Source organism: Protopterus annectens, chromosome 2.part1 (genome assembly GCF_019279795.1).
Source record: "Protopterus annectens isolate FY-2018-M chromosome 2.part1, PAN1.0, whole genome shotgun sequence".
NCBI classification, from domain to species: Eukaryota; Metazoa; Chordata; order Ceratodontiformes; family Protopteridae; genus Protopterus; species Protopterus annectens.
Window position 1 is genome coordinate 1,321,107,929 of NC_056729.1, and position 144,179 is coordinate 1,321,252,107.

Genomic DNA, 144,179 nt, shown 5'->3' on the forward strand with positions numbered 1-144,179 from the left:
CTAACATAATAACTTACTTAATCTGAGTGATGTTTGCGTGTTAAAATGTGTTTTAATTAAGAATCATTTCACTGTGATTCATTTCTGAAGATGCATGTGTAGAAAGAAAGTACTAAATTGGCTGTTATTTTTGGATATTAAATGAGTTGGATGTATCTTTCTGACATTTTTATTTACTTTTTTGTTTGCTTCATACAGCCATGCATTGGCTTGAAGTCATGGATCATGTCACCTATAATCAATAATCAATGATGATGACACATCAAACTTCTCAACTGTCCCTCACTTCAAGGAAAAGCTTGCTGTGACTGCTGTGTATCTGTACATCATCTCCTTGCCCCACAGCCACTGATAACCCATATTTTACTTGTATGGTACACAGTAGTGAATTATCCATGCCTGCCCCCCCCCCCAAAAAAAAAAAAATCAATAATTATGTACGGACTCATCTTATTTAAAGTTTCAACACTATACACTTCAAAAACAGAGTACCCCACAGCCCAGAGAAATGTGTGTCAATATGCAGAGGGCGCACAGAAAAAAAGGCAAGACAAATCTTATTTTGTTTTCTTATTATGAAACTTTTGAGATTGAAGGCCCTTCTGTTTAAAATCGCAAGAGAGCTTCACTAGTCTTTTAAGTACTTTTGTGGTTATTCTGTTGACAGCCCTTCCCCCTCTGCCACATCTGCCAAAGGTAAATAAGAAGGGGCAAATGTGCAGGACAGACCAACTTGTGATATCAAGGGAAACTTCCACAGCAGATGTTAAAGACATTTGAGACACCATTCACTGCTGGGATTAAAGAAGTTGGTGAACTGAGAACTGTAGGTATCATAAGAGACTATAGCCCCAACATCAAAACTCAGGGAAAGTAGTGGCCAAATACATCCACTGAAGCTGGTCTGTTGTCACAGGATAGGGCTTTCACCTATATCCCTGGCAATCTGGTGTCAATTAGTGACCTAGAAATCTAGATGGTCAGCTGAGGGGTATGATTGACCAGCTAAACACCAGCTTGCTTACCCTAGGGGGAGAAAGTGTGGGCTTTCCTTACACTATACTGCTCTCTAGTTAATGTGAGAAGGCAGCACATATATGTATTAGAGGGCCAAGCATGCATCAACACATCATGAACATGAGCATGTATGTGCATGTGATTCTAAAATTTACATTAATTGTCCTGGGGAATATAGGTAAAACATAAAATCTTCATTGATAAGACTGGATGATGATATACTGGTGCACCTTAATGCCTACTTCTTTTCCAAAAGATGGCTATTATATTCCACCATCTGTTGACCCAGGTTGGCAGCCATTATTTAGAAGGTTAAACTTGTCTAAAGGGGGATGGTTAAAGAGATAGAATAAGAGGCCCTGGCAGCATCTGATGGTCTTCCTGTCTGAAGAAGTTGGGTTATTAAACTTAATGAAAGTGTTAACTTACACAGTGATTATTTCCCAGTTATTTTGCCTCTGTTGTCAGTTTTGAAAGTAGTTGTTTTTTTTGTTTTTTTTTTCTAGTTTGGTACCTAACAATAGGACACAGATAATATACAAGTTAAATAATTAACAAATAAATAAATTAATTAAAAAGAACTATTGGTGGGTCTGCTTTATGTGATTGAAGCTGACTTTACTGAATCTCATCATATCAACCTCACTTTCCATCATTGTGAGCAGCATTAGATCTACATGAAAAAATACTATCACAAAGCAACAGATACTTATTTTATTTCGTAAAATTTAAAGCAGTTTAATGTACTATGGTCAATCGGGCAATGATAAGAGCAACTGCAGTAAACTAAGGCAGTATGTTAAACATCAGTCACTCAAAGTAGATCCAAAGGGACTAGCAATGTCCAGTCTTTGAGTGATGCTATATCTAATCTGAATGCATGGCTTCTTTGGGACACCCAAGTCACCAGGAATCCCCTACAGACAATATTTCATAACCTGAGTGAACTTTGCAATGTAGTCTGATTTGTCTGCTTCACTGCTAATTAAGAGATCTCCTGCATGTTGTCAATCTAGGGATAGAGTTTTCAGACCTTCCCCTGTGATGACCTGCAACATTCTGGACTACCATCTTTACTGTGCAACACCTGGTGGCATCATTCTTCCTGAAAAAGCAAAAGCGTGGCTCAGGGAACAGCATGTATTTATGCAGATAGTGAACCGCAATGCTTGGAATCTTCACACTACACGCAAATACATTTGTGTACACACACACACACACACACACACACACACACACACACACACACACACACACACACACACATGGATATATATATATATATATATATACACATACAGAAATACACATACATACACACACACACTCACACACACACACACACACACACACACACACACACACACACACACACACACACACACACACACACACACAGTACTAGCTGTAACTGTGTGCACTTCCATCTATAAACCACGTGCCAATATGGGATGTGTGCGTGTGGTAAAGGTAAAGTTGTGAAGTCATAACTTTTTTGACATAACATAGGTGTAACATTTATAGTGTTAACACTAAATATAGAATCATGACATGGTTGGCCTCAAACACAACATAAGTCTACACTTGTTTGCTATCCAGCAGCAAATAGATTATCATATATAGCAGGAAATGTGTTTGATATATGCATAAACCTCAACTATGAAGGCAATCGTAAACTCTCAATCTCTCTATCACTTGAACATGGACACCAGTTGCCATAATGGTTAGTCTTCTCCTCCCATGCGCAAGGTACAAAGTTCAATTCTGACCTCCAGTCAATCCCCATTTGGAGTTTAATTGTTCTCCCTGTGTTCCTGGGGGTTCCTCCCACCTCCAAAATACCTGCTGAGTTGTTTCTACTCAAACCCATCAATGAATGGAGTTGTAGGCAACAGCACAGACTCTATATGGTGCCCTATATGGAGAAGAGTTGTATATATGAACTGGTTTGGGTAATATGTTCAATAGAGAAGAAAGATCACAAACTGTGTGCTGTGGCAGGGCTATCCATTTGATTGTATAAAATATGGTTTCATTTGATTCAGTCATGTTGAACTAATGGGCCAAAATGGGCATGACAGGTGATAGTCTACTCCGACCTATACTGACGGTAGGAGGGATGTATGTGCATTTAAGGACAAGCTAGAAATAGTGGATGTCATCAGAATTAGTGACAGGCTCAATCTCAGCCTATAAACTATAAGACGGCATTCATACATCAGCTGCAGGGCTGCAGGACCTACTAGCAGGACAGCATGAGTTGGTGTTGAAAATGGATGACTTGAATACAGACAGAGCAGGATAGCCTGCCTGAATCAACAGTAGTGAAGAAGGAAAGGAATGAGGCCATTCTAGACTATAGTAACTAGCATATGGCTCAGAAAAGAGAAACAGTCACAAGATCACATACAAGATGCAACTCAGGTAGTCATCCTCCTAGTAAGGAAAAGCTAAAGTTATTTCCAATCAAACAGTTGGCCCATAACATAAATCAATGAAATTCAGTAACATTATCTTACAATATTTGAAAGTAGACCCAGCCCACATATGTAAATTCATTATCCTCATCACCACTAAAGAACATCACTGCACTGTTTCAATCAAAACAATAGGTTGCTAATTAAACAAATATGCATGGTTTGCCTGGCCTCATTAACACATAAACTACTAAACAATGAAGCATTCATTCTTTTGCAAGTAAACTGCCAAAAGATCCATAACGTGTACTCTAAGGTCACAATCTTCAATCAGTTTCACCATTCCATAAACAAACCCCATTTCTTTGAACACAGATTTCAAGTAATGGCTCCTCAGATTTGTCTATCATAGGTTCATAGGTTCATAGGTTGGTACTAGGCTATCATCCCTATGGCCTATACAAGCCTAACCATAACAATTCCCTGGCTATTTCTTCCCACACTATTTACTTCCCTGGACCCCTGTCTAGTAGGGTGACTGACAGGATCCCCAGGGTGAATTTCCTTTCTCCCATCCAATCATCAAGGTTCCTTTTGAAGAGGGCCAAAGAGGAACTCTGCTTGACATGTATGGGCAATCTATTCCAGAGTCTGGGGAGTCTTTGGATCAGGACCCTATCCCTCCAGCATGTGTTGTTTATTGTGATGACAAGGCTTAGATCCCTGGAGCATGTGGCTCTGAGAGATTGGGATTTCTTTAAGTGTAGCATGCCCAACAGCTCTGGGTTTGACATGGCCTTGAATGTTAAGCAGAGATCACCTTTGAGTAGACGATATGCGACAGAGTATAGCTGGAGTTTTTTAAGGTGGTCAGCATAGGGCATCTGCTTTAGGCCTATGATTCCTTTAGTGAGGTATTTTTGCTGTCTTTCCAGTTGTTGCAGATGTCTTGAGAGGTACATACCAAAGGGGGGTTGTATTCTATAATGGGTCTAATGAGGGATGAGTACAGTGGGACAATGACCTCCTTTTTTCTGGATGAAAAGCCCATAGTGATGAGGTGTGCCAAATAGAGGGATTTCCTGACTGTTGTGGCAATGTGGTTATCGAAGGTGAGACCACTGTCCACCTGTGTCCCTAAGACTCTTATCACACTTTCGGTGTTTAGTGTACTGCCACCTATATGGTAATTCATGGATACATGTTTTTTTCCTAAAGGGGATAACTATACATTTCTTGGCATTGAGCTTGAGCCCATGGCTCTGGCACCAAGCATCTGTTTCTGTAAGGCCCTTTTGTAGAGTATCCACATCATTTGGGTATTCAATAATGGCTCCCAGTTTGCAGTCATCTGTGAATGTTGTTAGCCAGAGTCCCTTAGTGTTGGCCTGTACTTCAGAGAAGTAGATGCCAAACAAGAGCAGTCCCAGGACTGAACCCTGAGGTACTCCACTTGTCACTTGTCTGGAGCTGGATTTGGAGTCAGCTATTTTTACAGTGTGGGTTCTATCAGTAAGCCAGTTAGCAACCCATTGGGTGACATAGGGATTAATGCCCAGCTTAGTAAGTTCACCTATGATTCCAGAGTGGGGGATGGTGTCAAAGGCCTTGGCAAGGTCTAAATAGGCTGTGTGGACCAGCTTACCCTTGTCTATGGCTCTGGAGACTGATTCAAAGAAGTTAATCAGGTTCAGGAGACAAGGTCGGCCCTTCACGAACCCAAACTGGGTGGGGTCCAGTGTTTGAAGGTTGCCAATGTCTGTCTTTATAAGTTCCATGATAATACGTTCCATGGCCTTGCAGATAACACTCATCAGACTGATGGGATGGTAGTCTCCGGGATACAAGGTGGATTCCCCCTTGTGGAGTAGGATAACTGTAGGTCTGCGCCACTCAGTGGGCATGAAACCTGAGGTGAGGCTATGATTAAACATGATACTTAGGTGAGGTGTCAGTTCATATTGTAGTTCATGTAGTACACAGCCCGGGATGTCATCTGGTCCCATGGATGCTGTATTCCTAGCTTTGGAGAGTGCATTTTTTACCTGTGTGGCCATTATTACTGGAATTTGGCAATCTTCCAGTGTTGAGATGGGCCATTTAGGGGGTGAGAGGAGGGTGAAATTGGCACTGAATCGATCTGCCAAGATACTGGCAATATCCTTGCGATCAGTATATTTAATGCCATTCTGTTTTAGCTCACAGCAGATCTGAGCATTGCCATTTAGATTCTTGACATAGTTATAGAATGCCTTGTGGTTGTCTTTGGAATCTTTGGCAATTTTATTTTTGTAAGTAGCTTTGGAGGATTTTGTGATGGATTTCAGTTTCTTACTAAGGCTGGTAAAGGAGTTTTTTGCATCCTGGGATTTTCCTTTTTTCTGCGACAGTTTCTTCCTTTTGTTGTAAAGTTTGTTTATGGCGGGGGACCACCATATTGGCTTCCTTTTTTTTGGATGAGAGCATCTTGGTTCTATTTGGGATGGCACGATTCATGCATGAGTGGATGTGCTTGTACAGTGCCTTAGTGTAGGATTCAGCAGTTGAACTTTCAGATCTCATCTCCCGGTGTCATGAAGTTTGTCACTTCTGACTTGAGTAGCTTGAAGTTGGCTTTAGAGAAGTTTTTTATTGAGGTTTCCTTACTGGGGGGTGGGGTTGGGATGTGGATGTTAAGGGTGATTAGCTTATGGTCAGACCTGACTAACGAGGAGGTGACCATAGGTGTGGAGCATCGATTTCCCATGTTGGCAATGACCAGGTCTAGGATATTGGAGCCCCTGGTGGGACTATGGATTAGTTGATCCAGGGCATTGGAATTTATGAATTCCAAGAACCATTGGGCAAAGGTGTTGGTACATGAGTAGTTTTCCCATTTAATGGCAGGGTAGTTAAAATCACCCAGTATTGGGGAGTTTGGTTCTATCTTAATATTTTCCAGTAGTTTAGAAAGGTGTAGTGAGAATCTTGGGGTATGGTGGGGGATCTGTAGCAAGCTACAATTTGGATTGCAGTCTTACCTAGTGTTAGTTGCACCTGGAGAATTTCAGATGCATTGTGTTGGGCAACTAGCCTGGTGGTGTGAATATCCTTGGTGAATACTGACACTCCTCCACCTTTAGTGTTTCGGTCCTGGTTTGGTGGCCGAAAAGTGTGGTAAGAGTTGTAGCCTGGTATTGCAGGGGTGCTCTCTGGAGCCTTGAAGCAGGTCTCAATTACTGCACAGATATTATGTTCTCCATTTTTAGGAGTGCCTCGAGAGAGTGCATTTTGAGGTTTAGACTTCTAGCGTCGAATAGCATTACCTTCCGATTTTGCATGCTTGCACCTGTTACAGTGGTGGTTTTGTCTTTTGAACTTTGCCTAAAAAAGGCACTATAGGGGTGCAACAGCCTTAGCCAGTAACCTGAATCCCAGGGTCGACAGGTGCAGACCATCTCTGGCAAAGCATCGTGGTCTGTCGATCATGTTGTCCCAGGCAGACAGATACTGGATCCCCTTTGAATAACACCAGAAGCTTAGCCAATTGTTGAAGTCAATCATTTTGTCCTTATATTGTGGTATCATTCTGGGTGAAGGCAGGATGCTACTCAGGGCTAGGGTCATTCCTACCTGGGCCACATCATCCGAGAGCTCTTCCATGCCTCTTTTCATGTAGTCCATGGAGGTACGTATGTACAGGACAGGAGCTGTTTTCCCTTACCTTAGCAAGGTACTTTGCAATTATAGGTTGTGTAGTGCCTATTATTAATTTCTTCTTATTAACAAGGAGAGTTGAGTGCTTGTATCAGTTTAAGGATTCCTAGTGCTTTCCAGCAGGTATTAGAGCAAGTGCTAGTCACAGGGATACTTAAAGGTAAGATGAAAAAAAAATGCACACTGCAGTGTGCACTAGAGAAGTTAGATGTGAAAGTAGGTAACTTAAGTTTTACCTGTTTAAAAAGTTAAGGTTTAGTGGAGAGTTACTATTTTTAAAACAGCAAGATGGATTGAAAGGGGTGGTCACCTTTGTATTCTGGTGCTATGGAATACAGTAGGATGGCCAATAAATTTAAATAGTTGAAGGGGAGGGATTTAAAAAAATGATGATTTTGTGATTACTCACACAAGCCAGTGAAAGTAGAGAGGAAATGAGATATATGGTCAGATTAACATACGAGGCAGGCAACTAGAAAGACAGTGGTATTTAACAAGACAACTTTAACTGGGTGGGAGGGCAGGAAAAAAATTCTGCCTGACTCAGAAGAGACAGAGCTGTGGTCTCTTTTGAAGTTTTAATATGCTGTTAAAGCAGAATGCAAGTAAAACACAAGGTAAAGAAAACAAACCACAGTTTTCAAAATATAGAAAGGCAATAAAGTAATACAAAAAATAAAAGCAAACTAACCTTTCCTTCACAGCAGAGTGTAGCAGAGTCTGGATGAGCCTTTCTGCCAACTATACTCCAGTTCTCTTCTCCATTCAATAAATTCCAATAAGATCTCTTTTTTCAAAGAAACTCCAAGACTACATCCACTCCCCTCTCTTCTGATAATATTCTAACATCCCACATCTTATATAAAACTACTCTTAAACAATCTCAAGCCATGCACTACTTCAGCCGATGACCTTAAAAGTGAGTAGCTTAAAATAGCAGCCAATAGCATTGCCTATACTGTCTCAATCCTTATAAATGGGCCATGCCAGGAATCCCATGTTCCCTCTCTCTCTGTAAAAAAATATCACATTATCCCTCTACACAAAGAAGAAATTCAACAGACATTACTAACTATAGACCTATAACAATCTTATCCCCCCTCCAAAATGTTTGAAAAAATGTATTCTCCTGCATTAAGAGCTCCTCTCCTCCACATAACATGGTTTCCATCCCTCCCACAGTACTAACACTGCACTTCTAACCTTTATATATACTGTCAGTAAAGCTAGAGGTAAAAACACACTAGTTTCCTCCTTATTTCTAGTTTTATTTAAAGCCTACAACATAGTTTGTCACAGCAAACATCCACTTCAAATATCCTGACTAGTTCTAACTCAACTCACCCTTCTATGGTCCAAAAGCTGCCTGTCCAATAGGTATCAGCCAGTAAAATGGCACTCCACACTATCTCCTTATCTCCCAGTCACCACTGGTGAATCACAAAGCTCTACTATTGGTTCCCTACTTCTTTAATCTTCTCAGTAACAACCTCCACACATAAATACAATAGACCTCCCTAAAACAATATGTAGATGGCGTCACTCTCATATGCACATCTGACACCTTGGCACTCCTTTAAAAAATTACACAGGAAGCTTTAACACCCACAGAAACATGACTTTGTAACTCATAACACATGCTTACCCCTCCCCCCAAAACAAACTTCTACTTTCACCCAAAATCCTTTTCTCATGAAATAAAATTTAAAATCCTCTCTATTAATAAAGCAAACACTGAAGTCACTTTTCATAGCAAATTATTAGAAATGATGGTGGATGATAATCTTAAATTTGAAATGCATATATAAAATTGCATAAAAAGACAACACAATGAGGTATGCTTTATAAAGCCAAAAACACTCTCATCAACACAACTAAATCTACACTTGATATTACTTAACTCTTCCTCTGACTACTTTATGGTACTCCCATCCTTACTAACCTCATGGCATCACAAAAACCAAAACTTAAAGAATGCTATAATAAGGTGGCTAAATTTGCAAGAAATATCCCTTTTAGAAACCACTACTAAGTAGCACTAAAAAGCCTAAATTGGTTAGAACTAGCCATTGACTTAAGATATGCATAGCTTCTTACTACCTATAAATTTACCCAACATCCATCTGCTTGTCCAGTACTAAATATCATTCTATACAACTATGTTCCCACTTGGTCATTATGATCCAGTGACCAAAAACTCATCTCTGTCCACAAACCCATCAAATCTGCTCAGCATGGCCTGTACTCTACCTGATTGCTAAACCCTGGAAGTCATTACCTATTTCATCAGGTCACTACTCTCTCCAGTCCTTTAAAACCATTCTGAAAGACTTCCTAGCCAAAATCTTCTTGCTCAAACCCAATGTAAACTATATCCCTAAATATGAACAAGTATCTATTCATGCCTTACACCATCTTACTTCAATTAGGTTCTCTCCCCTGAATTTATTTCTAAATATGCCAAAACCCTATTTTTTCTTTAACTCTATATTGCAATTCCTTTTTATATTATATTAATTTCCCTTTAATTTCTCTATAAATTAGCTAAAATTTCTCTAAATATTGAATCATTGTCATATAAGTTGTACCTGTTCTTTTAACCAATGTTTGCACATTATGTCTAATTTAGTACAATAATTTAAACTGTAGATGTTTTTCTATTATGTTTAAAGATCGCAAAATTATTAATTTTTTTTTAATGTTTTTATAATACCTTGGAGCTGTTCTCCTGAAACCTCCACTGAAAATGGACACCTACACAGTCAAACTTTCCTGGTAATTAAATGTCAATAAGTAAATAAATAAGTAAATGAATAAATAAAGTAATAAATATATAAATACCTCTTTTTTCTTCAAAAGGATTTGTATTTTTCTTTTTAACAAGGTAATGATTAATACATTATAATAATATAGTGAATAATATAAATAAAAATATTAACCAAAAAGTAAACTATATACAATATGTACAAAGGCCTAAAATAGAGTTAAATATCACATTCCTAGATTAACAAATAAAGGAAAAATATATGAAAAACTTTTTTCTCATTAGAGGGTCAGAATCTAGCTAGAAAATGTCAATCAGAGAAATCACTTTCTTCCAGGGGCTGTTGATGAATAGTTTTGGATGGATCTTTAACTCTGGTTTTCTTATGAGCTGTTTGTTTTAGAAGCGATAAGTCTTCAAAAAGCAGCATATCAGTGGATTTCTGTTTTCTAGTAATACTTTTCCTTGCAACCACAAGAATAGTCCAATGCAAAGAAAATTGACCTTATTCAAGGGAGAACCTTCATTAATATTAAATAAAATTAAAGATATTGATAATGAAAAGGAGTTAAAAAACAAAGCGTTTAAAAAGTCATCTAGGTCACATCAAAATTGTTTTAATAGAGTACAGGTATAAAACATATGAAGCCAATCAGCTTTACATTATTGCATGCATCTCCAAGAGATAGTCTTGTTTTTACTAAATTTAACTAACTTATTTGAGGTTAAGAATGTTCTATGCAAAAATTTCCAGGTAAATATACACCAATATATCCAACGACAAAGCCAGTAGATTTTTCCTTTTATTAAAACACACCAAAACCTCTCTAGTGGCTCAGCTTAACAGCCTTCCAGGAGATAATACAAACAGAAAAAAACATCTCCTATAAAGATACATCAATTACATTGAAATTCATCAATAAAACAATTAACCAATTTATAATAAACACTTCCAATTACATTCCTGATTTAATCCACCAGGAGTTAAGGTGTTATATTTCAAAATAAAAACTGCTTCATTAGACAGTAATCTATTTTTTAAACACATAGTGTTTATAGCTGAAACTTGTTCCAGAATACTGCATTTTAAACCTTCACATGACCCTCCATGTATTTCATTAAAATGAGTGGCTACAGGGCTTTTTAATTTTTTCTTCTTAATATCACGAATATGCTCCTGTAGCCTCACCTTGAAAGACCTTTTACTTTCACCAATTTAAAATAAATTACATGGGCATTTGAGGGCATAAATAATACCCACTGCATTACAAGTATACACTGTTATTGATCTATACTTTATACCATTCGTTTTATCAAAATACTTCACTATAAATGGACAAAAAGAACAATTTCCACATGCCCAAGTACCAACTCTACTAATTTCATGACTTATATTCATACTTGGCAAAGAGAAACTAGCATGAACTAACATATCTTTTAGATTACGACCTCTTTTAAAAGAAATCAAAGGTGAATGCCATACATTGTTCAATTTATATCTTCCTTCTCTCAAAAATGACCAATCATATTTTATAACTGCTATAATGTAAAATATGATCACAATTTTGGGAATATTGTGACTAAGATGCAAATTTGATAGATGATAAAATCTGAGATTTGTTCTCATGAGACAGACAAGAAATATGATCCATAGTGACATGATTCTAATATTTATCTTGTGGCTTTATCTTGTAATTTATTAGGATTTTATATAATTTTTGAAGTTAGATTTTCAATTTTGATTTATTGTAGATAATTTCATATAAATAACATTAATTTAAGGGTTCTTTAAAAATGAGTTAGTTATTTTACAATGGTCATGTGAATAAGCTATTACACTTTGTGACAATAACCACTCATGAGAATCTAAATCAAAATATTTTTGTAAATTGAAGAATTTCTCTAACTATGAGTTCTTTAAGGCAGTGATACCAGCAAATTAGTTTTTTGTTTCCCAAGAAATAAATGTGTTATTATGAATTTTATAAAAAATTGTGATATTAATGGGGAACAAACTTTCATACCAAATTTTAGTCTCTTCTTTAGCAAGAATAAAGTTTTTGAAACTGTGAAGTATAGAGTTTATGAAATTAAATGCTGTAAGTATTGAAATATAATATTGTGTAAAATAAATAAATGCAAGCATTTATTAGTTTGATTTTTAAGGAAATGATAGCTGAAGATTAATAACATTTTGTAAAATTATTAAATGTAAAGATTTCCAGTTAGAAATATAATTTGGATCTACTCAGTTTAAGATAATTTTGACTATTGATGTAGGTTTAAATATCTAAGAAATTAATGCATCCCTGATCCCATGGTCTGATGTGATGAAGATAAGTTATTCTATTTCTATTAGGGAACCATAGGAATTTTAGTAAGAGCTTATCTATGTCATTAATAAGATGTTTTTCATGGACAAATAGAAAGGGCTTGAGCTATACATAATATTTTGGATAGAAGAATTTTTTTTATTAACTGAAGACTATCTTCAAAACAAATGAAAAGATAATCAAAGAAATTTGTTAGTTTCCATATAATGTGTTTTTTGCAAATTTATACTTTCTCTCTTTGATACCATGTATTTAGATTTTTATTGATTAAACTGAAGACCAGTGATACATTGAAATAAATTTATTGAAGATTCCAATTTTCAGAGAGTTACTCTTGAATTAGGTAATATTACTAGAACATCATCTACAAATAGCATAATTTTAGAAGAATGTTGATTATATACATCAAGACCATTAATCTTTGCATTATTTTGAATTAGAATAGCAAATATTTCAATTGCAAGACTGAATAAGATTGGAGATAAGAGGCAACCTTGTTTAGCACCTTTGGTTAGAGGAATGGATTCCAAAGTAAAAGTACCTAGTTTAACATAAGCTAAGGTGTTATTATAGCTAGTTTTAAAGAAAAACAAATGAAGAGGAAAATCAAATAAATTTAGAACTTTTAAAAAATAATCCCAGTTTAAGGAGTCAAATGCCTTCTCAATATCTAAACTAAATATTGAGGCTTCTTTTTTTCCTTGTATAAGAAATCAGTAAGAGTTAATATTCTTCTAATATTATCATGAATATGTCTATTACTTATAAAACATGTTTCATTATGATTGATTATATACATGAAGGGTTCTCTATTTTATCAGTAATAATAGACATGGAAATCTTATAATCATTATGTAGAGGAGATATGGGTCTGTAAGTGCTGAAAGATGAGGGTTTTATTGTCTTTTAGGATAGGGTTGACTAACTAATATCTCCAAGAAGGAGGAATCTTTCCACGATATGGAATTTTAATCAAAGTTTTATGAAAGAATGATGTGATAGAAGGAGGACATTTTTATAAATTTCTATTATTATACCATTCATTCCTGGAGCCTTAGTGATTTTTAATTCTTTTACATTTTATTTATAATTTCTTTATATGAGATTTGTGCTTGAAGATTATTTTTTTTATTCTGCTTTTTTAATTTTGAAGAGTTAACATCTGGGTTGTTAAATTTATTATGGATAGTATAATAGTAAGAATAGTATAATAGTAGCTGCCATTTAGGACACATCATTGCATCAACCTTAACCAGCTTGGGTGGCTTGAACTACCCGGTCTAATTCAGTATAACCAATTGATCATGGCTTATAAAATCCTTCATAAGCCAGATAATACTCCTGCACTTAAAAATCTTGTCACCCCTATCACAATCCATGACTGTTTAGATCCTCTAACAGACTACTAATTCAGACAAGCAAAATTTACAATGCAGCTGGTGACTCTCTCTTTGTAAACTATGTAGGCAGATCCTGGAACTCACTCCCAGCTGACATTACGTTACTCTCCTCCCTAGGTCAGTTTAAAACTAGACTCAAACAACATCTGGCACTAAACTGGCTATGTCATTGTATCAAGCCTGGCTAACTCTCTTCTAGATTGTGCAAAATCTATTAATCAGCTACTGTTTAATCTCTCCCTCGCTTTCACCAGGGTTTAACTCTAACCTGTGGAACATGTTTATTATTGTTTGCTTATGTACTCTTTATCAAAATTATAATTGTAACATGTTTTTAATGTTTCTGTTTACCTTGGAGCTTTTCTCCCTGTGCCTTTGCTGAAAATGGACATGCATCCAGTCGGACTATCCTGGTCAACCAATGTAAAATAAAAAAATAAATAATGATATTTAAAGGCATCACGTATGTCTGCAATGTCAATTAGGTTTTCTTTAGTACATTCATGTCTTATTTTACTATATTGCTAGTTTTTGAATGTTTTTAACTCTCATTAATAAATTCTACATATGTTTAGGTGACAAAGAATAAGAGTTCATTTTAATCTTTCCATTACCAAGCTTGATTTATGAGATAAAATATCATATACTGCTTGTTTAGTTCTTCTGTTTTTTTATATTAGAATTATTAATTTTGGGAAAAATTGGACTTGGCTGTTAGATGTTGAGAATAGATATTTTGTAGTTCTGAGTCCCACTCTTTAATTTTATTCTTATACCAAGTAAGAATTCTACCATAAATGTAAGCATTTAAAGAGTCACAAATTGTAAATATATTGACATCTGATGTTGCATTTGTTTCAAGAAAGAAATTTAATTCCAAGATTAACCATGGTTTTAAATCTTTGATTTTAGTTATGTAAACTGGGATTCTAGTTGAAAAAGATAATATTTTAAAACCAGTTTGAAACTTAAAGATATGTACATAATGATCAGATATAGGATGTGGAGTGAAAATAAAATGTGAAATTTTAGAATTCAAATCCTGAGAAACCAAAACTCTGTCTATTCTAGTTTGACTGTGATATTTATAATCCTGATGAGAAAAGAGTAAGGATTTATTGTCTGTCATATTAAATGTATCAATTAAATTAAGAGAATCAATCCATTTTTTATAAATTTTTGCAGTAGGAGAAAATCTTATTATTCTTTTATTAATAGTGTCAGAGTTCTCCAGAATGCAATTTAAATCTCCTCTAGTATTAAATTACCTTTGTAAGTATTAATAATTAGGTTTAGATATTTTCCCCTTCCAGAAGACTAAAACATGTTAACCAAGATCCGTATTCTCTTATTAAATTTTAAAATAACTAGGGCAAAGAGACCATCTTAATCATCATATTTATAGAGGTTGTGAGGAATAACAGTGTTTATCTTCCAAAATATCATAACTCCTCTTTCCTTTGACTTGTAAAGACACTGAGGGATAGTTATAAAGTTGCCAGGATTCCAAATGTCATTGTTGCTTGTTTTAAAGTTAGTTTCTTGAAGGAAGACCACTTGTCTTTATTGTTATTTACATATCTTAACATGTTTGATCATTTTCATGGATTATTTAAACCATTAATGTTTAAGGATAATAAAGTTAAATCAATAAATATATAGGTGATATTTATTAGTATTAATAAATATTATTAACTCTCAATAACTCTCCCTACCATCAAATTTGGTGATAAAGCATAAATAATAAATTATAAACAATGTGAAACTATTAATAACTAGGAAACTAAGAAATAATAATAAAGGCATAATAAGAAAAAAATGATAGAAATAAGAAATGTGACATTATTACAATATAAAATATAAAAGTTTAACATCAAACATGGAATTATCAAAATTCCTACTCCAACAGATAAAACAAGGATCTATTAGACTAACCAACATTACTAACACATTAAGTTAGATTGAGCTCTACAGATTAAGAAATAACTATTGAAGACTGCTTTAAATAGTTCAGGTAATTACAGGATGATGATGCTTAATCAAAACAGTGAAAAAATTGACAATGACATATAAATATAACTATGACATGATTAGTGTGGGAAACTTAAATAAATACTATATTCCTAAAAATCTCTTAAATCCATACTTCAAGAGCAATTATCTGATAATATTACTTAACTAAAACTTAATTACTTACTTATAATTAAGAATGAACTCATTAGAAAGAATTGTGTTACTATTAAAGTTTGGGTCTATATTATATGTTCGAAGTTTCAAAACCTCAAACTTCATATAATCAAACTTATATGAGCAAAGTTTTAAAACGTCAAACATATAATAATAAAAAAAGGAAAATAAATTTACCTGAAAGCTGTGAGCAGTGGGGCAAGCACCCCTGCACCCCCCAACTCCGAGATCGCACTTCAGTGAAGTGAGATCATCATAGGGAATATTTCCCTTTACTTCACTGTAGTGCAATCTCAGAGTTGGTATATATATGTATATATAAGTAGTGAGGGGGCACAGCCACCCATGTGGTGGGTGCAGGAGGGCTTGCTCCCCTGCTCACAGCATTCAGATAAGTTTTTTTTATTACATGTTCAAAGTTTTAAAACTTTGCTCATATAAGTCTGATTATATGAGATTCAAAGTTTTGAAATTTTGAACATATAATAAAGACGCTAAAGTTTAACGTCTGAAATGAAACATATTCTTGTATTAATTTTATAACACTTCTCCTTTTCTTTCAATATGATAACTTGTGAAATAACTATATTTATAAAAATTCATAAGTGAGTGGATTTTTTCATATGATTACTTTAAATTCAAGAAAGTCTAAATAAATACTTTGCACACAAAATGCAGTATTTCCCCCTTTTCTCCTTCTTGTCCTCTCCATATTGTTAATATACAGTATTGTTAAATGTTAAATAATATTTACAGTACATTATGATGCTGTTTGTGTGTGTATGATGTTATTAAAATAATTATGTTGCACTTGCTTCTTTTTACTGCAAATCCATATTGTTAAATACAGTATTGTTAAATGTTCAATATTTACAGTACATTATGATGCTGTTTGTGTGTGTGTACGATTGTATTAATATAAATATTTTGCACTTCCATCTTATTACTGCAAATATTTTGTAATACTTGATTATTATTAATATTATGAAGTATATTACTACTGTTAGAAATATAAACTCAGTACTTCACAAATGAATTAATCAGAGTATAGTTCTAATGGTGTAATCTGAAATTCATAACACATTGAACAATCCTTTTTTTGTATTAGTCAGGGACTTATGAAGATATTTCTCTGAAGTACTAATGATTCTGAAGGAATTGACAAATAGAGATGCAGTGGCCTTGCAGAATGTTGTAGTATGCAAAAATAGCAGAACAGAAATGTGGCTAAGTATGTTAGCCATTTGCATTACCCCAGGCTTGTACAATGTGATTGAAATAGTATAATACAATAGTTCAAGGACCATATGTGCAATGCTATTTACTATAAAAAGTTGTGAATATATAACATATTTTACAAAATTCTCCCATTACTGTCTATGGCATTAGTGGGTTGCTAGCACTTGAAACACATAAATACTGGGAAGCTTTCTGTATGTATGTTTGTGTGTGTAAGAGAGGGTGTCTTAGTCAGCGTGTGAATGTATGTGTGTGTGTGTGTGTGTGTGTGTGTGTGTGTGTGTGTGTGTGTGTGTGTGTGTGTGAGAGAGAGTGTGTATGTGTGTGTGTGTGTGTGTGTGTGTGTGTGTGTGTGTGTGTGTGTGTGTGTGTGTGTGTGTGTGTGTGTGTGTGTGTGTGTGTGTGTGTGTGTGTGCATGCGCGTGCCTTATCTCAGTGTTTCAAATTTCATATTTTGTACATAATTCAGGGACAAATAAATCTGTCTAAAGAGCTCTTGCTCAATATTATTCTGATGTCTATTAGTCACTCACTATTAGACACAATCCAAATGACAAGAGACATCAATCATGAGTTGTGCGTCTAGCATTAATGACTAGAATTTGAGCCTTTTTTAGGCAAGGCTCAAATTCTAAACCTACCACCCTAGAAAACAAAAATGGGAAGAAACTGAGGGTAATGCTGCTCAATGCCAGAAGTCTAAATCTCAAAATGCACGCACTCGAGGCCCTTCTCAGAATGGAGAACATCGATGTCTGTGCTGTAACTGAAACCTGGTTCAAGGCTCCTGAGAGCACCCCGGCACTATTAGGTTTTACCTCACATCATGCGTTCCGGCCCCAAAACCCGGACCACACCACAAAAGGAGGGGGTGTATCCATATTCATAAAGGATACCCACACCTCCAGGTTGGTGGCAACGCACGAAGCCTCGGAAACCATCCAGGTGCAACTAACCATAGGCAAAACTGCTCTACAAATTGTAGCATGCTACAGGCCACCCTCTCAAACTCAGGAACCCCACACAGCCTTCCTGAAGACACTGGAGGGTATAAATGTATCTCCAAACACCATCATATTGGGTGACTTCAACTACCCGAATATAGACTGGGAACATTACTCAAGCCCTAACTTTCTAGACCAACAGTTCCTGGAGTTCATAAATTCAAATGCCATGGAACAGCTAGTCACTGTTCCCACGAGAGGAGAAAATATACTAGATCTCATTGTCACAAACATGGGGACAAAATGCTCCACACCGAAGTATATCCCTCATTGGTGAGATCTGATCATAAACTAATCTCACTGGAAATCCACATCCCGCCCCACCCCAAACAAAAAGACCATAGTAAAGAACTTCTAAAGCAAACTTCACACTACTCAAGACTGGTGTGGTATCCTTCAAGGCCCCTGAGCCAGTGGAAACCACAACCCAAGCTGTGGAAGCCCTTACAAATGCCTTCTATGAACACCTCCAGGACTGCATGGATCAGGCAATCCCAAATAAAACCAAGACTCTTTCCACAAAGGGCAAACGTCCAGTCTGGTGGACCCCAGCCATTAACAAACTTTACAATAAGAGGAGAAAGCTATTACATGATAGAACAAAATCCATAAAAGGAAGTCACCCCTGATCATTATTAGTAAAAAATATGAGCACTCATAAAATCAACTAAGGCCAATTTTGAGAGAAAAATTGCCATGGATTCAAAGGACAATCATAAGGCCTTTTTCAGCTATGTTAGGAACCTGGGTGGAAACTCCCAGATATGCTCAGAATTAGTCCAAAATGATACAAAAATCACTGAACCCACAGACATTGCCAACATACTGGCAGACAGGTTCAGTGCAAACTTCACCCCTCTCCCCTAAAGGAGAGATAACTATCCCAGCCAGTGTAGCCTCCCGGACATCTCAAATGCGCAGGTGAAAGCTGCACTCTCTAAAGCTAAAAACACAGCATCAATGGGACGGATGGTGTCCCCGGCGCTGTGTGCTACGAGCTAAATGAGGAATTAAACCCACACATAAGGCAGCTGTTTAATCTCAGCCTTACCACAGGATACGTGCCCAAGGAGTGGCGTACAGCAACTGTAGTCCCACTCCACAAAGGCGGCGCCTCTACGGACCCTGGTAATTACCGCCCCATAAGCTTAACAAGTCTAGTCTGCAAAGCTATGGAGAGGATCATAATGGAGCTCATAAACAAAGATATAGGGGACTTGCAGACATTGGACCCGACCCAGTTTGGCTTTGTCAAGGGAAGATCATGCCTTTTGAACTTGGACGACTTCTTCGAAACAGTCACCAAGGCCATTGATGAGGGAAAGGCAGTCCATACAGCCTACCTTGACCTTGCAAAGGCTTACGACACAATACCCCACTCGGTATTGTAGAAAAACTTACCAGCTTAAATGTAAACCCATATGTCACAAGATGGGTTGCAAACTGGCTTAAGGACAGAACCCACAGGGTTAGAGTTGCTGGCGCTGTGTCAGACTCCAAGCCGGTCACAAATGGTGTCCCACAGGGCTCGGTCCTTGTCCCTATTGTTTGGCATCTACTTCTCAGAAGTACAGGCCAACATAGGAGGACTTTGCTGACAAAGTTTGCAGACAACTGCAAACTGGGCGCCATAGTGGAAAGTGCATCAGACACGGATATCCTTCAGAAGGGACTCACGAAACAGATAGCTGGTGCCAGAGCCATGGCCTGAAGTTAAACGCCAAAAATGTATAGTCATACCTTCGGGAAAAACAAGGTAACCCCAAGCTACCATATAGGTGGCAATCCACTAAGCACAGAAGAGGTTATCAGGGACCTGGGGACCCAGGTTGACAGTGGCCTTTCTTTTGCCACTCTCATTGCTAATGTCGTTAGTAAGACCTTCTACATTGCCCACCTGATCATGAAGGGATTCACATCCAGATCTAGTGAGGTTATTGTTCCCTGTACTCTTCACTTATCAGACCAATGATCGAGTACAATGCCCCATTCGGGATGTATCTCACCCGACATCTGCAGCAATTGAGAGACCCCAAAAGTTCCTCACCAAAAGGATAAAAGGGACTCCAAAAACTGTCACATGGTGCCAGATAGAAGATAGTCCAGCTCAATTCAGTCGCATACCCTCTGCTCAGAGGTGACATGTGCCTGACATACAAGGCCATGTCCAACTCGAATTAATGGACATGCTCCACCTCAAAAATCCAAATCCACCAAAACCACTAGAGCAAGCGACTTAAACCTTAGCATGGATATAAATAGGATGTGCTGGAGGGATAGATTTATCACTCAGAGACTCCCTATGCTGTGGAATAAAATCCTGGTCCATGTGAGGCAGAGCACCTCGCTGACTCTGTTCAAGAGAAATCTAGACCTGTGGATGGGAGATCGTAGGTTTACCCCGGGAATCATCTCTGTGTCACTGCTGGACAGAGGCACAACAAACTAATGGGCACAGTATTTTTTCATATAAGGGGTGGCGTAAGCCACAAAAATTTGGGCTAGGCTTATAAATGCCTTAGGGCAGATAGCCTAGTATAAACCTATGAACCTATGAACCTATACCAACATGGCAGCCATTCACAAGACAGGCCGGCTCCCTATTATGCTGTCACAGATGTAGGTTGTCGAATGCATCTTTGTTGAACTTAAAAGTGTGAAAAGGCAAAATAGCAATATATATATATATATATATATATATATATATATATATATATATATATATATATTACTATTACCTCAACCAAAGGAAATAAATCAATTAAACACAACAAGCCCAAACCTCTGCTTAACAAACTGATTATTTAGTAATCATTCTTTAAAAACAAAATTGTAAATAATTATTTAAGTTATAAATTGAAAAATAATTTACCCGTGGGAATTAATAAAGTCCAGACTATTATTAATAAGTTGTGATGACTGTTTTTAAAAAAAATGTTTTCCTGTATTTGAGTATAGATCAGGAGAGCTCTAAAATGTTGCTGTCTTCACTTGGCCATCTTGACCCCCTGATTCTGTTATGGTTAAGGTACAGTTGTGGCTGTTGTTTGTAAAGTAAATACTCTAATAAAACATTTCCTGAAGTCAGTAAACTGAAGAAAGCATCTGTTTGTTTAGTTCTTACCATGTTACTAGGTTTTAGTGATTGATATTGTTAGCACTTATTAATGCTATAAAGAAAATAAGAAAATGTGTTTGTGTAAAAGTCATTTAGAGCAGACATGTCCAACCCATGGCCCGCAGGCCACATGCGTCCCTCAGAGCTCTTCCATGCAGCCCACGAGTTAAGTGCAACTTCAGTGTGCACATGCACCAAAACACTTTTTTCATTTGTTTTTTGCACCTGTGACCTGTAACCGCAAAGTTGGTGTGTGCATGCGCCAAATCACCCTTCCCATTTCTTTTTTTGCACCAAAGTAGGATCTGTGTGTTTGCAGTGAAGAATGTGTGTGTGTATGTGTTCACATTGAAGAGGATATGGATTTGCCATCATTGTCTTTGAAAGGGACAGCACCTAACTGCATTAATAGGTAAGAACCAAATAACATCCTACTGTTGTTGCTGTGATTTTTTTTATACAGTATTTACTTTCAGACAGATAATCTTCATCTCATAGTATGTGCTTTCAAAACAGATGTCTGTCATGTTATGGGGGCCTACTATTTTAGTTTACCAATATCCACTATAAAATAGTATTTTTTTCTGGCTCTTGTGTATGTAAACTTATTTTCATGTTCTCATTCATTTCAGAGCACACAGACTTATTCAGTTACAAGAATTGCATTGCTCTCTACATACAGGCACTTTTAAGTGCATTTGTTAAATAAATAAATGTATTTCAACAGTTGCAAACAGCATTGTGTATGGCTGTGTGCCATTTCCAAACTTCTGTAATGATTTACCATTGGCTTTCTACTCTTCTATTTAGCAAAAATTATTAAATTTCAGAAAATGGACAATAACATGTCAAATGGCGGTAAACGGTGCTATCACTGTATGCTTCTCGGTCATTTATCTTGCTAGGGTAGCTTCTATGCAGAATTTATTACTTCCTTTCCAGTCAATGCAGGTTTTCAGTGGTTGCTGTGGATTTATTCCCACATTACTAGGTGAATTGGAAACCCTTCAAGTTAATAATTGGGGTATGTGGTTCTTTATTTTGGATGGTAGCCATTTCATCCAGGAAAGTTTCTGTCTTACACCCATTAAGTGCTTGAGATAGACTTCGGTTCCTGTGACCCTGAATTGCATTGTGGGTTTCTGGAGTGTAAATGAATGCAGAAAAATGAAAAGTTTGGAAGATGTATGAAGTCTGCATGAGTGGACGAAAGTACTTGTCATTATTCTGAATCATTTCAGTAGAAACAGCAGCCAGACTGGTTTTTTTTTTTTTTTTTTTTTTTACACAAACAAATCTGTACAAAAGCTTCTATTACAGTCTAAAAATCATCAGTCATGTACATGAAGGATCTGTTTTCACTGCTCATTTTAATCTACTTAACTCCATGGCCACACAACAGCAACCCTGGTGAAATATATGTGTGTATGAGAGAGAGAGAGAGAGAGAGACAGAGTGCTGTACTGAATTAATATACTTGTCAACTGTACAAATTTTCTAAGAGTGTCTCGATTTCTGTCTCATATCGTTTGCGAGTTCTAACATTCAAGCTGAATATATCCATAGCCTTTACAAGTCCTTTTCCTACTGGGCTGATATTATTTAAAGATGTACCAATCAACAGACATGGCTAATCAGTATGGTTTTGTATGGGCACCTACTATTAATGGGGAAAGAGGTGACCAAACAGAGATCACAAACCTCTCAACTGTATAGATTTTTGCAGAATGTCCAGAATTTTGGTCATATTTTTGGCTTGTTTTTCTTAAAATCATGGTTTTCTGGCATAGTAGTGGCAAATTATTAAAGACTGAAGTTAGAAAATAATGACAGTCATTTGAGTCTCAGTATTCATACCCTTCAGAAAATTGATGCTAATGGAAAACCTGCTATTCTATCAACTTTCTATGTCTGTAATAGCAATATTTAAAAACTGTCCCTATTTTTGGGCCTTTGTCCCACTTTTATTTATTATGCCTTTGTCCAGATTTTGTGCTCTAAGAGGTTGAGAGGTATTAGTGTACCCAGTGCAACAGTGTAAAATAAGTGGGTAAATTGTATCAGTGGTCAGACTGACACAAATGTCCTATTTGTATTGAGTATAAACCTGTAGTCATGAACTGCAAATGATGAAGATGTTTATAAGCTTTATGGACATTGTTTACATAATGTGTGGTGATGTGAGATTTTTTAGCCATTTTCTTGCAGACAGACTTCACAGAATTACTAAAATTGTTAGAAAATTCAATACGTTAATTCTGATAAAGTGAAGCTTCAAATGTCTGGTAGGCCTTTATACTATTATACCCCACATAAGCAATTTTGAAATAACTGGTGTAACTGAATTCCGAATTCTAATTAGGACAGTGAAATTTTATGTAATTAGTATATTGTTAAATACAATGCCCTATTTAAATTAATTTGATAAATTATTTAAAGGTAATATAGTGCTTTTTAATAAGTCTCTTGTGGTTGCAGCTTGGGGTGGAGAAGTAGTAAAGAACTGGTTTATAGGATTATATTGAGGTTTTGTGTGATGGAATATGTCAGCATGTCATGCTGAATTGTGTGTTGGTTGTTAGTCGCAACACATTTTTCTGTCTAATATTAGTTACTATGGAACCTTGGCTACTGGAAGTGTGTGTGTGGGGGGGTTCTCCAGGTGCCTTTTGCAGGGAAATGCAAGGATGAGTTTGAACTGCCAGAAGTATATAGTTTTTTTCCTATTTTAATCCATCGCTTTTGCTCATAAATAAGCCAGGGTACCTTTTTGGCTGGGCTTATATGAGCCCTAGGGCCAATAGCCTAGTACCTACCTATGAACCTATGACTTGACAAATATCACAACTGTCAAGTTTATCAACTTAAAATGTTATTCTGGGTATATAAAATTGTGGGGAGATACACAGGTGAGATGGATTCCATAGTCAAGCATGCTACAAGAGTTTATAGATATTGATTACTAATATGTACAGATGTATCCTCAACCAATTGGGAACAAATTTCAACAGAATCACGGACAAGTCAAGAAAACACAAGGACAATCAGGGACACATTTAAAATATTAGAGCTATTAACTGGAAACATTGACAGAATCAGAGCATATGAATTGATACACATTTTCTGAAGAATAAGAAGTTTGTAACTCTTAATTATTGTCATTATTCATGAAGTGTAATTCACCACCTGTCCTCCAGATGTCACTAGTTTTAGGAGGGATTAAGAGGGATAGAGTTAAAATTTGAGTCAAAATCAGGGACAGTTGAGAGGTATGCTGTGGGTATGTGTTGCCTCGACATATGTGATAGCTCTACATAGAGGGTCTATAGGGCTGCCACCAGTCTGAACAGCCAAAGAGGAACCTGCTCTGTAGAACTGTCAGATGTACCAGGGCAGAACATACTTACAGCCATCCATAGTACAGAAATATACATATTGGAGCAAATCAAAGCGTAGTCTAGCAGCAGTATAGTTGCTTATGCTACTACATATGACATATCGATGTGTCAGGTATACAAGACCTGTAACAAGCAACAAGTACAGACACCTACAACATGAGAAGGTCCCCTAATAAGGACAGTTGCAATAGCTAGAGTATTGTCCATACCACTCAACTGTCCCTGAATATCAGGTACATCCCTGAGTTTGACTGAAAGTCTAACTGTGTCCTTCTTAATCCCTCCCAAATGTAGTGGCTGTTGAAGGAAAGGTGGTGAGTTACACTTACTGACTAATGACAATAAGTAAAAGTTATAAACAACTGTTACTTCAGAATAAGTGTATTATGTCACATGCTCTGATTCTGTCAATGTGTCAAGTTAATAGCACTACTTTTGTAAAAGTGTCCCTGTTTTTCATGACCTGTCCCTGAGTCTGCAGAAATGTGACCCCAATTGGTGGAGTGTTCTGGTATTGTCACATGTGATGTGTGATGAGGGACTGTCCCATTCAAAGTGGGAAAGGTGTCACTCCTACAGTCTCCCGTCGTGCAATCTGAAAGGTGGTCAACGTGCAGTTGGCATGCAGTAGCATGACTCAGCAGACAGCTGCATTAACAAACTCAAGTCACATGTCAGCACTGCAGAGTATCGGTTCTCATGTATCAGGCAGATGGGAGCAGATTGTATGGGGAACACGCATATAATATTAGTATGTCACTGGACAGGCTGCCGGGTCCGTACAGTTGAACGGGTGCTGTCGCAAAATGGTTACACATACCCAATACTGTAGTCATGTAGCCCAATGTAATACGCATCACAAGGGATCACACACACCCAGCGTGAGTTACAAATGTAAGAGGAAATGTTGGAGAGCGAGCGGCTGTAAGCGTGTTTGTCTACCAGTATGCCAGTAGTGCCCTGTCAAAGAAATGTGGAGTGTAAACGTGTATAAGGTGCTGTGACCAGAGGTCAGTTGTGCTTAACACTGTGCAAACCCACACACAACAGCTCCCACCTGCTGGACTGTGCCTTACCCGGTTTGTTTCCAAATGTGTCGGCCTGTCCGCAAACAAAGAACTGCCCTATACACGTGATGGTAGAAGTACCCTGCGCACATAGCTCATGTGAATTAACAATAGAATATGGCATATGTACAGAAAATAGACTGCAAACACGATACAGCACAGACATCCAACAGTATAGCAATGTACTGGCAGATATGTCCAGACCACTGGTGTGTGCATGCCTGGCCATCCTGTGGTTCAGTGTCTGAGCATGCCCAGTATGACTGTTACGTCAATACCGTCATTTGTATGAGCATGCAAAGTATGGTCAACTGTATTGCATGTGTCACATGTCTAGTTAGTACTGTGTTGCTGACCCCTCCGTTCTACACAGACAGGTGACATGCTGTGTCTGCAGGGTAGCTAATGGTCATATGGCATTGACAGTTTGCTACATGTCTGTATAGCGTGGGGGGACATGCAACCACAACCACAGTCCTACACAGCACCGTGGGTGGTGCACATGACTCTCACATGTGTAGGTGTGACGGGGGGCACAGCCAACAGTTGTACACATCTGCCGCTACTGTACTGGTCTGCCGGGTACTCCATGTCAGTGTGTGGACCTACCTAAATTGCTGGTTGGAGGGATACCAGAGTATGTCAGTTCCCAGCATTAATTACCAGCACAGTGGTGTTGGACGTCCTATTACACATCCTACATCAAACAGCCTGGCTTGCTGTCATCTGTGTGTGTCATAAGGGGTTGGGGTCAGTCATTGGGCATATCCATAGGCCATAATATATCATTTGTCTGTATTGGTCCACATCTGTCCAGCTGCATGGAACGTGTGTGGGCTGTACGGGCACACATGATGGTCAGCCCATAATGTGCAGTGGGTGAGGACACCCTGTGTACTACAGCCTACCATTGTGACCCCCATATGTGCTACAGAGGTCATGGTGCCACTATGGATGTGTACTGTCTGCTGCCCTAACATATGGCCACCACAGTCACTTGTATGCTCACATACATACCAGATCAATGGGTAAGTACACTTTCTAATATAACTGCCACTTGTTAGGTCAATAGACATACCCTGATTGTGTTACGGACTGGAGGATGGTGCTGGAGTGCTGCCTATGTCAGATGCACACAGTGCACCTCCCATACATGACCGAGCACAGGTACTGTCATGTTTGGCATCCATTGTACTATGTGCTGGTCAGAGAGGGGAAATCCGTGGGTACCTACTGCGTCAGTGCATATGCCTTGTGTTGCCTCTTTGCCAGGGGCAGGTCATACTGTGCACGGGCTGTTGCCGACTTTGCCCTACTCAGGTAGTTCCTTCACCAAGTCACACTGTGCCTGTATAGGCCTTGGCAGTGGTGTTGGGCTGTGTGGCCCTGCCCCATGCTGTTCCTGCTGCAACTGTTACTGCAGGATAACATTGTGTAGCATAGCAAATGACATAACAACATGGATGCATGCAGCTTTTGAATACTGCAGAGCCACAATAGATGTGTCCAGATACCAGAACTGTGAACCGAGCATCCCAAACACATGCACATGTATATGTCTTGCCTGTGCATCCGCCCCAGTATAGTGTGACTGTTCAGGTGTGTGTGCATTGCTGATGGGTGTTATAAGCCACTACACCAGTGTTTACCTAGCATCCCCCACTAGAAGACTGTAGGGGTTGTCCACATAGGCATTGATGTGCTACAGCTGTGTCAGACACCATATATCGGACACATCACAGCTTCCGGGGCAGACAGCACACACATTCAATCTCATGCCGTGGCCATCGCATAGGGCCTAGCTGTTGGAGGGTATGCCCCTGCACTGACTGTAGGCCCTACCCTGCTCCCCGAGTGGTGCTACATGTGCAGGCTATAGCACCCAGTACCCCAGGGTACTCATCCATGTGGTTGAACAGATTCATATTGCTGGTCCACTAATCACGTGTGTGGAGGACCTGTACGTGCTCACTAGCATGTGTTGACATGGCATCTGTGAACTGGTGTAATACTCTGGATGCAGATGCCTGTGAGATACCCATGATATCCCCAGTTCTGCTGTGTAAGGTACCTGGGGCTAGTACACCTAGGCCAACACATCCCATGGTATCAACTAAACAAACTGGACATATCCTGCAGCTAGCCACCCACAAATACCAACACATACGCTATAACTGCCAAACACACACCTGCCATGCCCTGGAATCGAGCATCTACCTGTCTAGTCTACTACACTACACCATTATGCAGTAACAGAACATGCTACCGAGTTCCAGCATCACTGCACTCCCACAGGCATACTTCTAGGCGGATGACACCATCTGCAAAGGCAAAGACGCCGATAGGGAATGTATGTGGTGTGAGCCATCTAAAAGCATTACTCTGTCCCCAGGCAGCTGGAAACACACACACACACACACACACACACACACACACACTCACAGAGGCAGACACGTGGCAGGGCTGGGAGTCAAACATACACCTAACTACCTTATCGTACTACAGCATTATGCAGTTACAGAACGCGCTACCAAGATTACTGAACACATCACTCCCAGAGGCATACTTCTAGGTGGATGACCTCATCTGAAAAGGCAAAGACACTGATAGGGAATGTATGTGGTGTGAGGCATCTAAAAGCATTACTGTGTCCCCAGGCAGCTGGAAACACACAGAGGCACACACTTGGCAGAGCTGGGAGTCAAACTTACACCTACCTACCTTATCACACTACAGCATTACACAGTTACAGAACACTCTACCGAGATTACTGAACACAGCACTCCCAGAGGCATACCTCTAGGTGGATGACATCATCCGCAAAGGCAAAGACACCGATAGGGAATGTATGTGGTATGAGGCATCTAAAAGCATTACTGTGTCCCCAGGCAGCTGGAAACACACACACACAAAACACACACACACACACACACACACACACACACACACACACACACACACACACTTGGCAGGGCTGGGAGTCAAACATACACTAAACTACCTTATCACACTACAGCATTACGCAGTTACAGAATGCGCTATCGGGATTACTGATCACAGTACTCCCAGAGGCATACTTCTAGGTGGATGACATCATCCGCAAAGGCAACGATGCTGATAGGGAATATATGTGGTGTGAGGCATCTAAAAGCATTACTGTGTCCCCAGGCAGCTGGAAACACACACACACACACACACACACACACACACACACACACACACACACACACACACACACACACACACACACACACATACACACACACAGAGGCACACACTTGGCAGTGCTGGGAGTTGAACATACACCTAATTACCTTATCACACTACAGTATTATGCAGTTACAGAACGCGCTACCGAGAGTACTGAACACAGCATTCCCAGAGGCATACTTCTAGGTGGATGACATCATCTGCAAAGACAAGGACGCCGATAGGGACTGTATAGAGAGTGAGCAGTCTGAAAGCATATTACTGTCCCAAGGCAGACGTAGACAAACACATGGCAGTGGTGTGATCGGGGAAACTAAATATCTATGGAGCACTACAACAACACTACAAAGATATGGGATGTGCCACAGATAGTACTCCCTTCAAGACAGTCAACCAGTGTGTTCAATGTAGGCATCTATCGTGACGTTGAAAAGGGACATCTGTTGCCTGGATGACCACCATCGCTATACAGGATGTCAATGGCCATGCCCATGCACAGAGGACATCACCAACACAAGGTGTCACTGGGCATGCCCACATGCTTAGTATCACACGTCCATTTGGAATGTACTGTGTGTCCATCTACACAATGGCGTACTGCGCATGCTCACACACTTAGCAGTTGCAAAGGGCCTTCTTGCATGCACACGGATTCTAAACATGGAAGGGAGCAGTTTGGACTGTACTGTGTGTCCATCTACACAACGGCGTACTGGGCATGCTCACACACTTAGCAGTTGCAAAGGGCTGTCCTGCATGCACACGGATTCTAAACATGGAAGGGCGCAGTTTGGAATATACTGTGTGTCCATCTACACAACAGCGTACTGGGCATGCTCACACACTTAGCAGTTGCAAAGGGCCATCTTGCATGCTCACAGATTCTAAACACAGAAGGGCACAGTATGGTGTTACTGTCCCCGCGTACATGAAGGCCACTCACATGTACTGACCAGAACACACTCAGGAGCCATCACAGATGTCTCAGGTGCAGATCACAGAGGTACACACCACAGTCTACAATGTAGCCCTCAGACATCACCATGTCATTGGACCAGCAATACACAGCCATACATTACCACAACACCATGTGACTCATAACCAGTGGACTGTACATAGGTCTACAGCAACTGTGCAGACTACACATGTACCAACAGGGTTCCATCATGTGTTATGCATTGCAATGATACCACTGCACATAACCAGTTTGGCTCTACACATATCAGGGGCCCTGGGTCTTACACAGCTGTGACAAATGACTGTCGCTATACACCAAAGAACACACATGTTTAGGTATGACATACATGTAATCGCAGTGGATATGTGCATGGACCACACACACAATACATATGTACATAGCTTAGCTTTTGCTGTCCTCCATGCAGACAAGTGGCTACAGCAATCATACACACGCAAATTGAAGGTGAGTCCATGGCTGTTGAATGCTAACAGTACATGAGGTAGGAATGTTGACTGAGGACACATTCCCACTGTACTAGTTACCCATGACACCCATCATATCATACAACAGTCCATGTGTTATGTTTGTCATCACACATGTCCACCAATTGCAATGCATACAAACATGGCTACATAACAGGCATGTAGGACTAACACATATGTACAATTTGTAGTGTGCATGCACCTGCCATGTATGTGCAGTAGCTGATGTATGTAACTCATCTGTGCCCAACTACAACATGCAGTTTCAATGCAGCCCCATCATTGACACCTGTATATGGTGACATACTGACAGTACGGTAGGATGTATATCAGGTATGGATTGATGTGTGTACATAAAGTGGTGATCCACCTGTGCAGATGGATGTTTGCTGAGGATGGTTCACAGGTGTGTCACACGCCATCCTACCACTAGATGTGCAAACAGTATGCTATGTTACTGTTACTTGACGGTGAAGACATAAAACCTACACAGTGGTCAGGTGTTACTGACTGTAAGTCACTTGACACCTGTAACACTTACATCCTCCCATGTGAATATAGCAGCACAATTGCTGGGCGTAGCATTGGTACACATAATGTGGCCAATACTGCTGCATGTCTGTCAGACGTATCATCATTTAACAGGTGTATCATTCACAGTACTGCCATGGGTGTTTGCTTGTGTGACCATATATGCCACGTATGGTGGGGAATACATCCCAATTTTTACACACCCCTGTACACTGTTGTAGATATCTGTACATACTGCAGAGTGGAAAGCATGACGTAGGCAGGGATGGTGTGTGTATCACACACATATCAGCTATCCACATGTGAATGACATTTGTGGTCTCCACAGTGTGTGTGTGTGTGTGTGTGTGTGTGTGTGTGTGTGTGTGTGTGTATGCATGTATGGCTGTCTGGTGCATGGAGTGGGGGTGTATGCTACCATACAGAACACACAGGATCCCTAACCTCTCATGGTGAAGCAGTCTACTACCCTGTTGATGCCATTAGTCTCAGCCGTACCGGCTACCTATACATGTTCTTTCTCTGTGTCACATTGTGTGGGTGCACAGTACTGTGAGGGTGATGACCACATAGGCAGGCGTCCTCACCTCAACACTATGGAGTGTGCATTATAGTGTTGTTAACCCCATGAGTGTGGGCATGTTCCTGTAATCTGACAGGGTATTACTGCTACACAGTGAGGCCTCATGCTATCAAGTGGCCTCTAACGTTATCATCGGCCGGACCGCTGTGTACATTCCCTGCACCATGTCAACATACCTGTGATGTGACCTGGTATGGATGTCATGTCTATAGCCACTGTAGTCCATTAAACTGCCCACATGCTTCTGGATCAGTATATGTGTGGACATCTGTGGTATGTTAGCCTTTCCAACAGTCAGGTTGAGGCATTGTACAGCATGCTGATATTGCCATACATGCCTGTGAGTACTCCATAGTTACACATGGGAGACTGCAAACACTGCTACCTGTAGGCATATGCAAGTAGGCCATAAGGAGGGAACCAGGGCATCATTACCTACATGCTGTTACTGTTGTTACCGAGACACATACTGTGAACATATAACAATGCATGCTAAACTTGTACACCATGGTATGTTTGGTGCATGTCAACAGTACACAACTAATGTAATATACACTTCTCTCACTATTCTTACACAAGTAATGTAATATACACTTCTCTCACTATTCTTACACAACTAATGCAATATACACTTCTCTCACTATTCTGTTCACCCTGTGCATCAGACCATTTGAGCATGTCCCTGCACCGATGGTGTGGATGACAGGGATGTGGCACAGGCTTCATCATATGCACAGGGTGATAATGTTTGCCAGGGGCATAGGCTGAACCAATGGATGACATCATGTGCATGGGTAAGGGCCGGTGATATGATTGGACATGTCTGTTCAGTATGCATGTGGGTGTTGTGGTGCCGTACAGATGTGTTTGCTGTGGGCATGTATGTGTGCACACAGTTCTGCCTTTTGTGAAGTCTACACAGGGTTAGTATTGACAGCTCCAGATTGTACAGACTAGGTTGTACAGCTCACTGTTTCCGGCCATGGCCACGTGACCTGTGCCTGCCAGGGGTTGCACGGGCACTACCAGGCAGAGGTACAGATTGGCTACTGTCCGATGACACATGTCCACTTTAACCATGTCCCTGCTGGGAATGTCCAGGGCCACGCATATGAGGCCTGCTGTGTCCTGGTGTGGACAGCACAGCACCAGCTGCACTACTACTGCTACTGGCACTATGGGAGTGGGCATGTGAGGTGGCACGCTCACATTGACCTGCACTAGGTGGTGTAGCTGGCCTACGTCTATGTGGCCTATGCCTCACTCCTACCAGTTGTTCCAGCACATACAGCTCACAGATTGCAGATTGCCATGCCACAGTCAAGGATTCTGACCATGTCACCCAATCGCCTGTCCAGAACATCAGCAATCTGCTGTTGAGCATTTGCCAGTGCCAGGATGTTGTCATTTAGGTTACGGATAGCAGCCCTCTGCAGCCTCTGCCCTTCTCTGTTCTGCCATTCAGCATGTGCCTGTGCCACCATTACAGTCTGGAACATGTGTTTTGTGATAACAGCTGCTGTGCTCTGTCCTGCAGGTGCATGTCTGCCAGAGGTCTTCCTACGAGCAGCACCGGCCACATGCCTGTGTGGCACATCTGCAGTCATTACACTGACACCATGGTGTGGCGACACATCTTCTGTAGCCACCACACTTTCCTGTTCCACGCTGACAGATGCTGACTGTCCTTCCTCTATGGCCACTGGTGATGCGGTATGTGTTGGCAGCAGAACTGTGTGCAGAGAAGAGGGGGACATAGCTGGGATGGCAACCATTGTCAAAGATTCAGCCCCTGACAACCCTGCCTGTACCTCATGCATATGTTCATCACTGCTAGTATCTGTGGGGACACTAACATCAGATGGACCTCAGGAGGGTAATGCACCTACATCACCTGTGAATGCAAAGAAAGACTCTAAATTACAATAGACACACACACATACACACAGACACACACACAGAGACACACACCCACAGAGACACACACACAGTGACAGACAGACACACACAGTGACAGATACACACAGTGACAGACACACACAGTGACACACACATACAGTGACACACACACACAGTGACAGACAGACACACAGTCACAGACACACACAGTGACACACACACACAGTGACACACACACAGTGACACACACACAGACACACACAGACACACAGACACACACAGACACACACAGACACACAGACACACACAGACACACCATGCATGTGATTTGACAGATGGCATGCAGCGTGCATGTGATACAGCAGATGGCATGCAGCTCAGACATTAATAGTGTTAGTTAGCATACACACAGACACACACACAGACACACACAGACACACCATGCATGTGATTTGACAGACGGCATGCAGCATGCATGTGATACAGCAGACGGCATGCAGCTCAGACATTAATAGTGTTAGTTAGCATACCTCCCTGGGGTGCACACTACAGCAAGCAAGTGTCATATCAGTAGCCATGCAGTTCACACAATCATGGTAGTATGCATGCATCCCCATGAAACACCATGTGGACCAGAACAGGGTAACAGTACACATGGCTGATGTGACCTTGATATGTAATCTGCTGACGTGTGCATTAACATGCATACATGTCTGACACAATGGTGTCCTGACACATGTACAGCGTCGTAATGGGCATCACATTGCGATGTTGTCTGTATGCCCTACAGATAGAATGCATGTTTAGCAAATGTGCATGAGCATGGAAGGGTAGTGCGAGCCATCTACATTGCTATACAGTGTGAAGTACAGACACTGTGCCATTGCATGGCATCATGAGGTGTCTATATTGCTATACAGTGCATAATATGTACACATTACATAGCCATAACTGCATGCATACCCATGACATAACTGTGGATTGTGACCCACGATGCTGAGGTGTATACACACCAAACCATGTCATGTGACAGGTCACTGGAGGACCTACAGATGACACCCCTGCACAAGGCCTACAGAGTCTTGGCTGCCTGGCAACCATGTCCACACATAGCAGACTTGTCAATTCACCATGTCCCACATGACATTGATGTACCACACACACATGAGGTGCACAGCTAATGGTGATGTCCTACAGCAGCAAGGGAAATGTACAGTATCTGTGGCCTGATGTGTTGTGTCAATGTCTGTGGAAGCTGTACAGGTACAGTCGTGATGTGCAACACATCTTATATGGTAGACTTCAGTGACACCTCCACTAGCTGTGCACAGGCTTTTAGGATGTCCAGTGTACCACATCAACTGTATTATCAGTCAACTAAGGCTATAATTGGACCATGTGTGGACAATGTGCAACAGGATGTATACACATCACCTCTACGGTGTGGCTACATGTCTCTGGCCATTCCCCCATGGCCATGTGTGCACATGTGTTGGCCAAATGTGTGTGATGGCCATCTATCTCACATGTCTGTGTTGTCACATATGACATACACCCATAGATGTCAGATATGTCACCATCCACAGGGCTATGCAGACAACGGGTTGTAAGTTTGGTATGTGGGGTATGGGTTATGGGATAGTGTGACAATATTGCAGCCAGAAAACTATGTGTCTGGGACATGTCAGATGGCACATCACAATGTGTGCACCATTGCAGGGGCATATAACACAATGGTGACTCCTGTGGGCTGCCAATATCACAGCTCACTGTGTGGTACTGTTTGCGTACCACACGTGTTGTTCCAATGTACAGTACATATGTCCACACATGTAGCAAGGACAAATACTGTGGTTTCATGTCGGTGTATCATTTTGTTTGGATATATTGCACATGGGTAGCTAGTGTGAATGATGGGTGATGCGACCTGTATATCGTGACTGGACCGAACATCAAGTGTACAAGTGTTAACTGGCCACATGGCGAATAGATCTATGCTTTAACATGCCTGATACTGATGACAGTCTCACCTGCAATGGACTGATGTCTGTGCGGCATGCCAGAGGTAACTGTACAGGGTGACACAGCAGTTTGAACATTATCCATGACTGTATGACAGCCACAGGGTGCACTGTGCATGTTAACACATTCACCTGCACAATAGCAAATAGTATGCACATGTAGCATGTGTGCATACACAGGGTAGCATACTGTAGTATGCAGCATGTGTGTCAACATACCTTGCATATGATGTTACATTACATAATGTACAGTGACACATGCAACTAAATGGGATATAATAGTCATATGTGCAGTCCTGACTTACCAGGCAACTCCAGGCTCATTGGTTGGGAGACACCCACCTCCATGATGGCAGCTAGTGTTTGTGGATGCTGTTCTGAGGGTGTCCCCAGACTGGCCAGTTGCTCCTCAGTGTGTGTGAGTGGGGGCTGGGTTGGTGGCCCACCACCTGTTCCACCTTGTTCCCTGGCAATTGCAGTGGCATGCTGTTTTGCATGTCATATCAAGTCCATGTAGTGTCTGTGCACCTGCTGGTAGGTGCTGTTATGGCCACCCACATCATTCACCCTCCTGCAAAGATCCTGCCACAGGTTGTCATGCTGCTGGGCATGCTGTGGCACATGGCGGAACAACACCCCGTAATTCCCATGGAGGTACAGGATGAGGACATCATCCTCCTGGCGGCTGTATGCTGGCCAGCATGTATGAGGCATTATCTGTAAGACATAATGATGGTGACAGGTCATAGTATCAGAGATGTACAGAGATACTGCTGCACATACATTTCTAGTAAATCTAGTACATCTGCACAGTTATCTTCGCAGATCATCATGACACTGACATGACTGACATGTTTGTGTCACACACATATAACACCCGTTATGCATTGGAAATCATCACCATTTATGTGTGTTCCCTCATTGCATTGTTCATACTCCATGAAAATGCTGTCTTGATGTGGGCATGTCTGTTTACCTGCACTAGTGTTCTTACCTATCAGCACATGCCTGGATGTGTCAACCGTAATGCTGTTGACCTTGATGCCGTGTATATGTCACATATCAACACATACACTGCCTTAATGGACTTGAGCAGTGACAATGCACACATACGCATGGAAACCTTTACATGCATGTGTTTTGCCATATACATCTACACGGCACTGTACAGCTGTTCAACATCCTGCCACTGATCGCTTGTGTTGCACATGTGATAGACATGGGACAATGCCTAGTTGGACGTCATTCGCAGTGATAGTTATCAACTATAGCATGTACGGGCAAGGTTTCCTATCTGTATCCAACAGCCATTTTGCCACCGCGAGGTGCAACAGTGCCACATAACTGATCCAGACAGTTATACTACATCTACCATGTGGTCATCACACCATGTATGACAGAGATGACATGTGCAGCTTTGATGGACAGGGTTGCATGGTATGGCGGGAGTATGTCATATGTATGGCACACTGATCTGTCCAGCATGTGGCGATCCTAGTAGCAGGACAGTGGCTGTCCATGACGTATGTCTTTCAGATCAGGATATGGACAAGTAGCATGTCCAACATCATAGTGTAGCACATGTCTTTATGGAAGGTAGACAGCATGCTGCATAGTGGAGGTGAGGATTGTGAAGGCTGGTATCGCCCATCCACGCATGGCCAATACCCCTTAAAGGTGATATGTGATCCAATATTGGTCACCCAAGTGCTGTGTATGCCTGTCCAATGATCTCCATGCTCATGGATGGCACCTTGTCATGACATGGGTACCTCATATGACTACCTAAGGGGCCTGGAGACGTCACCAACTCAGGAAGGTGTACTGAAGAGCACTATCCCTTACACAGTGTCCATAATGTTGACTGCAGCCTAGGTGGTAGTTGATGGGTACAGGGATATTCACCTAGCGGTGACAATGCTGATATCATCTGTCAGAATGTGCACATATGTCACACACCTCACCCACAAAGCCCATTCTGTATGTTGTTCACAACACTGAGACAGCTATTGCTCATAGGTCATGGCCAGTCACATCCTTACATCCACAGATGCCTCACATTTGTCTGTGTGGTATGGGCTACAATGATGGTGGAGTACAACACATTAACCCTGCTTTATTGTTGCTGGCACTGGTGTGATATGCACATGTCACTCTGGCTCCTTTTGCAGTGTTGATTCTGTCAAAAGGCCACTGGTAGAACACTCCTGTGACATATGAAGGTATATGTAGTCAAACATCCGTACTGTCATGTACATCTGTACTGCTAACATCTACATTGATAATGGTTCATGGACTTGCATACCATACTCAGCAGGGTAATAGTGCGGTGCCACCAATTATGACTGTCGTCACCACTTGTGGGTTGATATTATCCAACGCCCTATCTGTATTGTGTTTTCATTCTCAGAACTTGTTCAGAACTTGTGAGCACTTCATGAGCTACCGTTTAATAAAACACCCATTCCACACCATTTTTCACAAGTACACTGTCTGCCCTTACATTTCCAGCTTGCTTACAGTACAACAGCTGTTGTACACACATAACTCACATATCTTGTGAGACATGGTTGTATATACAGGCATGTCCAGCTGTCACGTACCAGTGCTATTGCCTGTCTATATGATGAATATGTGGTACATGTGGCAATAAAGCAATTGTCTCACATACACAGTCAATGCTCACCTCCCAACCTACGACACTACAGCCTGTGGGAGGTGCACATATGCAGCCATGCTGGGGGTAATGCTGTCACCAACCCTGACTGAACCTGACAATCTTGTGGGGATGTGTAACATTCGCAACACACCCCACTCACATAGTCTCACAAGATCTCCACCACCACAGGCCACACATATGAGTATAACTTGTGCAGTACCTCTTCACACTCTGTGTAGGCACCAAAGGCAGCCCCCATCACCAAACACAAAAACAATAACTTATAGCCCACAGACTCATGTGCGCCCATCACATACAGCCAATAGGGTGTTATAACATACACAACGCACCTGTCATAGGTGACTCTGTAGGCGGTCACACTGATGTTCCACTCAGCAGGCTACACAAGGCGATAGTCATTTACATCTTGCTGTCGGGTAACTGGTTCTGCAACATAACCTATGCACCCATGCCACACCTCACCAGGTACAATTTGACTGTCATTCTCCATGTTAGTGTGACTGTCCTGAGATGAAACTTCACAGACTACATGTGCAGGGACATGCAATAGCTCACAGGTCTTGTAGCCCTGAAGGTATGGGCCAAGCCCCAGGGCACATTATGCATTCATCTGGACCTGTTGCCACTGTACAATGACTGACAGTGTCACTTCAACAGTTGCCTATGCATCTGCTGTCATTCCACAGGCATCTGGTATCTGTCTGCTTTGACTGACATGCTCAACAAAACACGATGCTTTGGCACAGATGACCTGCACCTGTCAGCCCTGGGAGTACAGATAACATGTAAGGCTCTTGCTGCTCCTATACTGCATGTCTTGTACAGTTTCCCATAACATTCACCACCAGAACGGGAACAGGCAAGCAAAACATGGGGTCATGTGACGCAAAGCTTGACATCTTCACCTCTGACACATGCAGGCAAGGCACTCCTTATAATGGACCACTTCAATATCTATGCAGTGACTGGGACCTGCCTCTAGGCTCTGCAGAGCACACCTGCAATGACAGGTTATACGCAGACCATACTTTCAGTCATGTAACCTGGACCGGCACACCCACGGCTGAGGTGTTCCCATATTCCACTATGTTGTACACACATCCTGGCTAGTTACTTAGCATAATGTATCAGAGGTGCTCCAAGTGCAATTAACTATGGACAGAATTGCTATACACATTGTAACAAGCTATGGATTCAACAACATACCCCACGGTTACCAGACCTCATTAATTTTATTTAACATTTTTCTTGACCGGGAAAGTCTGACTAGGTTCCACAAATCCTGTTTTCAGTGGAGGACCGGGGAGAAATGCTCCAGAATCACCATGCTCATTTCTTGGTGTACTGGACAATAGGGCTCAGACAGATACTACTGATGTGAGACTGACACTACCCCACATTTAACTGGGATAGCCACTCATGTACTGACACATTAGGCCAACGCTGTCCGTGATTCATAACCTCCACACGGCTGGATCAACCCATACACACCATTTCCAAGACCAACAATATCCTTGACATGGACATTACCAACATGTGACTGGTGTTCCACACCTGGGGTTATCCCCTCATTGCTGGATTCCAAACATATGCTAATCACCTTTGTTATCCACATCCCGGCACCACACCCTTCACGGCATACACAGTACAAGAGTACTACAACACCTACTACAAACATCTTATGACAGCAATAGTTAACATCATGACACCTGTGCAGATGGACAATGCACATACAAACGCTGAAACATATCCCAGTGCACTTCATTAGCACTTACACGACTGCATGGATCATGCTATTCCACACAGAGCCATGATGGTACCCACGAGATAACGGACGCCACTCTGGGGGTCCAGTTCCATGGACATAATTTACAACAACAGGTGGAGGCTGTTGCAAAGTGGAGTACAATCCCATGGGTGGGGTAGCTCACTGGTCAGCGTCAGTAGGGCTACAGGATCCCTCATCACATACTCCGAAACTAGCTACATAAACTTTACTGTGACACATTCCAGGGTGTACCACAAGGCATTATGGAGGTATGTCAGTAGGCACTGGCAATACCCACAGCTGCTCTGACATACAACAGTTACTCAGGAACATTACAGAACCAGGTGATGTTGGCAACATGCTGGTGGATGGGTTCAATGCTAACATTACAACCTCTCACTCGCTACAGGGCCACAATCCATGTAGGAACATTGCGCGGTCCCTGTGGTCACACCTACACAGTACTAACCTGCACTCTATATGGCCTGGAACACTGGCCCCATGTGACCGTCCAACATCCCAGGCTGTGATTTACACAAACCTCTGAACGACATGTCTCCCCACTTGGTCACCATATTCAGTAATAGAATCCAAAAAAAAATGCTCACGTGTTATTCCACTTCCCACAAAACGTACTGTTGCTAAGAAGAAAAAAGAAAATGTGTGGGAAGCAATGTGCAGAGTAGGTTTTAAATCCCAAGTAGTTCACTATAAAGTTCCAAATACAATACGAATCAGGTTCAGATGTCTCCTCAATGTAAAGAGCCTATGCAGGCAATTGCTGACACCCAAAACCAGCGGGTGTGTTCCTCTTCCTAGTAGTTCAGCCACAAACTCTTGTTAGTGCAACTCCACAAAACTATAGCTTGTCATGCACAATCAAGTAAGTACAAGCGTTAAGTGGAGGTTATAAATTTATTATTAAATTTGTTCTCAAATAGAGAGTTAAACTCCATGCATGGCATGCTGGGAGTTTAACTCTCTATTTGAGAACACTGCATATCAGAATTATCTGTCATTTTACACCCGTTTCGTTGATGACCTTTTTATTATTTGGAAAGGAGACGAACAACAACTCTTAGAATTCCATAGAGATATAAACACCCACACGGACTATCTCAAGTTTACAATGGATAACTCAATGCAGTTGATATCATTCCTGGATGTTTATATTCAGAGATTGCCGAGTGGCCTCTTGAACACAGGTGTGCACAGGAAAAGCTGCTATCGTAATCATCTATTACATCGTAGTAGCATGCATCCAGCACATGTTTTTAACAACATTGTCAGAGGACAAGCTATGAGGATATCTAGATTACACTCTGATAATGTAAGCTTTGATAATAGAATGTCTGAATTGAGGAATATGTTTTTGGATAGAAGCTACTCACCTGATGAAATAGATGCCAACATGAAAGATATAAATGAGCTGAGGAAAGGTAGAGCGTTTCCATACTTTGCTAATAGAAATGATGGATGCAAAGAATTGGACGCAATACATGATAGTAATGATAGACTTAGGATACCAATATTTTACACACAGGATGTTAGATATGTGAAGGACATTTATAAGAAGCACTGGGACATTCTTCTCACTGATTTAGATATATCAGGAGTGATTGATCACTCTCCTAGGTTCACATATAAGAACAAACATAACCTATATAGGATGTTATGTGGACCGAACAGAATATGTAAAACTGTGAGCTGTGTGAAAAGCAGCATGATCAGGAAATGTAGTAGATGCAATTATTGTAATTTCATCAAAGAAACAGATAGCTTTATACATCCGAACACAGGACAGGAATTTGTTTTTACAGCTGCGGCCTCCTGTGATACTACACATGTAGTCTATTTAGCGACCTGCACACAGTGCTGTGCGTTTTATATAGGTAAAACTGACCGCAAATTGAAAGAGAGAATCAGAGAACACATATACAAGATCAGAGTGGCCTCATCATGCAGTGCATTGTCAAAACATGTGATTAATACCTCTAAACAACACACATTTAAGTTTCAAGTGATACAGGTGAATGAACCCACATTGAGGAGAGGTGACATCCAGAATTTAACTGAAGCAAAAGAGACCAAATGGATTATCAGACTTAGAGCTGATTGTCACCCTGGCCTCAATGACAGGGTATCCATCAAACCCATGCTGAAATCTAGGGCACTACGACATTGAGCACCATATATCTCATACTTATCTACTTACACCTTGCCATTTCTATTTGTTTCATTCACTTTTTTTCTTAACTTCTCCCCCCCCATCCCTCACATTCATTCCCCTTCCACACTTCCTTCAATCTTGTCACTTCCCCACCCCTCCCACATACACACACACAACCCCCCCCCCTCCTTTCCCCTTTTGCATAGTATTCATTTAGGGCATTGATATAACATCACATAGTCTTATTGTCAACTGTCTTTATATATGTGTACAATTTACATATATAGACATACACATATATACTTTATGCGTTATCCGCTTATACATATTTTTTACAAATGCACACATGCAACATCCCAGTTCCATCTCTCTGTTCCACTTCTATTAGTACATGACATGGATATTTGGATGCATGCATTCCACACATGACATGTGTGGATGCACATTTTTTAGCTCTGTTAAAAGAATAGAAATATCATGTTTTTATGTATAAAGCATGTTTATAAGACTGATTGTTTAGCAATACAGTATGGCTGACTATATATATACATGCCATATATTTTTATGCTCTATATATATTTTTATATTTTTATGTTTTATTCATGATTTTAGAAGTTGCTTACAACAAGCTATGCTTGAAATTAGGGCAGCACTTCCTGTCCCTTTAATTTTTAAATAATGCATGCACTTCAACTAATTGAGGATGTGACATCATTGCATTTTTAATGTTTGTATATTTAAATGTTTGCACCAAGCACTTTAGTTGTTATTGGCCTGAAGAAGACCATAAGTTGAAAGCGCTTGCCGTTTTTATTTAATAAATATTTATAACCTCCGCTTAACGCTTGTACTTACTTTATTGTGCATGACAAGCTATAGTTTTGTGGAGTTGCACTAACAAGAGTTTGTGGCTGAACTACTAGGAAGAGGCACACACCTGCTGGTTTTGGGTGTCAGCAATTGCCTGCATAGGCTCTTTACATTGAGGAGACATCTGAACCTGATTCGTATTGTATTTGGAACTTTATAGTGAACTACTTGGGATTTAAAACCTACTCTGCACATTGCTTCCCACACATTTTCTTTTTTCTCTTTATATTCAGTAATAGCCTTGTATCAGACATTGTGGCCCCTGAATGGCACACAGCAACAGTTACCACACTCCACACAGGTGGCACCACAATGCACGAGGGGGACTATTGGCCTATACACCTGACTGGACTGTTCTGCAAGGCTATGGGGCACATCATCATGGAAGTCATTCACAGAGACTTTAGTGGGCTCCGGTCCTTTGATGGCACACAGGTTTGACTTATTAGGGCCAGAGCATGGCTCCTACACCTGGTGGACTCCTTTGATACAGTTACCAGGGTAGTTGATGATGGTAAGGGGGTCCACACAGCCTACATTGTCCTCTCATTGCCTTTCAGCACCGTTCTCCATTCTGGTATTGACAACATACACATACACCTGCACGTCAACCCCTATGTCTCAGGATGTTATGCAAAGTGTCTCATGGACAGGACACACACAATGTGGATAGCACACCATAGTACCTACTGTATTTCAGTTACACTTGGCGTACCACAGTCCTCAGTCATAGGGCCCCTCATGTTTGGTATATGCTTCCCTGAGGTACAGGCTAGCATAGAGGGACTTTCTCTGCCTAGCTTTACAGACAACTGCATACAAAGCTCCATGATTGATCCACCAGCTGATACTGACTCCCTCCATAAGGGTGTCACTGTGACGGATACCTGATATAAATATCATGGCCTCAAGCTGCCTGACACAAGGTGCATGAACATCCCCTTTGCATTACACCATTCACCCACTGACTATCACATAAGTGGTAGTCACCTACATACATGTCACATTGTACGTGATCATAGTACACACGTATGTCGCACCCACTCTTTTGATAACCATATTACCACTGTGGTGTGGATATCCTTCTACGTGGCCACACTTATCTGTACTGGGTTTGTAACTGGAACATAGGCACACATTGTACCTCTGAACTCTAGACGTATACACACATTTAAGGGTACAACACCCCATTTAGGGTGTACCTTACACAACAGCTACGGCTTTACATACCACAACATTAACACACCATGACGTTTATTGAGCTCCGACTGTTGACGTATGTGGCAGAATGACGGACCCCACGTCTGTACACATTTGCATACTACATAATCAGGGGTGACCTCATCTGTACAGACAGGGCCCATGTCCACAACAATATTCATGGATATACTCCACATAAGCGACATTAGCAAAAGCCACTGTCAACAACATGCTCATGGATATGTGCACACACACAACGATGAGTGGGATGTGCTTGAGGGTTACATACCCAAACCAGAAACTCACCATGCTTTGGAACATGATTCCTATGTACATCACGCAGGGACACTCAGTAGCACTGTTCATGTGATACCTCACTTGGTGGATGGGAGACACATGTATGCCAGGGATCACTGCAGTGGCTGTCCTGTGCAGAGGTGTAGGTAACACATGGCTCTGCTGTTCACAAACAGGACACTACCCTAGAGAGGTGCCGCTGGTGTGAACACTGTAGTTGAGCTTACACAAAGACTTGCCAGACTGCATAGTACCCCACTATGAACCTGTGAAGCTATTACATGTGCTTTGTGCATGGTTAATTGAGTAGCTCTTCCATTTAGATTAGCTATCATGCTATTACAGTGTCCCGTGAATACAAGCCATATGTATCCTGTTATTGTATATTGTACATGCCAATAGACGATACCTTTGGTATGCATGATATGCCTGTTATGCTGTGTAAAATATCTGACATATCTACCTACAATACTGTACATTACACATATTTTACATAATATCCCATAATGCAAAGCATACTTGCACAGCGGTGCCATCTTAGACATGTCATTGTCGTTATATGCCCATACACATGCCTACTGTGACAGTATATCGACATATACTATCCCCTGCTATGGCACGTACTTGTTGGACATACCCTACCACTGACGGCGGGTGGTATGGAATTGTTCTGTTTATATCCCTCATGTAGCATCCCTTGTGGTGTCTGTGATGTTTACCTTGTGGCCCACTGCAGGACACACAATTTCTACAAGCGTTACTATGCTCAGCAAAACATCAGTACATAATACCTTTTCCCACTTTATGCATTGCGGACACTTTTAATTAATACAACACAGGCTATACATGCACTAACATAATTAATACAAAACAGGCTTTACATACACTTACATACCGAGTGTGCTACATACCTTGTTATCATTCCCGACTTTCGTGACTATCTCTCTTACACTGTTTAAACAGTTCTATGGTATGAGCATATGGTTTGAATGTCTGGCAAGTCATCCTTATATATGTCGATACCTGTAACATGTGGTTTCCTGCTGCCAGTTGGTGTTCCTGAGTGACTTATTACTTGCACATCAGCTGTGCAGCTACTCCATTCGCCAATTATGTGGCAACAGTGGGGTATAATTGAATTCCCCACTTTGGCGTTGCCCATTTGTCCTACCTTCGGGGAGACGGCCTGTATTGTTGTGAGTAATTGCAACTGCTATGTGTAGAGACACGGATAGTTTGGATTCATTTCCCCGTGGATTGTGTGTGACGGCTAGAGTATGTGGTTCTACATGTGAGTGTACCTGTCATCTCAACCATCTGATAAGGGACTATTGCAAACAAAACCTGTAATATCGCCGTTTCTTCCATTATACAATGGCTACGATTTCACATGGCACCTTTAAATGTGTCTCTCACAAGGTATGTTAACGCTTCTGCAGATGTAATTGACTGACTGGATGTTTGTGCTGTAATTACAGTCTGTATTGCTATAGTTTCATGTGTGGGAGATGTAGGTGGGTGTACGTAGCATATACAGGTTTGTGGGGCTTGCATTTCTACATATTCCATATATGTGTGTGGGCTCCTTCCCTAATTAAAGAGCTATCAGTTAGGAGACTTTCGTTACGGGCATATACATTGGGCCGTTGTTAATTGGTTTCTATATAGTATGCATGTGAGGTTGATACTTCCATACCTCCGGAATTACAGCGATATGTAAAGGAATGTTACTAAATGACAGCTGTCCCGTGTATTTCTGTCCCAGATATTTGCAGACATTGCAGTTGTGTTGGTAACTGAACCTCTTTGGCACGGGTTGCCACCTTTTCAAATGGCCATTGTGGGACACTTGTGGGACACACATCGGTGTTTACAGGCCAACACATACCCATGGTCAGTACACAGGATAGCACATACTTTTATCCTCAATACATACTTATTGTTGTAGGACTTTGGCTACTTATCATATTGCATGTAACATTTACGTTTCTTACATACAGGCATAACTATTTAATGCAACTATTACATAATATATGGGACATAATAATGTCCTACAATCTCAGACAGTTGCCCTTTGTAATGTTTTATGTCAGGACACAACTGCCCAGGGAGGGGCTGTCCCTCCTAATTTGGGACAGGTGGTAACCGTATGCCTACGGCTAGCTATAACCACACCTACCGTAATGATCTACCTCCAAGTTGGCACTGCCAGACACACGATGCACACACACACACACACACACACACACACACACACACACACACACACACACACACACACACACACACACACACACATTACAGTCACACAGAAATGCACACGGCACCCTGAACACACACATACACAGACTACGGCAATCACAAACACAGTTGAACACAGTACCTACGTGGACCGCAACACCGGCAGTGGTAACTAAATGTCCCTTCATATTGTGATAATATTACTCGCGGTTCTAGTGTTCCGGTACTGTGTTCTTTTAGTCTTTCAGCCTCATGGTTATGCGGGTTGGTATGTGACACATTCCATAGTAGGCGGTATCCTATTTATTTGTACCTCCAAGGTTTTATGAATGTCGTTGACCTATCTATATGTTTGCAGATATCGGTGAATCCGTATATATCAACATATATCTCTCTATCACCCTTTCTATCTGTATTATATATGTATGTATATATATATATATATATATATATATATATATATATATATATATATATATATATATATATATATATATCTGACAGAGAAAGTGACAGGCAAAATACACCTTTCGTTGTGTACTTGTCGGTGTATACTGTTTCCTGGACTATGCACGTTTGTGTCTGAACCTGTCACATTACACACCTGCCGTAGGTACATCTTGGCTACCATAGTGTTAGGTGATTGTATACATGATTGCATGTTCTACTCCTGGCAGTGGTCGTTTTACTCTTCAGAGCAGGTGCTATTAGTACAGGGGTGAATAACACTGGTTTCACCTGTTCTGCACATCATTGACTGTGATCTGCACGATATTCAGAGAAGCTTAGCCCTGTTTCACGCATATCCGTATAGTCATATTTAAACAACACTTATCAGCACTGGGCAATGCATATTCCCACTAACTTGTGCTAAACATGATCTGATGACCTGCATCTGACATGCATTATTCATGCCTTCGGGATTACGTTACATCTCTTGCAGGACATGGGACTGGGAACATGCACGACGGTCACTGTATTTACTACTTGGCCATCTGGGATTAGTACACGTTATGGCGTTTTGTATGTGGAGTATACTATGGCTGTTACTCCATACTGCACTCACATGGGTAACTCATTTAGTTTACATATGGATGAGTCCAGTTAATGGTATGTCCATGTGATGTTTACTGGATGTGTTCCAGCATTGCATATGTATATCGCAGTGAGCCACACACAATAATGTGCTACACCTTCAAACGACCATTGGTGGAGCATGCTGGGGTGACGAATACCCATCATGGGTACACCTCATGCCTTGACACAACTTCCATGATTACATTATGTGGAGCTCCTCATTAACACAGCAGGGAATCCATGCAGAGTGTGTAGAGAACAGTGCTTACACACATGTGATCCCGTGATTGCCTCTGCTCCACTGAGCAACAGTTGGTTACTTGATGTTGTGGCAACAGCAGACACTGTTTGCCTTGTTTGGTGTATGGCCTCTGACAATCTGGCGTGTACCTACCGATGTACCTAGGAACCTATACACACAGCACCAGCATATGCTGATAGGCGCATGTACTGTTCAGGTGTTGACATTCCTTGTTCCAATAGCTGTTGTGTGTACAATGTTTGAGGGCTGCCTATGTAGGATTCACACAGTAGGCCACCTATACATTACAATTTATAGGTGGTCGTGTGTGTGTGCCATCCATTTTGCTGTGTGTGCAGGTGGAGAGGTGTGTCAGTCCGTAGGGGCCTACACTGTCAGAGTATGTGCTATATGTTCCCTCTTTGCCAAGGTGTAGGCATATTGGGCATGCTTCTGTCTGCCTACTGGGGCTGGCACAGGGTGTTCATGGTCTGAATCCCTGTGTGCCTATGATGGCCTTGGCAAATGCAGTGGGCTATGAGGGCCTTCACCATTTTGTCCCTGCTGTAGCTGTTTCCGCAGGATTCTATTATGTAGCATGGCACATACTATGAAGATGTGGGCACACGTGCCTGGAGAGTACTGCAAGGCTCCACCAGATGTGTCCAAGCAATGGAACTGTGATTTCAGCATCCCAAACACATGCTCTATGATGATTCTGGTTTGTGCATGTGCCTCATTATGGAGTTCTTGCATGGGTGTGTGTGCATTTCTGATGGGAGTTATCATCCACGGCTCCAGTGCATAGCCAGCATCCCCCACAAGGTGGCCATGTGGGATGTCCCTCCTGACAAATACCTGATACAGCTGTGAGGCATGTCAGATATGGGATTCATGGTAGCTTCCAGGGCTGCCAGCACACACATCCATGATAATGCCCTGGGCATTGCACATGACCTGGCAGTTGATGGAGTGGAATCCCTTGCGGTTTATGTAGCACCTACCATGCTCCCTGGGTGGTGACTTGATATGTATGTGCGTGCAGTCACACCCAGTACCTCTGGGTAGTGTGCCACATGGTGGAAGTGATGCATATTGCTGGCCAACTCCTCCTGAGTTTGGGGAAGTAAATATGCTCATTGGCATGTGGTAACATGGCATCCAGGAAATGGTGTAGTACCCTGGATGCTGATGCCTGTGATATCCCCATTATATCTCCAGTTGGCCTTTGAAAGGTACCTGTGGCTAGTATTCGCAAGCTTACACATACCTTCGTGTCCACTGGGATGGGTTCCCCTCTGTTGTTTCTGGTTCTCAGGCGTGGCCGGCACAGCTCAACTATTTGCTGTAAGATGTCCCTGTCCACCCTGTAACGCTCTACTATCTCCAGATCATGTAGCCCCTGGTAGGTTACTCTTGGTCTGAACACTCTTCTCCTCCTCCGGGGCCTGCGGTGGTTGTCAGCATTATCCTCCACAACACCGTCAGTCTCTAACACATGGTGATGAATCACAGCTATGGCAGCTCCCAACATGTACATTCTAAAAGTTCCCCATGTGTTTACACCTATAGTGCAGTGTTTGGGAATACACAGGTGTGTGTAGGGTGCTTTCACACTTTATACTATTGTGCTGTGAACACCGATTATGTCATAGGGTGTGTATGTACGATCGTAGCTACAGGGTATCTTATGTGTTTTTCTACTTGAACTACTATTGTGGTGCCTTTGGTGTTGAATTACATTTGGCTGCCGTGGATTACCTCTTGCCCTTCCCTTTACATTTCTTCACATTTCACCTACCATTTTCTGGCATGCATCCAGCAGCCTGCTTTCATTTGTACTTTCCTAGACCTGGCTTACCTTGCGTAACGTGTTTTATTGCCGGTCTACTGTAGGTTTGCTTTGCTTTGCTATGAAAGTTCTCCTTTCTTTGCAATCTGACGCCTCCCCTATCCTGTTTTGCAGGTTTCTGCAAGCAGACTTGTCAGCTGCTGTCGATTGCCTGCTGTGAGTTAATAGGTGTTAATTGCTCAGTTGTACTCCAATTACCCTACTGCGGCATTTCCTTCTTTTCTTCCCCTGACCTTCCTGTTTGTGCTATGGTTCATGGCGCATGCATCTGCTTACCGGGTTTCGGGCACGTTTTCATCCCCATACACATGCGCTTTCGGGCACCATATGTGCTCTCAGCTAAACGATTCTATACCTACCTCCCCACCCCTGTCCTGCAGCTTTGCTTAGCAATGGCCAGGCCAGATTTGCATTGCTCCAATGTGCTTACAGCTACTGTGGCACACCCCACTGCTGATGTCATGTATACCTCTGAGCCACTTCTTGGTGTTATAGTGCTGCTCCATATGGTACATCTTTAATCCGGCGGGACGTTTGCGATTCAGTATTACCTGCCTCATTTGCATGGCATTGACTACTAATTCATAGTTACCGTGCCGAGCACTGTCACAGACCCTTAGCAACCCTTGCAGCTTGGTTGTGGTGTACCATGTATACCATTGCGTATTATGGTGAAATCCTGATTTGTATTACATTGCGATTTTATGACATTTGTATATATTTTTTTGGTGTTCCAGTTTGCGCATACATGCCCTGCGGTTGTACTTTGCGTTACTGTGGACATGACATTAAATGTTGTTTTTTAGGGGTTGTGCATCTTTTCTTATGCCATTGGCTGTGCATTTAGTCATTGGCATATGTTAACTTTGTAATACATGAGTCTGGTCCACTTCCATAGCTCCGATGTTCTGTTTGGGAAAATGTAAACTGTGTTTTTTGGTTTACATTTCTGTGGGCTTACACTACGCCTGCACCACTTCATGAATCGCTATGTACCTTCATTTGCATGGTGCAGCACTGCGCATGGGGTGATTAGCATACCTAAGCCAAGGGCTGCGCAGTTCTGGCTTACGCTGGTAGTACACATGGAATTGGATCGTACCTGAATCGCTCGACAGCCATATTTGGCATTATACCACCTATGCTACGCTTGCACCTGGCGCAAGCTTCATGAATCCCGGGGTATGTCTTTTACATTTTTTTTTTAAATCAGTCCAGGAGGGTTTTTTTTTTTCTTGAGGAAGTAGATGACTAGTCCATATCTTCCAGAATAGGAATAATGTTGTTGTTTTTGATGAATGAAGAAGCTTCCTTTGGGTTACTGAACATTATTGGATTTTAATTTTAGCTAGGTAGGTTATTTGAGCTTTAATATTATTTTGTTTGAGAGACTTAACAAGAGGCCAGCCTCTTTTTTTCATGTCCATCACCCTAATTGAGTAATCATTTTCTAATCTGATTAAGTGCTGTTTATACTTCAAATGGGGCTTTTGTCCAAGCAGTTTTAAGTACTAGTTCTTTGTCAATATATGATAAGAATTTTATTACAATGGATCTTGGTGGAGAAGAAGATGGTGATATAGGTTTGCCTATAGCTCTGTGTGGTCTTTCGATACCATAAGAAATCCCCTCCTGTAGATTTAAAATTTCAGGAATCCACTTGCTTGGAAAATAAATTATATCATCGCCTTCAGTTTTTTTTTTTCTGGAAGACCAGAAATTGTGATGTTACATTTTCTTTCTCTCTTTACCAAATCATCAGTTGTATTATTCTGCCATGCATTTTGTTTAAGAAGGAAATCAGTTTGGGATTTTTCTTCTTTTAGTCTTCCATCCATGCCATTCAAGGCAGTTTCCATATCAGGGATTTTAATTTGTTGTTGCTGAAGCAATTCTTTGAAGACATCTGTTCATTTAAGACATTCTCTTGGAAACTGTCCATTTTCAGAGATAATTCCTGAACAGTCGATGTCACTAGTTGTAAATCTTTTCTCAAGGATGTGTCAGTGTGTAAATGTTTAGAGCTGTTCATCTTCATTTGATGAAATAGTCCCCACATAAAAATGACAGGAAAAGTTTTGCATATTTCCACCAAAACTGGAAGTAATAAAGTCTAGACTATTATTAATAAGTTATGATGATATTTTTAAAAAATATATTTCCTCTATTTGAGTATAGTTCTGCAGAGCTCTAAAATGTTGCTGTCTTCACTTGGCCATCTTCACCCCCCCCCCATTCTGTTATTATTTTTGATTACTGCTTTGTTGAGCTTCTCCTTTTCTATTATTTTTGTGTACTCTCCAGGCTGAGATTTGAACAGTACTCTGTCTAGTTTACAAATAATAACTAACTAAATGAATACATAAATGAATGCTGTTCAATGACCAAAACTCCTCAACTGCATAAAGTACTAGACATATTCAGAAAAACAATGAGATGTACATATGTAAAGCCTTCTGTGTAACCTATTAGCAAACAAATACTATGACAAATATGTATAACATTGCAGTTTTCCTTGAATGTTGTTTATGTAGTGGAGCAAGCTCCTCTGTGCCCCCTAATATTGCATGTAAGTCACCCACACCTCACAAACTTGTGTATGCTTACTCTGAGATTGCTGTACCTCAGAGAAAAGGAAATATTCTAAAAAATGTCAGTTTCAGGCTTATTATATGTAAGTTCCAGGAATCCCATAAAGGAGTCTCAGAATATTAAATTCCTACCTTACTGTACATTACTGATATTCATTAGTAGCATTGGATCAATGGTATATGCAGATGATACGTGTATGTGTACATATTTACCACTGCTATATATGTAGGTGCTTATTCTGAATGCCTGGTTGCACATGTCCGGTACTTCTGTATTTATTGACTTCATTTTTCACTGCCCTAGAAAGCCATGCAATAAACATAAAGCACAAAAGCAAAATAATACTCCTACATGAAAAATGCATTTGAATATACAACCCTTAGCTAGAAAGCAGATCTTCAGAAGCATCATCATTATTCAACATGAAAGATGCCAGGAATGTTTTGCATGCTGATACATGATGCATAACTCATGAAGGATTAAATGACAAATACTAACGATGCACATAACATTGAGCTCTTCAGTATGTTCTGCAGGGTTTTTCACATATTGCCATTGGGAATACAGTAATGTTCAATGTATAAGCAAAATGATCCACAGTGAGGGTGATGTGATGTAGCTACAAAAATAGCTCTCATTCATTCCAACTGTGATCATAGTTTGTGAAACTCGCATTGCAGCAACAAGCACCATGCAGCAACAGCGCTTAATGTGATCTAGCCCAGTGCAGCTCTGTTTTACTGACTGCATGGCAATGGTGTGACTGAGACGCACACAATATTGTTTTGTGTCACACCACATTCGTACTTGATTTACAGGTGTGTACATTCTTTGATATTTGTTCACCCTATCCATTCATTCCTCATGCTGGTGTTTCTTCTTTTGTCTGATTTTCACTTATTTTATAAAGTTACAAAATATAATGTAAATCTTTTAACAAGTCAGTAGAACAGCATTGTGCAAACAATATAAAAACTGTGATTAAAGAGTTATATATACTCAAGGACTGCTTGGTAACATTAGTATCTTATTTGTGGAATCGAAAGTCACTTTACTTCTTCCAGCATTGCTGTAGAAGAGGCGGTGCCAGTATCCACAATAAAGACACGTGCTATGGATGGCCTGCCTGTACACTTATAGATTTTAAGTTATAGGTCAAAAAGCATGTCCCACAAGGACCCTAATGTAAAAAACAAATCACTCTGGTGAAATCCAAAATTAAACAGGTTATACAACAAAAGAAAAATCAAAGCTAAAATTAGGAAGCATAACAACATAAATGATAAAAACTCCCGCATCAAACTGAATAGAAAATTAAGAGGACTTATTACACTCAACAATGCAAATTTGGTGGTAGAAATAGCATCCCAAGCCAAGGACAACCATAAGACCTCCTTCAGCTATGTCCAAAACTTCAAGGGTAAACTACTGGTTAATGGAGCCACAATCAAGGAACTGGGAGATATAGCAAATCTTCTGGCTGCCAAATTCAGCTCTAGCTTTACCCCTCTCTCAGCACCAGATGCACCCTAGGAAATACCATATAACATAACCTCTCTAGCTGTCGGTATGAAGTAGGTCTTAAAGGTACTCTCTAAGGCTAAAAATGCTGTTTTGATGGGCCCTGGTAATATCCCAGGATGCCTCCTAAATAGCTTGAAATATGACCTATTAGGGCCGATGGAGTCACTATTCAGCCATAGCCACTGAACAGGCTTTATACCATGCAAATGGAGGACTGCAATGGTCATCCCTCTGCACGAGGGCAGGCCATCGATGGATTCCATGCATTACAGACCCATTAATCTCATATGCAAAGCCATGTTTATTTTATTTATTTTTTTTTATTTATTTTACATTTGTTGACAGGGCTAGTCTAGCTGGAGATATTTCCATTTTCAGTAGAGGCCCGGGGAGAAAAGCTCCACATACTTAATAATAATATAGAAAAAAAACAAAGCAATAAGAGTCAATGCCACATACATTAGGAAGGAATTAACGTAACATTGTACAGTAAACCATCGGGATAAAAATGTGGAAGATAACATTTACATAACATTTGTTGGCAGAGTAGTAATGTAAAGGAAGAGAGAGAAGTTAGGTTACAGGCTAATAGTAGAATATTAGTCAGGGTTACAGCAAGGGCATAACCATTGAAGTTTTAGGTGATTTTTAAGATTAAGTTTGAAGAGGGGAAAAGAGGAAATAGAGGTTAGGTTGGGTGGCAGCATGTTCCATTTCTTACCTGTGGTGGTGGAGAACAAGGAGTCGCCAGCTAAGTTGTTAGATTTGGGTATATAAGCATGTAAAGAATTATCATGGAAAGGATTAACAATGACATAGGATACCTTCAAATACTAGACCAAATTCAGTTTGGTTTCATCAAATACAGGTCATGCCTACTGAACCATGTGCACTTCCTTGAGAAGGTCAACAAGGCAATGGATAAGAGCAAAATGGTGTATACTGCTTACCTTGGCCTAGCTAAGCCTTTTCATACAATATCCAACTCAGGGATTGTAAACAGACTTAGGAAATTAGACATAAATTCCTATATATGCCTATTATAGGCTCAATTCAGACCTGCTGAATCTAGACTGTTTGGTATTACTGTGCTCTTAAACCTGCCATCTTACATTAAGAGGGCCTCCCTGCACCCTTGTGGCACTATTGTGTAGCTGAAGACCCGTCTGAGTCGGGGACTCTTGTAGAAAGGCTCGGTTTGGGGCTTTCCCATTGGTGGTTGTGTTAAAACTTTTTAAATTTGCCTGTATATAAGTCTCTCATTTGTGCGGGTTTGCTCAAAGTTTACAGGAACTGCTCAATGTTTGTGAACTTTAGCCACAGGTCTGGAGTACATCTGCACTGAAATCCAAGGCATCCACTGAAAAAAAAAACTGAAAAATAAGTATATTTTAAGCCAGCACTCTACTTTGTGCACTGCATTTAATTGAATTACTGCTTCATTTTTGTTGTGTGTGACTGCTTTTTACTCTGCACTTTGAAATTGTGTTTCATTGCCTTATACAGCATAGGCTAGATTCAGACCTACTGAACCTAGACTGTTTGGTTAAACCAACCATATAACATTAAGCAGGCCTCCCTGAACCATTGTGGCAGAAGTGTGCAACTCAGGACCCATCAGAGTTGGGGACTGCTGGAGAGAGGCTCGGTTTGGGGCTTTCCCATTGGTAGTTGTGTTAAAAACTGTTTAAATTAGCCTGTATATAAGCCTTGCATTAGCCCGTTGCTGTGCACTGCACAATGGGGTTTAGCAGTGTCCTCTGAAGATACAAACACCTGGGAACATTATTTTTCCCCAGAGACCTTCCAGTAGAACCCCCCCCCCAAGATTCAATGCTGAGCAAAGGGCAACTCAGTTGCTCTCTAAACAGCCTTTTCTCACTTATCATACATAACCTACTATACACCCACAGCTTTTGCAACTCCACGTCAAACTAGCCCACTAGTTAAGCCAAAGTCCTAATTCCAGGTAGCCCACTTCATTCCCAAATACCACATTCAGAAAAATCCTGAAGAAATGGATGGGTAGTTTTCCATCATTTCTCCTGCCAGCTTGATTGATACTGGCATCTTGAGGCAATGTAGCAATTGCTTCATGTATACTGACAACTATTTACTCCTAAAGCAAACTGACACCCTATATGAGAGATGCAAATACACTGTGGAATTTGAGTCAAATTTCTCATGTAAAAACAAATTAGGCATCAGACAGGTTGTCAGCACACACCCTTCACCTTTCAAGCAAACCTTACCTCACACACAAAATAAGGTCAGGACACATAAACCCCCATATACGGAGGTACTTACTAAAAGTCTACCAAAAGAACATAGACCTCCCAAACACACACCACCCACATTCACCACTAAGAAAAAAAGAAACCACTGCACATATCAACACACACACCTGTGTTTCAACAAATAAGCCCCTAAGGCAAAACACATGAAATGTCTTTGTCACAGGTGACTCCATAGTGAGACACAGATGTCTCCCTCACTAGACTGGACAAGGAGAAGGTCACAGACAGCTGCCTATCAGGTGCCGTGAAATGACAAATCACACATGCACTCAAGTCACTCAACAAGTACCGTTATGACTCTGTCATAGTCTAAGCTGGAGTCAATGACTTGAGATGGGGGGGGGGGCGGGATCACTGCACTTCTCCATGCATGATGCCATCCCTGGTTAGGTCAGACTACAAATCAGTCTCATTTGAAGTAACTGCTGGAACATACACCCTCGCGGGAACAAAAATTATAGAAAACTTCACCAAACCTAACTACAGCCTATTTAAGCGATGGTATAAAAATCTTCATACCACCCACAATTGCAGACATCAAAGATCACTATGCAGAAGTGTACACAAATGCTCTGTACAAACATTTAAGCAACTAAATAAACTCTGCTGTACCTGACCAAATCAAAACCAGGTCTTCCTGTTAAAACAAGTCAAGTGGTGTACTTCCAGTATAAACAGATTATATAACAAGAGGAAGAAACAGCTGTCCAAAACCTAAAGGGATATCACTCTGCAGAGGAAGTGTTCCCTCCTAAGCCTAAATAAGAAAATAAGAATTCTTGTAAAGTCTTCTGAAGCAAATTATGAAAGTAAAATCACATCCTTAAGGCAAAGATAATCACAAGCATTCCTTAACTACATCCAAAGTCTAAAAGGAAATGCCCAGCTATGTGCCAAACTGGTTGTAAAGGAGATCATTCATACTACACCAGAAGATATTGCTAACCTGTTAACTGATGAATTCAGTGTAAACTTGACCCCCATCATAGCATATCCAAAAGCATACCTGACAACAGCCCTCTGCCTATTATCTGTAGAAAACAGTTAATTTCTGTGCTCACCAAGACCAAAAACACAGCCTCAATTGGACCAGATAATATCCCAGGTTGTTCACTAAACAATTTAAAACAAGACGTAGAGAACCAACTCAGCATTCTCTTTAATCATATCTTCAGAACTGGCAATACTTCTCCAGAATGGAGAACAGCAACAGTAATCCCCCTGCACAAAGGGGAGCCATCAACTGACCCTGGGAACTACAGACCCATAAGTTGTACCAGTTTCATCTGCAAGGCTATGGAAAGAATTATCATGGACCTTATTAATAAGGTCATAGGTGACCTCTAAATGCTGGACCCCACCTAGTTTGGCTTTCTTAAGGGTAGATCATGCTTATTAAAACTGGTAGACTTCATTGAGAATATCACCAAAGCCATGGAAGAAGGTAAGACAGTGCACACAGCCTATTTCAACTTTGCCAAGGCTTTCAATACAATTTCTCACTCTGACATTATTGGGAAACTCTCCCACCTAGATATTAACCCCAGATAGGTAGCCAATTGGCTCACTGACAGAACACACTGACAAAATTGGTGACTCCACCTCCACCAGTAGACTTGTCATGAGTGGAGTACCATAGGGGGTCTGTGCTGGGCCCCTTATTGTTTGGCATCAATTTCTCAGAAGTCCAGGACAAAATGGATGGCCTTTAGCTCACCAAGTTTACTGATGATTGCAAACTGGGAGCAATCACTGAGTCCACCAGTGATGTCAACATTTACAAAAAGGGCTAACACAAACAAATGATTGGTGCCAAAGCCATTCTAAAACTAAATGCAAAAAGATGGATTACTATTCCTTTTGGCAAAATGGAATAACATACAAATTACAATATTGACAGCACTCCACCGAGTTCCAACACACTGGTGTGAGACTTGGGAACACAGGTTGACAGCAATCTGAACTTTGACCACCAAGTTTCCACAGTGGCAAGGAAAGCCTTCTACATAGCGCACTTCATAAGCAAGGTCATAGCATTCAGGTCAAGGGATGCTATGACTCCACTGTAATAAACCCTCATCAGATCACTGATAGAGTATAATGCACCCTTTTGCATGTACCTCACTAGACACCTGCTGCAGCTGGAGAGACCTCAGAGGTTTCTCACTAAGAAAATACAGAGACTCCAAGTCAAGATCTATGTGGACAGGCTGAAAGTCCTGTCACTTTACTCTGCATTTATAGGCTGCTGAGAGTTGACTTGTGCCTGACCTATAGGGCAATCGCCAACCCTGCCCTAATGGAAATGCTTCACATCCACAAATCAAATGGTACAAGAGTCATTTACTCTAAAGGTCTCAACTTAGCCTGTGACATTAACAGAACATGCTGGAGAGACAGATATGTCTCCCAGAGACTGCCACTTCTATGGAATAGACTTTCTATTTACGTAAAACAGCACTCCTCAGTGACCCTATTCAAATTGCAACCTAGATAATTGGATGGGATTCTGCAAATTCACACCTCATGGACAAGGGCAGCTGGTGTTGATTACAAACCCACTCTGTTCATAAATTCATTCTGCGAACTACCCAAAAAGAACAAATGGGTATACTTGGAATTAACATGCCTAGGCTTGTAATGGCTCTAGGGACACTAGTCTAGTAGCTTCCTATGAACCTATGCACCTATAACCTGCTGGATAGCCAGCTGGCTCACAGATAGGACCCAGGATGTTAGGACTCGGTAGACCACCTCCGAAAAGAGAATGGTCAACAGTGGAGTCCCCTGACCTGTGTAATGAGTCCGCTTCTGTTTGACATCTATTTCTATGAAGTCAAGGCCAATTTCCAGGGCCTCTGGCTTACTAAGCCTGTAGATGATTGCAAGCTGGGAGCAATCATAGAACCCCTCCCCCCCAAGATACTAACATTTTACATGAAGGTCTAACATAGAAAAATGACTGGTGCCAAAGCCACTGCTTATAACTCAATGCAAAGAAATGCATAATGGTATCTTTTGGGAAGCTGACCCCTCTAGGGAACTATCTCATCCATAAAACACCCCTAAAAGTAGACACATTACTCTGAGATTTAGGAACTAATATAGATAGTAAGCTGGCTTTCAACCAACATGTGTCTAAGGTAAAAAGAAAATCAATCTATGTCACTTATCCTATAAGAATGGGCATGGCATCTAGGTACAGAAAAGTCATTGTGCTACTCTACATAGCCTTCATCAGACCCATCGTTGAGTATAATGCTCTTTGATGTTCACCTAACACAGCATATGCAACTATTGGAATGTCCACTGAGGTTCCTCACAAAAAGAATGCATGGCATAAACACAGTGCTCTATGCTGATCACCTCAACCCCCTATCCCTATGCTCTGTTTTCTATTGACTGCTGAGAAGGGTTTTGTACTTGGCTTACAAAGCATCCTTGAATCCTGCTCTGATGGATCTTTTGCATATTAGCAAGCTGAACAGTATTACAATTACTTGACCCAAGGATTTAAACTTTGCCGGTGATGTTAAATAGGATATGTTGGAAAGACAGGTATGTATCTCAGTGAGTTCCCATTCTCTAGTATAGGCTTTCCATTCATGTAAAGCAGAGCCCTTCCCTAACCCTATTCACGCATAACCTGGACCAGTGGATGGGAAATTAGAGATTTACCTCTAGTCTGATACCTATGGACAGCTATTAAAATATGCCTTAAACTAACATAATGCCTTTTAAAGACCCTTAAAAGCAAAACAGCCTGTTGGACACATTCGTTTTGCATGGCTAAGCTTATAAAGGCCTCAGTAGTTGGTAAACTAGTATATACCTATGAAGTGATGAACCTTTTATTTGTAGTACCACCTGCAGTGCTGTGTGAGTTCCGGTTTGGTTTAGCCATGTTGATAACGTTTGTACCTTCCAAAGAACTAGCTTGCAAGAATAATATATGTTCACAAACATGAACATTTGGAAAATATTTCCACTGTGTAGCAATCGATGCATACTAATGGAAGTTATGCACAAAATAATTGCCAAGCAAATATAAGCATGTGTGAGATGCTGTAAACTGTTCTTAAAGACAGTCTTTGTTTGTAGGTATGACTTCATAGGATATATATTCAGACACATCTGACAGAACTATATTACTTGAAATTTGCTTGTGATATAATGTATGCTAGAAAATCAACATATGGGTAGTACAGCAGTGAATGACAAAACATTTGCATACACGAGAAAGATACTGCTGTATGTTCTAAGGATTGCTAACATGGCATGTGAATGGACTGTAATCTGTTTAATGCATAATAGGGATAACTTGTACAGCGTGGATTATACTAAATCATGTACACAACTGGGCCAAGTAGCTTTATCTTTTCATTACATACTAGGGTTTCCCTGTGCATTGTGGATTACCAAGGTATAGCTTACACTGTTGACGTATTGTGTTAAGACGTCATATACATACTAAGACCTTACTTGAGTTAACTTAAATGTTAATGTGTTATATAACATAGGCTATGCAGCAAGTGAGTTGCCTTCCGTTGGTCAAGTAGCATGAAAGTTAACATCCTGAAGGTAAATCCTTCTACACTGACAACAGAAATGTTGACTTCCCAGTACGCACGTGCTGAGGTTGTTTCTCTGTGCATGCAAATGTTGCTTCAAAAAAAAAAAAAAAAAAACACCCCCTATGAGGGGGTGCTGTGCCTCCAACAACCCCTGATAATTATATATACTAACTCTGACATTGCACAATCTCCAGGAAAAGGGAATATTGCCCTATGCAGGGACCGTCAATCTTGCACACCTGTTTACTATTTTTATAGCTGCAAAAAAAGTCCCCTGCACGGAAGTAATTGCACAGCTCAATCCAACATAGTAAAACCAAAAACAAGAGCCAGCAACTGTGAGCTGTGTGAATAGTTTAATGGAAGACAAGAAAATAACAGACCGGTTTCAGCTATGGAATTAACCTAGCCTTCATCAGTGTTAATATGCCAAACATCTTGTAGTCCTTATATACAATTACAAATAATTAATCAAACATTTCATTGGTGAGCTCATAAATATTCATTTAGACCAGGCTGGAACTGTCCACCTAACTTTGCAATCCATTTTTTCTATTTAACATTTAATTTACTGTGCCATCCAGATTTATTACTTCTATCACCTACTATTTTGTCAATGATGGTGAAATGAAATGTTGCTGTGTAATGTTTTAAAGTGTGTTTGTAAAGGGCATTGCTCAACCTTTTACATTTGACATCACTAAGATGTTCAGAGAAATGTGTAGTCTAATGGGGCTGGATGTCTGTCCTATATAAAATGCATGGCAGTTACAAGCAGCCAAATATATGATCCAATCTGTACTGCAGTTTGCAAAAAAAACTTTATATCAAATATAGTCCCACAATTACTGCTGGAGAATTGTTTGGTCTTCAACACATGTTTACAAGGGCTGCAGTGGCCACATGGCATACAGCCAACTAGCTTATCTCCAGAAATAGAAGTTTGAATCATGTTCTGGTGTGATGTTTCATGATGATGCTTGTAATGATTAAAATAAGATCCAAGATTCTTCCATTTCCTAAACAAAAACTTGCAAGTATCAGATAAATGTTCTGACAAAAAATTATCTGCTAGAAGAATGTTCCAATGTCATCTGATGGCATCAATGACTCTGTTGGTGTTCCTACCATATGTGGTAATAAACCGTAAGGTATTGTTTCTATGTTGCAATTTCTGTTTGTATTTAAGAAGGTCCTCTCTATCCAAACAGGCAGCATGATTGCTTGCCGTGTGTACATAGCCCATGCTGTAACCTCTTTCCTGAAACCTATGAGCCAAATCTTTGCGAAAAAATTCAAACGTGTTTTCGTCTGAGCAGATACGTCTCATCCTGGTAAATTGAGACTTGGGAATATGTTTTTGTGATATGGGCCAGATGAAAGCTGGATGTGTGGAGTAAGGTGTTATATTCTGGGTATTTACAAAATACTTCAGTATGAATGGTGTTATCATTGTACCTACAAATCAGCACATCCAAATATGTAATTTTACATGAATGGTAATTGATGGTGAATTGTAACCCCACTTATTATCATTGAGATACCCCACAAATCCCATGAGGTATTCAACATCAGACCTCCACACCATCCAGCAATCATCCAGGTACCTAAGCCATATGTCAATTTCCCCCAAGTAAATATTATGTGTAACATCATAGATAATTTGTTTTTCTATGTAAGCCATGTACAGATCTGCATATATGGGTGCAAAGGATGCCCCCATTGCAGTACCCTATACTTGAAGATAACATTGTTGACCATAGAAGAAAACATTCTTGGTGAGAATGTGTTCCATCAGACAAATGAGGAAAGTGTTAAAGCCGGGTATGTATAAATCAGACTTTTGTAACCAGTATTTAATGGCATCAAGCCCTGCGCAGTGTGGTATATTTGTATATAATGCACAGACATATTGTGTACATAGCAACCAGTGATCCTCAATTTGCATTTCATTTATAATCCCTAGGAATTCTGTAGTGTCCTGAATTCTAGATCTTAACCATCTCAATAATGGTTTTAGATGTTGGGTTAAAAATTCTGACAATGGTTCAGTCAAGGAACCATTGCCTGCCACAGTTGGTTGACCAGGGGGATTCTGAGGTTCTTTATGAATCTTTGGTAAGAAATAAATATTTTGACTGTTCAGATCTGACAATGTCAGATGATATTTGGTGTTTTGTGTAATGATGCCATTATTTACAGCTGATTCCAAAATTTTTTCAATTTGATATTTAAACATAGGTGATGGATCAAGAGGCATTTTGGTATAATATCTAGCATCATCTAATTGTCTCTGAGCCTCAGCATCATATTGTGCCCAGTTAATGAGTACCACAGCACCATCTTTGTCCGCAGAAATGATTACCAAGTTCTTGTTGTTGGAAAGTTCCTGTAAAGTTAACATATCAGACTTTGAGAGATTATTAGGCCTGTCATACTGGAAATAAATTGTAAAATGTAAATCCTTAAGTACACTGTTTTGAAAAAGACTCACACAAGGATGCATTAGTGGGACAAAGGTGGATTTGTGGTATTTAATTGTATCCACAGTTGAACAATCAGAGGTATTATCACGGAAATACAGTTTAAGATTGAGCAATCTACAAAATACTATCACATCCTGTGCAAATGTGTCTTCTGGAACAAAAAAACCCGGTATAAAAGAAAGACCTTTATTTAGCAGAGTTATTTGTGAGTCAGATAATGTTACATCAGAACTGTTTAATACATTTGTACTAGAAACAATGTTTATTTGTTCATCAAAATTTCCATCAAACCCTCCAAACTTTTTATTTTAGCCAATGTTTTCTGCCTCCCCTCTTGTAAGGCCTAAAGGGACCGTACTGTTGTTACGTTTGGGAGTAGGAGAGTCTCGGGTCTGCTGTGTGTCCAAATCTGTACCAGAAGAGGAATCTGCCCCAGATGAATCCATATATGTACTACGTTTTCTATGAATGGACTTGGGACGTTTCTGTTTCGTGGTGGTGTTAGTTTTATTATACCCTCCTTCAAATCTAACATGTCTAGTATGTTGAAAAGGATGACCTTTGTCATAATCAGTTTGGCCTCTTTGAATTTTTTTGAGTTTCCTGTATTTAAGCTGTTGCTCAAAAGCTAATAAATCCGAATTAAGTTTGGTCAGTTGGGTAGAATAAAAAGGTTGATCCATATACTGATTACTTTCCTCAAACCACAGGGAAAATTGAGTGCTGTAAGAAAAACACATGCTGCTTTAAAAGATATTAATGTCATACTTAGAGGAATTTTATTTTATATAATGTACTTATCGACATGCAGGGTAACATCGATGTTATAATTTTATTTCCAGCAAATACGGGCATATCTATAAGCAGAACTGGTAAAGTCAAATTTCTGGAAGAAAACAACACTTTTCTTGATGTCTTTATACACTAAAATCCCTTTAATTATGACTTACAGAAGCCATGGATGAGTCAGACAGAATTCAGACCTGTGGCTGAAATCAGAACACCCAGTGCAGAGAAGAGATGACAAATAAACACTAGGAAAGTCAGAACTAAGAAGGCCTAGGAGAAGCAGATGTATTACATCTCTGTCCATGATAGCAGTTGTACCTCACTGATGCTTACAAAGGATGTGTAGATGCTTTAAAGACTTGCCTCTGAGGCCTCTCTCATCAGTATGCAGCATGGTAGAGTTCATGTATTACCACGCTCATGCAGACCATAGTATAAATATAGAGGTATATCATAATATTCCATTAAATCCATATTTTAGTGACTCTGCAAACTGAAATCCACATTCTGTCCAGCCATTCTTGTAGTCTCCAAGCCCTCCATAGGCACTGGTATCTCTGGATATAGTCACAAGGTCATATGGCATTGTATGGTATCATGTTAGGTATGCCAGCATACACTCTGATATTACTGCACAATACTTACTCATCTCCTATACATTAACTGTAGTTAGATAATATGTTTCCTGGGTACACCAGCAACAGTAGCAGGTCTCCCATCTCAGTGATGAGATGGCCTGGAAGAGTCTACAGTATGATGGTATGAATATGGATTAGATATGCATATTAATTATGACACAGTGACTGAGGTCAAGGAGGGATCAGCTCCATCTGCAAAATGCACTTTACATAATTTTACCATGATTTTGGAGGATGGCATTAATAATAGTCACTAGCTGATGATGAATGGCATGAAAATGTTGATGTGGAAATGAATTCAAAGGCCATATCTGTACCATACTGTTTTCTGCACTGGTATTGTATTGTCTTCAATGCATATATCGGTAAATATGCATGGACAAAGGAAAACAACAGTAGAACATATAAAATACAGAGCTAATGAAGAATCAGATGTAAGCATGAGCAAACTCTGTTTACATTGTGTGTATGGTAGATGGTTTGCCAAGGAAACATTATATTGCCTTGTTGCCTGTTGTTATAATGTAGTTGAGGCGATCACTGAACAGCAATAATGATCATGGGCTACTACATTACAAGCATTGAATGATGATTTGGTGAGTAGCACTGTTTGATCACAGAGTTGTGCTGCACACATTAATCTATATCAAGTTGTGTGTGTATATATATATATATATATATATATATATATATATGTATATATATATATATATATATATATATATATATATATATATGTGTGTGTGTGTGTATATATATATATATATATATATATATATATATATATATATGTGTGTGTGTGTATATATATATATATATATATATATATATATATATATATATATATATATATATATATATATGTATATCTCATGGCATAGAATGCTTGAGTTGCACATGCTGAGCATTTGAGCAATGTGGAAAATTATGAAAGCTGCATACATGGTTTGGCTGCAACAGCTTATGTCTACACAACTGTACATGATATATACTATCACTATATGACTATCACTATCACAACACTAATGCACAATATTGGCACAATGGTTCATTCCAATGTTAGTGAGATAACACCTGTATTGCATATTTATTTAACAGCACAATTTAGGTTCATAGGTGCTTACTAGACTAATAACCACAAGGGCCTTTTAAGCCTAGCCATATATCCCAAATCTCTGACAAGTTCTGTTAACTTGATAGGTGTAAGAAGGGGCTTGGGAGATGAAACATTTACAGGTAGGGGCCTGGGAGATGAAACATTTACAGGTTGCCTGTGTCCATTAGAGACATAACTGCCACAGGGATGAATTTCCTGTTCCCCATCCAATTGTCCAAGTTATACATGAATTGGTTTAGGGAGGAACTCTGTTTCATATGGATGGGTAACCTGTTCCAGAGAAGGAGTAGTCTTTGGGATATATACCTGTCTCTCCAGCAGATTCTATTTATATCACAGGCAATGTTTAAGTCTTTAGAATGAGTAATTCTGGTGGTGTTTGTTTTGTGGATATGCAGGAGATCCATCAGAGTGGGGTCTGACAATGCCCTGTATGTCAGGCATAGATCCCCTCTCAACAGCCTGTAGGAGACAAAATACAGGGATAGGGGCTTCAGACTGTCTGAATAGGATAAATAGTTACTGGGGGTGGATGCCTTCCTGAAGGATATTATGCATTTATCAGCATTTAGTTTTAGTCCATGGCTCTGACACTAGTTGTACAGTTTAGTATTAGAACACCAGTGTCACGGATAGTAAATGCATGGATCCTATCACCATGCCTTTGTCTCCATGTTTGGTTGTTCATGCTGCAATTTCGTGTTGCCACAATTAGTTTATTTATGTATTATTTATTTACTGACATTTGCTTACCAGGAAGGTATGACTGGGTAGAAGCCCATTTTCAGCAGATGTCCAGGCAGAAAAGCTCCAAAGTGTTACAAAACATTTTAAGAACAACAATTTTACAGTCTTTAAAATTAATACAAAAAACAAATGCATTTTAAATAATTATACCAAATTAGACATAATACGAAAACATTGGTTAAGAATAGATGCATGTTATTTTAATTATATGCAAGTTATATATGACAATAATTTAATAGTTAGAGAAATTTTAGCTAGTTTGTAGAGAAATTAAAGATAAGTTTGTATAATACAATGTGGAATTGCATTATAAAGTGAGAGAAATTCAATATTATGGCATATTTAGAGAGAAAACCAGGGGAGAAATTGATAGAAGTAATTAAGTGAGTGCAAAATATGTTATTCTATCAACTTTCTAAGTTTGTAAGAGCAATATTTAGAAAGTGTGTCTATTTTGTGGCCTTTGTTCCCCCGTTATTGATGGCTTTGTCCAGATGTCTTGCTTAAAGAGGTTGAGAGGTGTGGTTAATAGCCACATTTGCATGGCCTTTGCTGCATAAGTATTGTTACACTACCAATAGTGTATTTCTGGAAAGCCCATTGCAATGCACAGCCATGCCACATCCAAACACTGTGTGTGTGCTTCATGGGTGTTTGACATACACTACTTACATGCCTCTTACTTGCTACCACATGCCATCAGTTTATTCTTGGAATGGTAATGACTAGACTTAACATACAGTATATCATTACACCCTCTGTGGAGAGATCATAGACCAGTATGTGGCATAGTCTATTGCACCAATGGCATCTGGTATATTGTATTGGTTTCACTTCATAATCTCGAAATGCTGAAATCTCGAATTTTAGCATTTCGAAACTATGAAGCCGAACCATTCACAATCCCGAAACCCACAATCACGAATCAAACAATCACGAACATACATACACCATACACCACATAACACACACACACAATTCTGTCCACAGCACACAAACCACACAAGCCTACACTACATGTAAGCAGGAGTCAAGCCCCCCAGCACCCCCATCTGGGGGGCTGTGCTCCCTACACCCCCCTACTTATATATACCAACTCCAAGATCGCACATAATGAAAAAAAAAAATCACACCACAGGCATTCTACACTCGCTTGCACACAAATACATGACACATATAGAAACAACAACAAATCCAACACTCACACTCATACTTACACCTCCCTATCCTTACCCACACATACAAAGTACAAAAACACACACATACACTCACTCTCCTTCAATTCCAGACACCATACCAGACAAACACTACACGTAACATACCAGAAATGCATAAGCGCGGATTTGAGAAATTCAAATTCTCTCTTATGCATTTTTGGCATTCTGCATTTTCAGCTTCATGGTCTCAAAATGCTGACATTTTTGATTTCAGGATTTCGAGATTATGAAGTGAAACTATTGTATTACATAGAAAGCTTATACCCCAGGTGTATGCTAGCCTTGTTTGCAGTATGAATATGTAACCTTGTTCATCTGATGTCACATACAGGAATCACAGTAAATTTCTAAATGCTTATTTTGAAAAGTCAAATGGTATCATCTTTTAGCTTCTGAAATGGAACTTTTTCAGATCACAAGGATATTGGCTGACATCACCCTCTTGAGTATTTATGGTGTATTTACAGATGTCACACTGTATATGTATAGTAGCTGTATTAAGATGTTCTCTGCCTGCTTTATTTTTGGTGGGGGGGGGGTGGTTGGGGAATGGCATAATGGCCAAGGTGTCTACCTCATAAACACAAAGTAAAAGGTTTGGTTTTCACACTTGAAGGAAATTGGCTGGGCTTGAAATAACCCACAAGAGCAACTTGCCTGGTACTTACCTCTAAGTCAATATTTGTAAAAAAGGGCATGCTGACATGTCTGTCTTTTTCTGTCTGTATACCTGGTTGCATGATTACTGTAAGCACATCAATGAGAATAATTACTTGTCCATTGCAATTTAAATGTATTACAGTAAAGTGAAGTACCTCCTACTTACAGTATTTCTATTTTTGTACATCATTGTCATTTTGTGCAAATTGCAGTTGTGCTTTTATGCTAGCATCACCTGGCATACCTGCTCATTTAGACACTTGACTTTAACACAGATTGCATATGGTTGCACAAATAGATATTCCTTGCAGTCATGTACGCAAAACTCTTTTGTAAATGACTCATACCATGTTTTCCTGTATTTTACTTAATACACACAACTCAGAGTCATTGTCTGGATGTAGATCAGTGCTTGTCAGGATATGGTTCTTTTGGGAAACATCTACTATGAACACTTGAATTCCAGAAATAATAAGAGTATTTTTTCCAGCCAGTTTTACCAACTATGAAAGACAAAATGAACAGCACTAGAAACAGCAGATCCAAGGATTTAAACATTGCCTTCAACATAAATAGAACATGCTGCCAAGACTGATATGTGTCTCAAAGGATACCCGTGCTATGGAATAGGCTGTCCATCCATGTGAGGAAAAGTTCATCCTTGACTCTGTTCAAAAGTAACCTTGACTATTGGATGGGAAATCATAAATTCACCCTCAGTCTGGACCCCTTGCCTCTAATGGACAGAGATAAACATTAGTAACATATTTCCTAACTAACATACCACCACCCACAAAGCCCTTATTCACCTTTAAACTAACACACATCTCAAAATAGACACCCAAGGTAATGGGGAAATAACTGTGCTGGGTAGCATGGCTAGGCGTATAAAGGCCCTGGAGGTCCTTAGCCTAGTATATACCTATGAGCCTATGAACTAGTGGTGACTCCAGGGTTCAGTCCTTGGGCCACACCTCTTTGGCATTTACTTCTGAGAGACAAAAGCTAAGTTTAAGGGTTTATGGCTGACAATGTTTGCAGATGACTGTAAACTTGATACCACCATAAACTCTCCAGAGGACACCAGAGAACACCAAGATCCTCCAAAACAACCTTTTCCAAACAAATAATGTGTCAAAATCAAGAAAAAAACAAAATACCAAGAAATGTATTTTAGTATCATTCAGCAAGCATGAAGTCCCTTGTAACTATTACATTGACAACACACCCCTAAAAATTGACCGAGTAGTTACAAATCTGAGAACCTATATCAACAATGAACTGCCTTTCGATTGCCAATTATCCACTATTTTATGAATGTCTTTTTTTCATTGACAAGTCTTACTAATAAAGATATGGTGTCCAGGTACAGAGATGTAATCATTCCAATGTTTTCTGCACTTGTAAGGCTGATCATTGAGTATAAGGCCCCTTTTGGTGTGTACCTATCCAAATATTTAAGACAACATGAATGCTCACAATGCTTTCTCATCCAGGGCCTAGATCAAAAAATCTATGCAGCTGTCTCAAAGCCTAAGCCTTGTCCCTCTACTTGGTATCATACAGGTTACTGAGGAGTAATGTCTCTCTTTCAGACACAGAATCTACTGACTATTCCATCAGACCTACTGCACATTCACAAAACCAATGGTAACATAAGCACCCACTCAAGAGATTAGAGTCCCTTTTGCAATATAAACAGAAAATGTTAGAGGAATAGATATGTATCAAAGAGAATACTATTTCTTAGGAATCATCTACCTCAACACATAAAGCAAAGTGCATCTCTTATTCTAGTCAAACATAATCTGGATGAATGGATGTGTAACCGCAGATTCTCTTCTGGTATAACACCCTTGACCTTCATGGAAGGGGAAACGTGTAAATGCTCAGCACATCTTTAGTTTGTTAGCACTTAAAATATATGGACTAAAAATATATTGGGAATGTATGGGCTTCTAAAGATTCTCACAGACCCATAGCCTAGTAGATGCCTATGAACCTATGAGATAGCCTAAGTTCTTATTTACCACCATGCTTATTTACTTTTGTTAGCATTCACAGTCAGACCTGTCTGCCATAAGGATTATAACATGGCCTGCACTTTTGATAAGTGGGAGTCCTTGTAGCATACTAGGAGTGGGGTTTTAATATGTTATCCATCAGCCTTTGAAAAGTGTATGAGGCCATATGATAACACCACATACCGAAAAAACCAACAGGCATTACAGATGCCATCACAGATAATATTTTGTTTCTCCAGGAGATGGAGTAATGGTATATGCTGATATCCTTTTCTCAAGTCTAGTGTTGTCAAGTATCTAGCTTTTCCTAGGTTGTATGCCAACTCATCTAGGCTTAGGAGAACTTTCATACTTTGAAATTCCATTTAGCTTTCTAAAGTCATTACAGCATTTAATACTTCCAGCAGGTTTAGGGACTAGCATTTTTCTACTGTTGCAGCCATTCCTGTAACTATTCTATAATGTTTAGCTTGAACATTTTGAACTACTCTTACTATTGTTTGACTCTGCTTTGTATAATACCTTAGTCTAACTTTTTAGCAGGGTATTTTCTCTATATTACATTCTATAATTCTATTACGTACTTCAGCTTGCTGGTTTATTGCAGAATTCTCAACTTGTTTCCATGGCTTCCTTACATTAATGTGGTAAATTTGGTCTCGCATTCTTTTCCTGTCTGTCAAATTGTATAACCTTTATTTATTTCATTTATTTATTCTATCACCTTAAATGCCCCTTGCCATTTGGCCAGAAAAAGGTTTTCTGTAGGGTACACTAAAGCTATTACCTAATCTCCTGGGTTAAATTCTCAACATCAGGCATTGTTATTATAAACTTGTTGTTGCATTTTCTGGGATTTCAGCATGTGTTCCCTTACTATGGGTATTACCAACTTTATTGCATTTTGCAAAGTAATGTATTGCACAAAGGTGGGCCAACTACAGACCCGTAAGTCTTGCTAGTCTTATATGTAAAGCCATGGAAATAATTATCATGGAAATGATCAATAGTGATATAGTAAACATCCAGACACTGGTCCCAACCCACTTTGGTTTCGTCAAGGGCAGATCATGCCAATTCATCCTGGTGGACTTCTTTGAGAAGGCCACCAAAGCAGTGGATGAGGGCAAAATGGTTCATACTGCCTACCTTGACCTGGCCAAGGCATTTGACACAATACCCGACTCAGGCATCATTAACAAACTCAAAAGATTAGGTACAAACTCATATGTCACCCAGTGGTTAGCCAAATGGCTCACAGACAGGCTCCAGGAAGTTGAAACTGGGGAGTCCACCACTGCAAAGAGGCCAGTAAGAAGTGGAGTCCCTCTGGGATCAATCCTTGGACTGCTCCTTTTTGGCATTTACTTCTCTGAAGTCAAGGCCAATGGCAGTGGTCTCTTGGTGACTAAATTTGCAGATGATTGAAAATTATGAGCTGTCATTGAATTCCACACTGACACAAATGTTCTCCAGGAGGGGCTGACACAGACAAACAACTGATGTTGGAGCCATGCACTAAAACTAAGTGGCAAGAAATGCATAATAGTATCTTTCAGGAAGTCATCCATCCCTGGTAACTATCATATTGACAACACACCACTTAGAGTTGACCCAGTAGTCAGGGACTTAGGGATACACATAGATAGTAATCTAGCCTTTTACCATCACATGTCTACAGTAGTGAGGAAATCCTTCTATGTTGTACAACTTATAAACAACTATATGGCATCTAAGTCCAAGGAAGCCATTGTTCCACTGTATTCAGCATTCATCAGACCTATCATTGAGTGCAGTTCCCCCTTTGGTATGTACATAACCAGGCATATCCAACAACTGGAACACCCACATAGGTTCCTCACTAAAAGAATACAGGGCTTAAGTAAAATATCCTATGCAGACCCCCTCAAGGCTCTATCCCTGTATTCTGTCTCCTACAGGCTATCGAGAGGACATCTATGCCTAACATACAGTGCATTGTCAGACTCCAGTCTAATGGACCTCTTGCATATCTGCAAAACATTCAGCAACAGAATTACCCGTTCTAAAGACTTAAACATTGACTGTGATATAAATAGGACCTGCTGGAGAGACAGGTATGTATCCCAGAGATTACCTTGTCTCTGGAACAGGCTCCCCATCCATGTGAAGCAGAATTCCACCAAAAGCCAATTCAAGTGTAACCTGGACAATTGGATGGGGAACAGGAAATTCATCCCTGGTTTGGCACCTATGTTTCTAATGGACACAGGCAACCTGTAATTGGCTCATTTCCCAGGTCCTAGTTTGTAAATTGTTCATCTCCCAAGCCCTGCTTACTCTTATCAAGGGTATCAAAACTTGTCAGAGAATTGGGATGTATGGCTAGGCTTAAACAGGCACTTGTGGTCATTAGCCTAGTAAACACCTATAATCCTATAAACCTATATCACACATATTTAAAGGGGATTTTTTTTTCTTCCCAAGTTTCTGTAGAAATATCAAGCAACCCCTCCCAGATCATGTCATTCACCAGTTCCAAAGGGGTATGATTGCAGACAGTAAATAGAGTAACACAACTGGTCTCAGTTATTGCCACCTGCATTCACAACCTTCCTCTTTATGGATTTCAGTGTTATATTAAATCTTTCTACTAATCTAATCCATGAGTTTGTAGATAGTATCCAGATGTTTTCAACTGTTTGATATTAAAATGCTGAAATAACTGGTACAGTACCCTCAACCTAAAGAATGACCCCTTGTCAATAACTACTTCCTGTAGGATATCCACTCTTCAAATAACAGTAGCACTTCCCTGGCAATATCCTTAATTTTAGCTGTGAACAATGCCATTGGTTCTGGAACTTTGGTAGCACAGTCAGTTATGACTAATATGTAATGATACCCATTTCTGAATTTTACTACTGGCCTCATCATATCTGCAGCAATAGGTTCAAATGGTACTTCTGTGATAGACATTTAGATCAAGGGGTTTTATATCCAGGATAGGTTGCAGTTTCCTGATACTCTGGACAAGAAGTACCAAATGTCGTTATCTTCTTTCTTCATTGTCCTGGCCACTAAAATCTAGATAATAGCTTTACTTTAGTTTTGCCCTTCCCTAGGTGACCTCCTAATCTGTGACTCTAAGATAGCTTCATTATTACTGTCCTGTAAGGCTTTGGTACTAGTAACTGATGCAGAATTTCTTCCCATTCTTTATTCGCTCTAAGAGAGGAGTTGCAAAGGACAAGGCATCAGAGACACTTTACCATCTTTTGGAAAATGACCCCGTAGATGACTCTAAGAAACTATATCAGGTTACAAGACAATGACAGAAAAATAAAGAAGTTAGTCAGACACCCTTCATAAGGGATGCCAGCAGCAACCTGCTCACCAGTCCATAGGATGTCAAAGGCCGATGGAAGGAGTTAAGCAGCTTCTGAATGAAAACTTCAAACAAAATGGTGTGAATGAAGAAAACTCCACAGTAGCTGTACTGCCCAAGATACAGCCTACAATGAAAGAATCCCACCTTTGACTATCATGTGTCTACATTAGTGAGGAAATCATTCTACATTGTGCAACTTATAAGTAATGGTATGGCATTTAGGTCAAATAAAGTCATTGTTCTACTGCATTCAGCATTCATCAGACCTATTGTTGAGTACACTGCCCCCTTGGTATGTACCTAACTAGGCATGTCCAAACAATTGGAATGTCCACAGAGGTTCCTCACTAGAAGAATACAGGACATAGGTAATATGTCCTATGCAGCCTGCCTCAAGGCCCTGTCCTTGTATTCTGTCTCCTACAGGCTGTTGAGGTGAGATCTATGCCTGGCATAAAAGGCATTGTCAGACCCCATTCTGATGGACCTCCTGCATTTTTGCAAATCAAACAGCACCAGAACTACCCATTGTAAAGACTGTGGTATAAATAGCACCTGATGGAAAGACAAGTATGTATCTCAGAAACTACCCCTTTTCTGGAACAGGCTCCCCATCCATGTGAAGCAGAGTTTTTTCTAATTCAATTCACGTGTTGCTTGGGCAATTGGATATGAACAGGAAAATCAACCTCAGTTTTTCAACTATGTTTCTAATGGACACAGGCAGCCTGTAAATGGTTCATCTCCTGCTCGTAAATGGTTCATCTACCAAACTCCTGTTTAGACTGATCAAGTGTACCAGAACTTGTCTGAGATTTGGGATGCATGGCTAGGCTTAAAAAGCCCCTTATCATCATTAGCCTAGAATGCACCTATAAACCCAAGTTGCTTTATGCTGATGATGTGGCATTACAGGCAGACCCAGAGAAAGAACTTCATCAATGGATAGGTGAATTGAATGCAAAACTCAAGGCACATGGGATGAATCTTAGTACAGATAAGACAGTTTCCATGGCAGCAAATGGAAAAAATCAGAAGAAGCTGAGAATTGAGATAGAAGGGAAAATAGTGGAACAGGTTAATAGCTTCAAATATCTGGGAGGGGTGGTTGAGGAGAGAGGCAGTCTGAATGAGGATGTCAATGCTAGAATCAAAGGGGCTGCAGCCAACTGGCACAGAGTGTCAGGTGTAGTATATGACAGAAGAATGCCAAAAAAGTTAAAAAGTAAAGTATACAAAACAGTGGTGTGACCAGTACTACTGTATGGTACAGAAACTTGAGTAGTCAAGGCAGAGCAGTTGAAGAAGCTAGAGGTGATGGAGATGAAGTGCCTGAGATGGGTGGTAGGATGTACACTATGGGACAGATATAGAAATGAGGACATAAGTGCAGACGCCAAAGTGGCTCCAATTGCAGAAAATGTCAAAGAGAACAGATTATGGTAGTTTGGGCATGTGCAGAAACACCGAAGACAATTTTGGAACAGATAGGGAGGAGGCAAAAGTGAAATAGGGCATCCAGCAAAAGAGGTGCATGGATTGTGTGAGAGTAGACCTGCAACAGTCAGGAATAAGTGTCAAGGAAGGTAGAAGACTGCCACTGAATAGAGAGAGATGCCAACAGTTGATATGACACCCTAACCCATTGCAGATAATGGGAAAAAGGGGGTTGTTGATGATGATTCACTTTATTTAACAGGTGAGTAATGACAGTGCCCCTTCATTAGCTTCCCCTAAAACTTAGTTATGTTTTTCTCTCTTGCTCTACTTGATGCTTTATGCTTTTAAATGAATTCAAGTTTCCTTTCCCCAGTAGTCTAGCCCAGATGTAGCTTCTTCCACTAAAAATGCTGATTTTGCAACTTATTCTATGTCTTCCCCCATTACATACAAAAATCATCTTCTGCTTTACTTTATTGGCTATGTGCACAGGCTTCTTGAGTGCACTCATTTGTTTTAGGATATCCCGCCCTATTTTGGTTGAAGTGGGTACCACCTTCTAGCTTTCTTTTCCTTCCTTGTTTTGCCTTTTCACTTCAAGTGGTGTCACAATATAAAATGTATCATCAATTTTATTTCCATCTTGTCTTGAAGGTATCTGTTGCAGAGTTTCCCTCTTTCTTCAGTATCTACTTTACATTGGCATAAATAGGCTCATAATGCTGCATTCTCTTGGTTACTTCACTTTCTCAATGCACTCTGTTCTAAAGATCTGGTGCCTTTCTTTTCCTATTTTTATCTTCTCTGTTTCTGTGTTAGTCCAGTTTCCAACCAGCTCACCTTCAGTTCCTATACTGGCATCTCTTATCTGTTGCTCTGCCACTGGGACATGCTTCTGATAAAAAGCAGGACCCTTTTTGCTCTCTAAGTATTACAATATTATGGCTCTTTTTGTACTTTCCATGCCATGTCCATTCTCCTGATTTCCATTCTATATCTCAGTATGAGTATAGTGGCCTTGCCCCCCCCCCCTCCATTCATATTCTGAATGGCATATATCAGCATGCAACACTTTATTCATAGAATTTCACTAGAGTTTTAAAATAGATAAAGTATTTTTATTGCATTATATTATTGGTTAAATCATGGCTTACAGCCACAGGATACAACAGTTTTCCCAAAAGTGTCTGAATTTCTACATGAGTAAGGGAACATTCTTTCTGTCACTGTGAATGTGTATTACCTCTACTTTCTGATTTTATTTAGCTTTATGCTTACACTCTAATAAAAACTTACAAGGGAAATCATGCTTTCAGAATCAAGCAGAGCTTGTAACTCCCTTCTTTTAAAACATAGGAGTACATTTCACTAGCTTGGTTGTAATACAATGTCACAGAGCTTACTGAATTATTTGAACTGTAGTCCTATCGTAATCTGTTTGTAAAATTTCCTCTAAAATATACGTTTCAGTCTCCACATTTCTTCTGAATTTATTTGCTTCAATATTAGCAGCATAGAACTTAGTAATGTGACCTTTCACCTTAAAGTAAAAGCAAACTGGCTTATTTTTGCTGTCCTTTATTTCACAGAAGAAGGTGCATTATGTGATGCACCTTCACAGAAGAAGACAGTAGCATAGCTAGGGTGGATTGAGAGTGGCAACAGCTGCCAGTGCAAAATGTTGGGGGAAAAAATCAGCCAATCCCAATTGCTCTTTATGTAATAACTGCTTTTAAAAGGCAATATTGCATTTGTGGTCAAACCTGAGAGCTGTAGCTCTCCATGTGTTGTCTAAAGTGTAACAACTGCTTGCAACATTGTAGCAAACAGTTTTCTCTAGTTTAAAAGTAAAATAAAAATCTTTTTTTTTAACTAAAACCTGAGCTATATAATGCTCTGTGCAAAATGTAGCAAGCAATTTGCTACCGTTTAAAAATAAATCATTTTTTTTTTAACTAAAACATGAGCGCTGTAGTGCTCCATGAAGGCAGGATACAAACTGTGACAACTGTTTGCTACATTTGCAAAAGTTTAAAAATATATTTTTAAACTAAAATAGTTTAAAAGAACAAATGCTTTTTTAAATAAAATGTGATTTTATTTAAAAAGTATATATTTTATTTTAAAAAATTATGTTAAAGGAGGGTTAGGGGCAGGGCACAGAAACAGGACATGAATGCATCTGGATTCCTGGTTGGTGTGTCACTAGAAGGAACTTCCCTGTTTTTTTTTTTCCCTAGGAGGTGCGTAGCTGTAACTGTAATAAGCCTTCAAGAGTTGAGGGGGTGGGACACTGGTTCTTAGCAATTTCACAGGACACTAACTAAATTAACTGCACTACTGGAAGAACGTACACTGCATAATGCAGTTTATAGGTAACAATTAGGTTTGCAGTTCAGGGGAAAATTAAGAATTCTGGCCCAAGTTCTTAGTTGCCCTTAGTAACTGTTTGGTTACGTTTCTTGCTCAAGATCACATAGTAAGCAAATGTTGTCTGAGGCAATCAAACCATGGTAGCTCATATCCTTAACTATCTGCACCAACTGCCAAAGTAGCAATCAACTCCTTTTTAAACATTGTACCATGAACTAATAAGCTTTGTACAAAAGTTGCTAGCCTATCAGATTTCTTGGGCCCACTTTACAGTCACATTTTCTTATATTTTTAGATAAACTTGTCTCAGTCATCTGTACTGCTGAAATGTCTTGCATCTGTGCTTTAATGTTGCTATCAGGTTCAAGCCAGACTTTTAATATATGCTGTAAACCATACATGTGTGCACATATCCTGTATTAACAGTCCAGTTATAAAATGTTATTGCTGCTACCTCAGGGCTTATACAAACTGATTATTTTTTTTGCCAGACAGTTCATTTAACAGTTTGTCAATTACTTAACTAATACACAATTACTTACCTATGCTAATCCAGCATATTTCCAGCTGAAAGCCTGAGAGAAGTCAACACCTCCCACCTGGTCATTAATATTAATACTGTAAACATAGCTCCATCTTTTCTGTCTTCCATGATTGGAAGATATCTTTAAAATGTTGTGATTTTTTTAAAGGTTGCAAAATGAACTTTTGCTTTTACAGATAAAAGTGTTTGCATGCATAAAGATGTATGTGAACACTTTTTTGTGTGAAAAGAAATTTTCATTTTATGTCTTTAGATGTGATCTTTAACTTGGTAATTAATATAATACTGGGCTACATATGCATGTTTGAATAGCTGCAGATAATAGGTTCATAGGTTCATAGGAATTTACTAGGCTAATGCAAGGTGACCAACCTTCCCGTTTTTTCTGGGACAGTCTAAGTTTGGAAGTCTGCGTCCCAAAATCCCAAACATTATGTCCAGTTTAGTCTGAAATGGTCCTGAGTGACTCAGGTCACAGCTAGCAGATAAAAGGCAGTCAGGTTATTTTGTTATTATGAATGTTAAAATGCATAACAAACTAGAATGATTGAATGTGCAACAGGTTAAGTGCAGGAAACATCTCAGGCTGAGTCAGTACCATAAAAAAAAAAATGTTTTTGTTGTTACGCGATCTTCTTTAAGAACAGTTGCACACACACACACACACACACACACACACACACACACACATACACACACACACACACACACACACACACACACACACACACACACACACACACACACACACACACACACAGACACCTGACTGTAAATTGTTCTTCCTTCCTGCCTGGCTGCCTGCGATTTTAAGAAACAAATTAGCAGCTAATCTAAGCAGCTGAGATAAGTGGATGTGAAGAAAGAAAGAAAATGAAACCCCTGGATTTATGAAGCCCTTTATTGCGTGCAGGATTAGTCTAAGAGCTATTTTTGGCAATATGGCCGACGTGCGATCCAGGCACGAGCTCCCGGGATGTGCGTGTGAGCTCTTAGGCTAATCCTGCATGCAAGCTCCTGTATGCAAATTACCCTCATTTGCAGGTGAAAACCATGCAAATGAGGGTAATTTGCAATCCAGGAAGCTGTCAGCTGTCAGTGCAGGACAAGTACAGTCTGCAGAAATGTACTCGGTTACTAACCGAGTACAGTTCTGCAAACTACAAAACGAAGCTATGACAGTTCCAAATAAAGGCTGCATATCATTGAGGAAGCATGCCAATGGCCAAGAAGAAGGCCATTGGCATTGCAAACTGTTTAAAAAAAAAAAAAAAAAAACTTTTATTTATTTTTTTCACCTATCTTGGCTGTTTAAGCATAGGGCAGTGGCGTGCAAACAGGATCAGGGGAAAATAATAAAATAAACCTAAAATAAGCATTCAAACTAAAAGCAGTATTCTGCCATGCAAGTCAATGGCAGGCAAAAGACAACCTGGCCAGTGAGTAATGGTTGCTAAGGGGGGAGGCTCAGTGTGGGACATGTAACTATGCATTAGCAGGCAATCCTATGCAAATGAGGGGAAGGATAGTGAATCCCAGTTTTCCCCAGGGTGTGAGGCAAGACCCAAGAGTGTAACACTATAAATAGCTGACTGCAAGACTAGGATATAGGTGACATCATGGGGGGGTGTCAGGCATACTGTAAGTGGATTGGAACCCTGTGGCTCGGGATTGCTCCTAGCTTAGAACAGCTAAGCTAGGGGTGTGTCTAAACCTGCCTAGCACTCTTTACAAAGTGTAAGTGGGTGTCCACACCACACACCGGGTTTTACAGGAAGAATAAAGAAGTTAAACCAGGAAATAGCAGCTCTGTGCACATTTGAGCACTCCATTTGTGCAGCACGCACACGGGCTTAAACAGGGATGCAAAGGGAAGGGAAAACAGCAGTAGGAAGGTAATCAAGGAGAACTAGCTTAGGTGACAAGTGAAATGTATCAGAATTAGCCAGTTACTCAGGCAGCAGACCAGCCAAGCCCAGCACACCACTATAAAATATACAAACACTTTTCCCACTTGTTTTTCCCAAAAGCTCTGCACCACCGGTTTATGCGAACGAGGAAATTTTACAAAATGAAAGCAAGAGAAAAAATGTTAGGGGCTGCTTTTGCTATCATAAACCTGCATGTGCAAGAAGCTGAGTGTGGTGAGGATGTGAATGCTGCTGAGCAACCCACAGTGAGGAGATGAAGAAGAGTGTACAGACCCTGGGTAACTTACCAAGGGCTACATGAGCTGGAGATTGTGGAGCGCTATAGGGTGGACAGGGACCTCCTACAGCAAATTGTTGAGCTGTGCTGGCCAAGCCTTACACACAGAACTAACAGAGGGGGAGCCCATCCCAGTGGATACCAAGGTATGTGTAGGCCTAAGAATACTAGCTACAGGTACCTTCCAAAGGCCAACTGGGGATATGATGGGGATATCACAGGCATCAGCATCCAGGGTACTCCACCAGTTCCTGGATGCCATGTCAGCACATGTCGGTGAGCACGTATATTTCCCCATCACACATGAGGGGTTGGCCAGCAATATGCATCTCTTCCACCAAATAGCAGAATACCCTGAAGTAGTGGGTGCAATAGACTGCACGCACATATGCATCAAAGCATCACCTGGTGAGGGGGGTAGGGTCTACATCAACCACAAGGGCTTCCCCTTCATCAACTGCCAGGTCGTGTGCAATGCTCTGGGCATAATAATGAATGTATGTGCTGGCTGCCCTGGAAGCTACCACAATTCCCACATCTAGCGTCTGTACCACACATTTGCCAATGGGGACATCCCACATGGTCACATAGAGGGGGATGCTGGATATGCACTGGAGCCATGGCTGATGACACCCATCAGAAATGCAGAAGCACCCAAACAAGAACTCCATAATGAGGCACACGCACAAACACGAATCATAATAGAGCATGTGTTTGGGATGCTCAAGTCACGGATCTGGTGCCTGGACACATCTGGTGGAGCCTTGCAGTACTCACCAACTACATGTATCCAAATTGTCCTTGTATGTGCCATGCTACACAATATGATCCTGTGGAAACAGCTGCAGCAGGAGCAGCATGGGGCAGGTCCACACAGCCCCCCACCATTGCCAAGGCCTGCACATCACAGAGTTACTCGGAGGAGGAACAACCTGAGCCTGCCCCAGTAGGTAGAAGGAGGCACGCCCAGTATGCCCTGGCCTTGACAAAGAGGCAACTCATAGCACATGCACTGACACAGTAGGGACCCAGGGAATGACACCTCTCTCTGACTTGCACTTACAGTAAAAGGGATGCTAAACATGACACTACCTGTGCTCAACCATGTATAGGGAGTGTACTATGTGCATCCGACATAGGCAGCCCTGCAGCACCACCCTCAATACTGGCACACCCACAAGGTAAGTGACTCACACATGCCAGTTGGGGGGGTCACATACCCAACAACACTTACAGCCAGCAGAATAGGTGTAGACAAACACAACCAAATGCTGTACTATGGCCTCTGAATGAGCCCTGTTAGTAACCCCACCCCCAGGCCTACACAGACAGACTACAGCAGGCCCGGCAGTTGAATGTAAGTTGTGAAGGCTAAGAAGTCAGAAACTAATATGTAATTAATTAAAGCTAAGATCTGTAGTACATTGGTATGCCTCTAGCCAGCATGATAGGTAAGACTACATACTGAAATGGAGTACCCGACATACCAGTATAGTCCTAGCAAATGTGTACAAGTGTCAGGTGTGCTCCCCCCATCCTACGTACATTTATAGTAACAGTCAGGTGTGCCCCCCACTCCTATGTAGAAATGTAGAAACAGTCAGGTTTCCCCTGCCCCACTATGCAGAAATGTAGCAACAGTCAATGTCAAATGACCAGTGGATACCCTGCAGACACAGGATGCTACCTGTCAGTGTACAACACAAAGGTCAGCACCGCAGTACAAACTACCTGAACTTGATCCACACACATGCAATACAGATGGCCATACTGGGCATGCTCACACACACAGAGGAATAAAGGCAATGTCAGTCAACATACTGAAAGGTCATACTGGGCATGCTCACTCACTTAAACACATGAAGGCCATGTCTGCAAACATCAGTGGACCAGACATATCTGGCAGTCGCAGTTCTTAGTGCAAACACATGTCAGTATGCACCACTCCTGCCTTGCACACAAAGTGGATAGGAATACAGACATATATGTAAGGACAACACACTATAATAAGCCAAAGGTAGATGGACATAGATGTGTGGAAGAGGGTGAACATGACAAGGAGCCATCCGGGCCTGTCCCACCCAGTACACAGCCAAAGGGTCTCAAACACATGAGGTGCAGATGTCAGTCACTGCAGATACTAGCCACCAGTATTTGTCAGCATGACAAACTATGTGGTGCACGTGCCAGCTGTGCAACATGACTGTACAAGGAAGTAGTCATCTAGTAGCTGTATACACGTACTTGTGACATATGACCCTATGTGTGCCCACATGTGGCATGTCAACCCCTACAAGAATGGGTTATGGCCATGCACACACCACCCTTCCCATAGCAGTATTATGACAAGCCTGCTGAGGTCATCCAATGTGAAATACACCTTTGGGAGAGTTGTAGCTCAGTAATCTCCATGGCGTGTCCCATAACTGTGTACTGCTGTAGCGATAAACTAGTTAGGTAGTAGTTCTAACCCCAAACTTGGCAACTGTGTGAGTTTTTGTGCATGTCTGACTGTGTAGAGCGGAATGCTTTTTAGGCTACTCGCACTCCATACAATTCATATACAGAATTTTGGCAAAGCTGCTGATGTCACTCACCTAGAAATGCACCTCTGGGAAAATCATAGCTGAGTAATCTCTGTAGTGTGTCCTGTAACTGCCTACTGCTGTAGTGTGCTAAATTAGTTAGGGTGGTGTTCTAACCCCAGACTTGGCAACAGTGTGTGTGTGTCTGACTGTGTAGAGAGGAATGCTTTTTAGGCTACTCACACTCCATACAATTCATATACTCAACTTTGGCAAGGCTGCTGATGTCACTCACCTAGAAATACACCTCTGGGAAAAGTATAGCCCAGTAATCTCCGTAGCACATCCTGTAACTGCATACTGCTGTAGTGTGATAAAGTAGTTAGGTAGGTGTTTTAACCCCAAACTGGGCAACTGTGGGTGTGTCTGACTGAATAGAAAGATATGCTTTTTAGGCTACTCGCACTCCGTACAAATCCTAAACTCAACTTTGGCAAGGTTGCTGATGTCACTCACCTAGAAATAAACCTCTGGGAAAGTTATAACCCAGTAATTTCTGTAGCATGTCCTGTAATTACATACTGCTGTAGTGTGCAAAAGTAGTTAAGTAGGTGTTCTAGCCCCAGATGTGGAACCTGTGTGTGTGTGTCTGATTAAGTGGAGAACAATGCTTTTTAGGCTACTCACAATCCGTACAATTCATATACTCAACTTTGGCAAGGCTGCTGATGTCACTCACCTAGACATACACCTCTGGGAAGGGTGTAGCCCATTAATCTCACTAGCACATTCTGTAACTGTGCACTGCTGTAGTGTGATAATGTAGTTTGGTAGATGTTCCAACCCCTGACTTGGCAGTTGTGTGTGTATATGTCTCTGACTGAGTAGAGAATCATGCTTTTTGGGTACTCACACTCCTTAGAATTCATATACTCAGCTTTGGCAAGGCTGCTGATGTCACCCACCTAGAAATACATCTCTGGGAAGGCTGTATCTTAGTAATATCTGTAGCGCATCCTGTAACTGTGTAGTGTGATTTATAACTGTGGTAGGGTTCCATCACCACCCATGGCAGTTCTGGATGTTTTGTGTGTGTTTCAATGTTTGTGTATGGAGCAATGCATTATAGGCTACTCACTCACAGTGCATTTCAAATGCTGTACTTTGGCAATCCTGCTGATGTTATTCATTGTGAAATACAACTTTGGGGAAAAAGCTCTTTAGTAATTCCTGTGGTGTGGCCTACAACTGCTCTATGCTGAAGTGTCATATAGACCTTGGCCAGGGGTTATATACCCACACATGGCAGGTGTGGATATTTTGTGTGTGTCTCACTGTCTGTGTAGGGAGCAATGCATTTTAGGCTAGTCACTCACAGTACAGTTGAAATGCCAGTTCCTGCCACAAGTGGGCAAGACTGGCACATCTGATGATAATCTGTGTTCACAACATGGGCCAGGTTAGGTAATCCTGCTGATGTCATTCATTGTGAAATACACCTTTGGGGAAGGTTTTCTCTAGCAATCCTTGTGGTTTTTCCTATCACAGCTCTATGCTATAGTGTGATATAGACCTTACTTAGGGGTTCTATACACACACATGTCAGTTGTGAATGTTTTGTGTGTGTCTTACTGTCTGTGTAGGGAGCAATACATTTTAGGCTAGTCACTTGCAGTGCAGTTGAAGTGCCCTAGTTTGGTAATCCTGCTGATGTCATTCATTATGAAATACATATTTGGGGAGTAAGTGCTCCAGTAATGTTTGTGTCATGTACTATAACTGCATAGTGCTATAATGTAATAAATTAATTAGGTAGGGGTTCTACTTTCAGACATGACAGGTGTGTGTTCTTGTAGCTCATATCCTGTGTGGAGGGGATTTTGCTTATTTCTTTTATGGTGGCCCTACTATATAAAACAGTGTCAACCATACAGGGATAACATATGCAAATTAGCTGAGAGTCTGAGGTGCAAAGTCATACCCACACATGTGACATCAAGGCCAGCCAATCAAAGTTAGCAACCCCACTACTACCCAGAGCACACACTCAACCCATATGTCATATGCACACACATGCCTAGCCAACAGCCAATATGTGGGTAGTACACTGCATATTGGCCACTGATAGTAACTATGCAGTGATAGCAGTGGGCTTCAGGGGGCATATCACCCTGCCCATCTGTCCAATATTCAAGTACATGCAGACAGTGCACCTCCACCATGTTCCCCAATGAACACCTGCACCACCTGTGGTGCCTTCACATGTGACTCACAACGGACATATCATGCCTGACAACATGCCCTGTATGGATAGATGACACTGACATCAGGGAATGCTGTTAGCATGCTATCAATGTAGGTGCAGGGTAAACCTGCTGCCCATTATCAGTTCCTGCCACAAGTGGGCAAGACTGGCACATCTGATGATAATCTGTGTTCACAACATGGGCCAGACACCCCAGGTACAGTTCCACATATCACTGTACATGCATGTGGGAAGTGTGCACATCCCAAACACCATCCATGTCATGGACTAAGGAACACATACATGGCAAGTGATGCACAGCATTGGCCACACACAATAGTCACTCAGGTGACTGAATGGAGATGCAATACCCACCTGTGTGGGAAAATGCAGAAACTACAGGTCTGAGCCACAATGCAGACCATTGTCATGTGGCCTGATGCCAAGGTATACCCATCACCTACCCCTGAACAGCCTGCTGGCACAGTTGACCACCACACACCCGTGCAGACATGCACACATGGATGTCAGAAGTGGCACCCTCTGTGTTCGTTTGTATTGTATGGTGCATATGTCCACATCCACACTCACTACAACCCCCCAGGGCATAGTGAAGCATGCTGTCTGATGTCTGACACCCCTCATACTCTGTGCTCATACGACCTCCGTATGACCTGTGTGGTGCATCTGATACCTGCACATTGATGTGTTGTGGCAATCCCACTAGAGATGAGTTGCACTCCTGGCCCTGCCAAGTGTGTCAGTGTGTGTGCGTCCCTATGTGAGTGTGCCTGTGTTGACGCTGGCACCTGTTCATGCAGACAGGCATGTGTACGTCACCAACCGTATATCTACAGTATCCCTATTGCAGATGTCACTCACCATCACATATATGTTCTGAGTGCTCCACAGCAGGTAACCCATGTGGTGCATCCAATAACTCCATTCAACTGTGATAGCACTACATAGTCGTCAGGGGTTTGATACCCTCTGCTGGTATGTGTGTGACACAAACATGCTTCAGTTTTACTCTCCCACCCCTCCCTGACATGTATTTGCCTCTGTTTGCCTCCCCCACTCCCTCTCTGGTGGAGTGGAGACCCACACCTGCTTAGGTCACAGCATGTGTATTTTAAGTGATGCTCATGATCAGCCAATGGCCTCTGCATGAATTGCAGCCCTCTTCTAGCTGATTGCATAAGGAACAGCTGTGGTAACATTCCCATAGCCAGTTGCATGGAAACACACTCCAATACCTAGGAACATCATGGTGTTGTTGGCCCTTTTCAGTCACTGTGAGCAGGAACTAGATCTGCTGTTTGGCAAACAGCCTCTCAGATGGATTGGGGATTTACCTCTAACAACATACACTGTGGAAAGAGGCCAACAAACAGGAGGGGGATGTGCCTGACCTGACTACAGACTGTAAGTGCTGCTATACTGCATTTGGAGTAATGTGGATTTAGCAGTGTTTGCCTGGATATGCCTGTCATACATGTTGCAATACCTGCCATGTCAGTTCCATGTTTATGAGGAATCCCCATCTGCAGAGTCATCTGCAGACTGGGCAGTGTTGTGCCTTTGGTTTCATGTGTTAGCCATGGTGCAGTGGAATGCAGAAGGTAGTGTGAGGACTGCAGTCTGTAGATGGTGAAGGCTGTAACAGTTACTGACTTCATATCCCTCATAGGACATATGTTGCAACAAACCCCATTACAATGGTAAATTTATGAGGTTATCACAGCAATATGTCTATACTGGCCCTGTGTATGTGCTGTCAGCCACACCTCTGTCAACTTTTGCACATATGTCGTGCATGAAGTGGTGCATATGTGCTGTACACCATGAATAGTATCATCATATCTGATAACAAGCCAGTGATATATCAGATTGCTACACATGTCATGTACAGTAGGGGTTATATTTCATGACATAACCTGGACATTCTGTGGATGTTTGTATAGTACTGAGGTCTGTGTAGTGATGGTGAATGTCAGCAGTGTGTGTATTGTTAATATGTACTTTACCCTGTGTACAGACTATGGTAGATGCCATTGTTCTAGCTACCTTCTATCTGATATTACATGCTGCCACACTGTATGATACCATTTTGCCGTACATGTTTGTAGGGCCATACATACACACACATGCCCCATACCACAGACAGCCATCAGACCAAACTGTGTAGCAGCCCAGTATATGTAGGGTCATTATGTGAGTTGCACATATGAGGATGGTGTAGAATAGATAGTCCATATACTGTAATATTATGGTAGCTTACCATATGTGGCTGTGGCTGTGTTCACATTGTTTGTGGTTATGCACTTTCACACAGGTGTATCCTACCCTGTGCTGTGACATGGCTGTTGAGCCTGCTATATGTACAGGTACATGTGCATTCCCCTATAGGAGATGTAGGCCAGTGTTGAGTCAGTCTGCCTGTAGCCTGCACAGTGCATTGTTACATGCCTAACAGCTTAGTGTACTTACACAGTAAGATGTCATGTGCAGATACTTTCCAGATGTACTGCTGCCGGGCCACCCTTAAATGTCATGTATGTCAGACAGAGCAGTGGGATGCTATATAGATGTATGCCAATATCTAGTGGGTAGTATGTGTCCATGGCACCCCTGTACCAGCAGTCATTATGTGTCAGGCCAGACAGGAGTGTGTGAATCCAAAACCTATGGTGGCAAATGTATACCAGTCATTATGTGTTATACCCATCTACATGGCTGTCTACATCCATATTGTCAGTACTGGTACACATGATGCGCACTAAGGGATTATGTGTACACCTCTGGACTTTAGATGGTATGTTCAAAGTTCAACATATATGGGTCAATATCTCTGCTGCACTCCACAGGGGGCATTACATGCTAGTGGCAGTATTTTACAATGATTTCCTTAGGATGTCTGTCAGTAGCCAATGGCACACATGTTATAAGCAGATGTCACCTTCCACACACACCATGTCTGTGAAGACAATCCCAATGACAGTAGCAATAGTCTAGTAATATACCTGCTATACATACCTGACATCCCCTTGCACTATGACTTTGGGACTATAGGGGCTGGGGTAGGGCTACACTCCATGTCCAGGACATATGGTGGAAATATATGTACATATACTTATCCAGATAGCCATATATATATATATATATATATATATATATATATATATATATATATATATAATTACACATGTGTACTACTTCCAATTACCACTGTCATGGCAACCACTGACTATAAATCCCTACAGCATGTGGGCGTGGTCCCTTTACATTTCTTGTGTGATGGACATCCTTCCTGTGTGTGGGCATCAGTGTTACAGACAACAGGTAGCAATACCTCTTACAGGAGAAGCTGCACACTCTGAGTGGCCACATATTTGTAGGGGGATCAGGAGCCACAGACAGACTGCGAGTAGAGTTGTGTTATGCTTTGTATAGTACTGGTATTACAGGGTGTGTGCGTGTGTGTGTGTGTGTGTGTGTGTGTGTGTGTGTGTGTGTGTGTGTGTGTGTGTGTGTGTGTGTGTGTGTGTGTGTGTGTGTGTGTGTGTGTGTGTGTGTGTGTATACATACTAGTCTACCTTGGAATGCAGTCTGTCTGCATAACCTACTACTGTGGGCCTATCCTCTTGCTGGACAGAGGTATGCCTATCATGTGTTATCCGTCCACCACACAGGTCCTGTGTCAGATATTACACTGGCAGTGTGTGTGTTGCATGCCATCAGTACATGGCTACATCAATTTCTGTTTCTAACCTCAATTCCCTGACTAAGGGTATGTTGCAGACTATCCTGTAACACCAGTGTATGGCAACAGTGTTCCATATATGTGCCTGTGTTCCAGCCTCTGTCCTCCATCTACATACCAAGCTTTGCACATGTCATGCTGTTGGGGTTTGTTCTGTAGTGGGCTGTGAGTATATCACACTGCCATTGCTGCCATTAGTCCACTGCTGTTGTATCCCCCACACATACAGTGGGGCTGGGGCCATATATGTGTGGGCGCCACCTACACAATACATGTGTGTCCTTATGCACTCCAGAGGCCAGTATATGTAACAGTGGTATATGGGTCTGTATTATTGAGTCTAGGTGGGGAGCACCCTAAATGACCTAGGCTATTACAAAATGTGGGGGTATCAGGGGTGAGCTGCCACATGGTATCATGATGTACAGTACCGTATACTTCACCTATATTGGCATTACTTACATGAATTGGGGTACTACAAGCCTACTGCCTCCTGCCATACAGTCTGTTCTGTTTGTCAGTGTGCTCGTGATGGTGTCAGTTATGCCTTGTAATGTACCAGTTACAACCCATTTTATCACAAAACATCTTTACCTCCTACTAAGTTTGTACAGAGTGTAACTAGAGGCTGTTGAACTACACACCTGCAGTACATAGTATTGATTCTTTGGTATCCTGTGGCCCAGTCTGTCTTCACTATTGTACAATTTGAAGGGCTTGGCCTGGACAGCAACAGTTGTAAACTTTTCCAGACTACTGTGTTGGTGTAACTGTTTCACAGTTGCAGTGCTCTGTTTATATGGTTGTCAGTATCTGAACAGCTATATGACATGGCATACAGAACTGTTATAGTACACAATTAAAGGATTCCCATTTCTGCAAACCTGTGTGTGGTGTCTTTCCTATGACCTTTCCATGGGTATATGTTGTAGGCAACAATTGATATTAGTATGGGTGGCCCATACAGTGCCCGATTGTTCAGGTGTTAACTGTAGGCATAGTGGCTGTTCCATATTGTGTGCACCTTCTACATATGTATGTTACTGTACATATATCTGCATGTGTATGTGTAGTCACTGACCTCTTGGCACTTCCAACATTATTATGCAGGACTTCATACACATTTTTTTCTGCATACAACAGTGTGGGTGACACTGCTTAAAATACAACAGTACTATTTATAGTATGCAATAGTTCGCCAGCATATGAAAGATGAGTAAATAGAAGCACTCTAGGGTTTATACCTTTATTCACAGACTATTACACATTTATTTCTACTAGTACAATACTTTCTAAGGCTCTTATATTTATTTGTTATGACAGTACATGCAGACAAATTACTAACCTGCCTCGCGACGTAGCCTTTGCAACCTAGCATCATGGGCTTGCTGGTTCGCAGCTCCCTCATCTGCAACTGTCAGAGGAATACAGTGATATTTAATCATACCTATCCATAGTATACACAAGCTAGGCAATTATTTACTACTTAGGAGAATGAGTACTTACTCAGTACTGGGGCATTGGGCATCTGCAAAGACTCCTTGATCCACTGTTCCATTACATCTACCTTCCACTGCATCAGGTCAGCATAGTGGTGCCTGATCTGCTTACCAGTCCGAGGGATACCTGTGGTACTGGTGAGGTCAGGGGCAAGACTGTCCCAGGCCTCCATTTTATACTGTGAGCCCTGCAGTAGTCTCTGCTCATGGTTCTTTTACCAGGAGCCATACCATAAATTTTGACTCCTGGATGCCCCAGCGCTGCGCTCTAAATCGAGTGCCTTCACCCACACCAGCCATTCTGCCTGCAGTAGGAAGCTACAACCAGTTATGAGAAGTATTTCCACCTGTAGGGTTTAAATACGTCCAATTTCCCACACTTTCCTGTGACTGGCCAGTTTTGAATAGGCTAAGCTATGGGCACACCTGCTTACATAAGGTTGGCACTGCTTAAAGAGGTATACCACTAGACGGATTGAATTGGCTCCCCTACACATTACTTACACTTACTAACTTGAGCTGTGCTGTGGTTAGCATTGCTTAATAGTTAAATAGCACTATATTTGCCATTTGGCAGTGATTTATTCTTCATTATAGGTTATATATGTGTCTGCTATCCGTGATTTATGTGTACATACACTGTATGGGGACCTGGGGACTTCTACTCTTTATTACAATAACACCTCGAATATATGCTTACTGCAGTACTCCAGATCACATATTTATATTATGTAGCAGGTTATATCACTTCACACTGTACATAGATTCAGTTCACATGTTTGGTTTGATTTTCCTGTGGTGAGAATTAGTTTGCTAATACCCCATTCATGTGCATGCTATGATGGCTTAGTGGTTAACTGCTGTGAATATAGTGTATAGAATCCTCAGTTTGAGCCTTGCAGAGGCAGTTTATTTTGTTGCTGGGCAGAACATGGGCGTTGGGTACAGAGTTATTAAGGCACTTTAAAGCAGTTGTATGCGGGTTTGCGCGATGGTAAGCACTGCTAACCTCCGGTTACAGTTTCTAACACTCAGTTAGCTTCTACTTTGCTTAATCTGTGTAGGCAATGCTTACCCCCATGCAAACGCACTTAAACATGCTTACTAGTGCTTATATATGCTTACTACAGCTTACTTGTGCTTAAACCTGCTTACTAGTGCCTTATTCATTAAGACACTGACACTTCACATGTGCATTTAATTCAGGACTCCAGTTCACATTTATATGTTATTTAGTAGGTTATACAGCAAAAAGAGCCTGTTCATTAGTCAGATACTCTAACCACTATACTATTGCTGTGTTGCTCCATTTGCCTATATATTCCTTGTTATCCTCTTCAGCCTTTTCAGCTGCTTTAACCATAGCTAAGTGATGGGCACACCCATGCACATACGGTTAGCTGTACTCGGGGTTTTAAAAAAAAATAAAGGGGTTTCCTCTTTTTATTTTTATGTCCTTTTGCTGTTGTAGACATGGGGGACTGTTGGTGGGGATATGTGGACACCTATGAGCAGTCTCGCTCATTTACTTACAGTTGCTGCCATTCTACTTTGTAAGGGCATGTTCATTCTGAGAGCTCTGCTCTCAGACACACCCCCTGCACTCGTCCATGCTCTGTGTAGGATTAGGAGGTCAGGCTGCGCGCCTTTATTACTATGCATGGCACACTGCCATCCTCTTCCTAAGCTGCTGCTTCCATGCAGGACTACATTAGTCCTGCAGGGAAGATTAGTAAATCCGAGGGAAAGTCTTCTTGGAGTTCAGGTATGTGTGTGTGTGTGTGTGTGTGTGTGTGTGTGTGTGTGTGTGTGTGTGTGTGTGTGTGTGTGTGTGTGTGTGTGTGTGTGTGTGTGTGTGTGTGTGTGTGTGTGTGTGAGAGAGAGAGAAGGAGATCAGGAGAGAAAGAGAGAGTGATGTGTGAGTGAATGCAGGTATGAATGAGGAAGTGACTGTGTGTATGAGATATCGGGAGAGTAACAGCAATGTGTAAGTGAATACAGGCACGGATGAAGAAGTGACTGTGTATGAGAGATTGGAAGTGTGAGAGCGATGAGTGAGTGAATGCAGGTAAGAATGAGGAAGTGACTGTGTGTATGAGAGATCAGGAGAGTGAGAGAGATGTGTGAGTGAATGCAGGTATCAATGAAGAATTGACTGTGTGTATGAGAGATTGGGAGAGTGACAGTGATGTGTGAGTGAATGCAGGTATGAATGAGGAAGTGACTGTGTGCATGAGAGAGAGAGTGAAGACTGACAGCGAGGGAGCGATCCCCTGGCAGCAGTTAAGAGGTGGGTGATTGCATAAGGGGAGGGGGTTAGTTATGGAATAGGTAAAGTAGGGTTAAGAGAGAGAGTGTGTGTGTGTGTGTGTGTGTGTGTGTGTGTGTGTGTGTGTGTGTGTGTGTAATACCTCTAAAGCTCTTAGAGAAAGAAATCTGGACAAAGACTGACAAAATGGGAGGACAAATGCCCAGAAATAGGGACAATTTTAATAAATATCACTCTTACAAACTTATAAAGTTGATAGAACAACAGGTTTTGCATTAGCATGAATTTTCTGAAGGGTATGAATTCTGAAACTCAAATTTCTGTCAATATTTTATAACTTTAGTCTTTGTACATACCTTTTAACCTCTCAGTGCAAGAAATCTGGACAAACACTAACAATATGGGGGGACAAATGCCCAAAACTAGGGACATATTTTAAATATTACTCTTATAAGCTTAGAAAGTTGCAACAGGGTTTAACATACATTTTATGAAGGATTTGAAGTTTGAAACTCAAATGCATGTCATTATTTAGTGACTTCAATCCTCAGTTCATCCCAGTAATTTGTTAGAAAAACATAGATTTTATAAGGAACAGACTAAAATATGAGCCAAAAATCTGGACATTCTACAAAAATCTGTATAGTTGATTTTATGAAAAATGGACCAAAAATATGAGACAAAAATCTGGACATTCTGGGAAAATCTGTAGAGTTTAGAGGTATGGTTTGTTTGTGTGTGAAAAAGTCCTCAAACAATGTATTTAATAACAACAAGTCTTAAACCAGCTTTGTTGGTAGGAAGTAGGGAAGCAAAGCTACAGTATGCATTATTATATTTAACATTTTTTGTTTGGAAATGTTTCTAATTTACATTTAGTACAATCTAAAGTATTTTATATGCAAAGAAAAGTAAAATAAATACTAGACTCAGGCAAACATATGACTAAGTGACATTTAATAAGAAGGGCCAATCTTGTCTCCTGAACCTGATTGACTTCTTTGAATCAGTCTCCAGAGCTGTGGACAAGGGTAAGGTGGTCCACACAGCCTATCTGTACCTCGCCAAGGCCTTCGACGCCATCCCCCACTCTGGAATCATAGATAAACTTACTAAGCTGGGCATTAATCCATAAGTCACTGGATGAGTTGCCAATTGGCTTACTGACAGAACCCATACTGTAAAAGTAGCAGACTCCAAATCCAGCTCGAGACAAGTCACAAGTGGAGTACCTCAGGGTTCAGTCCTGGGACCGCTCTTCTTTGGCATCTACTTCTCTGAAGTACAGGCCAACACTAAGGGACTCTGGCTAACAAAGTTCGCAGATGACTGCAAACTGGGAACCATTATTGAATACCCAAATGATGTGCATATTCTACAAAAGGGCCTTACAGAAACAGATGCTTGGTGCCAGAGCCATGGGCTCAAGCTCAGTGCCAAGAAATGTATAGTTATCCCCTTTGGGAAAAAACATGTACCTGTGAATTACCACATAGGTGACAGTACACTAAACACCAAAAGTGTGATAAGAGACTTAGGGACATGGGTGGACAGTGGTCTCATCGTCGATAACCACATCGCCACAACAGTCAAGAAATCCTTCTATGTAGCACACCTCATCACTAAGGGCTTTTCATCCAGAAAAAAGGAGGTCATTGTCCCACTGTACTCATCCCTCATTAGACCCCTTATAGAATACAATGCCCCATTTGGTATGTACCTCTCAAGACATCTGCAACAACTGGAAAGGTCACCGAAATACCTCACTAAAACAATCACAGGCCTAAAGCAGATACCCTGTGCTGAGCATCTATAAAAACTTCACCTATACTCTGTTGCATATCGTCTACTCAGAGGCGATCTCTGCTTAACGTACAAGGCCATGTCAAGCCCAGAGCTGTTGGACATGTTACACTTAAAGAAATCCCAATCCCTCAGAGCCACATGCTCCAGGGATCTAAACATTGTCATCACAACGAACAAAACATGCTGGAGGGATAGTTTCCTGACCAGAGACTCCCCAGACTGGAATAGATTGCCCATATATGTGAAGCAGAGCGCCTCTTTGGCCCTCTTCAAAAGGAACCTTGACACGATTGGATGGGAGAAAGGAAATTCAGCCCATGGATCACGTCAGTCACCCTGCTAGACAGGGGTCCAGGGAAGTAAATAATGTGGGAAGAAATGGCCAGGGAATAGTTATGGCTAGGCTTGTATAGGCCCTAGAGCCGATAGCCTAGTATCAACCTATGAACCATATGTACATGTTTCGACTTTCATACAAATTTGACTTAAGCCCAGACTAAAAAACGGATCTCATCCTTAACCTGAGGACTGCCTGTATCTAAATCTAAAAAGAAGTAAGAAAGTTTTACTTTAATTCAGTTGATGAAAGGGACTTTTATGAGCAACTTGCAGACCACTAATAAACCACTGCAACCTGACTCTGCATGATTCTACTACTCTACCCCTTTAGATCATGTCAAAGCATTCACAGTTACTGTGCAGTTTTTCACCGCCAGCAACTTAACTGCCTTTCAGCCTTGGTAGCATTATAAATGGGATACTCCATACTCTATATGTTGAGCTAGGAACAGTAATTTCAACATCCTTTGCATTCCTCTGAGCAGAGGCATTTATCAATGAGCTTTCAGTATGTCTTTCCTCGAGAAATAAATCTTGTTTTCATAATGATCATACCTCATTCGAAACAGGATCATGTCAGAAACTGTGGTACAATTTATGGCTTGTTATATCCAATGAAGAACAGTTTTAAAATAAGTCAGACTACACTGGCTGCAACTTTGTTCTTGCATTTGTTTATTCTGTTAACCAAGTAGTTTCCCTGAATGATGAAAGTGTCTGTTTTCAGTACTGAGACCTGGTAAGTGAACACCCGTCAGCCAGTTGTACATTTTATTAATGAACTATTCATCACACACAGGCATCAACACATACAAAGGACGCATTACTGGGGAAAAGGCATACCACTGCATTTGTTAAGACACAAAGAAATCAGTATTTTCCCTCTATTAACACAGATCATCTTAAACTGTAAAACTCTAACTCATTTTCATAGCTAGAAGTATGAAGGAAAACTACATCACAGTGACAGACAGGCAATGTGTGTGGTGAACCGCATATGCTGGCAGGACTAATGGAACCAAATAGAAAAAATAATAACAACCACAGCTAAATTCAGCAAGTCGGCAGAGATGTAGCCAAAGAAATAACACCAAACCACTTACACCTGTGAAAAAGATTTAGTAAGCAAATAAAAATAATTAATATAAACTACTTCTAAAACATAACGACTGAAGATATGTTTCACACAACTAAATACTTTTGTTGTACAGTTAATATTTTGTACTTTAATACATTTTCTTCAGAGTTTTAAGTGGCTCAGTATTATTTCTTTTCCAAAGAATAATGGAACCCTACATGTGAAAACTGACTGAAATTCACAGTATGAGTATATGATAACGAATGTAGCCACTGTACATCCATTTGGCATTCCTCTTCTTCTCCTCACTGACATACCCTGTTTCTTTCCCAAAAGGAATACAGAAGGGCTCTACAATCACTGTAACTGTAGTTCTTTTCCTCTCTTAGCATCACTTATGCCTGGTTTTACTTTTTTGTTTATATTGCTACTGACTTCTGACTCAAGTTACTTTCCTCCAGGAAGGTTACAAGGATCTGTATATGCCCCATATTTGTAAGTGATAATACATTCAACTTTTGGGTAAAAAAGCAGTAAACACGGTTGCCTTAAACTGGTTGGTATACTAGTTTTTTCTTTCAAAGTCAGGTTTTTGACAAATGCTCTGATTTTCTTTGACATTCCAAAAACATGCTATAGGTGGCATTCCTCTGAAGGTCTTGTAGGCATGGCCTGTTGGTATGTGCTTGAGTATGCACAAGCATCCTGAGAAAGCTGGACATACCATCAAGGATTATTTTCACTGCCCTATACCCTGTGCCCTGGTTCCACATGTATCCTTGAACTGATTAACTAAGTAACCAAAGAAAGAAAGAATGAATATTCATGGTTTGTAGTACATAGCTCATCAAGTAGGTGAATGACTGAAAACTATTCTATTAGGCTCCATTCAGCATTAATGTCAATACGAGCCTTCAGACTAGTTTGTAATAGGGACAAGTCTCAATAGAATCAGGGATAAATCCAGAAATAATCATGGACAATCAGGGATACTGTTTAAAATATCAGTGCTGTTAACTTGAGATGTTAACAGAATAAGAAAATGCAAATTCAAATACATTTTCAAAAGTAAAAGAAGTCTGTAACTCTAATTATTGTCATTATTTATTAAGTGTAACTCAGCACCATGTCTCCAAAAGTTACCAGTTTTTGGAGGGATTAAGAGGGACACAGCTAAACTTTGTGTCAAAATCAGTGACAGTTGAGAGTTAATGCACTGAAGTGTTATTATTTTTTGAGTAGTACTGGATAATTATTATGGATGCCTCTGGCTTTGAGCTTGATGCTTTACCTTTCAGCTCTGTTGCAGCAATGCTGAAATAAAAGTGTGTATTTAATTATCAGCTGCAGAAGGAGTTTAAATATATTAAGAAAGGAAGAACCAAACATGATGTAACATGCACACAATGCGGCAGTCATTTCTCAGTAGGTCACTGATATTAATGATCATTTTCAGTCTGAAAAAGCATAAGAATGCTATTACAGGCAAGGTGTCCAAAGGAAACCTGTTCAACTTTTTCCAGCTTAGGTCGGCAACTTCCCAGGATCTCCAGCAAGCAGAAGCTGAAAGTCTCTTTGCACTAAAATCGGGTCACAGTTTCAGGTCAATGGATTGCACTAGCAAACTCATAAAACATCTTTATGACAAGACTTTCAGTTCAGCATGGACAAAACCTGAAGCAATTCCAACTGATTGCATTGCTCTTTTTGCTCTGGAAGAGATTGGAAAAGATTTGTATTCCACACCATACATTTCAGTTTCTGCAGACACATTGAACAACCAGGTAACAAAAATCCTCCCTATCCTCCACCCTATCATAGACTAGATCCAAGCCTGCTGAATCTAGCTTTGTTTGTATGCTTGTTGTTTGTTTGCTTGTTATTTCCCTGAAATGCTAATTCCACCTAAAACGTGGCTTTTCAGCGCTTCTGTGGATCCCTAGTGATATCTGCATTGCTTACTGTACTTATTTCCTTGTTTCAATTTGAATGAAAGTTACTGTTTGTCGTTTTTGCATTCAAGTTACCTGTAGCACATTGCATTTAAGTTACCTGGCACTTGCTCACTAAAGCAATTATATAGGTCAGCGCTAAAAAATTAAAAGCACTACACCCTCACAAACTCCCCTTGAGTACCTTGTTCCCCATTGACCCTTTTTTTCAATTATAAAGGAATTCCCAATACTATTCTAGCATGTCCAGAGGTCAGTTGTCAATCTCCTCTCCAGTCCAGCTGGTGAATCTGGGAATCTTGAGGCAATGTTACAACTGCCTCATGTACACAGACAACCCTCTCCTCCTCCCAAAAAATTCCAACACATGTGAGAGATGCAACCATATAGCCAAACTGGAGGCTAAGCTCTCTCAACTCAGTACTGGCGTAACCAGTCAGGAGGAAAAGGAAACCACACTCACTACAATTCCAGTCTCACATAGACCTACCACGACAGCAAACCAAACAAATAAACACACAAAAACATACTCGGAGGCTCTAAATAAAAATCTGCCTAAGCAGCAGAGACCTCCAAAGCAGACACCCAAGCAACCACTACTCCAAAACAAAACACGTGCAACACATAGCTCACAAAGCCAGTGTGCTGAACAGTCACAGCCCTTAAGGCTAAACAACACACCTGATACACTTGTAATAGGTGACTCTATCGTCAGGCACACTGACGTCCTGCTCAACAGGCTGAACAAGGAGAAGGTCACGGTGAGCTGCCTGTCGGGCGCTAAGATCCGACACATAACACAAGCACTCGGGTTACTCCAAGGCAAGTACAAATATGACTCAGTCATTGTCCATGCTGGTGTGAATGACCTGAGACGTACCTCCCTGGACTACATGAAAAGAGACATAGAGGAGCTCTCTGAGCATGTAGCCCAGGCCGGTATGACCCTGACCTTGAGTAGCATCTTACTTTCACCAAGAATGATGCCACAGTATGAAGACAAGATGATCAATTTCAACAATTGGCTTAAGTATTGTCATTCAAAGGAGATCCAATGCCTGTCAGCCTGGGATGACATGCTTGACAAGCCACGATGCTTCACTAAGGACAGCTTGCACCTATCACCCCTGGGCTTTCAGATATTGGCAAAGGCTCTTGCTACCCCCATAGTGCCTTTTTTAGGCAAGGCTCAAAAGACAAACCCACCTCCATAGGTATCACAAGGGATAAGAAACTAAGAGTAATGCTACTCAATGCCAGAAGTCTAAACCTCAAGATGCATGCACTCGAAACTCTCCTTAGCATGGAGAACATCGATATCTGTGCAGTAACAGAAACCTGGTTCAAGGCTCCCGAGAGCACCCCAGCACTACTAGGTTATACCTCATATACCATGCTTTTCGGCCACAAAACTTGGACCGAACCACAAAAGGAGGGGGAGTATCAATATTCATCAAAGATACCCACACCTCCAGGTTGGTGGCACAGCATGAAGCATCAGAGACTATCCATGTGCAACTAACAGTGGGTAAAACTGCCTTCCAGTTTATAGCCTGCTAGAGACCACCCTCCCAAACCCAGGAACTCCACTCAGCCTTCCTGAGAACACTGGAAAATATGAAGGTCTCTCCAAACACCATTATATTGGGTGACTTCAACTACCCAAACATATACTGGGAGCATTACTGTAGCTCCAACACCCTAGCCCAAAGGTTCCTAGAATTTATAAACTCAAATGCTATGGAATAAACTTGTTACCACTCCCACAAGAGGGGAAAACATACTGGACCTGATCATCACCAACATGGGGACTCTATGCTACAGACCAGAAGTGTATCCCTCACTGGTAAGATCAGACCATAAACTAATCTCACTGGATATTCACATCCCGACCCCACCCCCTGCCCAGAAAACCACAGTGAAAAACTTCTCTAAAGCAAATTTCACACTCCTCAAAACCGAGGCGGAATCCTTCAAAGCTCCTGGGCCTGTGGAAAATATGGCCCAGACCACAGAATTCTTTATAAACGCATTCTATGAACACCTTCAGGAATGCATGGATCATGCAATCCCAAATAAAACCAAGACCCAATCCTCCAAAGGCAGACGTCCTGTCTGGTGGACCCCAGCCATAAACAAACTATACAATAGAAGGAGGAAGCTACTACATGATAGAGCAAAATCCCAAAAAGGAAAGGCATCTCTGATCAGTATTAGCAAAAAACTACGGGCAATCATAAAATCATCTAAGGCCAGCTTCGAGAGAAAAATTGCATAGGACACTAAGGATAATCACAAGGCTTTCTTTAGTTATGTTAGGAACCTGGGTGGGAATTCCCAGATATGCTCAGAATTAGTCCAAAATGACAAAAAATACACCGAACCCACAGACCCTGCCAACATCCTAGCTGACAGGTTCAGCGCAAACTTCTCGCCGCCCTCCCCACCAGAAGGGCAAATATCTATCCCAGCAGAGTGCAGCCCCCCTGACATCTCAGATGCTCAGGTAAGAGCCGCCCTCTCCAAAGCAAAAAATACAGCATCAATGCGACCAGACGGTGTCCCAGGCTGTGTCCTACATGAACTCCAAGAAGAGCTAAACCCAAACATAAAACTACTGTTCAATCTCAGCCTTACTACAGGATATGTACCCAAAGAGTGGCGTAGAGCAATGGTGGTCCCTCTCCACAAAGGTGGTGCCTCAACGGATCCTGGAAACTATCGCCCCATAAGCCTGACTAGCTTGGTCTGCAAAGCTATGGAAAGGATCATCATGGACCTTATAAATAAAGATATTGGGGACCTACAGACACTGGATCCTACCCAGTTTGGCTTTGTTAAGGGCAGATCCTGCCTCTTATACCTGGCCGATTTCTTTGAAACAGTCACCAATGCAATTGACGAGGGGAAGGTGGTCCACACAGCCTACCTGGACCTCGCAAAAGCCTTCGATACAATACCCCACTCGGGCATTATAGATAAGCTCACCAGCTTAAATATAAACCCCTATGTCACTAGGTGGGTTGCAAACTGGCTCAAGGACAGAACCCACATGGTTAGAATTACTGGAGCCATGTCAGACTCCAAACCAGTTACAAGTGGCGTCCCACAAGGCTCAGTCCTGGGACCTCTCTTGTTCGGTATATATTTCTCAGAGGTACAGGCCAACACAGAAGGACTGTGGCTGACCAAGTTTGCAGATGACTGCAAACTGGGCACCATAATTGACTCTCCAGTCAACACAAGCATCCTCCAAAAGGGCCTCATAGAAATAGACAACTGGTGCCAGAGCCATGGCCTCAAGCTAAACGCCAAAAAGTGTATAGTCATCCCCTTTGGCAAAAACAAAGTGCCCACAAATTACCACATAAGTGGTAATCCATTAAGTACGGAAGAAGTAATTAGGGACCTGGGGACCCAAGTTGATAGCAATCTCCCATTTGACAACCACATGGCCAAAGTGGTTAGAAAAACATTTTATATAGCCCACCTAATCATGAAGGGATTCACATCTAGATCAGGGGAGGTCATCATGCCTCTTTACTCATCCCTCATCAGGCCCATAATTGAGTACAATGCCTTTTTTGGGAATTACCTTACCAGACACCTGCAGCAACTGGAAAGACCCCAAAAGTACCTCACCAAGAGGATCAAAGGGCTCAAACAGATGCCATATGCTGCCCAGTTAAAGAAACTCCAGCTCTACTCAGTGGCATACCGCCTGCTCAGAGGCAATCTGTGCCTGACGTATAAAGCCATGTCCAACCTGGAATTAATGGACATGCTGCACCTCAGAAAATCCAAATCCCATCGAGTTATGTGCTCGAGAGACTTGAACCTCAGCACTGAAATAAATAGGACATGCTGGAGGGACAGATTCATAACCCAGAGGCTCCCTTCACTCTGGAATAAAATCCCAGTCCAGGCTAGGCAGAGTCCCTCATTGACTCTCTTCAAGAGGAATCTTGATGAGTGGATGGGGGATCATAGGTTTACCCCGGGTATCACTTCTGTGTCACTGTTAGACAGAGGCACAGTATACTAACCTTAAAAAAGGGCATAGCAAAATTAATTTAAAATGGGTGGCGAAAGCCAAACACACACTGGCTAGGCTTATAAATGCCCTAGGGCAGACAGCCTAGTATGAACCTATGAACCTATGAACCTATAATCATGAGCCAGTATTTTGTTCCATCGAAGGGTATTCAGGTGAAGTTGCTTGATGTGCATGAATTACCGGGTGAAACTACAGACATCTTATCGATGGCGATTACAGACAGTCTTGGTAACTTTAATGTGTTGCAGAAACTTGTAGCATTTTCCCCTGACAACACGAATGCAAACTTTGGTGGTGCTGAGCATCGTGGGACAAAAAATGTATACGTGAACTTGAAGAAGTGTCTTGGTCACACCGAATTTATTGGCATTGGTTGCAGTGCACACATTTTACAGTAAGCAATGCAGACTGGAGCTGACTGCTTGCCATTTGATGTTGAATAAATTGTTTGCAAGATTTACCAGCATTTTTCAATTTATACAGAGTAGAGAAGCTGAAAGCTTTCTGTGAATTTGCCGGTGTAGAACACAAGAAGCTTCTTGGCTACATGAAAACAAGACGGTTAGCCCTGACGCCTGCAATTGAACATATTTTGCTCATTTTTGAAGGGGTGAAGTCATATTTTGTGGCATTACCACATTGCCCAACAGTTACTCAGGCATTCTTCAAGAATTCTATGTCAGAAGAGTGGATGTATTTTGTTCACTGTCAGACGAGTCATTTCAAGCAAATCAGATACAAAGATACAGTTTCAAATGAACACAGCCATGGAAGTCCATAATGAGGTTTCAAACCTCAAGGGATCTTTGCAGGCATGAAGAGATAAAGGTTTTCTTGGAATGGAGATGAAGCAAACGCTGAACAAACTAGAGAAAGGAGATGTGACAAAGCAACAAGTCCAAGATTTTGTCACCAAAGAGGTGTTATTCTATAACACATGCATTGAGTACATTGATTCCGATGATGTTAATAAGCTCTCATTTGCATTACTCAGGAAGATGCCTACATGGAGTGAAGTCGAAGCAGCCAATGAGGTGGTCTGCAGCACTGTTGGAAGATGCAGCCCAGTAGATGAAAATCAACAGTTTGATCAAACCACTTGTGTTGCTAAATATGCTACTCCACAGGTGATAGAATAGTGGACACAATTTGGTACTGATACTGGCCAGAAATGGTTGAAAGTATTTGAACATTTCGGATTTCAGCAGACTGAATATGATGCAATATTGTGATTAGTTCAGTTTACGTTGACACTGCCCAGAACCAATGCATTGAGTGTGTCTTTTCCTTGATGAATGATATGTGGAGTAATGCCAAAACACAACTCACAACTGAAACTTTGAAATCCATGCTGATCACAACAGTGAACACTGACAGGCCATGCTTGGACTTCCACAAACTCATCAAATCTAACAAATGACTGTTGGAAAGCATTCACAGCACCAAGAAATGCAAATAGAAGCAAAATGAACAGACAAGCCAGCTCACAGTTGCTGTTGCGACAGCACAATAGGCCTTTACATAGACTGGAATCATTTGATCAAATAAAAGTATTAATTCTGAACATTTTCTCAAGTTTTTAGTGTTGAACTTTTAAACATGAGTTTTCAAAATTGGTTGTTTTACAGATTATCTACAAATTGCTGTCTTTTGACATGAGAAATAAAAGTTAAATAACCACCATGTGAATTTAGTGTTGCAAGGCATGTTCTGCATGTAGGGCAGATGGATTAGTATAAGGCTGTAGGCTTATAAGTAGGCTGCAGCTTAAGTGTCCCAGTTTAGGTCCTGTGACAAAATGGTCACCTTGGGCTAATGACCTTAGAGCCTTTGCAAGCCTGGCCATGTTATGCCTGTGTTCCGTAATTGACCTTGGTTAGATGGTCATTATTTGCAGAGGGATTCTATGATCAGCACCAACTACCCCTGTATAAACATTTTAACTATTATGCTATACCCCAACCCCACAAAGATTTAAAACATGCATCACATCAATATTCTCATTAATGATATTAACCTATAATAACATCAAATGCACCCAGAGAATGAAAAAAAATCTTACATACTACTCCAGTTCTATAAAGTACTTCATTTGGAACACAAACTCTTGACTTCCAGATCGCTTATCCATCCAGTAAAAACACAGAGTAAAAAAATGACATAGACCGTGACACCAGTTTGACCCATAAAATCAAAAAATACTTCCCCACATGGAATATATAACCATAATATCAATGTCCGTTTAAATACTCATATGCTTTTCACATCCCTTTGTCAAATCCCAGTAAAAAAATGTTGCATCATCTCATTTTTCACAGACACAATACAGTTGCATAGAGTCTTTCATAGGTTCCTATAACCCCTTGTTTCTCACGTGTACACATTAAATTAAAATTCAGAAATCTGCTGCTAAATCTTCCCATAGTAAACAGTGCTATATGTCGATTTGCTTACCCACACAAAATGATAGCAAAACAGCAAAAAAAAAATACAATATATATTATAAAATACATTTTAGTCAAAGAGCTTAATTTCCTGGTGCCATTACTGATACATTTAGGGGGTCAAATGACACCAAAATATGTATTTACATACAGTGACAGTATCCTAATGACCCAGAAAACTTGTCTGTCCATACTAAAACAGTGCATTAGGTGAATTTCCTTAAAAATCTTGAAATTATCAGTCTTTGAGTATGAAGTATTGGTTCTATAGCTATAATAAGCTGAAGAAATTAGTTCCAGTTTCCAAGAAATAAAAAAATAAGCCTTTGTTGTAAATGTAAGACCTCTATAAACCATAGCAGAAGGCAGTTTCTGGAATTGCTTTTCAGAAAACTGTTTTTTTCTACATAAAAGCTTTACGTTACGCTTCTTAATAAGCTGGGAACATGTTGCCTGCTGCTGCTGCTGCAGTAGAAACTAGCTGGAAGCAAGCTGGATGCAGAAAAAATATATATATGATTATTGATGTTCATGAGTAACAGTCCCCGTGAGGTTACAGGGACAACATGGAGTCACTTGGTGAGAAAATAACAGGATGAAGCAGCAAATCATTGCTAACAGTAATAGTATGGATCTGTCGTTTGCAGGAAACAATGTTTTGAGAACAAGCCTAAGCCTGAATCCAAAATGAAACCGTTTAATGAACAAAAAGCATGTGTTTTAGTGCTGCACAAACATCTCAACTAGTGGCAGAAATGATACACCTAGAATAAATATTATAGACCAGAGATGTATTAGTGGTTAAGATTATAATGTCACAATTTCAGAATAAGAGCTCTATCCTGCATTTAAATACTACTGGTTTGCATTTTATGCAAGTGTAACTGAGGGTTTTAATCAGGTGCTCTGGATTCCTCCACATTCAAAAAACATGGGGTTTAATTGGTTACAGCTGTCCACATATGCTGCATTTAATCTTACCTCAGGCACATTTCCATGACACTTGAAACACATTTATATGTGGAGATATGCAGATATAAACAATTGGTTTTAGTGGTAAAGATGTGAAAGGCCCTAATTATTCATTAAGTATATTATTGCAAGACGAGACTATTAATGGCACTAAAAATCCAATAAATAAAATTAAAGTCTTTAGGATTATCTTTGAGTGTAATTAAAGAATAAAGGACTCTCCTAGCACTAAACACAGAGCTTTGTGTAAAAGTTTTACCGAATTATAGCTAGATCTTTTCAACAATGGAAAGTAAAATATAATTTGGGTTTTATTGTAACACTTATAACTACATCATATGGTTGCTAAAAACACCTAATGAAGACCTGTTCAGCCCACAATTCTTTCAGAAATATGAATAATAATTCTAATCCAATAATAATGTTTTTTTAAGAACATAATACAACTCTTAAATTTTTAACGACTGGCAATATTTGATATGCTTGAATTTGAATCCAAATCAATCAATAGTGAGTTGTTACATTTCATATGCTTGAACTGGGGTTCACTCTAGACCAAATGTATGAACAATAAGAACACAGTCTGATGCGGCAGTTAAATTAAAGCATGTTGAGTATCGTTGCAATCTTCAAGGAAGGCCTGGAATATATCTATTGCATCACTATAATGCTTGACACTAGAAACAAATGTGTTCAATTAACAGATATCTTTCTAACAAATTCTGTCTAGTTAGAGGAATACAAAAGTCATTTAAAATTATGTATTTTACTTTGGCAGTATTGTCACTGCAACATGGAGATATTGAAGTCATTTGATAAAGACCTTAGTCATCAAAAAAATCATTCAAATGCCTATAAGTACATATATCCTAATTTTACTTGTATTATAAAGTTTGTTAAGAACATAATGACTGAAATTCATAGGGATGCCCAGCAGATCAGTTCCAACCTTGCATCTCAGAGTGGGAATGCACTGTTCTATAAAGTAAACATAAATAACTTAGTAGGGATATGTTGCATGGGTGGATGGCCAGCTTCTTTTCAGGTGACCACATGGGGCAGCAACAAAGTGGCTTATTTAGATGAGTGGTACATGAGAAGTGTTATATAGCATGGTAAGGCACTGGACTCATGTTCTACTGCCTGAGCTTGGGAGAACATTTACAAAGCCCACAACAGGTGGTGCAGACTGGCACTAGGTGCCACATACCAGCAACCAATCTGTTATTTTATTCCCAGCCAGCAAGACTCTCTCTTTTTTTTTATTAAAGGGGCAGAAAGGAGAGTATAAGAAAGAGGGTGTATAGCAAAAAAGTAGTGTACAAAAAGGAAGCATAGGCAGAAATTCAGATGGGGAATGAAGCATACAACGTTTTAAGGAGACAGTTCCACCATTTTTTAAATGTGTAGAGAGAAAGAAAGAGAAAGGATGATGGAAGGGTGAAATGGAAACAGAGGAGAAATTCTGGTGGAGGATAAGCAGTGGTGACTGACAACAAACACGAAACAGTACAGACAAACTTTGGCAGACTAGCAAGCACTAGAAAATTGACAGAGGGAAAAAATATATATATATATATATATATATATATATATATATATATATATATATATATAAAAGAGACCCATGTATGGGATAGAGAGGTTATAGGTATCATATTAGCTGCTCAATGCATCAGAGAGATGTTACTGGGACCCAGTGGATAAAGGTCCTGAGTCCAGGAGGCCAGTGGAACAGACCACCCACTGCAATGGTATCCCAGTTGCCATGGCCTGATGGCCTTGCATATCCATGATTCTCTGCAGAAGGGGCTGATTAGGCAATTCAGAATTTTACTTCCTGATCAACCACCTTCTCCACCATCTGCCTCAGCTCCAGCTCAGCTGGAACATGACAACTGGCTCTGGCTACCAGTGTGGGATGGGCCAAAACCCACACACTCTCACATTCCTCAAACCCCTCAGCTGCAGCCTCAGACAAAACAGTTGTGAGTCATGTCCAGCACATCTGAATCTCTTTGATACCATCATGACCTACAGAATGGAAACCGAAATTAAATTATGCAATTACTGAGCATGTTCACAATAAGACGCTGTCCGGTTCGATTCTCAGCTAGAGCGTCTTCTGTGTGGAGGCATGCGTGAATGGGCGTACCTTTGTTGAAAGTTGTACATCAGGGCTGGTAACTCGGCACATAAAAATCAACTACCAATCATTAGCGGACTGGAGTTCCACTGTGGCGACCCCTAACCGGGAAAAGCCGAAAGACACAACAACAACAACAACTGAGCATGTCCCACAGATCATGCAAACTATACATAGGTGTGGAGGAAAGAGTTCCATTGTACTTTGCTGTGACAAAAGTTTTTACTGCCTCCTGTGACAGTCAGCAGAATTCTTCTGTCAATCTGTGCATGCAGAAAGACAAAAGAGAGATACCAACAAGGTACACAGGTGTGGGTGACATGCAAACAAAGGTGCAAACATACAACTGCACCATACCTCTCAACCTGCAGGCACTGAAGACAGCAACAAAGGGCCTTTGAAATGTAGTAACCTTAAGCTAAAAATCTGGATATCTAATTAGCATAAAAATAGTATACCACATATCTCATAACTCTTCCCACATAGTAAGAATATGAGATATTTGCTCAGAAACACATTCAAAAAACAGTGACAAATACAATGGAAAAATATAGGAACATTATCAAAGTGTAAAATCTGTGGATTTTAATGAACTATATAACAAATTTCTACCACACAAGATCATTTATTTTTACTTAAAAAATGGGAGATATAAGATGTGTGTCCTTTTTCTTTAAATTATTGTTGCTACTAGTATGCTGGCCATGTAGTGTGTTTTTATGTATTAGATAGTTTAAAAATCACATGTGATGAGGGGGACTTAAAAACATTTGTGAAGGAGTAAATCAAGTCTGAAAATAGGAATGTTCCACAAAAAATAGGGACAGTTGAGAGGTCAGAACTACATATGGATATGTAAGGAATCAGAATCCTGAGAAGCTGCCCACTTCCTGTGCAAGAGTGCTATCAGGTTTGCATGCAGTCAAGCAGAATCCTGGGACTGTGCTCACAGTATGAGGCATAAGCTATACTCAAACATCTATTTGCGGTGATGAAGAGCATTAAATGGTGGCCACAACTCCATACCTGCACAAGCAGCTGTTCTGTCCCACCACCCCCCAAAAAGAGCAGTGTCACAAGAATAGCAACCAATAATAGAGGTCAAAGCAAACATATCAGAAACCAACATCTACTAACCTGATATGTCCCTGTATCTCCCAGGGAAACTAAACTTTGTTAAGAACACTGGTTTGAAAGGCAGAACACAGCTATTGTGAAACAGTGCAAAAAAAAAAATATGGTGTACTATTTGGGGTATTCTTGTCTCACCTCTGCTATGTCCCATGTCCTACGTCCCACACCAGGAGATCTTTAGGATAGTGGTGCTGCATTTCATAATCATTTGACCAGTCAGAGCTGTAGCTAGCCATTTTAGTACATGGTGCAATTTCCCAATCTAGTACCCATATAAAAAGTCCTCTGTTGAGTTGAGCACCCAAGAAAGGTCCTTTAATCTGTAACAAGGTACATGTTACAAATTAAACCAGTGCCTGGATACAGTGAAATACCACTCACAGAGTGCTGAGCAATTCAGTCCTGACTGGTAATGCAATACTGTCATTATTTCTGAATGCTGGCAAACACAGAGCAGCCCTGCCCACATATGCACTGTCAGCATTCATAAACTGAATACAGATTCTGTTGATTATGCCCCCTGATATCTTGCATTTCTCCCACCCTAGCTACTCCTCTGAAACCAGTGCCTCCATTGCTCATCAGTTCAGGTTATTCCAATAACCATGGTCAGTTGCTCTACCTAGTCATTGCAGGCATCCACTTAACAAAATGGGTCTATTTACATTGCCAGCAGCAACTCCCTAGCTGTGCAAAATATATACAAAAAGATGATTATTTCCTTTGCAGCTGGAGCAGGCCCTCTTTATGGTGCATTGGTACTGGCAGCCATCAACATGAATGCCCACCCAGACAAAATGGAAGGCCATGATTCAAGCTGTATGTGTGACTTTGAATCACATGTGGCACACCATATTACAGCTGCATTGCATGATGTGTGTAGATGCACAACCTGCATGCACAGGTGAGCATGTATGATGTGCTGATGGCATAGCGCAATTTGTACCTACACCTTATGTTACTGATGTGCTTCAATGAAGTACAGAAATTCATATACAACAGGAGACTGCATTCTGTTTAGTAAACATTTGGAGAAACTATCAATTCTTTCAGACAGTTCTTGCTGAGACAACATCTTAGATGTCAAAATTCGCAGCAAATTCAAATGCATTTGAAAAACAACAAAAAAAATTTTTGAGGAAAAAAAAAAACTTGCAGCAAGGAAACAGCAGCAACATCCTTTCCATCCAGTTTGATTCCTTATGTGGGCACAGAAGCAGCACATTTACAGCAGGAAAGCCCATGGGATACAACGCAGCCTTAAGAAGTAGGTCATGAGTATCATGCTCATGTATAGCCCATACTGTGGATTGTGTCTTTCGGCTTTTCCCGGTTAGGGGTCGCCACAGCGGAACTCCAGTCCGCTAATGATTGGCAGTTGATTCTTATGTACTGGCTTGCCAGGCCTGATGCACAACCTTCAACGAAGGTACACCCATTCATAGATGTCTCTACACAGAAGACGCTCTAGCTGAGAATCAAACCAGACAGCTTCTTAATGTGAGGCGACAACGCTACCGCAGCACCACCACCGTGGAGCCCATACTGTGAATACTGAGTGGTAAAACCAGAGAGGCTGTAATAACTGTACTACTGTTCTATGCAATGGCTGACTGCAACTTCTGCAAACATATATATATATGTATATATATATATATATATATATATATATATATATATATATATATCTATATATATATATATATATCTACACACACACACACACACACTCACATGTGTATATATATATATATATATATATATATATATATATATATATATATATATATATATACACATATATATATCTATATATATGGGATCCATACATTCACCGAGTCCACTTGTTCGAAGTAGTGACACATCGAACATTGACTTTGGCAGTCACACTACAGCGCAGAATGGGAATATTCCCTTTTCCCCACTGCAGTGTGATCTTGGAGTTGGTATATTTAATTAGGGAGGGTGTGGGGGGCACAGGGGGGCTTTTCCTCCTGCAAAAACATGTTTTAGTGGGGGTTTTTTTGGGGGGGGTGCCCGGGGTACTAGACCAGCAAAAGTGCACGTTCGTTGAAGTGAATTTTCGCTGCAGTGTGGGTCTCCTGCTCTATTTCGAAGAAGTGTTCTTTCGTTGTAGAGCAGTAGACCCATATATATATATATATATATATATATATATATATATATATATATATATATATATATATATTTGTATATTTGCAGTTTGTTAACCGGAAAAGTCCATTGCGCCAGAAGGAGCTAATTTTTAATGGAGGCCCGAGGAGAAAAGCTCCATATACAATTATTTCAAAGCTAATATCAACAAAGTTAACAAGTACAACACAATTTTCAAAAAACTACTAAAACACAGTAATACAGAAGACAGAATAATAACATTTGAGCAACACAGTAATATAGAAGACAGAATAATAACATTTGAGGAAGGTGTTGTAATATAGTATTGAATGATATTAAAACATAAGTATTTTGGAGTACATAAGTATAATTTGGAGTGCAGGCATTTATGCACTCAAAGTTTCATGAAGTGAGAAGGAGGAAGAATTAGATAAGGAGATTAGAGCAGTGAAAGGTGAATAGGCTGAGTTATGAGAGAGGAAATAAGGGAGAGGGAGTGGAAATGAAATGAGGGGAGTCACTAGGGTGAGCTATGGTAAAGGAGAAAAAAAGGAAGAGGGAGCAGAAATGATATAGAGGGGTCAGGTGGGGTGAGAGCCTGAGCATTTCCAGTTTGAAGAGAGATGGGAATGGAGCATGGTCTTGAAGGTGGGGAGGTTTTGAGTGTTTCAAATGTGGGGGGGGGGGAGAGTGAATTCCATTGATGACAAGGGAGACAGACAGGAGAAATTGCCCAGGTGAGGATAAGAGTTTGTACACTTTTAGGAGGTTCTTGTTACTGGACCTAAGTAGTCTGACACATATCAAACTATGTCAGTGGAAAATCAGCTCATAGGAACAAAACTGCCTATTCCTCCCCTTTCCTGTCTGCCCTACTCATAAATGTTAGGCTATAACTTCAATGCCCATAAAGCAACTCCTGCCAGCACTGGTCCATACCTACTGTTAGTTATGGTCATCTGGTAGGTCCATAATTGGTATGTGAAGTTCAGTCTTCAGTCATACAGCCATTGATATTTTTGCCTGTTAACTGCCATAGCTGTTTATGTGAATGTGTCTATCATTACCACTATTCTTGGCTACAGATGGAGTACCTTAATGGCCATACCATGTCTGCGATATTTATTAAATTCTTATGGCTATGTGAATGTGTATATCATTACCACTAGTCTTGGCTACAATTGGAGTAACTTAATGTCTATACCATGTCTGCGACCTTTATTAAATTCTTATGGCTGTTTATGTGAATGTGTCTATCATTACCACTATTCTTGGCTACAATTGGAGTAACTTAATGTCCATACCATGTCTGCGACCATTATTAAATTCTTATCCCTGAATAACAACATCCGCGGTGGTACAGTGGTAGTGTTGTTACCTCCCAGCAAGAGGTTCTCCTGTTTGATTCTCAGCTGGAGTGCCTTCTGTGTGGAGTCTGCATGTTCTCCCCGCAGTCAAGTGTGCTCTGAAAGACATGTGTGAATGGGTGTGCCTTCACTGAAGGTTGGCTGGCAACTTGGCACCATAAAAATTGACTGCCAATCATTAGCAGACTGGAGTTCTGCTGTGGTGACCCCTAACTGGGAAAAGACATACAAATATTCCTGAATAATGTTGAACTGTGATGCATAGCCAAGTTGACATTATAGCTATTTAACAGCCTATTGTTCTCAGATATTAGTAGTCTACATATATTCAATTATATTATGATAAGTATACTTGGGTATCACAGGGGGCAAAAGGTAGAGCTAAGTGAACTTTAGCCGAGATGAGAATGCTATCCTGCCAGAAGCAGTCATGACCTATACACAGTGCCTGTAGGGAGAAGCACTTGTGTAACTGACTGTATGAAACCACATGTGGGACGCAGTAGCCAGTGGCTGGGAAGAATCACACAACACAGCAATGTCAAAATCATGTCAGTGACTCATGGTATATCATTCCTGTCAAGGAGAGTCCCCTGTGCTTGAGAGTACAACCTCTACTCTCTCTGACCTTGGAAAAGGAATACAGCATAACACAAGTCGCAACTACATGGGGAGGCTCCCTTTCAGTGTAAGCCTCACAGATGACAAGGGCATGAGTATAATACCTGGAGGAGTGGACACAGATTCTTAGAGAAGTCAAACCCCACATGTATCACAAGAAAGCAACAAGGGTAGTTTCATACCTCACTTGCTATAAAGGAACATTACAAATATAAACCATAGGGTGAAAACAGATCCCAACACATATGTTTCCTGTATGTACTTTGAGTACTAGGGCACAGAGGAATACCAGCACAGGTATGTGTATGCTTTATGCATGCATGTTTCCATCCACTCTTTGCAGACACATCACAGTGTCTTACATGTCGTAGGTATAGATAAACTTATTCTGCTATGTCTTGTATTGTGTTGTCATAGGCCAGACCACTGCTCAGATGACAACTTAAGAGGCTGTGTCAGGACATCATGCTGATGTCAGCACCTATCTAGGGTCTGACTATGTTGTCATCATACAGACTGAATTACAGGCCCAGAACACATTGTACTGTCTATCTTGGGTGGTTATGCACTTTTGATCAGGATGACAGTGTGACCTCATCCACGTGTAGCCTAGGGACTGCACACCATAGCTGCATGTCAGCCCTGTCATGGTGGATCCTCCATGCTTGAGAGCATCACCTCTACCCCCCTGCAACTGCAGCACAAGATGAGTGTACTGATTCTAGTATGGGTATGGCACCATTCAGTAGCCTATTAATGTTTCCAGTGCCATCCATCGTCTCACCCAGCCCCCCATACAGAGGTGGCATGGGGCATCAGTCATGAAAATGATCAGTAGTGATATAGTAAACTTCCAGACACTGCACCCAACCCAGTTTGGTTTTGTCAAGGGCAAGTCAAGTCTACTCAAGCTGGTGGACTTCTTTGAACAGGTCATCAAAGCAATGGATGAAGGCAAAATGGTTCACACTGCCTACCTTGACCTCATCAAGGCATTTGACACAATACCCCACTCGGGCATTGTTGACAAATTCAAGATGTTAGGTACAAACTTGTATGGCACCTGGTGGATAGACAACTGCCTCACAGATAGGACCCAGGAAGTTAGAACTGGAGAGTCCACCTCTACAAAGAGGCCAGTCATAAGTGGAGTGCCTCAGGGATCCATCCTTAAACCGCAACTTTTTGGCATTTATTTCTCTGAAGTCAAGGCCAATGTCAGTGGTCTCTGGCTGACTAAATCTGCAGATGATTGCAAATTAGGAGCTGTCATTGAATCCACTGACACAAATGTTCTCCAAGAAGGACTGACACAGACAAACAACTGCTGTCAGAGCCATGGACTAAAACTAAATGCCAAGAAATGCATAGTAGTATCCTTTGGGAAGTCATCCACCCCTGCTAGCACTCATATTAACAACAGACCCCTTAGAGTTGACCCAGTAGTCAGGGACTTATAGACCCACATAGGTTCATAGGTTCATAGGTGTGTACTAGGATAATCCCTTGGAGCCTTTGCAAACCTAGCCGATTACCCTGACATAGTGCCACCTGACCTTAGTTCCCAGTGTCTCTGTTGAGTAGAGCCACTGGACTGATCCCTGGGGTGAATTTTCTATTTCCCATCCACTTATCAAGGTTTCTCTTGAAGAGAGCCAGTGAGGTGCTCTGTTTGACATGTGGGAAGTCTATTCCATAGCAAGGGCAGTCTCTGAGTTTTGAACCTGTCCCTCCAGTACATTCTGTTGATTGCGGTAATGAGGTTGAGGTCACTGGAGTGTGTGGTGGGGAGGGACTGGGATTTATTTAGGTGTAGCATTTCTAACAGAGCTGGTAGATAGTAATCTGGCTTTTGGCCATCATGTGTCTACAGTAGAAATTATCCTATGTTGCATCAACTTATAAACAAAGATATGGCATCTAAGTCCAAGGAAGTCATTGTTTCACTGTATTCGGCATTCATCAGGCCTATCATTGAGTACAATGCCCCCTTTGGTATGTACCTAACCAGGCATATCCAACAATTGGAACGTTCACAGAGGTTCCTCACTAATAGAATACAGGGCGCAAGTAAAATGTCCTATGCAGACCACCTCAAGGCCCTATCCCTGTATTCTGTCTCCTATATGCTTTTGAGGGGAGATCTATGCCTGGCATACACAGCATTGTCAGACCCCACTCTGATGGACCTCCTGCAAATCATGAAACAAACAACACCAGAATTACCCATTTTAAAGACTTGCCTGTGATATAAATAGAACCTGCTGGAGAGACAATTATGTATCCCAGATACTATCCCATCTCTGGAACAGGCTCTCCATCCATGTGAAGCAGAGTTCCTCCCTAACTCAATTCAAGTGCATCTTGGAAAGTTGGATGGGGAACTGGAAATTCATCCCTGGTTTGGCACCTATTTCTCTAATTGCCACAGGCAACCTGTAATTTTTCATCTCCTAGGCCACTGCTTGTAAATGTTTAATTTCCCAAGCCCCTGCTTGCATTTATCAAGGGTATCAGAACTTGTCAGAGATTTGGGCTGCATGGCTAGGCTTAAAAACACCCTTGGGGTTGTTAGCCTAGTAAACACCTGTGGAACTATGAACCTATGAATCTATAAATTTCCAGGACTGTAATTCAAACAGTCTGCAATTATCCACTCCAACATGGATAAGATTGGTGTGCCACATAGCTTCTATGAGAATGTCACCCAGCAATTACAACATCTATATGAGCCATGACACCATGCAGGTCTAATGATGGCCCTAGCTGGACATATTGCCACAATGTCCACCAGCATGTGAATGACAATGAGTGTCATGCCTGCTTCCCTGTCTGTCAGTGTCACCCATATCTGGGTTCATATGCATACATAGGGTGGCTGCCTATGAATGTCACTGCAGGGGGAACTGTCTGCATTTGAGACATTAAGGGTATCACATGCTGACATCTTATATCATTGGCAGCCAAGTCAGAAGCAAATCAGGGTCATTACACCTCAGTGGTGGCCATGTCTAGGTCCATTTCCAACATTACCATCACATGAGAGTCACAGGGGACTCTAGTCCTTTCCATATCCAAGTTATTATAGTGACCCCACAAAATGGTAACATATAAGCTTAACCACCATGTTCACTTGGAAATTTATCTATGATACAGGTGCCCCCCCCCCCCAGGACCCATGTCCCCACTACTGTTGATCTATAACCCCCTTTCTTGTAAGATGTAAATGTGTTCCTAGACGTATGTACAAATTATTAAGTCTGTTTACTATGGTACTCTGCCTCCTGTGAGGTGTATGTGGGGATGTCTGATGCACAGTGTGACTTGAGCACTCACAATCTCATTGATCATTTTGTACTTTGGAAATCTACATTGCCATTGTGTACTTGACAGCATCCATAGACATGGACTAGAAACTGCTGATCCACATATTGTGCATGATGCTGCTGGCGGGGGCTGTTGGTTGCTCTCTCTCTCTCTATCAGTATCATTGCCATTTCTACTAGTAAACATAATTGCAGTGGCTGTAACATAGCCTGATAGTGCAGGTCTGGAGGTTTTCAGAACTGATTGCTGGGCTGCGTAGTAACCCATAATTATGTTACGTATTATGCAGGATGCTACAAAAAGCAGAGGTATACTGCAGCGTCCCCACAGATATGTCTAGGTAGCAGAACCAAGCTTTCATCAGCCAAATACCTGTTCTCTGGGTTCCCTAATTTGTACATCGATGGCGTTGTATTGCATTTCAGCTATATTGTCTGGGTTTCTTATTGGTGTCATCAACCAAAGATCCAGTAGGTATCATGCATCAGCTGAAGCACAGTAGCATCATATAGATTCACAGCTAAGTACTAGACTGTCATTGCAAGCCAATTTAAGCTTAGCCAATTGCCCTCAATGATGAGAATCAAAGCATGTACTTGGTGAGGTAAACACTTTAACCACTATGCCAACCTACATGGGTAACACATGGATAACTACTGTCTGTGGTTGTACCTATATTGGATGTGTGTCGATGTAATGTCACTGTACAGGAAGTGGCAATACTGATACTTGTATGCCATATGTGTGAATCATGGGCACTTCCTGGGTGCTGTGCAGATATAGTGGTTATCACTCCAGTGCAAAGCACAATATCTATCAGATGATGGAATGGTAGCAATTCCTACTGATATACCACTACCTGTGGAATCCAGGTGGATCCTTTATTGCAATATGTTTAGAGTTTATGGCTCTAGCACTTCAAGGGAATAGATGATGTCATGGAAGCCATATGTGGTGTTGGCTATCTCTTGTGCAGTGTTAGGGGAGAATATATGCTCATCCACATGCAGCAGAAATGGATCAAGAAATACAGTGCCTCAAGTATTCGGCATGCTGAAACCTGTGACAGCCCTGAGTTTTCCCTTGTTTATCTCAGAAAGATCCTTGCTGTAGTTGGAATAATAAGAGCTACTCATACCTTACTAGCCATCAGTATGGGAAATCCACACATTTCCCCAGATACAGTCTGTGAGCCACACATGTCATCCAATTTCTTATCTTTTATCAGCTGGGCAATGGTCCATTAGCTGCTGGTCTTTTAGCTGTTTGTTTGCTATCCTCTGCCTGAACCCTTCCCTGTCATACTGACTGAAGTTGTGTTGTGCTCCTAGGTGGAAGCTAACCACACTCACAGACATTAATTGCTGCTGTGCGGCTGCTGCTGCTGCTATAGACTTACCAGTCTACAGGTTATTTGCCTTTATACTCAGATGCATCTACTTTCACACTTTTAATCTTGGTTAGCGTAATAGTTAAGGTCTTTGCTTCCTATGCACAAGGTACAAGGTTTGATCCTGACTTTTGACCAATGCCTGTTTGGAATTTGCATATTCTACCTGTATCTGTGGGATTCCATCTGAAACTAAAATAAGACTGGAGCTGTGAGTATCAGTATATATTCTTCATGGTGCCCTATTTATAGGGAATAGTTGTATCCTAGTAGTAGGAGAACACAGATCACAGACTCTGTGCTATAGCAGGGCCAGCCACTCGACAGGGTAAAGTATAACTCTAGGTGATTCGGTCATGTTGACTAATGTCACCAAAATGGGCATGGGTATTGGTCAGTGATAAATGGATTAAGGACCCAGACTACTCTGACCTGTGCTAGAGACCCATGCTAAGGCAAGTGTATGCCTGCCATAAATCCCAGCAGCCTTATTTTTATGCCTGTCATCATGCCCAGCATCCTTATTTCAATAGTTGCCCAGTTTGGGTTACCTGGGATTGCTCTGTTGAGTGAAAGCTAGACCTAAAAGCTGGACATAAAACCAATCAACCATTAAACATTAACTATGAATTCCACAAACAAACTGACTACTCTGACCTTTCCTAGAGACCCATGCTAAGGCAGGTGTATGCCTGCCATAAAGCCCAGCAACCTGCCATAAAGCCCAGCAGCCTTATTTCATGCCTGTCATAAAGCCCAGCATCCTTATTTTAGTAGTTGCCCAGCTTGGGTTACCTGTGATAGCTCTGTTGAGTGAAAGCTGGGCCTAAAAGCTGTACATAAAAGTAATCAACCACCAAACATTAACTAAGAATTCCAGAAACAAACTGGGAACCATATAACCACTTGGAAATATGAACACCAAGGCAGGCAGAAAAAGTGGTCATGCTGGTATAAATAAATCTGTGTTTATTGAAAAATTATTTTTAAAACCAACAAGCACTTTTCTTAGATTTGATGTGATGAAAGAGCTTAATCTGTTGGTTTTAATAAAAGGTTTTTCAATAAACAGATTTGTTTATACCGGCATAACCACTTTTTCTACCTGCCTTGGTGTTCCTATGAACTCAGACTTGCCACACTCAGTATAGGTTCACTAACAGGATGAGACTTAGAAGTGGATGACATGATGGTGAGGAGGAGGCTGGACATCCCATGTATCCTGTAGACAAGGTGGATAAGCAGTTCAGCAAAGCCACTTGGCTTGGGATCCACAGTCTACTACTCAGGAGGAGGACAGGCTTGAAATGGTTTGAGAATTGTGATGAGGAAAAAGCTTTAGAAGGCAGGCAGGAAGTTCTCAGAATTAGTGATAGACTCACAGAAATCAGACTTCACCCTAGTGATAAGGAAGCATTCATAATCTCAGCCTATGCCCCACATCAGGGTTGTAAAAGTGAGGAAAAGAGAACATTCAGATATCAGTTACAGGACTTACTAGATAAAGCAGGACAACATGAACTGGTGTTGATAATGGGTGACCTGAATGTACATATTAGGACAGAGAGAACAGGATATGAGGACTACTTGTGTCTTTATGGGTGGGGCAACAAGAATAAAGAAGGAGAAGCCAGTCTAGACTAGAAAGTGGCTTGATGGTAGGCAAGACATGTTTCAGAAAGAGAAACAGTCACAAGATCACATACAAAAGTGGCCAACATACAACTCAGGTAGACTTTCTCCTGGTAAGGAAAGAGCACTGGGGTAGAATAAGTGATTGTAAAGTCATCCTTACATAAACCACTGACTGCCACAATCAGCTGCAAGCAGTCTTCAGAGAAGGCTCTAAGGTCAACAGAAACCAGGCTGATGACCTGGAAGGTAACTGGAGAGAAAGCTCAACGGTTCAAGGAATTAATTAGAGCTCTAGTACCTCAAGAAGAAGTGGGAATAGGTGGAGTTGAAGAAGAATGGCAGCACCTCAAACCAGCATGTGTAAGGGTGACAAAACAGATATGTGGCTGACCTGTGTATGGAAAATGATGCATAAGGAAAGCTGGTGGTGGAATACAGAAGTCCAGGAAGTCTTCAAAAGAAAGAAAGAGTACATAAGAAAGTGGATGATAGAAAAGACAGACCAGGCTCTGAAGGAACACCAGTTGGCTAATAAAGAAGCTCAGGGAAGAGTTGCAATAGAAAAGAACAAGGCATAAGATGTACTCAATCATCTTCTGGAAACTGATTCTGTAGATGGCACAAAGAAGCTATAACAGGTTGCAAGGAAAAGACAGAAAGATAAGGAAGCTAGTCAGACACCCTTCATAAGGGACACCAGCAACAACCTGCTCATCAGTCCACAGGCCATCAAAGGCAGATGGAAGGTAATTCCAGCAGCTTCTGAATGAAGGAAACCCCACAGAAGCTCTACTGCCCTAGGCACAGCCTATGATGAGAGAAGAAGAGGAGTCCACCCTAGATGTAGTAAGAACAGCGCTAAGGAAAATGAAGTCAAGGAAAGCAGCAGATCACAGTAAATATGATAAAGATGCTGGGTGAGATAGGGAGAAATAGCTCCTGAGGGTACTGATAACTGTAAGGAGAGGAAGATGTTTTCCAGATGACTGGAGAATAAGCATACTAGTGCCAGTGTTCATGATTGCAGGGGACATTCACAAGTGTGGGCAGTATAGAGGTATCAGACTCCTATCATACTGCATGAAGGTTCTGTAGAAGGTGATTGATAAACAAATAGGATGAGTACTAGAAAGTAAGATGGGAAATGAGCAGTTTAGTTTAGATTCAGATCAGGATACAGCACAACTAACTTGATGTTTGCAGTGAGGCAGATGCTTGAGGAGAAGCTAAAAATGAGGAACCAGTCCAACTGGGCATTCCTAGACTTGCAGAAATCATATCACAAGCTCCCAAGAAAGCTGATTTGGGCAGTACTCCGGTGATTTGAAGTCCCAAAAATATTTGGTGCAATTACTGCAAGCTATGTACATGGACCCAGTGACGCCATTACAAACAGTGTTTGGTCTTACAGAGGGTTTACCTGTGGGAGTGGATCTGCATCAGGGTTCAGCTATGAGCCCACTGCTCTTCATACTGGTGATGGACAACTTTAGCAAACAGGTCAGAAGGCAGAGGTCACCAAAGCTGCTGTATGCAGATGATGGCATTACAGGCAGATTGAGCAAGAACTTCAATGAAGGGTAGGGAAATGGAATGCAAAACTGAAGGCACATGGGATGAAAATGAGTACAAATAAGACAGTTGTAATGGCAGCAAATGAGGGAAATCAGAATAAGTTGAAAACTGAGAAATAAGGGAAAACGATGGAACAGGCTAACAGATTCAAGTATCTTGGAGGTGTGGCTAAGGAGAAGGGAAGTCTGAATGAGGAGGTCAAAGCAAGAAGCAGAGTGACTGCAGCCAACTGGCACAGAATGTCAGGGGTAGTGTATGACAGAAGAATGCCAAAAACCTGGTGCAACCTGTACTACTGTATGGTACAGAAACCTGGGCAGTAAAGGCAGAGCAGCCGAGGAAGCTACAGGCAATGGAGGTGATGTGCTGGAGATGGTGGGTAGGATGCATACTGTGGGACAGCAAAGAAAGGAGGACATAAGAGCAGAAGCCAAAGTAGCTCCAATTACTGAAAAGGTCAAAGAGAAAAGATTACAGTGGTTTGAGCACATGTGCATGAAAGCAGAAGACACTCTGGTGAAGAAGATGTGGGACAGACAGGAAGAAGGAAATAGGAAGCGAGGGCATCTACCATAGAGGTGGATGGATTGTGTGAGAGGAAACCTGCAACAGTTAAGCATGATTATTGAAGAAGGTAGGAAAGTAGCACTGAATAGGAAGAAATAGCGAAAAGTGACACAACACCCTAACCCCATATAGAAAAAGGGAAAAAGGGAGATGATGATGATGACTCCTGATAATTATGAGTTATAACATAACTTGTACAGATCCTCATTTGCATCTTATTATGCACTCATTAGACTGCACATTTTCATTTGCATGCAGTTATACAGATATTTATATAGCCTTATTCCAAATTCTTTTTAATTACTGAAATTTACTGTTACTTAGGTCTGTAAATTACTACAGAGTAGTACATCCTCAATTTTGGTGCAACATGACAAAGAATACTAGTTAATAAATGTGCCTTAGTCCACGTGATGAAATAAAATATGACTGCCGTTGCAGTAAATGATAAATAGAATGAAGAAATTTATGGCGCCAATTATTTTAAAAACAGGGGTATAAGAGTTAAATGCATGCTCAGGCCATAAGGCACAAATGCATTAAATTTGAAAAAGTAGCTACATGTTGTGTACATTTCTTTTCAATGACTTTAAGAAAGTCTCTCAGGCAACCATATGTAACATTATTAGCGGAAAAAGCATTTTGACAGATAAATATCCAAACGATTGTGAATGAGTAATGTTCCTTAGATGTTCCTGAACTCTAGTTTTAAATGCTTGGACAAACTTCTCAATGATACAAGTTGTAATTGCAAAATATAATCAAAACGGTTTATTATAGGCCAATACCATAGTACAGTATTTATATTACTGACTCACAATGATTGATTCCCCAATTTTTTTAGAGCTAAAAAGTAGTCTAGTGCAGAGCCTGCATGCCCTCCCTCTGTTTGGCAAAGTTTCCAATTTTCTTTCATCTCTTAAACACATGCAGATTGTAAATTGGAAATCTTCTGCATAGTTTGGAGGGTGATTTGTGTGTGTGTGTGTGTGTGTGTGTGTGTGTGTGTGTGTGTGTGTGTGTGTGTGTGTGTGTGTGTGTGTGTGTGTGTGCGCACTGGGTATTGTGTCATGCAATGGACTGACATCTTATCCAGGATTCATTTTTGACTTATGCCCAATGCATGCCAGGGCATGACCTGACTCCCTGTATCATGAATAGGATAAAACAAGTATCAGAAAATGGCTGACTCAATGAATGAAAATGCACGAATGAATAAATGTAAAAAGTTATTTGAGCTTATGTGTCATATTGTTGATTTTCCATGCATTACTCCAACCAATAAACTGTCATGCTTTCATTTATCACATTAGGAGGTATAAAGTAAAGGCTGCATATGGCATCATAATTTAACACAGCAAAATCATTCAAAGTCTTTTTTTCATCCAAACTTGGGTTTTTATGAAAAGATGAATGATTTTTTTGTGAAAGGCAGTTTACCAATGTTTCATCAGTTAAAAGTAAGAAACATAGGTCACTTCTTCAGCTGAATTCATATATTTTGTTACAAAAATGGAAGCATCATTGAGTATTGTACTAGCTTAATATCTCAGAATGATTTCATTCTAACAATCTGTGTGCAAATTACTCTAAACAAGTTTACCCAAGGGAAAAATAACTGGTAAGCTTATGTAATGAATAATTTCTAATTCTGTACATGAACACACATGCACGCATGTGCACACACAAGTCATTTATGTGGCCTTTTTCACATTCTTGTCAAGTACAATAATTGCTTTTTCCCCTGTAAATTAGCTTTGATGGGGAGAGGCAATAGGAGGACAAGGGTTGTAAGTTGTTGGGACGTAAAAATGAAAATGACTGATGCAGATTTTGATAAAATCTAAACTTCACTATTAGACTTGCTTGCCATAGCCAAAGAACAGTGAGAGTTCAGAAAGTATGCGCAGAGAAGTTTTTCTCTCTATTTTCATCCATACCTAAAAAAACTCTCATATCTGTCATGGAAACCCAGTAGATAAATAATAAATCATATATGTATCTGTGCATCTTTCTGTAGAATTCTAACTTGCTGCTATAAACAAGATGCAGCATAAATTAAATGTGTTTGGTTTTGAATGTTGCCATAAATAAGTCATCACTGCTTCGGGCAAATGTTGCAATCATGGCCGTGCTCTGTAAGCAAAACCTGTCTCAAATAAAAGCAACTGTAGATGAACTTGAACTATATTAAATCAAAGGGATAGGTTATTTTATCAGCACCAGATAAGTGTTTTATGGCTGCCTACTCATTTTGACAACTGATGGTTGAATAGAAAAAAGTGAATATGACTACTAATGCAGAATTATTAATATTACCATATGAACTGAAGTAATATTAATAAAAAGTTTCCAGAGCCCTTTGTGTAAGTATGTGGGGCCTGCTTAAAATGATAAAGATATACTCATTTAATGATGTGCCTAGTGAAAGTAGAAATGACTTTATTTTAAATAGAACTTATGTCTGGTTACACGGATGACAGGTGCATAGCAAAACACAGGCACTATCATCACAGATTTTTGATCAGTCTCTCTTAAACTATTCATAATAAAATAACGAAAATGCTGCCATGTGATGAGCACATTCTCTATCATTATTCATACACACACACACACACACACACACACACACACAAACACACACACACACACACAAAGGACAATTTATAATCTTACTAATCCATCTGTCACATACCTTGAAGGATGTAGAAAGTAACCAAAACCACATCAAAAATGTACCCATACATAAAAAGAACAACCAAACATTATAACAAAAGCATCTCAGAAGGAAACTAACCAGAGAGTCAAGCACTGTGAGGCAGGTTAATTTATGCAGAGATAACTGTTGAACAATTAGTATTCAAACCTGAATTGTGCATCAATTATTGAGGTAAGTCAAGCAAAGCATGAAAAAGAATGCTTATTTTTTAAGCTATAAAATGTAACTCATAGGTAGCTACTAAGATTGCAGTAAAATAGACCATTGGGAAGCCTAGCCCAAATTCTCAGTTGTCTCCAAACATGGTCTGGTGAAGTGACTTGCTGAATGCCACACAGTAGGGAAATGAAAGCTAAGGAGATCAAATCCTGTGATATACAAACAGCTCACAACCAAAAATTAGAAGTTGTAGCACCCAGTAGGATAAACACACTCTCATCAAACTTAATAAAAAACTCAGAGAACAAATAAAGTCTACCAAAATCAAATTTTAAGTAAATTTGGTCTCCTGGGCCAAGAACGACCACAAGGCATTCTTTAGCTATGTCTACAACCTCAAAGTCAATACACAATTGTGTGCAAAGTTCATTGTTAATGAAGCCACCTATACTGAAACAGAAAATATAGTAAACCCACTGTCAAACAGATTCAACTATAACTTTACCCATCTTCCACCATCCCCAGCCTCCCCACAGGAGATGCCATCAAATATATTCCGCCCTACTATCACTAAGGAACTTATGCTCCATGCTTCAAGGCCAAGAACACTGCATTGATTTGCCCGATAATATCCCAGGCTGGCATTTAAACCTATTTATTTATTTATTTTACATTTCTTTACCGGGAAAGTCTGACTGGACAAATTGCCCTTTTCAGTGGAGGCCTGAGGAGAAAAGCTCCACATTAGTAAATATATATAAAACTTTCACATTAATGATATATACATTTATAGAAACCAAACACAACAAAAATAGGACATATTTTCAAAAGATATATAAAAGCTTCACATTAATGAACATATGTTTTAATAGTAACCAAAAACAACAAAAATTTCATTGATTTACAAAATAATAGTACTGACTGTATACAGAGATATAAAACTGGTATGTGTGTGGTGTATTTTTTTTTTTTTTTTTTGAGTAGAGCCCAAAATGAAAAAGAAGCGAATGGTAGATGATGATTACAGATTTTTTAGGATGGATAGACTTTGTTAATGAGGGGTTAGTGCAAGAACACATCCATGTGTTAGTCAGATGGGTTTTAAGGATTTTTTGAGTTGTGTTGTGCTAGTGATAGATTTTATTTCTTGGGGCAGTGAGTTCCAGCTTTTGGATATATAATTTGAGTACAAGGATTCACCAACAGAGTTGTTAGCTTTGGATATCTTTAATAGTGATTTGTTAGTGGATCTCAGGACATGGTTGGTACTGTAGGGTAGTAGTAGCTTCTGAAGGGCAGGGGTTCTTTCTGGTTGATTAAGTAATTGATGGGCCATGGTCAGTTGGTTGTAGTTTAGGAGACTGGACAGTTCTAACCAGGTGAGTTGTCTTAGTGCTAGACAGTGGTGGGAGCCATAATTTGATTCTGTAGCAAACTTTGATATTTTGTTGTAGCAGATGTTAAGTTTGCTTAAATCTGATTCCTTTAGGTTTGTGAGAAATAGAGCAGCACAGATGAGGGTGGAGATAAGATGAGTTCTAGCAATGATTGCTTTTGTGGTGTTTGTTAGAAATTGTTTATTCCTGTATAAGGGATGGAGGTTTTTATGGACTTTATTTTTTGAGATATGTGAATATCAAATTTCTGGTTACTGTTTATGATCACACAGAGAAGTTTAGTATGGGATACTGGAGAAATAATTGTATTGTTAGTTGATGAGATGTTGCGTGAAAAAGCATGATTTTAGTCTTGCTGGGGATAAGAATAAGCTCTGTGTTATTTAGCCAGGATTCTACTGTTGAGAAGGACTGCTGAGTTAGAGGTTGGAGTGTTAGAGCAGCACATATTAGAGTTGAATTGTCTGCTGTCTGGACTAGAGATGCATGTAGGGTAGTGGTGTGAAGATTGTTATCAAATGCAGTGAAGAGAAGAGGACCAAGGCTAGATCCCTGAGGAACTCCCAGAGTGAGCGTCAGTAGAGGAGAGAGGTTTTGTTGCCATTTTACAGCTTGCTGTCATCCAGATAAACAATCTTGGAACCATGAAAGTGCCGAATGGCTAAGTTTAAGTTCAGAAAGAGACTTTAAGAGTTTATTATAAGAGACAGTATAGAAAGCTTTGGATAGATCGAAGAAGATAGAGGATACTAGATTACCATCATTTCTATGCTGATTAATGGTGTTAGTGAAGGCCATGAGGGCAGTGGCAGTGCTATGTTTCAGTCAAAATCCATGCTGACTGTTCAATAGAAGATACTGGTTAAGAGATAATTTAGTTATTGAAAATGAGTGTATTTCTCTAAACTTTTGGATAATGGTGATAAAATTGCTATAGGGCAATAGTTGGATAACTCTCTTGAGTTTCTGCCTATGTGCAATGGGATTATATGCAATATTTTCCAAATGGTTGGGGCTTTTTCATTGGAGATGGGTCTGTTTCTAAGGATGGATACAGGATAAGTGATGGCTTCTGCAGAAATTTTAAGATACTCTAGTGGTAAACGATCAGCTGTGAGGGTAGTTGGCTTAAGTTTTTTGGCTATTTTTTATGTTATCAGTAGGGACAAGTTTGAAGGAGAAAGTATTGCTGTCTAGACTTAATGCTGAAAAGGATGTTCATGGAGTAGAGCAGTTGTTTAATAAGGGCCAAGATAGATTTGATGAGATAGTTATTAAATTGTAATGTAACACTTTCTTCAGTATTCGTGGTGGAAGAGGAAGGTGTAATATCTTGTCCTGCTTGTAAGATCCTTTTTATTGCTGACCAGAATTTTTGAGGATGATTCTGATGTTTTAATTGGATGTTACTATAATGGTTTGTTTTGTCTTATCTAATTTGTCTTTTTGCCTTATTTCTTAGTTCAAGGTATGTCTGTTTGTTTGATGTGGTTTTGTTTGCCTGCCATATTTCCCAAGCTTTATCTCTTATTTTCAGTAGTGATCTTGTCTCTGTGGTTAACTATGGAACAAAATTTGATTTTATTCTTATTGTCCTGGGAGGAGCTAGTTTATCCAAGATAGTAAGGAATGTGGAGTTAAAATACCCTATGCATTCCTATAGAGGGAGATACTTGAGTGGTGACCAATTAGAGAGTTTAGGGGTGGAAATGAATTCTTGTGGACAAAAGCTTTTTTTATTATGAATTTGGTGATATTTGTTGAATTTCAGTGGATTTGCAGTGTGTTGTAGTAGGAAGTTTGGAAGATGGTCACTTAGGGTGTTTAGGAGACAACCTGAGTGCAGTGATAGAATGGATCTGTTGGTTAGGATCCAGTCCAAGAGAGACTATTGGATGTTTTCTCAACTCTTGTGGAAGAATGAATTATTTGAGTAACTCTGTGGAGATTTATGTGATTAGTTGGACTTTGAGAGTCACAGGTACTGCAATCGATGTTGAAATCACCAGTGATGTTTGTATTTTGTGGTAAGGCATTAGATGCCCACTGCAGAACATGTTCAATAGTGGGGAGGTTGTTACTGGGTGGGCTGTATGCACCGACTATATTTAAGTGTTTTCTGTTTATTGTAAGTTTAGCAAACATCATTTCTGTATTATTGAAATCAGGGGTAACTTGATTTATGGGCTCAAGGGTGAGGTTATTTTTAAATAATATAGCAATACCACATCATCTTTTGTTTATGTCTAATCTAAGAATATTGTACTGTGGGAGGAGTAATTTCATTATTTTTGCTGAGAATGAGTTGTCATGTTATATGTGATATCAGCTTTAGGAATTAGCTATGATTTCATCATATTTTAGGAAAGAGGGTGGAAAAGATTGTTGAGAGAGTAGTGAATGAAGCTAGATCAATAGTAGATGATAGGTAATATTAGGATAGATTTGGGTATCCTATGCTCTGGGGAATTGAAGGAGATGGTGTTAGTAGAGGTTAGGGTGTATACATAATTATGGTAGAAGGGTAAATGGGCTGTTACCATAAGAAAGATGAACAGTGTTGAACATATTGCTATCATGTTGTTTTGGGTACAAATAAATATGTGCTATATGTAATAATTTCTTTACTAAGTTTTATTTTAAGTATATATCATAACAAAGATTTGCTTACATTTTAAGTAAATTAATTAATTATTTACAATATTTACATTTAGCCTGACATTAATAGATGAAGACAAAAATAAACCTAGACTATAAATGACACTTCACAGTACATAGTACATAAATTATCAGGAAAAGATTGATTCCAGTTGCAAAGTATCAATCAAAGATAAAACATTCCTCCACAGATTAATAACTAATGGCTTGAGATAAGTTCTTAGTTCTTTGATTCATATCCATTAATGCTGTCTTCTTCAGTAAACAAAGAAAATCCTGCATGGTGGGCACTGTGTTGGAATTCCATCTCCTAGTTATACATTTTCTAGCTATTGCTAGTATTGTCCATATTACATATAAATCTGTTATATTCACATGAGGACCTCCATTTACATTCAATAAAATTAAAGGTTTAGTCAAGACTAATGAATCTGTATATACTTCCTGTAGAAAACTTTCTCCTGGGAGCATAAGAATTTAATATGTGTAATAATTTCTGAAGTGTTTAAGCAGTATATGTAGATTTGAGATAATTTGAAGTAAGTACTTTAATGTGGCTTAGACAATGACTAGATTTAGAAGTGGGTTTCTATTTGCTAGTGTGCAGTAGGTGAGGATTTGGTTATTTAGTTTTGGTGGTAGTTGAAAACAAGAATTGGTAATAAGATACTTGTCTGGTAATATCTTAAGATGTTGCTGAAATACTTAAGGGTGACTTGGTGGACTTAGTATATGCTGAGACTGAGAATAGCTGTAATGGGATTAGATAATTAGGAGAGTTTTGTAATTGGGGCACAAAAGCTGAACCACTATTGGATGATTGAGATAGTGAGAGTGGCTATTTCAAGGTAAATGTAGGTATAGTGGGCTGGGTGAGAAATGGGGGTAGGGTAGGGGAGCAGATGCGAGGGCAAACAGAGCTGGTAGAACCACAAGGCAGACCCAGTAGGCAGAAAAAAAATCTATCAGCTATGCTTCCATGCTCCAGTTCAGTGTCATAAAGAAATAAACAAAAGTTGTAATTCCCTTTTAGCAAGAGTAAATGATGCTTTGTAAATATTGTTTAGGAGAGAAAGTAAAAAGGAGTGGAAGACAGGAGCTGTTCAGGGCTATGGGAGGGGGTGCTATAGCATCTTATAGCAAGAACCATGACCTATCCGACCCTATGGAATTACTATTTAACCTCAAACAAGCTACATGTCTCATGAATGCAGAACAGCATCTATCATCCCTCTATACAAAGGTAGGCTATCTGTAGACCCTGGAAACTACAGACATGTAAGTATCACTAGTCTCATATGCCATGGAAAGAATTACCATGGAAATGATCAATAATGACATAGGCAACCTCCAGATGCTGGAGCCAATCTAATTTGGTTTCATCAAGAGCAGGTCATGCCTACTCAACCTGATGAAGTTCTTTGATAAGGACACCAGTGCAATGGTTGAGGGCAAAATGGTTTACAGTGCCAACCAAGGCATCTGTCACAATAGCCCTCAGACATTGTTGACAAACACAAGAGGTTTGGAATAAACTCTTATGTCAACCAGTGGATAGCCAGCTGACTCCCAGATAGGACTCAAGAAGTTAGAATTGTGGTGTCCACCTCCACATAAAGGCCAGTCACCAGCAGAGTTCTTTGGAGATTGGTCCTGGGCCCACTCCTTTTTGGCATATCCTTCTCTGAACTCACGGCCAACACCAAGGACATCTGGCTGATCAAATCTGCAGATGAATGTAAATTAGGAGCAGTCACAGAATCCCAGCACTAATATTCTCCAAGAAGGGTTGACACAGACAAATAACTGGTACCAGAGTCATGGACTAAAATTAAATGCCAAGAAATGCATAAGAGTATCCTTTGGGAAGTCAGCCACCCCTGATAACTATCATATTGATAATACACCCCCAAGACTCGACCCAGTAGTCAGGGACTTTGGGGCACACTTAGACAATAAGCTAGTCTTTTGCCATCGTGTGTCTAGAGCAATAAGGAATTCATTCTATGTTGTGCATCCTTTATTTTACTTCTTTTTATTTAACATTTGTTTACCTGGAAAGTCCAATTGGGACAGAGCCCATTTTCAGTGAAGGTCCTGGGAGGAATGCACCAGATGCATGACTTTGGAATGTGGCAGGAAACCAGAGCACCTGGAAGAAACCCACATGAATGCAGGGAGGGCATGCAGACTCCACACAGAAGGCACCCCACTGAGAATTGAACTGGAGAACCTCTTGCTGTGAGGAGATGATGCTTACCACTGCACCAATGTGACATTCACTGCTGCACTACAGTGCCTTACAAATGAAGTTATAGCATCTAGGTCCAAGGAGCACTCTCCCATACTGGTGAATACTAGCCCCAATATGTTCAATCCTCTGTTTGGGGTGTACACTATTTGGTCAAGAGTATTTATGGTCCAGGAAATCCTGTGCCTGCAAGTTGGAGACAATGTATGTTTCCCAGTCTTTAGAGGGATAGTTGAAGTCTCCCATAAATAGGGTATTTGGTTTGATGATGATTGTCTCCAGTAGGTCCAGGTATGAGTAATGGGATTCTTGGGGAATAATGGTGAACCATAGATTGGGGTCTACTTCAGAAGATCGAACTTTCAAAAGTTCAACTTTGATATGGCTGAGACCATATGATCAAAGTTTTGAAAGTTCGAACATCTAATAAAAAATAAATAAAATTACCTGAATGGTTTTAGCAGGGGCGGCAAGCCCCCCTGCACCCCCACACCCCCTACTATTTATATATACCAACTTTGAGATTGCATTACAGTGCAGAAAAGGGAAATGTTCCCATTCCTCCTGTATGGAGATCTCCATTAAGAGCATTCAAACTTTCAAAAGTTCCCTCATATGGTCTCGGCCATATGAAAGTCAAACTTTTAAAAGTTTGATCATATGAAGGGGACCCATAGATTGCTATGATTTGGTAAGGGACTTTATCTATGGTGATTTGCTTGTGCATGAACTACAAGGTATCATCCTGTTTACCTAATCTAAAGTTAAACTTGTCACTAATATAGACTGAAACTCTTCCACTATTAGTACCTGTCTGTGTGGCTGGTGATCTAAAAGTGTGGAAGGCACTAAGGCCTCACACTGCCAGAGTACTTTCTGGGGCTTTAAACCATATCTTAGTAACAGCACATATGTCTATATTGTCCAGAGTGAGAAGAGCTTGTAAGGAGTGGAGTTTCTTGTTTAGGGCCCTAGCACTGAGCAGTAATATCTTTAGGTTTCTTTGGGTTTTATTTGCTACATTGTTAGTTTTGTCAATTTGGTATTGCCTAAAAAGACTCTAAAGGGGTGGATAAAGTTTTAGAGAATATCTGAAAGCCAAAGAGACAAGTACAGAGCATCCATTTCAAAGCAATGTGGTCTGTTAATCATGTCCTCCCATGCTGACAAATGTTGAATCCCTGTGGAATGACACCATAAACTAAGCCAATTGTTGAAGTCAGTCATTTTTTGTTCATATTGTGGCATCACCTTTGGTGAAGGAAGAATGCTGCTCAATGCAAGGCACATGCCTGTCTCAGATACATATTCAGAGAGATCCATAATGCATGTCTTCATATAGACCAGTGAGGTACATTTCAGGTCATTTATACCCACATGGACTATGATAGAAACACACTGGTATCTGTAGTTCATTGACTTGACCGAGTGCATGACCAGGCAGATCTTGGTTCCAGATAAGCAGCTGTTTTCTTCTTCTTGTCTGGTCAGGGGGCAGGGCATCTGTGTGCCATACAATGGAGTCACCTATGACAAGAGTCATAAGTAAAGTGTTTGTTTGCCTTATGGAATTTGTTCTTGAGGATCCACTGGGTGTAGGTGTATATGTCATGTTTGTTGTTGCTTTTGAGATTGCTGAGGACAGGCATTGACATTATTTGTAGGCTTAGGAGGTCTCTGAGGTTTGATAAGATTGCTTTATGTATGTGTGGTGGATGTAGAGTGTCTGTGTTCTTAACAACCTTGTTTGTATGTGAGATTTTTGCCTCCATGAAAATTGTGTATGTACATCTGTCACATACAGTGTTAGTTTCTTTAAGGATTAAAAGGTTGTGAGCATGAGACAATTACTTCATTGTCTCAGGCTGCCCATATCTACCAAGGAACATAGGGACATTTGGAAATTCCATATCCATGCTGTCTAGATATGTGTTAGAATAGGTTATTATATTATGGTTTGAGGATTGGGTTATACTGAGATATCCTAGGGTGGCCTCCAGGGTTAGGGACTTGAGTTATATTAAGATATGGTATTAGCTCAGTTATATGTGGAAGCTAGATGACCTTAACTCTGTACAATGCCTTACTAAGTTACAAGTTACAGTCCTTATACTAGTTACATATAGGCAAGTTTCACTGTAAAAGCATTTGCATCTGCACTGGGCACTGCCAACCTCAACTGTGTGGTAAGCAGCTCTGTATAAATGCCTCTAATTTACAGCAACAGAAAAGTAGAAGTGCAGTAAATTAAACACAAAAATTGAATTTTGCCTGGATGGCACTGGATACAGTAAAAACTCTCCATCACAGGTGATGATACCAAGATTTGCTGAGCTCTGTAGAATTGACACAGAGCCACAAAAACATGTCTAATTTATAACAACAGAAAAGAACTGAAAATTAAACTCTTGAACCCACTAGCCAGTAAATGACAACACATTAAGCTCTTCTAGAGGGCTTCATAACTCAGTTAGACCAGGCAAACACCTTCTGCTACAAGATGAATGATCTGGTCCTCTTAATGTAAAAACACAGCAAAAAGGAACCCTCCAGTACAATACAACAGCAAAACAATTTATTTACTAGTTAGATCATCCTGCAGCAAGGTGATTTCAATGAAAACAGTTCAGAAAGAAACAGAGAAGACAGGTGATTTTTTTTTCAGCAAAGCACTTCTTTATTTAACTGAATAGTAGTGATCAGTTAAATAAAGACGTGCAGCAAATCAAATACAATAACTTGTGCTTTTCTCAATGACACTGGATACAGTGGAAACACTTCTTGATCACAGGCATGGACACCATGCTTGGCTGAGCCCTGAGGAAATGAGCACAGAGCTGTGCAAATGTGCCTAAATTATACCAACAGAAATCTAACTCCTGAGCCCTCTAGCCAATAAAAAGAAATGTGGTGAGATTCTATTTTATTAGCGCTCATCTTCCAAACAGGCATAGTTTGAGTATAAGCATCTTAAAACCCTTTGGAACTACTGCTAAAGATACACAACATGGTTCTTCATCTTAAGATGTCAAGGACTGGGTCTACTTCACGATGTAGAAAGCCGACAATATCAAAGCTGATATTGTCAGCAGCACAACATTGAAAGTGCAGAACATTGTGCAGGTAAACGGAAATCTCCATAGGGGAGATTTCTGTTTACCTGAATGTAGTGTGGTCTTGGAGTTGGAATATTTAAATAGGGGAGGTGTGGGGGGTGCAGTGGGGCTTGCCCCCTTGCCTATGCTAGTTAGTTTTTATTTTTGTTTGTTTGTTTGTTTTTTTTTACCGTTATTCAATGTTTTACTACATCAATCACTAGAGGCCGACCTTTAGTGATTCAATGTAGTAAAATTTTGATAACGTGATATAGACCCTCAAGGACTGTAGGTTTTATATGTGCTTCATTCAGTGCTCTGGAATTTTTTGCTACTTTGCCTATAATATATATCCAGTATCATTTTTCAGGTACACAGTTAATGGTTTCATTATGCAAGGAAGTTTGGATTGTATTGGTGATATTCTGATGAAGTTTCAATGGAAGGACAAAGGCACAAAATTACCTGAATCACCTGTTTGATTAAAGTATACTTATTACAACTTATATGTTTGTTTTCTATATAGGAATCTGAGTGAACATGGGCCAGCAACCAAACATTACCTTTGTGATTTGTTTGGTTTTACAGTGGAAACACTTCTCAATCATAGACAAGGATACAATGTTTTGCTGAGCCCTGTGGAAATGAGAACAGAGCTGTGCAACCATGCCTAATTTATGGCAACAGAAAATAAAATATTGGCCAACAAATAACTACACTTTCAGTGCATTTGGAGTGCTTCCTAACTCAAAAAGACCATTAAAACACCTTCTGCCACAAGGTGAATGATCTGGCCCTCTTATTGTAAAACACAGTGAAAAGAAACTCTTGAGTGCAATGCAGCAACAAAACAACTTACTTCTTGGTTAGATGGCCCTACAACAAGGCAATTTAAAAAGTAAATCATTTAGAATGCAAAACGTAGAGAAGACCGGTGATTTTTTTTTTCACCAAAAGTATTTTAAATGCTCATTAAATACAGTAAAACAGCAGTAATTAGTTAAATAATGAAGTTCAAGTTCAGGAAATAAAATACAATAAAGGTGATGCTAAAGCTTGGAAGCAGTAGCTAGACCAAGGGGAAGCACATTCACTTATACCGATAAAATGAAGAAAAAAATGCAAGAAATAATTTGAACATACGACAGCAGTCTTCAGAAATTATATAATGGCCCTCTGCACCTTCTCTCACCAGGAACCAAATAGAATCATCAATCCCAAAACAATTCCTGAAAAGCAGTTCCCAATCTCTCCAGTGATTGGTAGTCTAGTTACAGATATTACAGATTTCAAAAGCAAGCTGGAAAGAAGTAAGTAAAACTCTGATTATTGCAGTAGGCATTAAGTGAGTGGGGTGATAGGAAACACAGGCTGACACAGAGACACAGGATTTAACACTCTAAGGGGAAGGCCTTTCCAGTTTAATCTTGGAACTGGACCTGGTCCATGTACCAACCCCGATTAATCCCCATAACTACTCCCTAACTTAACAGTAATGTACTAGCTTCCTGCTCACAAATGATTGCAGTGTCATTCTTGGTCTGTACATTACTTTGTAAATAATTGCTGCTGTAATCCACCTGTTTAATATTTTTATATTCTACTACACACTGTTAAAATTGTGGATCCCTTTAGAGGGACACACCTTACTTACTTGCAATATTTGCTTGTTATATATGTTTATATGTTTTGCTTGGGATGTATGTTTTTATCTGCACAATTGGAGCTTTTCTCCCCTGTTAAAATTGTGCATTCCTCTTGAATGCCAAACCTTTCTGACTTTGTAGAACCCTTAGCATGTATGTATGTATGTTTTTTGTCTGTATGTTTGGAGCTTTTCTCCCCGGGCCTCTGCTGAAAATGGACATGTATCCAATCAGACTATCCCGGTCAACAAATGTAAAATAAAATAAATAAATAAATAAAAATAAAATCTATCAGGGTGCAGTAGAATGAGTAGACGAGATATAGAGTAGAGTCAGACAACTCAAAAGCCACCAGTTTAAAAAGCACACATTTCACAAAATAGGAAATCAAAAAGTAAATAAATCGCAAAAATGAGACAGTCACTGCAGAAGGCAGATCTAAATGACTAAAAAAATAAGAGCAGACACAAAGAAAGAAAACACGATTATTACCCTTGCTTAAAATTTTCTGTTTTTAAACCTCCAGCAGGGAGCCAAATAATTGTTTGCTTGCAAATGTAGCCCAAGCCTTATTGAAAGACCAGGCCAGACTACATAGCTGTGTATTAAATACCAATCAAGGAAGCAACATGACCAATGACAAAGAAGTGAAATCTGAAGTCCAAGTGTTAAAAGTCTACCCACCCCCCACCCCCGGATTAGCAGAATATCAAGCTGTCACCTACATATACACAATCTCATGCACCCCCAAAATAAAGGCCTACAGATTTCATAAAACAGGAAATCAAAGCAGAAAATAAATTGCAAAACAGAACAGACACTGAAGAAGCTAGATCAAAATGGTTAAAAAGTATGTATAAACACAAAGAAAGAAAGTAAAATTGCTTCCTTTGCTTATTTTCTGATTTTAGCCAAATAATTGTTTGCTTGCAAATGTAGCCCAAACCTTGTTCATCTGATTTATCATTGAGTGCAATGCCCCCCCTTGGTATGTACCTAGCCAGGCACATCCAACAATTGGAATGTCCACAGAGGTTCCCCAATAAAAAAATACAGGGAGAAAATAACATCTCCTATGCATAGTACCTCAAAGCCCTATCCTCATATTCTGTCTCCCACAAGCTGTTGAGGGGAGTTCTATTCCTGGGATACAAGGTATCTTTGAACCTTATTCTGATGGACCTCCTACATATCCATAAAACAAACAACATCAGAATTACCCATTTGAAAGACTTAAAACTTTGCCTATGATTTAAATAGGACCTGCTTGAGAGACAGGATATGTATCTCAGGGACTACTTATTCTCAGCAACAGGCTCCCCATTCATGTGAAACCAAGTTCATCTCTAACCCAGTTCAAGTTAACTTGGACAATTGGATAGGGAACAGGAAATTCATCCCTGGTTTGGCACTTATGTCTCTAATGGACAAAGGTAACCTGTAAATGGTTCTCCTCTCAGGCCCTTGCTTGTAAATGTTTCATCTCCTAAGTCCCCTGCTTACACTTACCATGGGTACCAGAAGTTGTTAGAGATTTGGGATGGTTACCAGAACTTGTTACAGATTTGAGATGAATGAGTAGGCTTAAAAACCTAGCCTAAGCCCAGTATACATCAATGAACATGTGAACCTATAAAGATATATGATATGTCTTGGCCATGCTAAGGAAATACAGATGACATTTATATACACAATGGTAACTGATGCAAACTCTAGCTGGGAATGATTGAGGGGAGAATGGTGCAAGACATTTGTACTACATTTATTTTAATTTTGCAGATTACAAACAATTACAGGGGGAGATAATAGAGAATCTGAAAATTCTCTTAGATATGGATAATATTCCATATATATAGGTTCATAAGTACGTACTAGGCTATTGGCCCTAGGGCCTATATTAGCCTAGCCAAAAAGGTACCTTGGTTTTTGCCACCAAAGAAAATCATTTTCCTGTGCCCCTGTCGAGCAGAGCCACAAAAGTGATCCTTGGGGTGAATTTCCTATCATCAAGAATTTTATTGAAGAGTGCTAATGAGGAACTTTATTTGATATAGATAGGTAGTTTGTTCCAAAGTATGGGAAGTCTCTGGAACAGGAATCTATCCCTCCAGCATGTTATGTTTATTGTGGTGATAAGGTTTAGGTCCCTAGAGTGTGTAACTCAGAGGGATTGGGATTTCTTTAAGTGGAGCATGTCCAACAGCTTTGGGTTTGACATAGCTTTGTATGTTAGGCAGAGATCACCTCTGAGTAGGTGATATGGGACAGAGTAAAGCTGGACTTTTTTGAAACTGTTTGCATAGGGCATCTGTTTGGGGCCAGTAATCCTCTATGTGAGGTATTTCTGTGGCTTTTCCAGTTGTTGAAGATGTCTTGTGAGGTACATACCAAAAGGGGCATTGTACTCTATAATGGGTCTAATGAGTGACAAGTAGAGGGGAACAATGACCTCTTTTTTCCAGGATGAAAACCTTTTGTGATGACGTGTGCCACATAGAAGGATTTCCTGACTACTGTGGTGATGTGATTATCAAAGGAGAGACTACTGTCCACCTGTGTCCCAAGGTCTCATCACACATTCGGTGTTAAGTATACTATCGCCTATGTGGTAGTGCATGGGTACAGAGTTTTTGCCAAAGGGGATGACAATGCACTTTTTGGCATTGAACTTGAGACCATGGCTTTGACACCAGGCATCTGTCTCAGTGAGGCCCTTTTGTAGTATGTCTGAGTTTCAATTATGGCTCCTAGTTTGCAGTCATCTGCGAACTTCATTAGCCAAAGACCTTCTGTGTTAGCCTGCACTTCATAGAAGTAGATACCAAACAGGAGAGGACCCAGGACTGTACCCTGTGGTACTCCACTTGTCACTGGTCTGAAGTCGGATTTGGAGTCTGCTACTTTCACAGTGTGGGTTCTGTCAGTGAGCCAGTTGGCAACCCGTCTTGTGACATAGGGATTTATACCTCGTTTAGAGAGTTTATCTATAATTTAAGATGGTGCCAAAAGCCTTGGCGAGATCTAGATAGGCTGTGTGAACCACCTTACCCTCATCTACGGCTTTGGTGACTGCTCCAAAGAAGTCTATCAGGTTTAGGAAACATAATCTACCTTTTACAAACCCGAACTGGGTGGGGTCCAGAGTTTGGAGATTACCAATGTCTTTGTTTATAAGTGCCATGATGATACATTCCTTGGCCTTTTAGACCATGCTCATCAAGGTAATGGGGTAGTAATTCCTGGGGCCCGTGGTGGCTCCCCTCTGTGGAGTGGGATAACTGTCACTGTGCGCCATTCAGTGGGAACAAAGCCTGAGGTGAGGCTATGATTGAACATGGTACTTAGGTGGGGTGCCAGTTCATTCTGTAGTTCATGTAGAACGCAGCCAAGGATGTTGTCAGGTTCCATGGATGCTGTGTTCTTGGCTTTGGAAAGTGTGGTTTTTACCTGTGCAGCCATGATTACAGGAACTTTGCATTTTTCTAGAGATGGGCTCTTTAGGGGTGAGAGGGGGGTAAAGTTAGCACTGAACCTATTTGCCAGGATGTTGGCAATATCAGTTGGTTCTGTATATTTATTGCCATTGTGCTGTAACTCAGAGCAGACCTGAGTGTTGCCATTGAGATTATTTTTGTTTTTTTCAATAATTTTTATTTTTGTTTTACATTTGCAAAAACCATAAGCATTCCATATTTACAAAATGGCCATATTTCCATGTTATACATTGTGGATAAAGTAGAAACATGTAGCTCATACAAGATACCTAATTACAATATATACAAAGATGCTTTCCCAATTAATGCCATTGAGATTCTTGACCTAGCTATAGAATGCTTTGTGGTTGTCTTTAGAATCAGTGGCAATTTTGTTTTCATAACTAGCTTTGGAGGATTTTATGAGGGATCTCAGCTTCTTACTGAGGCTGACCAGGGAGTTCCTCCAATCATGGGATTTTACTCTTTTTTGAACAGATTCTTTCTTCTGTTGTAGAGTTTGTTTATGGCAGGGGACTACCAGATTTGCTTCCTTTTTTGGAGGATATCATCTTGGTTCTGTTAGGGATAGCATGATCCATGAACTCGTGTAAGTGCTTATTAAGTGCATTTGTGTAGGATTCAGCAGTTGCACCTCTATTGTCCATCTGCATGGGTGTCGTGAAGTTTGCCACTTCTGTCTTAAAAGTGTGAAGTTGGCTTTGGAGAAATATTTTACGGTGGTTTCCCTAATGGTTAGTGGTGGCAGGATGTGGATGTCTAGGGTAATTAGCTTGTGGTCGGATCTGGCCAACAAGGAACTGACCTCTGGTGTGGATTACTGGTCACCCATGTTGGTAATGACCAAGTGTAGGACATTGCTGTCCCTGGTGGGGGTGTGGATAAGTTGCTCTAAGGTACTGGAATTTATGAATTCCAGAAAACGTTGAGCAAAAGAGTTGGTACATGAGTTAATGGTGGGGTAGTTGAAATTGCTCATTATTAGGGTGTTGGATTGTACCCTAATATTTTCCAGTGTATCAAGAAATGAGGAGTGGGAATCCTGGGGCATGGTGGGGGATCTGTAGCAAGCTACAATTTGGATTGTGGTCTTGCCCAGAGTTAGTTGCACTTGGATAATCTCGGATGCATTATGCTGAGCAACTAGCCTGGAGGTGTGGATATCCTTAATGAGTATGGACACGCCTCCACCTTTAGTGTTTTGGTCTAGGTTAGGTGGCCGAAAGGTGTGGTATGAATTATAGCCTGGTAATGGAGGGGTGCTCTCTGGAGCCTTGAACCAGGTTTCTGTCACTGCACATATGTCAATATTCTGCATTTTAAGGAATGCCTCGAGTGAGTGCATTTTGAGGTTTAGACTTCTAGCACTGAGTAGCATTACCTCAGATTTTGCTTGCTTGTACCTCTTATGGTGGTGAATTTGTCATTTGAATCTTGCCTAAAAAGGCACTGTAGGGTTGGCAAGAGCCTTAGCCAGTATCCTGAATCCTGAGGGTGCAGGCCATCTCTGGCAAAGCATCATGGTCTGTTGATCATGTCATCCCAGGCACACAGATACTGGCTCCCCTTAGAATGACACCAGAAGCTTAGCCAATTGTTGAAGTCAATCATTTTGTCCTTGGACTGTGGTATCATTCTGGGTGATGTCAGGATGCTACTCAAGGCTAGGATCATACCTGCCTAGGCTACAAGATTGGAGACCTCCTCCATGTCTCTTTTCATGTAGTCCAGGGAGGTACATCTCAGGTCATTCACACCAACATGGACAATGACAGAGTCATATTTGTACTTGTTGTGGAATGACCTGAGTGCGTGCATTATGTGGCATTTCCTGGCACCTGACAGGCAGCTGACAGTAACTTTCTCCTTGTTTAGCCTGGAGAGTGGAGCATCAGTGTGCCTGACTATAGAGTCACCTATGACTAGAGTGTTGGGTATGTTGTTATGCCTTACGGGCTGTGGTTGAGTGGCACACTGAGTTTGTGGGCTATGTGTAATTTGGGTTGTGTTGGGGGGGTGGAAGTTGCTTGCATTTCTGCTTTGGAGGTCTCTGTTGCTTGGGCAGATTTTTATTGAGAGCCTCCGCAAATGTAGGTGTGTGTTTTGTGTTTCTATGTGTGTGTTTTCATGGTGTGGGTTTTGCGGGACTATGTGATGAGTGTGGTGCGGTGCAAGTGTTTACCTTCTCCTCTTGACTGTATAGTCCATTCTTGGGTGAAGAGAGCTTTGTTTCCAGTTTGACTATATAAGTGCATCTCTCACAGGTTGTAGTGTTGGGTGAAAGGAGGAGAGGGTTGTCTGTGTATATGAGGCAATTGCTGCATTGCCCCAAAATGCCCAGATTCGTCAGGTTGACAGGAGAAAACACCAGGAGCTGACCCTTAGACATGCTTGGATAGGTTCTTATTTATTAAGTACTAAAAACTGTTTTCCTCTAGACAAGTGAGGAAAGTTGAGTGCTATAGTAATGTGTAGCTTATTTAGTACTTACAACAAGTTCTGAACAAGAGCTGAGCTCAAAGAAACAGGTTTGAGTGCTAAAACTAAAACACTGGCTAGTTCTAGGGGAAAATTTGAAGAGCAGACTTTATGGTGTGATGCAGAAAATGTATTTTTTCTTTTAAATATGTGGACTAGGATTTAGTTTTATTTTTCCATTCTGATCCCTATAAAATGTGACAGTAGAAGCCAGTCATTTTGAAAAATGTGGAAGTGAATGGGGAATGAGGTAACTGTGCTAACAAAACACTTTAGCCTGCCCTGTTGATAACAATAGTCTCTAACAATTATTTAGATTGCTACTAGACTACACATTTTCAGAAGAAAATTGAGCCAAGATATTTTGAGAAAAGGCAATAGATATAACTGAAGGGAGTGACAAGGGGAGTCAAAGAAGATTGTGGGGCATTTTATTGTCTATGGGGAAAAGGTCTACAGAGGGCTATGGGAGTGCTGGACAGAGGTATCTGCTATAAATCAGCATCACAATATGATGAGCTCAGTAAGAGAGGAGTAGGGTGGGAATATTTGAGAAAGGAATAGCAGGATGATTAGTTTAAATATGCATAATGCAAAATGATGACCTTTTCTGTAGGATGATACAATGAATCCATTTAGATTGTGCAGTAGTAGAAAAGAAAAACAAGATATGGTATTGTTATAAATGTGAGTGCTTAGAGATTATATTGCCCTTATAAAGCCAGGTGCCTTACTGAGGGGATATGTATAAGATATAATGCTGTATATTGCAAAAGTACAGAAAAAAAAGATAAGGTAGGAAAGACAAATATTTGGGATAAGTGTTAAAACAAGATGTAGAAACAAAAATGAACACGTATGGTTTAACTGTAGTACATGAGAATTATAGAGAGATTTGTATGTACACTTTTATACTGTGATGTATGGATTCGGAGTTTCTATATGTGCTGCATTATCTATATTGTTTCACTGTTTCCTCATTTCAGGGCATCCCTTTGAACATCGCTGAAAGTACTGTGATGCTACTAATTCCAAAATGCAACTGATGAGAGTTCACTAGCTCTGGAATTTGCAGTAAATTTCTGGCACTGCAAGATCATGTTTGGAACTCGCTGCCTGTCAATATTCTGCAACTGTCTGCTCTTAAATTAATGACATATAGTACATCTTCAGCCAGTGATTGTAGCCGGTCCAAATGATTAATTTAGTATTTCCAAATTGCCATCACCTATTCAAGCCTTTTATTTTTTCTTCCTGTGTGATGCTGTTTTAAGTAAAGAATCTCATTACTCAGATTCAGTAACTTGAGATTTATTTACAAGAGCTTGTGTACAAAATGTAGGGTGTTTAAACCGAAATGTGACTAGTCATGGCTGCTAAAAGATTAAATTACAGTCATTGCTGCTAAAAGATTAAATTACAGATGACTTTATTTTAAAAGTTGACAATTGTGTTCGTGGTGTGCAAGATTACTGTAGCTGGATGGCAAGGGGTGCTGTCACTAAAAAGGCATGATTAGCCACATATGTGCATGTCTGTGTATGTGTGTTCAGGTTACTATTGGTATAGTAGTATTGATCTCATTGAGTTGAGAGCAAGATGGATGAAGTCCTAGGGTGACAGAAAGTATAACTCTGCTAATTTCTATAACTTATAAGTGTAAAAGGTATATGGGTGTGATAGATAATAGTAACAACTCAAGTCAGCAGTACACATTTGCTGTATGTCTTGTGAGCAATCACCCACCTTACACAGAGCACATCTCTCACATGCTAATTGTGCCAGTACTGTGTATCATGTGATGGTGACATGGGTGTGACAGAGACAATCATTGCCAAAGTAGGATGTTGAGTAAGAATACAAAACTCATTAAAACATTTGCAACTTGAAGGTGAATTATCGGTATGGCTGCTGAACCAGGATCCTATGTTGTTTATAAGGAAAATGGAAGCCATATATAAGAAATAGCAAACATTTGCAAAAAGCAAATATTTTGAATTCATAATTTTAGGATGGTGTCAAACTAGAAATGTTACAATAAGCTGTGTCACAGGAAAATAGAGTCATTGAGAATTGTGATAGTCAAGAGTTTCAGAGAAAAGACTTAAGAAGCAATGTTAGCAGATAAAGCTGAATTGTATTACACTTAAAACAATGACTCTAACAGAACAGTATTAATAGTCCTAGTAACTACTCCAGATGTGGAACACCATTGAAGAAACTAGCCAAATATATGGGCCATTCTAGAGCTCGATATTATTGTAGAGATTTGGACAGTTTCATGGCATAGAGGAAAACCGACTGACCTGAATTTGAATAGTGGCTCTGATATTGAAAGATCTGGGAAGAGGAGGATAGAAGTGAACTGCCAATGGTGGTTTGCCCATCTTGAGGGACTAGATGGTAGGTTCTGCTCTGATTCTCTACCACCTACAAGCAGAAATGTTCAACCAACAAAATGGACAAAGGATCAGGGAATGTGGGATAAGAGTTATTAAGCCCTAAATATGGTGTATGTGGAAGTAGGCAGAGAGATAGGGAGGATGCAGTAAATCATCATGGTATCAGAAGTGCCCAAATTAACCTCTCATGGATGAGGTTAGAGCTATTCAAAAATGTCCTCAAACTCTGTATCAGTACATGCAGGTGAGAGCTCATATCACCTTCATTGTTACCTGTATGATAGTAATTAGGATTAGCTCTTGCCTCAGTGTAGGGGGCTTATATGTGGCAGTGGACGAATTGGCTTAGAACTGATAGAAGGGGTGTTGGTGTTTTGGCAGGCATGTATCCAGAAGAAATGGATGTAAGGAGTGAGAAGTTGCACTATTTAAAATTGCTAAAATCTGCAGAAAAGTTTTTTTTTATGTAAACACCCTATGGCATGCTTAATCTACACTTAACTATAAATTTCATTTATTTATTTGCTTGTTTGTTTGCTTGTTTTATCCTTTGTTGACCTTGTTAGTCCCACTGGTCTAACGGCTTCATTTCAGGGAAGACCTGAAGTGGCATTAACACTAGCAGGGGAAATATCACTGGGGCATCAAGGAACTTCCCCTACTCATTACAAGTAAGGACATTCCTGTATAACTCTTGTTCCTAGCACAGC